Source organism: Emydura macquarii, unplaced genomic scaffold, assembly GCF_026122565.2.
Source record: "Emydura macquarii macquarii isolate MOO-44397 ecotype Brisbane River unplaced genomic scaffold, CSIRO-AGI_Emac_v2 contig_499, whole genome shotgun sequence".
NCBI lineage: Eukaryota > Metazoa > Chordata > Testudines > Chelidae > Emydura > Emydura macquarii.
The window spans coordinates 2,942,344-3,057,616 of NW_027130636.1; the positions used below are offsets into that span (position 1 = coordinate 2,942,344).

At 49.8% G+C, this 115,273-nt stretch overlaps 2 protein-coding genes across 2 annotated transcripts; one reads left to right on the top strand and one right to left on the bottom strand.

The window, feature by feature from the left end:
- The first annotated feature begins 7,104 nt into the window (after nt 1-7,104).
- On the top strand, nt 7,105-9,425 carry LRRC3 (leucine rich repeat containing 3). Its single transcript, XM_067538625.1, has one exon. The coding sequence runs from the start codon at nt 7,105-7,107 to the stop codon at nt 7,882-7,884; it is 780 nt and encodes a 259-aa protein (XP_067394726.1). The 3' UTR covers nt 7,885-9,425.
- An 11,373-nt stretch (nt 9,426-20,798) lies between these two features.
- On the bottom strand, nt 20,799-83,827 carry TSPEAR (thrombospondin type laminin G domain and EAR repeats). Its single transcript, XM_067538626.1, has 12 exons — nt 83,359-83,827; nt 69,500-69,720; nt 69,107-69,345; nt 67,248-67,338; nt 58,030-58,171; nt 54,686-54,817; nt 51,430-51,662; nt 36,038-36,224; nt 31,305-31,534; nt 27,296-27,483; nt 24,165-24,266; nt 20,799-22,927 (listed from the first exon to the last, which is right to left on the bottom strand). Exons 1-12 carry the CDS (start codon nt 83,450-83,452, stop codon nt 22,774-22,776), a joined length of 2,013 nt encoding a protein of 670 aa, XP_067394727.1. The 5' UTR covers nt 83,453-83,827; the 3' UTR covers nt 20,799-22,773.
- Nucleotides 83,828-115,273: the final 31,446 nt, after the last annotated feature.

The following is a 115,273-nucleotide window of genomic DNA, read 5'->3' on the forward strand; positions in this document are numbered from 1 at the left end:
TCCCGCCCTGCAACTTGAGACCATTGCTCCTTGTTCTGTCATCTACAGCCATTGAGAACAGCCTAGGTCCATCCTCCCTGGAACTCCCTTTCAGGTAGTTGAAGGCTGCTATCAAATCCCCCCTCATTCTTCTCTTCTGCAGACTAAATAAGTCCAGTTCCCTCAGCCTCTCCTCATAAGTCACGTGCTCCAGCCCCCTAATCATTTTGTTGCCCTCCACTGGACTCTCTCCAACTTGTACACATCCTTTCTGTAGTGGGGGGCCCAAAACTGGACACTACTAAAATGCGGCCTCACCAGTGCCGAATAGAGGGGAATAATCACTCCCCTCGATCTGCTGGCAATGCTCCCACTAATGCAGCCCAATATGCCCTTAGCCTTCTTGGCAACCAGGGCAACTGCTGATTCATATCCAGCTTCTTATCCACTGTAACCCCCAGGTCTTTTTCTGCAGAACTGCTGCCTAGCTCGTCGGTCCCCACATTAAAGCCCCACCTCCTCCGATTTGGCCCCGAAGGTGCTGAGAGCTGTACTGTACCTGAGCGCATGCCTTGACCCAGAGCTAGTCACCGTCCTTAGATGCTAGCATGCCACCGGCCTGGGCAGAAAGCACCCAGCGGTCATGCCTGAAACCCGGACCTAAACTGCGCCTCCAGCTGTAGCCTTCGCCCCACGAGCAGTAAACTGGGGCTCGCCGGTCGTTCTAGTTGTCTGGGCCCCGGAGAACAGTGGATGAGTCGGGATAGTCCAGTTTATGGAGCCAAGATGGATGAGATGGCATAGTTGGGTTTGAAATAGCTGCTGTTAGAGAGTCAGCGTTGTAGACAGGAACATGTTGGAACACTTGAAGGGATTCTTATGTTGGATTCCTATACGATCCCCATGCCTCCGCATCGAGATTCCCCGCCCTTAAGAAGCTGCTGGCCCTGATCTTTAACTTCCCACCGCTCCCACAGTTCATCACTAGAAACGAATGATTTGGTCACATCCTTTCACCAGCCCATCACACGTCAATATCCGCGTGACAGTCAGCTCACAGGCGGGCAGACCAGGATCTCCGGGTTCAAACCAGTCCAAACCACTCCAGCAGAGTGTCCAGCTGCCTGTCACCCACCTAAGCCCCAGAGCGACTCGTGGACGGGGAGGAGATCGGCATTTGCCCCCCCCCAAGTCACATGTGGGGCTGACTCCAGGTGTGCGCCGAGCCTGTCTGCTGGATCGGGCCCCACATCTGAGTTCACACAGAAGAGCTGGAGGAGGAGGAAGAAAAGGCGTGCCCTCCTACGTTTCAGCACCGTGCTCGCCTGGGATGAGGGAGACCCCCCAGTTCGAGACCCCCCTTCACTGATGAAGGGATTTGAACAGGGATCTGCCACCTCCAGCTGGGTGCTCTGACCACTAGGGAACGCACCTGTGAGGTGACAGATCGCAGGTCAGATCCTTTCGCCTCATCTGGCACGGGGGAACTTGACTGAGGGGCCTTCCACATCTCTGCTGAGTACTGTAACGCTCAGCGCCCCAGCGTCTAAAGCCCTCTGTGACTCTAGGCCTTGACCAGGGCGGTTCATGATAGGATTTTTTTCAGTCATCTAGTCGGTCTTTGTCCAATCAAACTGTTCCTTCCATAATGACACACAAATCAGTACACACAGGACAACAGCATCTCGACGGAAATGACCCGCCAGAGTGGGTTTTAGTGTTTGTACACGGTGCCCGAATGATGATTTATTTAATGCCGCTCTTAACTCAATAAATCTGACGATTGTTTAGGCTGCCCTTTTAGTAACTGGTCACTACTGAACTTCTTCAGCCGCCGAACTTAACTCCCGCAGGGCTGGGGCCGCATCTGTTATTGAGAATAATTTGATGCTTTAAATGTTGGCATTCATTTCTTTAGCCATCTACACAGAATTAAAAAAACCAACACAAGCGGGCTGATGTTAATGGGTGCGATGCTGACAGGCTGCAGCTCACAGAATGAACAGCTGGTTTTTGCCTCGGCGTCTGCATGTCAGTGACTAAGCTAGCACTAATGTCATTACTTGCATTATGGGCAGTCACATTGTCTCTGCCGAGTTGTAAGGCTAGGAACTGGCCTCCCCGTAGAAGCCTAATTGAGTCACAAACATAGGTTCACCAGTACCCAAACAATTTGCGTACACATGCCTGCGCCAGAGGGTGCTCCAGTACAGCAATGGCTGGGCAAGTCTGGAGCAGATCTGAGACATTGTTTAGAAAAGAATCAGCGTCGCCCGACTGCTGCACTGTCCCTTTTTCATTGTTATTTGGCTTGCTACCTTTCTGGAACGTCTTTCCCCACAAGGGCCATTTGAACTTATTTCTTCCCCTTCCATCTGGAGTGGTCCTTTCTGCCTCTTGCTGGGTTTTCTTGGTGTTTGAGGAGATACCAGCGCTCTTAACAAGGATGGAGAGACTTAATTGGCCAGGTGTCCCGTGAGAGGCTAGCCCCATGCCATTGATATATTTGTAATACATAGCTGTGTCTGGGGAAAACTTAGTCCTTAGTAGCCACCAGGCCATGGAGCGCTTGAGGGCCAGCTTTACCCACGCAATATGTTTTGGGGCTGATCCTCAGCTGGGAGAAATTGGCACAGCTAGCGGTGAGGCAGGTGCATTGATCACAACGTGTCTTGTTGGCGTGTGCAGAATCTCAGCTTGTGTTTGAAAAAACAGGGCCATGGCTAGCCCTGGAGCTTGTGAAATAAAAAACATCTGCATGTGACCTGCGTATAAACCCCTGCAATGCTGGTTGCCTGAGTCTGCAGAGAGCCTAAAACAACAGCTGGAAGCTGTGAATTCTCCTGCGCTCTAGTCTTCTAATTGGCTTGGGCCCCCTACTGCCCAGTGATGACATGTCCCCTGTTATTATCACTTCATCACTGATCACTGTGTCTGATGGGGTGAGTGTGAAGCCCATGGGACAGAGGGGGTATTGCTGCAGGGAAGGAAAGGTGGAAGGAAGAACAGAAAGGATCAGACAGGAAAGGGAGAGAGAAACAGAGGCAGAAACAGTGTTGTAAACCTTATGAGCATCATCTCCCACTGAATGTGACGCTAAGGTACTGAACAACTAAGGGATACTAACGAGATGTCTAGTTGCTACATAAATGCCATATTGCACCCTGGATCTTTGGGAGTTCTTCAGGATGGGAGGAGTATTTAGTCCTCAATTAATATACACTGACCCACAGTGCCTAATTAACAATGGACTTAGCCCTCTGGATGTGCCTGGGCTAGTGTGTTCTCAGGGTGATGTTGTTAATGTGCCCAAGAGTACCAGCTGTTCACGGTGAAGTAACTGTAATCTCTGTAGCTACCCATCACCCAGCCAGCCTGCAGCCCCTGCGACGGGCATGGCAGTGGGACTGCAAGAGGTAGCATCACAGCGGCTAAGTCCTTCCTGTCCCTGCCTGGCTGGGAGTGTCTGCGGGGGGACATGAGGGCACAAAAGAGGGATGTGGGGTGCAGCATCACACAGCTCTCCGGACACATCAGCAACGCTATTATTAACCCTCATGCGCATGCCGTGCAGAGGCTTAGTGGGCACAGACGGCAGCTGCACCGCTGTCACAAGTGCGACACGGCCAGCGTGGCGGTGCCAGAAAGAGGCAGGGCAGCGGTGGCGCGGCTGGCCCTGCTGTCTGTCGTCATAATGGTTCCCTTGTGGTGCAATCCACCGTTCAGTTTGGGGCAGAGACACGTCTCCCCGGCTGCTCTTCCCTGAACTTTTGGGCGGAACAGAAACCAATCTGATTTTGCACCTGGATGCGCCACCCATCCCTAGAGAGCCAACCCCTGCCCCACAGAGCTGGGAACCAGCCGGGGAGGGAGGAGACACCCTGTATTCAGGCCCAGGTGGGAAGAACCACGCCTAGGGCAAGGTCTGCATGGCACATTAGAGGAGGGAATCAAGGGTCAGACACGGGCTAGTGGTGACGTGCTATGGAGGAGAGAGCTAGCCCCCCCAGCCAGAGCTGCACTTGGAGAGGTCTCCCTTTGGGGGTGGAAGACAAGGAGAGCAGCCCCCCATGGCAGTAGGGAGGATATGCCACACAGAGAGGCCCTGAGAGAATCTGAGGCTCATCCCAGGAGATGGTGGTAGAGCTGGGACTAGAACCTAGCTCTCCTGCATGCCAGCCTGGGCCAGCACACACCCCTGCCCTAACGCGCAGTGCACCCGGAGCAAGGGTCATGCTTCCATGACCTTGTTGTGCTCATGTCACTGCCACGCTTGCCCTCGCACCCTGCTTCGCTAGCACCTGTCAGGAGCAGAACCGAACGCAGCCCGCAGCCGCTGAGAATCCGGCAGGACCAGGAGAGTCCCAGCCAACTCCAGAGGCCATTAAGATCCAGTCTTTTGGGAGCTGTTTAAATCCCTCCCAGCAGCAGGAGAAGACAGAAATGTGGAGGGTAGTTGAAAGCATGCGAGCGAGCAAGCGAGAGAGAGAGAGAGAGAGAGCTGCTACTCCACCTCGTCCCAATTAGTATAGATTGCCTGGTAATCACTCCCCGAACCATGCACCTGCCAGCCTGGCACAGGGATGTGTGGGGAAGATACTGCCTGGAGAGTAAGGTTGCTTACGTGGTCTAAGCAGAACATGAGTTCATGCTTAGACTGTCCCTTTAAAAAAATCCAAGGATGCGCAGCTAGGATGTCAGTGACAGGCAGATGCTATCCAATTACAGCCCATCTGCATGTGTGGATGCCGGGCGAAGGAAAGAAACCCAGCGATGGAGAAATGAGGACTGAACAGACAGCAACAAGTGGTGGGTGGGGTTTAAACCCCTCTCGCTGTGCTGGATCTCACTACGGTATCTCAGGCTGGAGGGACAGTATTGGCGACATGCTTAGCAGCTGAAGGAGGAGAATATCAACAGCAGCCAAATGCTTTTACCTCAACTCAGGTAACGTGCCTTTTAATTGCTGATTTAGCAAACAAGAATAAGTGGAATTAGCAGGCCAGGTTAATTGTGATCTCCCCGCCTAACAAAGCATCAGAACTGTATGAAGGGAAAGGAAAGCGGGCTGTTAAGAAATAAGCCCTTTCACTAATTCTAACCTACAAAGTACCCCTCCCCAGCCTCAGTGACTGAGCATATTGCAAATGGGTACATTTGCAAGCTGTGCCGCGCTGGCATTAGCTGTAACTACTCCAAACCTTGCAAGGCAGCTCAGGCAAATGCAAACCGAGGCTGGAAGTGAAATTGTGCTTTCTGGTGAGATGCAGCTGGGCGTAACCATGATTCGCTGGTGCTTGACATGGCCACGGTCCCTCTGTGTAATCCAACTCCCAGCTCTGTGCCTAGCTTCAGTTTTTTAAAGCCAGTTTAAATCTCTGCCTGTGTCTGTATGGATTTATCAGGACAAATTCTGCACTGCTCTTCCACCTGTGCAATCCCATTAACAGAGATGGTTTCTGGACTCGATTGAAGGAGCCCGAAGACCTTGATTCAGCATAATCAGCTTTAATTTTGACCATGTGCTTAAGTCCATCCCTATTTGGGCAAGTATTTAAGCACACGCTTAAGAAAGTTAGAAAGTTTTTCCTATGCTGTGACCCGCATTTCCCCTGCTGCAGTTAAACACGGTTCGTGTCCTTCTTTCAGAGGACAGGGAGACCAGTTGATCACCGTCCTCTCTGTAGCAGCCCTTAACATATTGGAAGACTGTTATCAGGTCCCCACTCAGTCTCCTTTTCTCAAGCCTAAACCTGCCCAGGTTTTTTTCTGCCTTTCCTCAGAGGCCGGTTTTTCTAAACCTTTGATCATTTTTTTGCTCTCCTCGAGACTGTCTCCAGTTTGCCCTCATCGTTCCGAATATCAGGCTTTATGTTGTTTTCAAATTTGCATCACCTACCACACCCCAGATCCATCCCCATGAAATCACCATCAGTTAGGAGAACAGGCCTATAAATATGCAAGCCAACTATTTCTGATGTTACCTGTGCTCCTTGGCATGGTGATTGCATCCCTGGGGTGGAGGGCTGTCTGGAGCTGCCAGGGTCACTCTCAGCCAGAATTCATTTCAGGGACATCCTTGCCCTGTTAGCTGAGCTTTCAGGTTTTTGGTTACAAGTTAGATTGTGCTATTAGGCCCTGCCTGGAGCAGTGTAGCTCTCTGAGCCATGATTCCTGCTCTGCTTTCCAGCTGGCCTTGAGCACTCTGTGTGTGTGTGTGTGTGTGTGTGTGTTCATTAATCAGTGTTGCCAGCAATCTCAGTCCTATTGTGAGTCTTGTAATAGTTAGTGTTTTTTCTTAAAGTCCCAGCTTCTGGGGTCATGTTATTCCATCACAATCTCAGCTTTCATTTAAAAAAAAAGAGGTAACTTTCTAGTCCTCCTGGCTGCAGAGAAAAGCTTGAAATCATGATGCCCGAAAGCCTCACACGCTACAGAGAAAATGAAAACAACCCCACATTGATTCTTTTTTACAAGCTCACCATTTTGGGTGGTCTGGTGCCATGATTTTTTTTTAACGCTTGAGGTTGGCAGGACTGTAATTTGCTGCTGCCCTTCTCCCAGCAATATATTACAACCTCCTTCATGTAATATCAGCTCTATGTTGGGGCTCTGTCCGTCCCATTTTCTACTCATCTGCAGCACTCTTATGCCTGCACACCAGTGCCAGGGGGCTGTAAAAGCTGCACAGAGGTGTATAGCATGGGGGGTTACTTCCTACGTCACACCCCAGCCCTCAATAACTGATCCTTTCATTTAAAAAAATCTGAAAAACGTGGAGCAATAACGTTCATCCAAATTGAACCTCTCTGAACTGATGGCAGAGGACATTGTGGGGATCTAAGGCACAGCTTCCAGGGTTAGCGGATTAAACCAGCACTTGCTTTGCTAATGTAGCTCACACACGCAGAGATCTAAGTGTTTACTTTTCTTGACGCTATTAATGTCCATTTCCCTTCCCTCTTTTTGCTGTCAGAAATGAAAAAGAGCATTGTGAAAGACAAGAAAAGAGAGTAAACTAGCCTCCAGCTAATCCTTGCTGCCCGGAGAGGTTAGCTGTGGAATTTGGATTTGAAAGAGCAACATTTCCGCAGCAGCCATGCAGCAGTATGTCCCATTGCGACAATGAGCACCATGTCCCTGGCACACACGGCATCCTCATTTGCACACCTGTGCTCCATGCGCGTTTTCTTCTGTCTCCTCCTGTGTATCACATTGTGTGCCTCCTGCCCTCGGCTTTGCCAGTGCACGGACCACTCTGGCGCCATGGCTGTGCTGTGCAGCTCCAAGCACCTGGAAGAAATCCCAAAGGACATCCCCAAAGATGCCGTGTTTCTGAAGCTCGATGCAAATAAAATCACCCAGATCCCCAACAATGCGTTCAAACACCTGCACCACTTGGAAGAGCTGGACCTCTCCAGAAATGCCATTCAGAAGATAGACACGGCAGCGTTCAGAGGCATGGCAGATGGCCTGCGAACACTGGATCTTTCCAATAACCTTATCCAGAGTATTCCCAAGGAGGCCTTGGTCAAACTGAATGCTAAGATCCGGCTGGCCAATAACCCCTGGCACTGTGCGTGTGCTTTGCAGGAGGTGCTCTGGGAAGTGAAGCTCGATCCCGAGGCTGTGAATGAAATCACCTGCCAAACGTCCGTGCGCGAAGAATATGTCGGGCAGCCTTTTGTTCAGGTCTTGGACTCCGGCGTCAATTTCTGCAACATCCATCAGAAGACCACTGACGTGGCCATGTTCATCACCATGTTTGGCTGGCTCGCCATGGTCATCACCTACGTCGTGTATTACGTGCGCCACAACCAGGAAGATGCCAGGAAGCACCTGGAGTACCTGAAATCACTGCCTAGCACCCAGGTGCCCAAAGAGACCATGAGCACAGTCCTGTAATGCCAAGCACCCAGCGCCAGGCCCAGAAATGCCTTCGGGGGGGAGCAATCTGCTTCTTACCTGGTTGCACAAGCTTTTCTATGAGGTTTTTACATGACATTTGCTAGCAACAGGCAAATGGATTTTGTTATGAACTGAACGACAGCCATGAGCTCGTAGGGGATGCGCAGCGCCCCTGTTTCCGTCACATCACTTGCCAGGGCAGGTTTCTAGTTGCTAACAAAGGCCCGACAGGATATGTCCTGGCCTGTGCAGAAGACTAGAGAGCAGAGCCCCGACGCCCTGCCTGCATCTGTCATTCCAGAGGGGGCTGTTCCAGAAAGCAGACGCGGGAGGGAGCGCTGAGCCGTCAGCAAGTGCACGGCCCCATCAGGGCGAGGCTAACGCACAGGGCCCGTGCCTGCTCCTCTCCTGCAGTCAGGAGCCGGAGGAGAGAGACGTGCATGGCGCTCGGCCAGGGGAGAGCACAGCTCCAGGGCCACCTGGACCTGAGCTCTGGTGAGTGGGTTGGGCCTGACGGGGGCAGAGCAGGGGCAGACCCAGGGCATTGGGGGCTTTCTCGCAATGCAGAGTATAGCTGGTGGGCGTATCTGCTGGCTGTAGACGGTTCAGTTACCCCGGTAGCCAGCCAGGGGCAGGGATCATTTGAAGCCGTGCCCCAGGCTGCATTCCTCCTGCCCCACCCCAAGATCCCAGACTATCGGGAGCCCTCCGCACCCAGATCCCCCCCCCCCGCGTAAAGAGAGGGGTCAGCGCCACTGCAGCACTGACCCTGCCTCACCACACATGAGCAAGAATGGCTGGGGAGGAGCAGCGGGCTGGGGGTTTGCCTGCTCCTACGACGTACTGGTGGGGCGACGCACACCAGCACGTTGGGCTGTGTAGAAGATCCTGGCAGCTCTGTTTGGCCAGCTCTGATCTGGGAGCATCCACATTCCCACAGCTAGATGGGGCATTTAAGACAAAGCAACGCTGGGCCGTTCCTTCCCGCACGGAGAACGCCCCAAAGCAGGGAGATCAGCTTCTGTCATGCCAGAGAGGCTCATAATCAGCCCAGGGGCCTCCTACCTGGGTCGCCGTCCAATGGGGTCCCTGGTGCCCGTGCAAACGGTCGACTCACCCCCACCCTCCCGCTGCTAGTCCTGGGTAACGTTCCCTGACAAGCGGTGAAAAGCCAGCTGGTCACCCAGGCCCTCCCCCCAGGCCTGCCCACCGGCACGCGCCAGCCGCTTGGCCCAAGCGCACCAGGGGTTTAGTGTAACGCTCGTAAGGATGGTTTGGGGGCTATGCTTGGATTTTTGAAACAAGTGTGAGACAACCCGTGCTGCCAGCTCTCCCCTCTGTGTGTGTGTGTGTGTGTGTGTGTGTGTGTGTGTGATAGTTACAGGGCAGTGCTGCCAGCTCTCCCCTGTGTGTGTGTGTGTGTGTGTGTGTGTGTGTGTGTGTGTGTGTGTTAGTTAACAGGCAGTGCTGCCAGCTCTCCCCTGTGTGTGTGTGTGTGTGTGTTAGTTAACGGGCAGTGCTGCCAGATGTCCCCTGTGTGTGTGTGTGTGTGTTAGTTAACGGGCAGTGCTGCGAGCTGTCCCCTGTGTGTGTGTGTGTGTGTGTGTTAGTTAACAGGCAGTGCTGCCAGCTCTCCCGTGTGTGTGTGTGTGTGTGTGTTAGTTAATGGGCAGTGCTGCCAGATGTCTCCTGTGTGTGTGTGTGTGTGTGTGTGTGTGTGTTAGTGTTAGTTAACGGGCAGTGCTGCCAGCTCTCCCCAGAGCACAGCGCGGGGGATTCTGCACCCTGCAGAGGCTCTTGCGGCTGCCTCCCACCCCGGCACAGAGCTTCCCCCCGCAAACCCCAACATGCTACCTTGTTAATTCTGTGTCCCGGCCCCCCCTAGCCCCCATCTGCCCTCCCCATCCCAATAATGACCTATGCACCCTCCCATCCCCCACCTCAGTGGTGACCCCACATCTGCCCGTACCCCAGCCCCACACCTGCCCCTCCTGCAGGGTGTGCACGGAGGGGGAGGCAGTGTCTTCGCCGTCCCAAAACTCCTCTGGCTCCGGAGGGGAGGGGGCAGAGCCCTGCCTGCCTCCCGCAGCAGCTCTCAGCACGGCGCCCGCCACCCACCCACGCCATTCAGGGGGCAAAGGGGTCAGGCCCAGGGCAGCGGCACCAGGACGCCTGCACATCCCTGGGGAGCCGGGATCTGCTGAGTCTGAGGGTGGGGCTGTCAGGCAGGAAGCTCTGCCCCAACGGACAATGGGTTATCTAGTTACTGTCTGTCTGTCTGGGGGACAGCTAGTTACTGGCCGCCTGTCTATCTGAGCCAGTTATCTAGTTACCGTTTGCCTGTCAGGAGGTGGGGGCAGATTAGCAGATTAGATTAGTCTGTCTGTCTGGGGGGCAGGAGGTTAGCCAGTTTCTGTCTGTCTGTCGGGGGGGGGCAGGTTAGCTAGTTTCTGTCTGTCTGTCTGGGGGGCAGGTTAGCTAGTTTCTGTCTGTCTGGGGGGGGGCGGATTAGCTGGTTTCTGTCTGTCTGGAGGGGGAGGGTTAGCCAGTTTCTCTGTCTGGGGGCGAGCCCCGCTAGTTACTGTCTGGGATCTGCATTGCCATTGTTTGGTTCCCCTCTGGGTGTGCGCATTCCTGTGCACTGCACGCAGGCCTGGGAGGAGCCCTAATGTGGGGTGGGGGGCGCAGATTACCCCACAGCTGCCTCCTGGGAATCTCACATCTTCCTCGGAAGCAGCTGGTGCTGGTGCCGGTCCTGGACAGGAGGCTGGCATGTGGGTCTGATCCCGCGGGGACAGCCGAGCGCGGGGGAGGTGGGGGGTGTTTGTGTGGAGCCCAGTTAGGGGGCGCGACGCACAGCTCTGGACCTCCCTGGAGAAGGCCCGCAGTGGCCGCTGGAGGCTAGTGCCTGCCTTCCTGCCGAATGCCCTGTCCCAGCTTTGAAGCTGTCCGTGGTGGGAACAAGCCACAATAAGATCCCCACAGCTCAGGGGGACACAGATTCTTCGGGAAGGCGCCTGGACCTAGCACGGTGTCCTGGCCTCACCGGGCCAGAGGGCTCTGTCCTTGCAGAAGGTGGCTCGGCCTGGGGGTGCGTCCCCAGCAGAGGGCTCCTGGGCTCTGCTGCCCCCCCCCTCCCCAGCATGCCCCTCCTGGGCTCCACATCTTGGCCCCCTCTTGCTGGGTGTGGATGAGCCCCTGCAAACAGTAGCTAGATGCTGCCAGAGGCACAGCTGTGCTGGGCCGCCGGTCCCACCACACCCCTGCTGTTCACAGCGGGCAGTAAGGTGCCTGAGCCTAAGCTCTTGGCAGAGACCAGCAACTCGGGGGGGGGGGCACCTGAGATGCTTTAATGAGGCTGATTGGCCCCTTCAGGGTGTCTTGGGCCCCCCCGAATGGTGGCACTCCTTGTCCCAGTCCCGTTTGGAGAGGCAGGCCCTAGGATTCATGGCGGATCAGGGGTCTCGGCTCAGCCTGTCTCCACATGTGCATGCGGGGAGTCCATGCAGGCTCATCCCCTCCCGTGGACGCTGTCCCACGAGAGGCTCCGGGGGACGGACTCTCCCCACGGCAGCTGTGGCCAATGAGCTACGGTTGGGCGGCGAAGGCAATGGCTGGCCCTCATGCTGCCTACAGCTTTCCTAGCGTCTCAGTTACGCCCTCAAGGAACTAACAGTGGAACGAAATAACGACGGGCGTGGGTGCTGCAGAAACGGGGCAGGCCCTGTCCCCCCTCTGTCGCCTTCGTCGCGGGAGCAGCAGCCATCCTGCCAGCGCTCCCTTACCAAGTTGGCTGGCGTTTGTTAGCAAGCTGCCCGTTCTCCTACAATCCAACCCAAGTGCCTCCTCTGCCCCACGCTGGCACCAAAATGCTCTTGCTTTTCTAACCTTTACTTTCTCAATAAAGTCAGACTGACTTGCCAGGCGCCTCGGTTCGTGTCATGCCACTAGTGTGATGGCCTTTCTGCCTGAGAGCGGCCATGTCTGAGGGATGCAGGGCGTGCGTTTGGGAGCAATGTCGCGCCGTGCACCGGGGCAGAGTTGGGGGGGATCCTATGGAAATACCCGCTCCTGGCAGCTCCAAGTTGTGTGTGCCCCTGGACATTGGATCCAAGGAGAAACTGCCAGACGAATGGAAGGCCCCATATCTCAATCAGCTCGCATGACTGGCTTATCCGCCGCTTCTGGGCCGTACGGTGCTCACTATTGCTGTTGTAGGCGTCGGGCGGTGCCTAATGCCCAATAACATCAATCAGAGTTACGCACCTAAATGTCTTCGAGACTCAAGGCCTTAGTGCCTCAGTGCCTCAGTTTCCCATCTGTACAGTGGGGATAATAACTCTCCCTTTGCTATTTATTTCCTCCTAGCCTGTAAGCTCTTTGGGCCAGGGATTGTTTCTTACTGTGTGTATGGTCAGCATCTGGCACAGTAGGGCCGGGATAAATAATAACCAAGAGGGGGCCGTGTGTCGAAATGACAGTGGGATTTGTGGGAGCTGAAAGGGACGGGGGGTCACAGGAGACCAGGTTACAGAAAAAGCAAAGATGCCTGCAGTTTATTTTAAAGTGTTTCAGACAGAAACACAGAGCTGAGCCAAAATTGTGCATTTATTCAAGGCACGTACTCCGTCTGGAGCCCATTACTGGGAAAGGGAACCACAAATTGGTCCCAAAGAATTGTATTCTGTAGAATGTTGTTCATTTGTAACCTAGGCAATGGCTGTTTGTAGCAATATTTAGCACCGGGTTGGTATGCACAGAGATCGTCAGGGAGCCGGTCTTCTGGTGCCTGGGTTTCCAATAGAAAGGACAGTGGTATTTGTTACAATTCAGGAAGCGGCGAGGAGAGAGATTCTCTTGTCGCTACACAGGTGACTCGGAAAGGCATGCATCAGCTGGAAGAAAGCGTTGGCCTTGCCATCCGAAACACACTGTTGAGAGAGGCCAAAAGAGTCCTACAGCTGGTGACGCACGAGGAAGGAATAAAAGAAAGAGGCCGAGAGAACAAGCAAAGGATGAGAAAGAATGAAAACCCAAGCACCTGTGAAGAAAAATGGAAGGTAAAATAAAGTCCATTAAAACTGGGGCTTCGCTGCACCTCCCCCCTCAAATGCATTAGGACTTCACCAGTTTGTGCAATGACCAGGACATCCATTGCTTATTTGTAAATATTATTACTGCAGGAAATCCTAGGGGTGCCAGCCAGGGTCAGACACATGTAAGGGACAATCTCAGCCTCAAGGAGCTCACTGTCTAAATAAATGAGCAAAGAAACACATTTGGAGATGAGGACGCCTGCCTCATACCATAGCCGTCCTTCATGCCCTAGCTGTCGCTTAGACCACAGCCTTGCTGCCGCTGTGTGTGTGTGCACAGCACTGCCAGAAAAAAATAGCAAAGCATCATCATCGTCGTCATCACAGGGGCGCGTGCTGGTCAGGCTTTAGTTTGCTGCAGTAATGAAGGCTTAGCGAGCTAAGTCCATCTTATGGGGCTGATCCAAAACTCATGGGCGCCTTTCCATTAACGTCAATGGGCTTTGGAGCTGGACCTAAAAGCTGCCTGCTGGTAAATGCTCTGGGCTCTGCAGTTGGCTGGGTGCTGGTTATAAGCCAGGCGGGTTCCTGACTCACGAAAAAGCAAAGTTCTGGGGACACGGATGATAAGCCGGGCTGGTGAGGGCGGCCGAGTGCTGAGGTGGCCTGATACGTCCTGTTATAAGACCCTGTTTTCAGTTCCTTCAGTAACTTTGCCAAACTTTAACTGTTAGGCCTAAAATTTTCCTGGCTGAGCGGCTGCCTGAGACTGAATTTCTCTGGACAATTTCAGCCAAAACAGTTTGGCCATGCGCAAGAACGAGTTCAGGGGAAAATACGTTGTTTTGCCCATGTTTAAAAAAAAAAATAATCCGGTGACCTTTTCGTTGACATGCTGGAGCATTTCGAAGTGCTGCCCGCACCAGCTCCCCCCACACACGACCTCAGAGTGACTGCATGCACTTCAGCCCAGGGGTACGGGGCCTATAGGCCTTGTTCTGTAATTGCTGTGTCCATCTGCAATAGGCTGGGACGGGGTGTGGAAACTGAGATCAGTCAGTCTGGCTCGCTTGTGCCATCTGTGAGCCCCTCTGCTGACACCCAGCTGTGGAGGAGGAAGCTATCTGATTCCAATGCAGAAGGACAAACGGCAGATCAGGGGGAAGGAAAAGAGTAGGTGGGGGCAAGGACTGAGCAGGAGAGTGACACTGGCACTGGCTATGCAAGCAGACTGGGAGTTTGACTATTAACATCTGGTCACCTCTGCTACCCTTCGTGCTCTAGCTGTTATTAACCTGTAACTGAAGCTGGGATGCACCAGAGTGCTTTAACTGGTGGTCTGAAATAGACGCTGAGCCCCTTTGACATCGCCGGACAGCCGGTCTGTGACAGAGCGGACTCCCTGTATTCACACCCTCCAGGCGATTGTAATAATCACTGGACAAAATATACCCTGTGAGGCATCATCTGGACACTAATGACTCGCTGGTCCGTACTATCATGCCGAAACGTGTGTTGTGACATTACATGTCAGGTTCTACACACCAGTGGAAATTTTTGATGTGTGTTCACCAGACAAGTCTGGGGCATGGGTAACCCTGTTTCTCAAAGACCGGCTGATGTCAAGGTGTCATCAAAGCTGATGGCTGATCACCTGTTAATGGAGCCAGTGCCCCTCTTTGGCAAGGCAGGGGGGCAGGAACAAACAGCTCCGCACCTTAGCAAGCAACGGCATGGAGCCTCTCTCACCAACCCCACCATGGGAATGAACTTTATCTAGGGATAACCCTCAGGGAAACGCTATTGCCAAGGGTGACAGAATTATAAACGTGAAGGGCGAAACCACCCCAAGTTCTCTCCTGCTCCAGGGCTCTCCTGTTCAAAGAACCAGCCGTTGGACTTCAGGAGCCAGTCCCTGGCCTGAGCCTTTGGGCAGCAAGGTACGGCAGCCGTGCGCCAAGGCCCTTCGCCTCGAGCCCAGTCTAGTTTAAGCTCAGCAGTAGGAAGCGTTTGAACTTTATTGCTTTTGTAGCCACTGCCGACGTCGATGCCTTATCCCAGTACTCATCTGAAACCTCGCTCTTTGTAGTTAAATAAACTTGTTTTATTCTTTAATTACACCTAATCCAGTGTTGGGAATTCTTTGGGTAACTCCATTTATGGTAGCAGACTGTTGTATGGGGATCCCCTTCGAAGGGCAACCGACCTGCTGTATCTGGACTGTCTAGGAGAGGGCTGGCCAGTGCAGAACATGGGCTTGGGGGAAAAGTCCGGGCCTGGGAGTGTGTTGGGGTCACCCTGCCGGTGGTAATCCAGGCTGGTGGAAGCCAGAGTGTGACGGGCTGCCGTGGCTATCCCCAGCCCTGCAGGGTGTGAGCCATCTGCTGGCAGGGAGTAGCCCAGGTGGGCACTGTGGGGCACCCAGGGCCACCGACAGGAATTCTGGGCCCCCAGAACAGAACAGTCCCACCCCCACCTCTTCCCACAGTCCGCCCCAGGCCCCTCCGCCACTCGGCCCACTCACCCCCGCATTCCTCCCCCACCACCATCGCTTGATCTCCCCCCTTTCGTCCGCGGGGGAGGAGAGGAAGGATGCACGCAGCGAGCAATGGTTGGGGGGGGGAACGCAGCTGCAGGGAGGCCAAGCAGAGAAAGGGGGTGTGGAAGAGAGGAGGGGGGGGGCCAAGCAAGGAGGCAGGCTGGTGGGGAGGACCGAGTGGGTTGGGGGTGGGGCAGCGCGAGGGTGGACTATGGGCAGGGGCACAGGCAGAAGAGGTAGGACGGGGAGCTAGCTGCCCCAAGGGGAAACTTTCACCCTGCTGCCCATGGCCCGGGCCCCTTTAAAAAGCACCGGGCCCCCTTAAAATCATAAAGCCCCAGGGAAATTGCCTCCCTCACCCCCCCCCCCCCCCCGTTGGTGGGCCTGGAGGCTCCCGAGTTTGCAGGGCAGGGGTGACGCAGCCTCTCGTTGGCCTGGATTGTACCCCAGTATGTCACGCTGGCCCAGCACAGTGCTGGAGCTTGCCTCTGGCAACATGGCAGAGATTATTGTGCCTTCTGTCTCCCTGAATTGAATTCTTCCTGGCCTGGGTCTCGGGGAGGAGAGGCCGTGAATTCTAAGCTCTGAGCCAGTGCCAGCCCTGCCAGGCATGGGAGGCACCTCGCCTAACACCTCACCTCACCTGGCCCCTGCGCTAGGCTAAGCACACCGCAGGAATGGGCAGAGGGGGAAGCTCTCCCGGCTGCGGTGGACTGTGTCTATTCATTAACTGGCAGACTAAATGACGTGCAAGGGCTGTTTAGTCCCTAGAGGAAAGAGAACCTTGCTTTGCTTGACGGACAGTTCTTGGCAGGCCAGCGATGGGACCAGCGCTAGCCAGGATGCCAGCCCTGCTGCAGGCCAGGGGATGGCTGTGCCCATAGCCCGGATGACACATTTTCAAGCTGGCAGCCGAGCCTTTTACAGACTCTGGCACGCAGGCGTGTGCCCCGACAGCGACTGCCTGCAGCTCGCAGACGTCTCACACAGGCAGCAGGCCACGCTGCGGAGCCAGTCCGCAGAACAGCCTAGGAGGTGTCGTGCCGGTTGGGTGGCGGGGGGGCCCTGGCTGCATTGCCAATCGTTCCCTTCGCTGCCTTGGTCCCCCGTGGGCCTGCGTCTCCCAGTAGCATCTTGGTGGGTTCACCTGTAGGCCTGGAACGTCCTTGCCCAAACAAGAGGTTGCCGTCACGGCCGCTGCAATCAGTGCTGCCGGTTGATCCCAGCCATTGCTGCCCTGCATTACCATCCCCAGAGGGTGGACGCGCTGCCTACACTGCGCATGGCGCACTGACACGGCCACTTCCCTCTCGCCCACACACGCTGGTTTGCTTCCTGCACCTCCCAGGCCCAATGGCTGCTCTTCAGGAAGGGTCTGCCATTTTCTAGCTGGCTGTACAGCACCTGGCACCATGGGGCCCTGCCACAGCGGGGGCTGCTAGGTGCCAGTGTAACTAACAAATATTTAACAATTATTAATAATAACGGACAATATTGTCTCGTTTTCTTCTTCTCCTCCTCCCCGTCCATCTGGCTGCTTGTCTCTTGGCTTAGATTATCAGCTCTTTTTGTTCTGTCCGTGTACAGCACCTAGCGCATGGGAAACCTGGTCCATAGACACAATTATGATAATTTGATCAGTGACCTATTATTAAATCATTAATAATCAATAACAGCTTGGCGGTCTCGCACATAGCCCAGGGAAAGACACAGTTGATCACAGCTGATGTCTAGATCTCTCCCACCACCATCACCACGCCTTCACACGCCCCTCCAAGCATTTGTTTCCTATTCCTGCTATGGCTGCAGGAAATAACCAAGTTGGTGTGCTCAGTACCTGCTAGGCCCCCTCACAAGTGCCAGAAATCCTGCCAGCCCCTGACCGATGCATGTGACACACAAGTCTGCACGCCCCAGTGCAATAACTGTAGTGAGAGGCGCAGCATTGCATGCAGCTATGAGGCTCGGGCGCCAGGCCACTTTCCTTCTCTTCCTTGCCGCAGTTCAGTTTTAAAGGAATGCTTTTCTTCTTCTTTGATGTCCTAGCTCAGGGATTAGCTGAGCCCTTCCCAGCTCCATTTGGAGATGGCTGCTCCTCTCACGCTTCTTGAATCACACTCTGGGGAGACCCAGGTTTGCCTTTGTCTGTTGAGTTCCCATCAGGACAGACTGGCAGTGCTATGGGAGCAAAAGAGAGAAAACGAGACGGCCTAGGAATATACGCACCCGGGGGAATGGCCAAGTGCAGGAGGCATAATGTGCGGGGACTGGGAGAGCCATGATGATCGTGGTGGTGATGAGTACCGTTTACATGACTGGCCCCCCAAAAGGTCCCTGCTGAGATTGTACAGCACCTAGCACGATGGGGCTTCAGCGTGTATGGGGTGGGGGGCATTAACCACCCAGGCAGGGAGGGGAGCAGAGTGCAGCAATCTCAGCCCGCGCCCCTCTGCCCTCACATTTAGGTCTCAAGCCCCTTTCTTCCTGCTTGGTGGCAGTGACTCAGATCCCAAGAGTAGTCGGAAACCATGGCAGCTGTGCAGGCATCAGGCACTGCCAGGCACATCCCTCTCGTTACCAGCCCCCCCCCCCCCTCCCTGGACCAAAGCTCTCCTTTCCCTCTGCCCCCCCAGTCAGTGTTTGCCCCAGGAACTGAAATTAGAGGGTCTGGTCGAATTTACTGGGGTGGGGCATGCTGGAAAATGACTAAATTAGCAACACTGACTGGGGGGTTGTGGGGTGTAGGGAAATCCTGGCCTGGAGCACCAGTCCCTCTGCACTGGGCCCTTCTGGGGGCCCAGCCTGACCCACAGCATGTGTGCTGCACAATGGCATGCTGCATTGTCGGTGCACTAATACAGCAGGCGCTGCTTTGGGCTCGGCACATCACCCAGGTCACCCTACCAGCCCTTCCTGATTGCCTGGGGCCAACCCAGGTGCCTGCTCTACAGCCCCTCAGCTTGACGTCCGTGCAGGCAAAGCACGGCTGGCCAAGGAGGGCTTTGCTGGGCGCTGGCAGACATTGTCCAGGGAGAGGCAGGCCCGGCTCATCCAGTCTGCCCGGTGCTGGACACGCCGGCTCTTGGCATGGCTTTATAGCACCACTCCCTTTCCTCTCCCCCACCTCAGCCAGCCGTCTAGCCATTTGGTCCTTCTCTGGCCCCTCTCCATGGCGGGTGGAGGGATTCATCCGCACAAACCCCCTTCTAATTTCACAGCAAGATTCCCAAGTGTGCAGAGAGGAATAGCAGCGTCCTTCCTTCAGAAGGCTCTTAACCCAGGAGAAAGGGGGGACTGCTGCTCCAGGGGGAATTTGCAAGATGTTGTGGTCAGGTGAGAAGGAGTTAAATAGGTTAGACTGGTAGCAGCAAGACAGTGTGAATACCGAACAGGATGCAAATGTAGCTGATGAATCAGATTATTAACTATAGTTCGATTACGTCACAGCTTCTGCATCCTTCTGTCCATCCAGCTGAGATTTCAGTGTCTATCTTATGAGGGGGTATAGTTTATACATCCTGGAGCAGCAGGGCTCCCACATGGGGGGGAAGGTACACTTTACTGGGGCCCCGAGACCCTTGGTGGCCCTGCCTAGGCTGCAACCCCCATTACCATGAGGAAGAAAATGTTCATGAGATTGTCTGTATGGGATGAGGGATTATGGTATGTGTGTGGGAGGGAGCCCGTGTTACATGTTTGTACTGGGCTCGAAAAAGTTATGCTTGGGCCCTGTGGGGCAGGCGTATTTTCTCTGCCTGTCAAACCCTATTTCCGTAGCTCCCTGTACAGGCTGACACAGCCGTTGTGTATTTTCCTTGTCTTGCTTTTCCATCTATGTGGGGCCGATTTAGGGCTGTTGTTCTTGGCTGGTCGTAATGGAAAGAAAATCTAATTGTGCCTGTTTCCACCACAAGGAGGAAATTAAGTGGAGGAATCAGAGAACTCCTGCTGCTGTGAACTCACTTTACACACCGGCTATGGCTTTGCTAAGGGAATTTGTTCTCTGGCAAATCGCATGAAGTAAACAAACTTTGTCCCCGTAAGAAATCTCCAAGCACTGCAGCCCTGCACTAAACAGAGGCTGAGCTACATTTTTTCTGCACGTGAGGACGACCTGTTTTGACTTTCTAACAGAGAAGGAACTGGTGTTTTTATGGATTTCCAACTTCCACAGAGTAATCACTACAGCAGGGCCTTCCCGGGCGTGGGGAGTTTTTAGGATATTTGTGACACTCCAGCTTCAGCCTGAAATTGTATGAAATAGGATTGCCGGAGGAGTTGTTTTTCATTATATCAGTGTCTAGGCTAAGATCCAGTTCCCTTTGTGCTAGGGGCTGCAAAGACACCTAGTGAGAGATGGTCCCTGAAGAGAGGCGGGACGCGGTTTGCCCAAGGTCCACATGGCAGGTCAGCAGTGGAGCCTGCAGAGAACCCTGGCGTCCTGAATGCCAGCTCGGCGCCGTAAGCCCTGCTGTCTAGGCCGTGCTGTCTGTGACAAGTATGTAGTACAATGGCAGCGAACACCCCCTGTGTGAGTGGGCCCAGGCCGGGAAAGGAAGAACCAGCCCTCACCCCACCCCCGGGGAAGGGTTTGTGTCCTCTGTGCGTGCTGTTGTGCCAAGCACGGCTCAGTGAGAGCCCTCCAGCAGAGGCAGGAAATACGGCACTGGATGGAGACAAAGCATGCTTCATGCAGGCTCTGCTTGGGAGGGACAGACCAGGCTGCTGTGGGGTCGGAGGCACTTGGGGGTCATTCCTTGGGGGGCGCTGAGAATTTTTGCCTCTGCTGAGCAATGACTGAGCCTGGCCCTGCCGTTGATACAGCAGCTAGCCCTGTGCTCACACCCACTCCAGAGGGCTCCCAGCCGCCAGCGACTGCTCCTGTCACTAAGCAGGAAACTGGGAAACAGTAAGTGCCACAGCCCCCGTACAGGTGCTAGGCACGTGGCAGTGGAGACACAGATCAGACAGGAGTGGGCTTCCCGGCTCTAGTGCCACTCTGTGCAGCAGTGGGAGATGGATCGGGTCCCCGCCCTTGTTATCAACACTGTGCTGCAGAAGCCGCTAGGCCGAGGGAATATTACAGCTATTCCGGAGAGGGCCAGGCAGCGGGGAAACGGCTGGGGCAACCACAAGAGATCTGGAACTGAGAGCTGGTCCAGTCCAGGCTTGTTCTCTCAGTGTAGATTCCTGCCGCCCTTGCCTGCTGGGTCCAAAGGGATCAGCATTGCCAGCAAAATGAGGAGTTGGGGAAAATCACCCTCCACTGCAGGCAACTGCTGTGCCAGCTGCCCATACGTCACCCTGCCAGGAGCCCTCCGGCCTCAGCTGGCTGAAACAATGCTGCAGTCTGGCGCTTCCGGCGTGCCGGCAGAGGGGCAGAGGCAGCCACGGTGTTCGTACTTGTGATATGAGCTGGATAGGAAAGCCACAAACACCTCCCCACTGTGGCCCCAGCAGAGTGAAAGAGATGCCAAAGGGGGCAGTTAAGGGGAAGGCTGGGTTTGGCTTTGAAGACCTCAGTCTTTGTCCATTTCCTTCTGCCCACACACTAGACATCCGGGGGCTAGCACAACCCCTTCTTCCCCTGCACTCGGGGCCCCCAGCCTGACGTCCACACTTTCCAACGGGCGCTAGAGCAAAAATGGAGAAAGCCGAAAGAGATGCGCAGTTTTGTTGGCTCATCTGGGGAAACTCACGGAGGCTGTGCTGAATAACGGCGATAACTCTGTGTGCACCTGGTGTTCAAAGAGGGCTCTGTCTCTGTCTGCTTGGACAGCATGGTCGGAGTCTGCGTATTTAAGCCAAGGACCCCAAAGAAGGACAAGGGAATCAGGACAAAATTCCACCGGGAACGTTTTTCAGTGGCCCCTCTGTGACTGTGGGTGAATATGTAACTAAAACAATTACTCAGAAGCTTCAACTGAAGAATGACTTTCCCAGATGGGGTGGCGAGAGGCCAATGGAGTGAGGGTGATTTCTACCAGTCGAGGATCCACCCTGTTACTCTATGATGACTAAAATCCCTCTAAGTGCAAAGCTCAGTGCAGCCTTCAGTGGGGAATTGCCACCGCTGCCTCCATGATTGTACACATGATAAATAATTACTTCTCCAGCTACCACGCATGGGTTGTAAAATATACCTGTTGATTTTGACAATATGAACATGTCAGTTATAGGAAATCATTGGAAACAAGTGCAATAAAGGGAGGAGGTTAGACAGACACTGGACGCTGACTCTGGGTGACAGGCAGGCGGCCATGGAAACAAGAATCAATGCGTCCTGGAGGACACAGGCAGCATTACCGGAGGGCATGACCATGCAGGAGTTGTGCATCACACCAACCCCATGCAAGCTGAATGCGCCAAAGAGCCTCTATTGTCAGCCGCTGGGGTCTACTGCAGAGAGGGACAGAGGATGGCTGCCTCTGATGGCTTGGACCGCAGGACTAGATTGTGCCCATAGGTCCTCGGACCGTCTCTCCTGCAGCCTGTTTTCTGCAGAGCCCAGCTGCAGGGGGATGTTCTGAAAGGCTCCGCACGCTGTGGAAACTGCATGGGACCTTCTGAGTCCAGGACGGTAGTCGCGTTGTGGCGTGCATCCAGCCGTGGGGGGCAGGACGGTCCAGGGCAGCTCCTCACGCACTGGGGAAAAGGTCATTGTTACAGAGCCTCTGGATGTCTGCAGCCACCAGCAGGAACATTGCAATGCATGCCATGCGCCAGTGACCACACAACAGCTTTGGCTTCTTCACGGACACCTTCCGCTGGCAGGGTGGGGCTGATTCTGCCGCAGGGTCTGTCCCCCCTGCCTGGCTCTGGTGGGCCAGCAGGATGGAAAGCAGGCAGCCTGGCTTTCCTGTGCCACAAGGGCAGGTGGCATGCCACCCTTCGGGGGCAGGGAGCATGGAGAGACATGATGGGGGGCAGGGGATGAAGGCAGAATGTGACGGGCTCTGTTGCTCCTTGGGCAGGGCTGCAGGCCCCAGGTGACCAGACTGGTTGTCTCAGCGTAGAGCAGTTAAAAGGCTGCTCTACATTTTGCCCCGAGCCAGCTTTGGGACCGAGGAAGGGGAAAGCGGCCATACAGCCACCTTTCCCTCTCTCTCTCCTGGCCCTGCAGAGAGCACAGCTCAACCGGCCCCAGGGATGTGGCTCTTTTTGTGAAGGCTTCCGGCTTTCCCCGCATTCCCAAGCTGGTGCATTTTCCTGGAGGGGGATCATCCTAGCCCGGGCAGAGCCAGCCAAGCCACTTCTTGGCCTGGGTTTTGCCTGGCGCCTAGCAGAAGCCCAGCATCGCCAAGTGTCTGCTCAGATGGTTTTCAGCTTCAGCACCTTGGAGAGTGGTTCCCTGGCACTCGAGTAGATGAGGTAGGAGCCCGCTGGGGTGTGAAACGCTTCCCAGTCTCGGCAGCCAAACGTGGGCAGGCGATGAGCCACTGCGAAGCCTTCGTACCCTTGCCACCTGCCACACAGAGGACAGGAGTTACTCTCTGCACGACTAAAATCTCAGCGCAACCTTCACTGGGGAACTGCCCTGGCGTGCACGTTCCCAGCGTGCAGCTCCAGTGTAGACAGACCCTTCAGAGTTCAAACAGACGGAAGCCTTGTCCCACAAAAATGAGTGGGCTAGATAGAGAAAGGCCCCTCCCCACCTCCTCTCCCTCACTCCTGATCTGGGAGGGCTGCTGGCATGGAACTGAACTAGAGGAAGATCTTTCAGCTAGAGGCCTTGGAGCGGTGTTAGTAGGGCCCTGCTGGCGGGGCGGTTTGGTGCCGATGCAGGACACTGGATTCCTTCCCATTGTGAACAGCTGTTTGTACAGCTCTGCCGTCCCGCAGGCTATGAGGCACAGGTGCTGGCCCACGGGATATTGAATCTTTTATTTCTAGGGTGGTGGTTGAAAAGTCACCCTGTGGTGACCGAGAGTCCTCCCCCGATGGCTGGGTGAGGTGGCCTCTGGGAAATGGATTTGGGGGTCTCAGTCCATTTCCTAGTGGCCAGGGTCAGCATCACCCCCCAAGTCACTGACAGTGGACAGGCAGGCTCCGCAAAGGTCAACGAGCAGATTGACCATGGAGACTCTCACCCAGAAGGTGGCACCTCCCACCCAGGATTGCAGGGGGGCAGCATGCAGAGGTTGGGGGGCTGCTGCCCACGCAGTCCCCTGCCCTGAAAGATGCTCACCCGGGTGCATTTTACCAGCTCTGCATCCACTGGGAAAAGCCTGAGGGGAAAGGCCAAATTGGCACTGGATCCGCCACATCTATTGGCCACAAGAGAGCAGCAGAAGGAGCTGTCTCCCCCGCCCCCATCTGTCTCCACCTTCAGGTCCATTGTCTAGTTTTGCTGCTGTTGGCTGAAACAGCCAAGCTCTGCGTGGGTTAGAAAGACACTCGCTTTGCGCTAGGGCCCATTCAGAGGCACGGCTCTGCAAGTGGGGAGCGAGAGCAGAGGGGAGGGTGGAATAACCACCCCTGTACACTTCCTGCTTGCTCTGCTTCTGTGCATCCCACTCCCGCTGCAGAGTACCACAGATCTTGAGGAGGCAGAGCAGGGCGAAGGGCGGGAGTGAATCACTCCTGCCTTCTGAGCCACCTCTTGGTCTGCATTGCCTCTGGCACCCAGTGCAGCTGAATTGACAGTGTCCCTCCAACTGCCCCGGCTATAAGATGGGGCTGCATTGGCCGTGCACCATTACCTGTATATGACGCTGTTCACGGAGAAGGTGAAGCCATCAAAGGAGTTTGCTACCACCAGAAAAGAATCTTCTCCCACCGAAAAGAACTCCCAGTCCAGAGCGCTGTGGCATGGAGCAAGCACACAGAGGGGTCATTAGCACCATCCCTAGAAGGCTCACCTGTCCCCTTTGGGGCCCCAGCCTACATCCGGCCCAGGGCAGCACAAAGCTGTCACCGTCTGCTGGCCGTTCCCTGGGCTCTGTGATGAGTGGGGGCTCCAGCTCAGTTCCTAGTATCCCCAGGAGGGAGGCCATGGCCACAGCTGGAAGGTCTGAATGGACCCTTCTCCCAACAGCGCTGGTCTCCCCACCTCAGGGTGGAGGCACATTGGCAGTAGGATGGTTGGCTGTGTCATCACCCACAATGCACCTGTTTCATGGATAAACAGCTGTTCATTCAGCCCTTTTCACAAGCATTTCAACCCAGAGCAAGCCTGGCCTCTGGCAACAGCCAGCTTTGGCCACTCCAGATGCGGGCGTGAGTAGTTCATGCAACAGAGTCACCTCAGCTCCGACCAGGCACAGGCCATCATAGACCGAGCCCGGTGCGGGTCATTGCTGTGGCTGTGCTGCGACAGCGACAACCACCAGGGATGAGTAGCTGAATGGGTGACAACGCCTGAGCGCCTTTCCGCACGGTCAGTGTCCAGACCCGCAGGACCTGATACCAGGAATGATGACGGATCGCAGCCGAGCTTTCAGTGTGATATATGTTTGCTGCTAAATTCAGCCCACACACGACTAGACTTTGAGGAGGGCACAAGCAGGGCTGTATGCTTGAGGCAGGAGAGGCAAGATCACCCCTTCCAAAAAGTGTATTGGTCTGAAGGGAATGCAGCTATTTCCGCTTAAAAGCAGGTTTCCCCAGCAGCCTTTAGTCAGAATACATTTTGGAAAAAACAACAATTAGATCCTAAAGCATTTTAGTTCCTGACTATCATGTTCAAAAGCCAGTTCGCATTCAGCAAATCTTCCAGCTCAGCCAAACTCCAGCGTGGAACAGTGGAAAGGGTATGGGACACAGCAGATATCGCTGATTCTTCCTATGGGGCCTGATTTTCAGACATGCTGAGCACCCTCCTCTCCCATGGACTTCTGTGGGTTCTGAGCATCTCTGAATATCAAGCCATTAAGCTCGGAGCCTCAGTTTCCCTATCTGTGATGTAGCGATATAACCCTTTGCCAAGTGGCTTCACACTGATGGATGTGAAGAGCCATACTGGCGCTATTTGTTATTACCATGCTCAAAGTTCCGCCTGCAGTAGGATGGGCTGGCACCGATTTCATTGGGTACCCTCTCTGTGTTTCCTACAGAAAGCTTCAGAGAAAACAACCTTGTCTTTGGGGGAGGTGAGCAGGACGCTGGTCCTGGCCAGGCAGAAGCACAGAGGATGCAACTGTTTGCCTTTTCAGTAACTGCTGCTGTGTGTGTGAAGTAGCAGGACACAGCTGACTACAGTAGGAATACCGAAACACACATCATCGTTTTGGTCTCTGCCAAAAGAGGCGCGTTGCTCTGTGAGCAACTGAGGTCATATTGGGCTAGAACCTTATCTGAGCAGGCTGACAAATGCTGGCCAAGAAGCTTTCTCACTCCACGGTGTTGGTGCAGCGGAAAGGCTGATTGCCCGCAAAAGGAGGAGTTCAGTTAACAGCCCCAGCAGGGTGTGGGTGGCTCCTGGGTGTTACGACAACGCTGAGGGTTGGCAGCATTCATGAGGGAGGGGTTGTTTTGACTCAGTTTATTGTGGAAACTCTGATGTGGAGGCAGCTGCATGAGGGGAGAGTATTCCTGCCTGACCCAGGCCTCTGCCGAGGAGCCGCTTACTCTTACATCACCAACAAGCCTTTACGATGTAACCATCCCCTTTGGGTCTGCACTCCGACCAAACGGCCACTGGGGAGACAGAGGCCGTGGCAGCTGGGGAGATGCCTCCTTTCCGCTTAACTCCAAACAGCCTCTCACCACCAGGACACTCCCTTCTGTACTCGGGCTTGGCACACAAAAAGCTCCAAAAGCTTTGCTTTCCAAAGGCTGGCCTTGAGGCTGCCTGGTCTACAGTTTCTGTTCGGATCGGCGCTCTGAAATCCACCCACGCCCTGCCGGCAGAAGGACCTAGCCCGGCCAGGAAGATCCGCATTAGCATGGTGGAACGTGTGCGGCAGAGTGAAGTGTGTCTACATGGGCTATGGGTATGGTGGGTCTCCGTTAGGCACAGAAGGTGGGGGGAACAGATGGAAACACCAAAGGGTGTTTTGTTTTGTTCTTGTCTGGCTTTGCTAATACAGACTTTGTAACAGAGCGCTGTAAGGGACACTGGGCCTAATTCTCCTCTGCCTGGTACCTTGAGCCGCCTGGTACATGGTGCAAAGGAGACGCATAGTGCAGACACTGAAATCCAGTGTTGGGAGGGGAGAACTGGGCCCAATGTGTGTGTGCATGTTTGTATAGGGTGGGGTTCCTCCAACCATCTTCTCCCAGTGCTAGACTGTAGAACTGGGAGAGTAACTATCTAGCCTCCACCATTGCTCCCGGTTGCGAAATATCAGATAAACCCCATGGCCAGCTGCATCCTCTTACACAATATGGTTCATTTAAATAGGAGGCATAGAAGGACGTGAACAGATGTGTTAGTGGAACCTTCATTGACATCCACAGGACATCGCTTCTTCTGAGTCCCCCCAGCCATCAGTCACCTGCCACCCTCCCCCTCCTTTGCTAGAATGGGAACATTCAAATCTGGGGCCTGATCCTCCTCAGGTGTAAATCAGCACAGCTCGTTGAAGTCCATGGAAGTTGACTGTTTTAAACTAGGTCAGGATACGGGCCCTGATGTTCATACATAGTGACTCCCTCTCATGTTTCTCGCAGGGAGAAGGAGTGTAATCCCTGGCATATGTAGGTGCTATGTGAATCTCTGGGATAAATTCTCTGGTCTGTGATGTGCAGGAGGTCAAAGCAGAGGGTCACAGTCCCTTCTGGTCTGAAAAACCTATGAATGTCTGATTGTGTGCTCAATGGAAAGGGTGTTGAAACGGGAACTCTTTGGGACCGAGTACAGAGTTTTTTGCCCCAAAAAAAGAGTTGGTACCTGTAGGTGAGAAGATCCTGAAATTTGACAAACATCTGTGCTGTGATGTTCAGCTCATAGATGGAGGAATTGATGGTGTAGTAGTTGTTCGGCACTACAGTTCCACTGTCGTAACTGTGACTGTTAGCCACAGCGAGGAAGATCCTGTCTCCAATGTGAAAAGCCTCCCAGTCAGCCGCACCAAAAGTCTAGGACAAAACAAAAAACTGAACATGGGTAACATATCTCTTGATTTTAGTCAGGCTTTTGATACTGTTGCACATGACATTCTCGTCCACAAACCAGGGAAATGTGGTCTAGATGAAATGACTATAAAGTGAGTGCACAACATAATTATCAATGGTTTGCTGTCAAACCGGAGGGCATGCCAGGTCATGCCAGGGTCAGTCCTGCATCTGGTACTATTCAATTAATGACTTGGATAATGGAATGGAGAGTATGCTTTAAAATCTGCAGATGACACCCCAAGCTGGAAGAGGCAGCAAGCACTTTGGAGGACAGGATTTTAATTCAAAGTGATCTTGACAAATTGCAGTATTGGTCTGAAATCAGTAAGATGAAATTCAATAAAGGCAAGTGCAAAGTACTACACTTAGGAAGACAAGATCACATGCACAGCTACAAAATGGGGAATAACTGGCTAGATGGTAGTATGGCTAAAAGGGACCAGAGTGTATTAGCAGGAGTGTCGTATGTGAGACGCAGGAGGTAACTGTCCCAGTCTAATAGGCGCTGGTGAGACCCCAGCTGGAGTACTCTGTCCTGTTCTTGGTGCACCATTTTAGGAAAGATGTGGAAAATTGGAGAGAGTCCAGAGGAGAGCAACACAAATGATAAAAAGTTTAGAAAACCTGATTAGGAAGAAAGGTTTAAAAAATCCAAACGGCACATTTAGTCGCGAGAAAAGAAGACTGAGGGGGAACTTGATAAAAGTCTTCAAAGACATTAAGGGCTGCTATAAAGAGGAAGGTGATCAGTTGTTCTCCATGTTCACTGAAGGTTGGATAAGAAGTAATATGAATAATCTCTGGCAAGGAGATTTAGGTTAGATATTAGGAAACCTTTCCAATTATAAGAGTAGCTAAACTCTGGAAAAGGCTTCCCAGGGAGGCTGTGGAATCCCCATCCTTGGAGGTTTTTAAGAACAGGTTGGACAGACATTTGCCGGGAATGGTCTAGGTTTACTTGGTCCTGCCGCACTAAAGGGGGCTGGACTTGATGCCTTTTTGAGGTCCCTTCCAGCCTGATATTTCTATGATTCTATGAATAATTTTTAATGGAGGTCTCAAACCTAATACACAGGCGTACGGAGGTCTATTTTAGGCCACATTTCAGCATGGCGTTTAAGCACGTTTTCTTTAGCGCATGTGCCAAGTCCCTTTACAGTGGATGCAGAGCTTTAAGGGTACTATGTTGGGTAGGAATGGTTTGCTGAATCAAGGCCTCAGAGAGCTGAGTGGTGTTGCTTGGGAAGACCAAAGCATTGTACCTCTTGTCCCCGGCAGCTTCACGCTGTGATGCTATTATATATGTATCAGGAACAGACGTCGTGCACGCTATTTCAGAGTTGGAGAACCAGAGGCCACAATTGTCACAAAATAATCTGAGCAAAGCTGATTCTGGCAGCTTCAGAAGGTTCTTTCGGGACAAAGGTTCTTGTCCCCAACACCAGCACAGTCACTGAGTGACAAGCTTCCTTCAACGTGAAAGAGAGATAGGAAGCCCTACCTGTGAGAGTGATCGATTTCCAGGCAATTTGATTTTGAGACCATAGCTAGTTTAGTTCTAGTTTTGAGCTTTCTGATCCTTTTATCAGCTGCTGTTGCTGTAGCGAGGATAGGGATTTTCACAAATCTGAAGGGTACATTTAAAAAACAAATTGGGATTTTGCAATTTCCCCTTATAAAGAGCTCAAGCTCTGTGGACCTGGAGCATTCAGCAGTGTCGGAGAAATGGGACTGAAATGCAGCCACCTTGTGAGAATGTATCTGCCACATTTCACTTGCTGCAGTTTGGAGCTTGTGAAATACTCATCTGTAAAAGAGAGAACAGGGGAATCATCCCCTGCCAAAAACAGCATCCACTGGCTGGTATGGCCCGAAGCAAGTCCTGCTGCTGGTAACTGGCTGAAAATGACAGCTTTCTGAATCCTCCAGCAGCTCTTTCCCGTACCCAGGTATTCCACTAAGCCTGGAATTCTGCTAGGAGCACTCCTTCCCCCGGCCCTCTGGGTTCTGAAATCTCAGCACTGTCATCAATGATTTAGAAATCACACGGAAATGAGGGAAGGAGAAACTGTATAAATAACAAACCTTCCCAACAGCCGTGTGCAGGTGGGTGGCAGCACCACCAGCTGAGCTATTTGCTGATTTCAGCCGGTTGTTTTCTTGGAAGGATACAGCAGGTGACGCTGGTGGTTCTTTTCTGAACACTAGCAGTGTCTGAGTAGGAACGCAGGCTGTTATGGAGCAAGAAGTACAGTAGGCAGAACTTTTTCTCTAGCTCCAGAGAGACCCCTGGGAGCTGCTCTCCTGAATGTCACACTCGGAGAACACAGGCTGCAGGCTCAAAGGGCTGGCAAGGAGACCAGCTGAGTTGCAGCTACTGGCTTTTAAAATGAGGATGGTCTGGCAGGTGAACCTGCCTAGGCTGTGTTCTTGCCTTTGCTGTGCAGACCGCCATGGAGGGGGTAGAAAGATACTCCCAGCATTCAGCTGAGATTGCCCTAGTCAATGGGATGAGGGTGAAATTGAAGTCAGTGGCAAAACTCCCAGTGACTTCAGTGGGTTAGCATTTCACTATCAGCGTCTAGTCCTGCTTGGTTAGCAGGATGGGAACCATGGGGCAGAGGGATGTGTAAAGAGAAGGGCAGAGAAGAACCTAACGGTTCTAATAGGGATGGACAGAGCATTACGCTGCAGTACAACCCACCCCCTGCTGTCTCAGCCAGGGCTGCTCTCTCTAGCAGACCCTTGAGCCCTGCTTCTCCGGTGACTTGGAGAATGGCCTGCAAAGTGACCTGGGAGATCCCCGCCCAGCGAAACAACACAGCAGAGGTTGGATAAGTCACTTTTTCTATATCCAGAGTGATCAGAAACAGCTCTGAGGAGCTTGGGCTTGTTTGTTTTTCACATGGTTTCTGCCGCGGGTTTGAGTCAACCGGTGGCACGAAGAGCTGCTCTGAAGCTGTGAAGAAAGGCAAGGCAGCATTCAAGGAGTCACCCCCCTGCTCTTCTCCTCTGCCTGCATGTTCGCGTCTCAGCCTGTGAGCTCATCGGGGCACGGACATGGTCTTTCCAGCAGTCTCTAAAGTGCACGGCCCACTCCTGGAGCTGTACAGACGGTAAACACTTAGATGTGCATTGACAAGAGCAAGCGTGTAATGGGGTTAGGTTGAATTCCAGGGTCATGTAGCGTCCCCCCCGCCACCCTACTATTCCTTCCCCCGCTGCTCCAAACCAGTTGGGCATCTTATCCAACGGGGTTCCTCTTAGGCCAGTGTCAGCTAGTGACACTGTCACTACATATAAAAGAAACCTGCACGCGGCAAGTCTTTAGGGAAGGAAAACCCCAACACGACCCCATGGGACTAGAGAACAATTGTCTCTATACTTATAATCTAGCATTGTCTTGAATCCCTGCAAGGCAGGATACAGACCTTCGGCTATTATTACATTCATGGAACAAAAGAAAAGAAAACAAGGCCAGGGAAAGAGTGTAACAAGTAAGAAGCTTGATTAGTCTTCTATATTGATTTTTGTTTTCTGGGGGCGTGAAGTAGGCTTCAGGGAGTTCCCTGAGCAAAGGGGACACTCTCAGCAGCTTTCACTTTTTTTCACCAATTCACACATAAAGAGAGATGCTCTTGGTCTGTCCCCAGGTGATGAGCCAGGCACATTGTCATAGGGTCAGATCCTGCTGGCCTCCCTCAGCTGGGAGGTCCCAGTAAAGTCACTGGAACTACTCAGTGGGAAAGGGAAGTCAAATTTGACCAAGAGCAACGTCTTACCAGGATTGACTGGAAAAGCTGAAAGGAGCCACCAAGCCAGATGTAGATGTGGGAGTAGATCTTCGTAGATGTGCCATTAAATGTGTTGGCCACGACCAGGAAAGAGTAAGGGCCAATGGTAAAAAATTCCCAGTCGTAGGCTCCGGAGGTAGGAATGGTCTGGTTGGCCTCAAAAAGCCTGGTCTTGGGGTTCCACCGGTATATGACGCTGTTAATGTTGTGATTATCCCCTGGGAATGATAGGAAAAAGAAGAGGGTGTTTGCAAACACAGTGCAGCTAGGTGTTGCAGAGAAATGAGACAGTAACAAGACAGAGACGGGCAAAAGATTAACTGGAATATACAAACAGTGGGAGAAAACAGCTAAGGGACTCATTTTTCTCCAATAAGTAAAAGGCAGATGCTAACAATTCAGTTCCTCTCTCAGCCAAAGGCAGGGTTAACCCAGCAAGGATGGCGTGGAGTAAGTTTCCTCTGCAGAAACCCTTCCTGGATATGTGGGGGCAATTCCAATACTGCCTCACAGCCCTTTGTGGGCTCAGCAGGGGTGCAGCTATGGAGTTTGTTTCCGGGGCACCAGTGCAGCGTTTCACTTCAAAGGGAATGTCCCAGCTACACGGGGCAGCCGGGGATGTGCCATGTGCCCTGTGTAGCTGTTGTGTGAGGCAGGAGCAGCTTGCTGTTTCCAAGCGACCTGAGGAAAGAATGATCCATCCTGTGTAGCAAAAAAGACGATCAGTTCCTCTCTGTGTGTGCACAGATATAGACACTACAGTCTAATACTGCCTATTCACACACACAGGCACTGACTTGGCTCTAACCGCTCATATATCTATGGGTCTGTCTACACTTTGGGCTAAGAAGCAATTCCCAGCTCCCGGAGACATACTGTGCTCCTTCTCACTCAGCTAGAGCGCTAAAACTAGAATGCAGCCCAGGCAGCATGAGCTGTGGAAAGGGCTAGCCACCCCAAGGGCGTGTCCGGCCAAGATCCTAGGTATGTACTTGGGGCAGCTAGCCCATCCCGCAGTTCGTGCCAGGCCCTATGCCATGGCACTCCCCAACTGCCTGAATAACTCCTTCAGATTGAGGGCAGCCAGGCATAACACAGAGCAGCCCTGAGTCCTGCCAGAGGCCGGACCAGCCCCATCGTCATGCAGAGTTAAGTGACCTTTGGACTGCGCTGGACTGCAGCCGCGGAGCTAGCCCCGGGTGAAAACAAGAGAACTTCATTCCCAAATACCAAGCCTGGTTCCAGAGTCCCCCAGGCAGGAGAAAAAGAGAGTTTTTCTGTCCCAAATAATCGCCAGGTGCCAGTGTGTGACCTGTAGTCGTGCGCAAAGGAGAAACGCTGTTTGGCCCAAATACTAACACTGGCTGCGTTGCCAGCTTTCCCTTTCCCAGCAAAGCACTTGAGAATAGAGCTTCCTACCCTCCCTGCCACCACCATCACCTCCCACAGTAACGTCCTGGACCTGATTTCCGAACCTCCATCTCATCTCTCCTCTGTGGCTTGAACCAGCTCCTTTCAGCTCTCACGCCCTTGGTCTCCTGGACCACAGTGCAGACTAAATGTATGAGTCACTCCAACATGCCTCTAGGACACAGCCTAATGAGTACTAATGCATGCATAAGGACTAGAGCTGGTCTGAAAAATTACAACCCAACAGTTTTGTGTCAGAAAACGCGTCACACAATCACGTCAATTTCACTAACATTTCATTTCAGGGACAAAGAGGGGAGAAAAGGTTCTAGCAATCCCAATGTCCCCTCTTGACATTTTCACAATGAAACATCTTCATTTTTTCCTTGCAAAATGACTTTTTGTTGCAAAACGTTTATGTTGTAATCTATGATCTGTTACAATATAAAAGAAAAGATTTAATCTAAACAAACTGTTGATTGATCTGAATTCTCGCTGTGGGGCTGCAGCAGGATGTCCTGAAATGGAACAGGAGCTTAGCCAGGAAAACCAGTCACGTCTGAGCCCAGACACCAGCTCAATGGCATTTACAGATCAATAAATGCACTGGCGGGCTAGATTACAAGTGTGTGTGTAATGCAGGGCCCCTAAAAATGCAGGGCTGATCATTTTCAGAGGCCTAAGTCCCCCCGTCAGTATCTCTTATTCCTTCCTCTAGTGGTTATGGGCCTAATTATTGCACAGTTGGTCTCACAGGCTGGTTGGACGGTTGCTTGATTTAGAGAGGAGGATGAAAGAAATCTTTCCACTTTACATTTGCAGCAGTGCTGTGATTCACACCTTCTCAGGCACATCATTTTAAACCTGCACATTTTTATCGATTTTTTTAACATTTGTAATCACTCGTTCTTTCACTGAAGAGAAGTGGAGCTGTTGGCTGTACCGGATAGTTATTATAGAAGCATAAAAAGAAAGGGTGACAGATATATATGAAAAAGGCGTCAAAGAGGTTTCCGTTACAGACACGATCATTTCTCAAGGGAAAATCAGATTTTAAATCAAGATTGAATGCCTTTCTAATAATATGCTCCAGCTCAATCACAAGACACGGACTGGATGCAGGAATCATTATGTGCAAGTCTCTGGACTGTGTGACACAAGAGGTCAGACTATATGGCTATAACAATCTATGAATTTATTAACTTCACACCACCCTAATCCTTTAACAAACCTTGCTCTTTTCTTTGTGGCTGTGCCACCGGCAAGAGAACAATGTGCTTTTCAGACAGTTTCAGCTGTTCTCATGAAACTGATTAAACCAAGGGATAGTCTCTTGTTTTGCTTTACATGCAAAACCTTTGCCAGAGCTCTGAGTGTGACTTGCAGTCCTTTCGTGTTAAATAGTTTGGATGTATTGTGGTTTTATATTAACATCACCCTCTGGGTGGCAGAACATTGCAATTTCATCGCAAGCCTCGGCGCATCATCGAACGAGTCCAAACTCCTGCATCCTGGTATTATGGATGTAAAGTGTGGACGGTCCGGGGTACCTTCAACTAGCAGGTAGTGTGAGCCAAAGACTGTCAGTGCTTATCCCTGCAAGGTGCTGAGCGCTTAGGATTCAGGCCAGGGGGGCTCTGCAGCTCAGGTGAGGTATCCAAATCCCCATCACTAGATCATCACATGGCTGGTACCCAAACGCCACTGTGAACACGTGAAATGAAACCTATCCCATCATGGCATGCTCACATTTACTCTGCATGGGATAGGGCAGACATGCAAACACACTCGAATGAAGAAATGGCTCATTACACACAGCCAGAGCCGTCAATACAAGCAACAGCTGCCCCAAAGTATATAGCCAGAACATAACTGTACAGAGAGTGTTAAAATGTAGCCTCTGTGCTGCCTAAATATCATTGCCCCAACTTGTGAGTTAAAAGGGTATTTTTGTCTTTCAGGATGAGATGTGGCCAGGATAAAGTTGGCCTTTCGATGCTGGTACGTCACAACTGTTAATGTCTGAAGGAGCATCTGTAACGAGCTGGTGTTTATAAGGCTCTTCTAGATGCAGGGAAACAAGATTGGGGTAAGATTTGCCTGCCTGGTGTTTCAAAGACCCACCTGCACACTATCCGCTTCCTCCGGTGGGAAGCAGGCAGGCACATCAAGGGTTGCAGCGAGGACCAAGGCAATTAGGACCGTTCCTCGATATGAAACTGTTACAAACACAATGATTAGCAAGAAGCAATGACTGCTGCATGATTAGCTAGAAGCTTTGAAGTGAAATCCTTCACTTTAATGGCGAGAAGGGAAATTGTAACTAAAATGTATCATTTCTTAACTACAGTCATGCTGGGATAAAAGGGAGTGGGATCTACAAGAGACTCTATTCCAGTGATGGTCTAGAAGTGGGCTCCAATGAAAGAGGTCACCTATGAATGACAGGGGACTGGTGTCTCTTTGACCTAACTAACTAACTAACACACACTCTCAAGAGAGCTCTATGTGTGCATGGCTGGCAGGATTGGAAATTTCCTGCAGGGTCAAACGGATCATTGTGCATCCTTCCTCCCAGTGATGGGGATTTCATCATGCCTATATTTCTTCCTATCATCACAGTTTGTTTGCCAACAGAAAATCACATCACCTTCTAAGAGGTGTTAGAGAGACTCATGGTTAGTGGTTAAAGCACTAGAGCTAGGAGATCTGGTTTCTGAGTATGCAACTGGCTTGTTCTGTGATTGTAGGCAAGACACTTAAGCACGCCGTGCCTCGGTTTCTGCCCCTCAGGAAGATGGAGACAATAATATTTCTCTCTCTCACAGTGGTTTAATAATTTCTGCAGAGTGCTTTGTTACCTGTAGGTGGAAGGGGTAAGGTTGTGCAGGTAAGACAGAGGTTGTTGTACAGCTTTCATTTACATTACCAGGCTCAGGCTAATTAAGGTCAATACCCCTGTCCCATGACAAGGATCAGTCTCAGCTGACTCCAGTAGCTACTGTTTCATCTCACTTTGCTCCCTTTCTCCTGACAAACAAATGGAAATGAATCATAACACCCAGCAAAAATAGTGGCCCCAAAGCAATACTACCTCCTGCCTTTGCTGCAGACAACAAGAGGGATTAACGACACCATGAGGTTGCTCCAGAACATCCCCACCCTGAAACTGGGCATTACAGCCTAGGCGCAAAGGAAAGATGGGATCTCAAGTCCTCCTTCAACAGGCCCCAGCTATCTCTCCCCCGCTAGCCCATCTGCACTCAAGACCTACAGACCGAGCGCTGCCAGTAAGAATAAGGGCTAGGTACCTTTTCTGTGGTTGGCAACCGCGAGGAAGACCTCTCCCTCAATGTCAAAGGCCTCCCAGTCCCTAGCGCTGTGCGTGGTGATCTTCTGGTACGGGAAGAATGTCTCTGTTCTGTAGCTCCACTTGTATATGACAGAGAACTCCTGACCCCTTTCATTCTGCTCAAAATTAGCCACTGCTAGGAAGATCTGCAAAATAACAAGCCAGGACATCTCAGTTTCTCCCCTTATAGGGAAAGGATCAAGCACAGGTGCATTCTTTGGAACACAAGTCTGGGCACGGCAGATGGGCACTTCCCACGGGGTGCGACGGGAATGGGCAGCGGGGCTGCTGTTGCTCTGTAGAGAGTGAAGGACAGTGCAGCTAAACTGCATCCCTGTTGGCAGGGACCACCCAGAGCCAGAGCAGCTCTCACTTCTCCTTCCCTGTCCCTGCCAGGGGAGGGAGAAGGAAAGGGGGGAGCCATGGAGGCAGACCCTGGATGGAAGGGGCGGAAGATAATGGACAGGACATTCAAAGAGCTAGGAAGGCACAGCAGAATGGGAGAGCCTTTCAGCCTCTGTAAAGACTCTACCCAGGATGCTTTGTGCCCCAGCAGGGACCTGTGGCAGCAACTGGAGGCGTTCTGAGTCAGCCTAGTCCCAGTCTGACCCTCTTTCCTTCCCTGAGCCCAGGGCTCAGACTGGCCCTTGTCAATGATGGCTTTGGTGTCTGCTGGGTTCAGAATGGGAAGTGAGTTCTCCTGGTTAATAGTTACCACCGTAGCTCCGAATGACACCACAAATTCCTTGCAAAGCTAGGTTGCTCTGCAGGGCTCAGTGCAGAGCTCCACCTGCTAACACATGCACCCTCCCGACCATGACCCCAAATTCAAAGTAAAGCTTTTTTTCTGAGGTTCAAAAAAGCAAGGTGTGATGGTCTATACAATTACAGTCACCGCTTTTACAAGACTATGATAAATTTTGTATAAAGTATGCCTTGCAAGGGATCATTTAAAACATCATAATCTGCTGAACATTATTGTCCTAGTAAAATATGCATCTGTATTGTATGTAAAGTTATATGATTCTGCTGTATCACATTGCTGTAACATACTCCAAGTTAAGAAAAGCAGGCTCAAACCGTCTTCTCGTGAACAAAGGACAGACTAACACCTACTCTGGTTTTAAAAGATTATCACTTGCTTAAGCAGCCATTCTCTGGCAGGTGGAAGGTGTGAATAAGAATTTTAAATTTCATCACAGGGACAATTCAAACCTCAGGTCCACAAGAGACTGCTTGTCACCTGCCCCACCAGCTGGGGTTAAGCCTCAAAGAGGAAAGAGTGATATAAGAATGAGAGAGAGTTCACCTCTCTCTCCCACCCCTCCCATATCTACTCACAGCAGCTACAACGCTGAAAGACAAAGAAAGCATCACTGAACTGAAGTCTTCCTGGCTGGAAGACTTTTCAGCCACTACAGACTCCAGTGAATATATTGCGAGACAAAACCCTTTTCCTTTTAAGTTCACTTAGCTTGTTAAATTAGGTATTAGCTGGCATTTTACTCTTTTATTTCTTTTGTAACCAATCCTGACCTTCATGCAGCATTACTTGTAATCACTTAAAAATCTATTTTTCTGTAGTCAATAAATGTATCTTATTGTTTTCTCTTAACCAATGTGCTTGGATTAAAGTGTGTGGAAAACTGCATTTGGGATAACAAGGCTGGTGCATATCATTTTCCTTTGAAGCAATCCTGGACTTTCTCTGAGCTTGCATTGTTGAGCCCTGTGCTGGACAGTACAAGGTGCATATTTCTGGGTGAAAGTCTGGGACTAGAGAGCTTGTTGATGTTGCTCTGAAGTTCAGATCAGGAGTGGATAGCTAGTCGCACTGAATACTGTGCAGCTGGGACTGATTTTACATGCGACAGGCTGTGTGTGAACAGGCCAGGAATGGATGTTCTCACGGCAAAGCAGTGCAAGATGCACCCCAGGTTGGAGAATTGAGGGGACACAGCTGCTCAGCAGTCCAGACTGTGTCCCGGTGAATGTCACAACAGATTCACTGTTTTTTCCCCTGCCTCTGAATCTGCAGCTCCTGACTCGGCTGATCAGATTCAAGGCATCTGGCTGTAGCTCAGATAAGCCTCCATTCATTTTAGCACCCTCCTCGACGAATATCCAGCTCCAAAATATCTGAGGTTAGCCTTACAGAACCATGCAACCTCCTGGAGCAGCCTATGCAAACCTCAGTATAGCCACCAGCATCCCATCCTACCATAGCACAGCTCAGATGGTCACTTTCCATGCAGTGCTGGGAAACTCGACAGGAGCTAAGGGAATCATCCCCAGGGAACCTTTTCTAACTGCAAGTTTGGGGCAGGGACGTCATTTACAATATCCTTGTACGATACCTAGCACAAGGGGACCCAACCTGGTTAGCTTCCAGGTGCTACCACAGCATAAATGTTCATTAAAAATAAACAATAATATTAACATGTCCAGTATCTGAGGAATAACCATCAGCAGATGAATTGATTTGACAATTAGAAACAATATTCGGTAGATTGATGGGGAATATGCTAAAGTTTAGCTGTCCTGCTTGGTTGTGATTGGCCAGATAAATCACACTGTACTGCTTCTGTTTCCTGATTGGCTAAGCACAAAAGCCCTTGTAACATAAAATACTTATACAAATTTAAACTGGCCTTTCTGCAGCTACTTGGTGTGCAACTCTGCCATTCTCTTTCTGCCAGCAGTTTTGCCAGTTGCAGTCGATGACTCTAATGTTTGTGGCAAGTGAGTACAAAAGGGGCACAAGGCGGCAGCAGAGAATTCATTGCAAAATCCAAACCCACAGGAGTGGAAATTGCTTTGCGTTATCTGTCCAGCTCTAGCACTGACTTTGCACCCCACTGGCACCTATAGAGTATGTTCTGGTACTGTGCAATCCCTGGGGCTGACACTGCAGCCATGTGACACGTCTGCGTTTGTGGACAGGCAGGAATGTGCCTGTGGGCACAACAAACATGAACTTGCTCTTCCTTTCTGTTACTGTTTTTCTGCTTTCCACCCATCCCAGTCAAGTCCTTCATTAGAAATCCATAGACTTCCACCATATAAGCAAGAATTCCTGGGCCTGAACTCTTTGCTAGTGTAGCATGTGGCCGATTAACTGTCTATATTAACATGCCACTTTTGCCATATACTTTTAGTTCTGCCTATACACAGTATTTCCCAAATCATTAGAGACGGGCTGAAATTTGGGGGTGTCCAAAATCCAGATCTGAATTGCACGTGGCACCTACTAACCTGAATATGTGTGTGCACACAAGAGTGTCTAAAGGTGTGTGCAAGCGCACACATATTCAATACACGAGTGTGTTTGTGTGAGTCACCAGCAGCATGGGACCTATGAGGAGGTCGGCCACAACACCTCCAGGCAGAGGAAGCTAGCAAGTCCCTGCTCCCATGAATATTTAACGATTGATTCAAAGCGGAACAACTACCGCAAACCAGCCAGGTGGGCGGGGCACGCGCCAGAGATGTGGGTCCAAGTTCCTTCTCCAAATGATTTAAACCTGGTTCACCTGCATCCCAAGGGAGTGCTATCCCTCCCAGGATATTGGCTATTCCCGGACCTTGCCCCTGTTGGTTTTGACCAGAAATTCCATCCTGGACCTGAGACGCCTTCTCATCCAAACCAACCTTTCCTGGTAATCTCTGTGGTGCCATTCTCTCCCTGGATTTCCTTCCAGTGTACTCCTAAGATGTGTTAATTGTTTCTGTGGAACTTGCTGGCTGTGACCATCCCTGCCCATTCTGTTACGAGGGGGGAGGGGGGACTCATTACTGTCACAACTCTCCCAGACTCAGCATTCCCAGATTTGGGGGTAGCCATGCTGAAATCTGTCCCCCTGATACCTCCTTAGATGGTCATTATGGATCACTTTAGGTTTAATCTTGGGACCAACTGTATCTGGTCCACCACTTCATTTATTTGGGTCAGTACTGTCTATGGTCCCTGCCAAGGTTTATTCAGCTTAGGGGTCCCATCCTTCTTCCTCTTAGGATTGTCAAACCAGATCAGGCCCCCTCTTTTCCAAGTTTCCCTGTAGGACCCTTCCATCATACCCCCTTTTCATTCTGTGAGAGGCAACCCTCTCCTGTTCCCTAGCAAAGGTGTGCACTTTTCCAGCTTTGGAGTGTAGCTGTTCTTGTGGGCCAGGATGGTTCAAATCTCTTTTTTGCTCTCCACAGAAGAGGTTGGTGGGGGGTCCTCAGCTCCTGCCCAGAGGCGAGGTGTGCTGGGGCACGCAGTGTGCTCTCACCGTTCTGTGAGCCACCAAAAGGAATGAAACATGCTGGTTCCAGTTCCCCTAGTCCTGCTGGCTCTTTCCACTTTCCCATCTGCCCGGGGCCATGCTGGGGAGGGCGGGTTTGGTGGAACCCTAGAATCTCACCCACCTGCTGACACATTTTGGATTCAAAGTTTCTGCCTTGATCTGTGTGTAGCTCACCTGGGACCCCAAATCTGGTGAAAAATTCATTCGCTAGGGCTCCTGCTACTGTCACAGCCTCCTGAGCCCTTATTAGCTAAGCCTCAGGCCATAGCTACCAGCGAATGTTGCTTGCCAGCCTGTCTGGTTAAGGTTTTGCACCCCCAAAATGCCTTGCAGTTTTAAGACCAGGACATGGCCTGTGAACCTACATTTTCAGTGCATCTGGCACAAGCAGCTGGCACCAGTACCCATCACTCACCGGTTCCCCCCATCTCCTTATATGCTAGTCCATCTTTGAACTCTGAGCTTTCCCACTTGTACTGTGGCGTTGCGAGTGGACACCACATCCAGGGTGGTTGCATTTACCTGTTGGTTTTCCTACCACATGCTATCCTGACATCAGGATCCTCATTGTGGGAAGTTTTCAGGTGCTCGTGGGTCCATTCCTGCCACCCCACCCCCACAGTTCCAGTGGATGACCCAGGAAGATGGGCACTTCTGCAAATTAGAGGAAGAAAGGCATATCCATTTCCTTGAGCAGCTAATTCCTAGCTCTCCTGCTTGGGGCAGAGTTTACAGTTAGCCTCCCAACGAGGCCATCTAGACAAGGTGTCACCATTACCATACCATGCCCAGGCCTGCATGTCACTGGGAAACCATAGCACTGCAGTTTCTCCAACCCCCGGCAAGCTGCCCCTCAGGATTTCTGAATCTAAAGAACCATTGCAGGTAAGCATGATCTGTCCTGACCATAAGCTTCCCCCCGGCTTCCCACAGATAGCAATGAAAATGTTCTGAGGATCTACGCACTGCCAGGAGTTCCTTTTGCATGGTGCAATAACTTCTTTCCAAAGAGCTTAGACTTTGGCTGTAATAAGCCACCACCCTCTCAAGTCCCTTGGGCTCTTGTGTCAATACTGCCCCCAAATGGCAAGTGCTAGCATCTGGGTCCAATTTGAAAGAGGTTTTGAAATATGGACAGGACAGAAGCCGTCACCAGAGCCTTTGGAAAATTCTACATCACACTCTGCTGACCACGGAAACAGTTTCTCCTTCTATACAGTGGTTTTGCAATATTGACAAACCCACAAATAAACCTTCTGTAACAGGAGCAGAGCCCTGTAAATCTCTGTCCAGATGTGAGTGTTTGGGGAGTTGGCCTGCTTTGGACAGCCTCCGTTTTCTTTTTGTAAGTGGAAATTCTCCCCTCTCTGAATGTGTGCCCAGGGCAGATTACCTCTTTGTGAAACAACTCACATTTCTTGGGGTTCAGTTTCAAATTGGCAGCCTTCAGCTTATCACAGACCACCTGTATGAGTTCCCATTTGAATGGGTTAGCATGCATCAAGACATCATCTAGGTATAACAAACAGACTGAGGGGGTATGCCATGTAATACCTTCTCCACAGGCCTCTCAAATGTGCCTGGCTTATTGCACAAGTTGAAAGTCGTCACTTTAAATTGCCACAGGCCTTGTCCCGCTGTCCCTGTCCTTTGGAGTCGCTTCTCAAAACCCACTTTTCAGATCCAGTGTGAAATCCAGACGGAACCTGCTACAGCCTTCAGGGCACCCGCGATTTGTGGGAACGGAGAAGAATCCAGTAAAGTGACTTCACTTAGTGTTCTAGAGCAGTGGCTCCCAACCTTTCCAGACTATTGTATCTTTTGTAGGAGTCTTATTTGTCTTGCGCACCCCCACGTTTCACCTCACTTAAAAACAACTTGCTTACAAGACCAGACATAAAAACATGGAAGCATCACAGCTGTGACTGAAAAGTGGCTTACTTTTTTATTTTTACCATATAATTGTAAAATAAATCGATTGGAATATAAATATTGTACTTACATTTCAGTGTCTACTATATAGAGCAGTATAAACAAGTCATTGTCTGTATGACATTTGAGTTTGTACCGACTTCGCTAGTGCTTTTTATGTAGCCTGTTGTAAAACTAGACAATTATCTAGATGAGTTGATGTACCCCTGGAAGATCTCTCTGTACCCCCAGTGGTACGTACCCCCAGTGATACGTGTACCCCTGGTTAAGAACCACTGTTCTAGAGTCCACACAGAATCTGGGGCTGACACCATTTTTCAGCACTTTGGGTGTGGTCCAAGGGCTGGTTGAAGGCTCAGTTGTGCCTTCTGGAGACATATCCTCGAATGGCCTGTTGTGCCTCTTCTCTTTTTGTCAACCGATAACCAGTGAGGTGGTTCCCCCAATATCAGTCCTGGGTTGGACCAGCGTAGTACAGCCCGTATCGTTTTGGATCAGAAGAAAGATTCCTGATCAAAACGTCTCCTAGACTGTTCTGCTTTTCTTCATTTAAATGTACAGTATGGTGCTGCAGCAAGTCCAATAGAAACTCTGGGAGCTCACCTTCCTCCACATCCTCTTGTAGTTTTCCTCTATACTGATATTTACTAGATCCACTGGTTCACATTTTGCAACCGCAGTTCCCTTTTTTAGTATTTGCTGCTCATCAGAACATTCAGCAAACAAATAGGGATCCTTTCCTGATTTAAGTCCATAAAGCAGCTAACATTCCCATGGGACCCTGAGTCTCAGAACAGGTTTCAACCACTCCTCCATCTTTCTCTTGCTGGAACGATGCCACAGCATGTAACTGATATAATGGTGTCTGCTCCCGAGGGCAGGACAATTTGTTCACTGCAAACCAAGTGCCTTGATCTCACCTGGGCCACATCTTTAAAGGGAATTTCCAGGGACATGAATTTGTAGGCCACTTTCCTGGCATTGATTACAGTGATTAGCCAAAGTGAAACCCAAGCAAATGATTGTCTCATGCACTGTTTCAGCCATCCTGACTTCTTGTTTGAATTCCAGAGGACCAATATCCAAATGCAATTTTTGGATGGGTATGTCTGTCTCCATTTGAGACCAATTAGGTACTTCTCTTTTGGATCCCCCTATTTCCTAGTCTTTTAGCATGCCTGGTCTACAACTAAGGGCTTGTCTACACTTTAAATGGTGCAGCTGTGCCACTTTAGCACTGCAGCGTAGACACTCCCTACAGCAACAGGAGGAGTACTCCCATCAGCGTAGGTAACCCACCTCCCCAAGAGGCAGTAGCTAGGTTGACAGAAGAATTCTCCCAGCAACCTAGCACTGTCTACAGGGAAGGTTAGACTGACTTAGCTACATTGCTCAGGGCTGTGGGTTTTTCACACCCCTAAGTGACGTAGCTGTGCCGATCTAACTTTTTGGTGTAGGCCGGGGCTGAGGGACAAGGTGGATGAGGTTATATCTTTGATTGGACCAGCTTGTGTTAGTGAAAGAGGCAAACTCTCAAACTTACCCAGAGCTCTTCTTCAGGTTGAATAACAGTTATACTGGAGCCTGTGTCAACTATTCCTATACACCTCATACATCCTATTACACATTCAATAGAGAAACTCCCAATATTGTTCTTTAGTTGCTCAGATCTCAATAAAAACTGTGGGACTGATCCTTGTATCTCCACCAAGTTTTGTCCCTTCATGTTCCCCATTTCCCAAACAAGGAAAGAGGCTTTCGTTAGACACCTGTGACAATCGGTCATGGCCTGCCTTCAATTTATAACAATCCTTTTTTTTTTTTTTGTGGCCAATTTTGCCATAGTGTTGCATTTAACTAAACTGTTTCCTTTAATTTTTGCATGATTGCCAATTTCCTTTGCTTTACAAAGCAAATGTATCAGTTTTTCTAATCATTCAAACATGTCATGAACCAGCTTGGTACCCTCTCTTTCATCACCCATATTAGACACAGAGCTGTACTTACTGGGCCCAGAGAGATCACCTTCCATCTTCCTCACTAGTGGTTGCTTCCTCTTCTGGTGCATTTCTGCAAGAAAAGAGTCTAGTTCTGTGGCAAATTCCACAGCCTCATGGAGTCTTTTGGCCTCCTTTCCCTGATCTTGATCTGCAAGTCCAAGTCTTGCTGTGCATCTATAAATTGGTCCATCACCGCTTTATCCTGGAAGGCCTCGTTGGTATTTGGATATGCCAGGAGCACAAGTCTGCATAGATCCTTTGCGAGTTCAGGTGGAGTTTCTTCTTTCCCTTTCCTTCAAGCTTTTAGATGGACCCCAGCCAGCTCAGGATATGTCTACACTTAAACTGCTACAGTGCCACTGTTGCGCTTCAGTGTAGATGCTAACAACGCTGATGGGAGGGATTCTCCCATTGCTGTAATTAATCCCCTCCCCGAGAGGTGGTGACTAGGTCGATGGAAGAATCCTTCCATTGACCTAGCATTGTCTACACTGGGTGTTAGGTTGGCATAGCTGTCTCTCTCCAGGGTGGGTGGAGTTTTCACCCCCCTGAAAGATGTAGCCATGGTGATGTAAGTCTGATGGCTGGCTCCATATCACGTCAAGGGTTTGTACCAGGTCTGGATAACTCGATCTCTCCTCTGGGAGTAAGCAGTGCAGCACCATCAGAGTTGGACCACCCAAGGTGGCTGCTAGTCACCCCCCTTTCTGTCCCTCCTCCCAGCCATTCATTTGAGCTATAGTGTTGAATTGAGCCAAATAAGCCTGCCACTACTTTTGAGTTATCTGAGCCGGTTCAGCCTGACCTCGCCCCTCTGCGCATTACAAACGGGGTAGAAAGCTGTTGTCTCATTCAAGTCCTCTGGCTGGCCCAATTCATCATCCAGGCGGCTGTCTTCCACTGTGGCCAATGCCCCTTTTATTTCCTTCTGGAGCTGAATTTTCACCTCCTTAAGGCCTCGCTGCAACTCATCTCAGTTGGCAAGTTTCAAACTGGCCAAAGCTTGTTTGGGCTACATTATTTCATGGATGAATTTCTGGTCCGTGGCAGTCAGATTGTTGGTCACCTCATCAATCTGGGTGTGCTGCAGGGAGTTTTCCCAATCTGTCTGGGCACTTTGTAGTTGCTGTTCCCAAAGGGATCTCATCTCAGAATGCAAGACATCTCTGAGCCCTTTTGATTTTTGCAACTAACTCCATTATTTGTTCCATCTTGGTTCAACAGGAATTCCAGCTCACAATCATTCTCCTTGGAAACTAGGTCCCACTCCTACATCAGTGTGGCCTCTCGCTGATCCAAGCAGCTAGGAAAAGCTCGGGACCCTGGAGATGTTCCAGTTGGAAGGAGATGTTGATGGAGTCTGCTGTTTTCTTTGCTGCCATCTCGTTTAGTTACAAGGAACATACAAAGTCCTGCTTCGCCAAATGCCAGAAAACCCAGGAACAAACAGAGCAGATTCTTAGCTCACAGGCCCAAACTTCTTTAGCCAACAGACCCACAAGGTCTTTCTCTAGCTGTTGTAGTGAACTGAGGGCTGGGATGTGCAGAGTAGGAGGGAACTGGTCCCACTACCATACCCCCTTAAGGCTGTTGCCCAGATGCAGGCAGAGAGACAAAGATTGCCAGATTAGGGCCAGGGACCAGCCACCTCTACCGCCCTGATAGAGAGGCGAGGGGCTGGGAGTTGGGTGTGCTAACTGCTAGGCCCCCTGGCCCTCCAAGCACCCTATCACAAGGACTACAAATGACAGACATCTGATCTGGAAGGTCATAGGCTTAAAAGGACTGCAAGTTTATTTTTAACTGAACCGTGCTACAGAATTAAGAAAAAAAATAGCTTTCAGCAAAACTCACTAACCCATCCAGTGCACGTGTCTCTTGCAATAGGCATGCAATGGTTTGTTTAGAGTGAGCAGCCATTCAAAGTCATGCAGCAGCGGATTCTGTTTCATCCTGCAGGAAGGATGGATTTCGGAAGCGAAAAATAACCACTTGTTTGCAATCTGTCTGCTAACGCATCACAAACGAGTTCCTAGGGACCAATAACCTGGGCTGCTTTTTTTTTTTTTTTTGGAACCAAAGCTGTTATTTGTACTGTTACAATACTTCCCAGGGCAAAGATTTCCCCAGTCACCAGGGAGAAGATAGAAAGTATCCATGTAATCACAATGTTAATTTTCCATCCATACTTTACCTTTTCATTCTCCAATAGCTTTCCTCTGACAGGTTGTGTAGCTGTAACATACCCTGTTAAGAACCCTTGGATCAATTATGTGGTAACTGAACCCTAATTGATTGGGTTGCTCATCTTGTCAGATTGTAATTTGCTGACGTGATTGAATCTAGCCTGGGAAACAGCAAGCATTTGATGAACAATGTCAAACTGATTTGATATCTTTGCTGACATCTCAAATTTGGTTGATGAAGCTAATGGTGTGGATGTAATATACTTGACTGCTGTAAGGCATCTGACTTGGTACCACATGACACTTTGATTAAAAAGCTAGAATAATGTAAAATCAACGTGGCACACATTAAATGGATTAAAAGCTGGTAAATGACAGATCTCAAAATATACTTATAAATGGGGAATTGTCATTGAACAGGTGAGTTTCCAGAGGAATCCAGCAGGAATTGGTTCTCAGCCCTATGCTATTTAACATTTTTATCAGTGACATGGAAGAAAACATAAAATCATCACTGATAAAGTTTGCAGATGACACACAAATTGAGGAGAGTGGTAAATAATGAAGAGGACAGGTCACTGATACACAGCCATCTGGATTGCTTGGTAAGGTGAGCGCAAGCAAACAATATGTGTTTTAATATGGCTCAATGTAAACATATATGTGTAGAAACAAAGAGTGTCGGCCATACTTACAGGAGTGAGGATGCTATCCTGGGAAGCAGTGACTCAAAAAGATTTGGGGGTCGTGGTGGATAATCAGCTGAACTTGAGCTCCCAGTGTAACGCTGGGGCCAAAAGAACTATGGTGATGCTGTGATGAAAAAACAGGGGAATCTCAAGGAGGAGCAGAGAGGCTATTTTACCTCTGTATGTGGCACTGGGGCGAGCGCTGCTGGAATGCTGCGTCCAGTTCTGGTGCCCACAATTCAAGAAAGAGGTTGATAAATGGGAGAGGGTTCAGAGAAGATCCACAAGAATGATTAAAAGATCAGAAACATGCCCTATAACGATAAGCTATATAGCTTGAGCTTCTTGAGTCTAACAAAGAGAAGGTTAATGGGAGACTTGATGAGAGTCTATAAGCACTTACATGGGGAACAGATATTTATGATGGGCTCTTGAATCTAGCAGAGAACGGTATAAATCACTCCAATGGCTGAAAGTTGAAGCTAGACAAATTCAGATTGGAAATAAGGCTTAGATATTTAACAGTGATGGTAATTAAACATTGGAACATTTACCAAAGGTTTTGGTGGATTCTTCATCCCTGGAGATTTTTAAATCAAGACAGATGGTTTTTCTAACGGATCTGCTCAAGGAATGATTTGGGGGCAGTTCTCTGGCCTGTGTTATACAGGAGGTCAGACGAGATGATCACAGTGCTCCCTTCTGGCCTAGGAATCTCTGAATGTTGTGCTCGGAGTCTGCAAATGTGGGCAGGGTTGGATGATAACCAGAAGACGCGGCCCTTCTATTAATATCTGCCTGACAATGAAAAATATAACAAGAAGCACTCCATTTTAGAAAGGATCTTAATGAGAAGAGGTGGGAGAGTGAGCCACTCTGAGGGAATATTGGGTTCTTTCTCTTTAATGCATGGTCTAAGGCTGAGGGAGGGTTTATTGAAAGTAAAAAATGAAAACCAACCCCCCCACACACATTTTTATCTGCAAGATAATTTACCCCCAGTCTATGTGATGCTCAGAAGAACAGCATCTGTGGAGTTCTGCTTTGCTGGGAAAACACCTGGCTTCACATGATGACTTCCAATCCCATCTGTCTTTCTTTTTGGAATAAAAAAGAATCTTTCTTCTTGCTCAAATCCCCCTCAAACCGTATTATTCACATGCACCAAGCGCGCTCTCTCCTCTCCCGTTCTGCGTCATTCCCTCCACTTTGTCTGCGGAGGCTGTGAACAGTGGGACAGAGAGGCAGAGAGCTGAGTGCTAAGTGCTATACAGTACAGATGGGAGAACCAATGAACAGATAAATGAATATATCCTTTACCCAGAGGTCAGATTGTCCCGGAAGCTGGTAAGACACACTGCTGTCAAGAAGACCTACCAAAAATATTATCTGATCTCTTGTAGGTGCTAGGCTACAGGCAGACTTAAAATAAAAAAAAAAAAAGAGAAGCGCTACAAGAATGATTCAAGGTCATAAGAACATAAGAACGGCCATGTTGGGTCAGACCAATGGCCCATCTAGCCCAGTATCCTGTCTTCCGACAGTGGCCAATGCCAGGCGCTTCAGAGAGAATGAAAAGAACAGGGCAATTATCGAGTGATCCATCCTGTCCTCCAGCCCCAGCATCTGGAAAGCACACCATCCTGGAGGCCTTTAAAAGCTGAAGGAGCTCAATCTCATTAGCTTAATGAAGAGAAGGTTCAGAGGCAACTTGATCATGGTCTACAAGTACCTACAAGAGGAGGAACTTCTGATTCTAGCAGGTTTTATAATCTCGCAGTCAGAGGCAGAACAATATCCACAGGCTAGATGTGGAAGTTAAGAAATTGCATTTTTGTCCAGTTTGAATTTTTCTAACAGTGAAGATAAAGTGCCATTGAAGTACTTACTGAGGGAAGTGGTAAACTTATCACTTGAGATCTTTGAGTGGAGATGGTGTATCTTTTGAAAAGATAACGCTAGCATAATCTCAATTCATTGGATTTAAAACTGTCACAGAGCTGGGTGAAAATTTTATCAGTGAATAGTAAATTTGCCAAAAAATGCTTTTTTTGGGGCACTGAAACTATTCACAAATTTAGGTCAAATTCAGCCAATAGTTTCAGGGGAAAGAAAAACCCTGGTTTTGTTTCGAAAATGCCAACATGTTTGTTTTGACATTTTCTAAGCAAACCATTTTGATGTTTCCTGGAGGACGCTTCCCTGGCTGAGTCTGTGGTCTCTAAACCCTGGGGTCCAGCTGTTATGGTGGGCGTTGGTGCCAGTGAATTCCCTATATGGTTCTCCTGCTCTCTCAATCTGCTAGGAAAGAGCGGCTGTTTTTCTACCGAATCCTCCCACCCCAGTCCAACATACATTTTCCTGAATCCGAATGTTCGTGGACATCATCCAAGTATCATCTAAATCCAAATAGAAGCCTATTTGCCCACTCCCAAGAAAGCGCATGTGTGTGCAGCCCAGCACATAACGTGCACGCAACCTGCACAGGGAGCTCCCAAAGGGCCGAGGGCAAGGTACGGTGTTCAAGTAGTGTGCAGAGTAAGATGTCAGTGTGAAGGTGGTGGGGCTGATATGTCAGAACATAGGAACAATAATGCTACTGATCTGTGTTAATTCATGAAGCATGTATGTGACCGGGTCATGGGCAGATCAAAAGGACTGAAACAGTTCAACCGTGACCGTGGAGAGAGAAGGAGGCAGCTGTCAGGGCCTGTTTGTGGAGAAAAAGACTGACACAGACAGGCTCCGTGGCATGGCTCTAAAGCAACTGATCCTTCCTGAGCTGGCAGGGCTGACAGACAAGCGTAAAGACATGTTGTTTAAAATCCTCTCTCGTGCTGCGCTGTGTCCCTACTGCTAAAATCACAGAATCATAGAAGATTAGGGTTGAAGGGACCTCAAAGGGCATCTAGTCCAACACTCTGATGAAACATTACTTCAGAAAGCTGTTTGGTCATCAATTGTGCTACCCTCTGGTTACCTCCTAAACCCACTGGGACCTGCTGAGCAATCACAGGGTGTTGCAGCCAAGACCAGGAGAATCATGGGACTCCACCCAGGGCAGGTGAAGGTCTGACACCAGGAGTGGGATGCATGTGGGGAGACTAGAGATGGGTCAGGGGGGCTGCTGGCCCTGAATCATGACAGTCACACACATAACATAAGGTGTGATGACATGGATGAGTACATCAGAAAAGGGAAAGCAAACTGGACAGCAGAAGCAATGTACAATTTGCTGATTCTCTGCTCCCTGACCTACCAGTTTTATGCTGAAATAGATTGGACAATCGACAGAGCTACAGCAGTGTAAAACTGGTACAATGGAGAAGATAATGGAAATGGAAGAGCGTCCCGGCTAAGATTCAGAGGGGAAGCCGTGTTAGTTTGTATACAGCAAAAACAATGAGAGTCCTGTAGCACCTTAAAGACTAACAAATTTCTGTGGGCTAAGATTTCCAGCTAAGATTCTAGACGGTTCATGTTACAGATAGAGTTCGGCTAAGGTTTGGAAATCAATTTTACTTTTCTGGATGGTGGGGACTCTGCATCGTTTTATGGAATCAAAGGGGGCTGTCAGGAAAGCCAACATTGGTTTAAAGAGGGAAAGTCACACTCATTAGATTTGTTAAAGTCCATCCATGTTACAGTTCTGCTGGATACATGACCCCCATGTGAAAAGGACATTGTGACATTCACAAATATAGAAACCTATTAATGTCTGAGATGAAAGCAGACAGAGTCAGCCAGAAATCAGCAGCAATGAACGCTTTCCAAGCTGTAACAGGTTGTTTTAGAGACTCTTTAGAGGAAAATCATGGGCTTGGAGGCTTCTTATATAGACCTACATGCCGTGGAGAATAGTAATTCAAGGAGGACTGAATGGTGAACTGTGCATGCTATAAAGAGACAAGCAATTATCTATTTCTTATGGCGAGTCAGTAGCTGCATATCAGATTAGCTAGGATTTTTGCTGATTTTTACAATAGTAAAAAAAAAAAAAGCAACATCCCCTTCACAAACATCTATTTACAGGTGTAGATTAGCAACAGACATGGGGACCGCCTCTTAGCTAGTGTAGATCAGCACAAGTCCATTGAAGTCAATGGAGCTACTCCAGTTCACACAAGTGAACGATCTGCCCCTGAAACTTTAACCCTGACAAGACTCAAATTCGGGTCAGCCCTTCTGAGAAGAAGTGGTCATCTAGCTTTTGCGATTTAACACAACATCGAAAGAATCGTAAAAGCAGAATTACCTTTTTTCCTATGGTGAAATATCGCCAGGATTGAGCTTGGTAGGTGGGGATGTTTTGGTAAGACAGGAATTTCCCATCAGTCCATTTGTAGATAGCTGACCCAGGCGGCGTGTACCGATTGGCTGTGGCTGCAAAAAGCCCCACCTTTGGAATGACGAATATCTCAATGCCCATGGTTTCAGAGTTGGTCATCAAGTTCTGATATTCTTCTACATAGTCCAGCCTCTCTTTGACTAGAAAATAACAAACAAGGGGAGACATGAAAAATAGACACCTCCTTCATTCAACTGTGTTCCAAAATTCAATGGAGGGCTATATTTTTTATTGTTTAGTGTGCTTAGTAGCCAAATTAAAAGCATCAGGGTCTCTGTGCTGAAGGGTTTAAAAATCAATGGGCACGTTAATTTATTCTTGGGCTCTCCCAGCACAGTCTAGCCTCAAGGTGTAGAATAGTTTCCTCTTTTCCTCCCTGTGCATAACACATACTGATCATTTGCCAACGCATTCGCCTCCAGAGCCGCATTCTCCAAGCCTGGTCTATGCCAGCAGGTGAATTGTTTTAGAAAGCTGGCGTGAACTCTTGTCAGCCATTTTCCCATTATGAGAGAGTAAAAAAAGTCCAGTTCTATCCCTGTTACAGAAGAGTTTTCTTTTTTTTTTTTTTGTTAAAAATAGGGCGAGGGAGGAGCCCAGAACCTTGAATCTCATTGAGGAGCCATCAGAGGAGCCAGCTGGAGTGGAGAAAAGACACAACAGCAGACACCGCTGTACCCTGGAGGGGAGAGCTGAGAGCAGCTGGGGTTAAAATCCTCTCCCCAGTACCCCAGGCCCAGAACTGTGCAGGGGATTCCCCCCTTTGGGGACACCGGAACCCCCACCCTCCTCTCAGCCATAGGTGGAAGAAACTAGTGGAAGGAGCCAGCCAGAAACTCAGCCAGCCAGAGCGGAGCCTGGCCAAAAAAACCAATTGTGGCACTATCATGCCATTTATCACCGTCATATCATTCACTCTGCTTAGACGTTCTACTCCTAACCCCCACCCTCCTCTCTCTCGTCTATCTAACTTTTAAGCTCCTCAAGTAAGTGCCCAGTTCAGGTGTCCCCAATTCAAGAAGGATGTTGATAAACTGGAGAGGATTCGGAGAAGAGCCATGAGAGTGATTAAAGGCTTGGAAAACATGTTGCATCACAGGAGATGTAGTCGAGTCAGGGAGCCTGGAAAACAGGGAAGAATTTGAACAAGGTGGCACCCAAACTACATCTCCCATGGAGCAGTGCACCAACCGTAGGGAGATGCAACGTCATGTTGAACTGTTCAGTTCAGCAAACCAAACTATTTCAAGCAGAGTTGAACAATCCTGAAACAAAACCATCTGTTTCAATTTTCCATCAGGAAAAACTGAAACATTTCAGCCAGTAGTGGAAACTGCACTGTCTGTCAAAAACCATTTGAATGGAAAAATTCTGATCAGCTCCAATCAGGACAAAAAGGAGTGACCCATAGATTGATAGGATTATTAGTGCCATCAAGAATGATGTTAGGGGAAGAAAGCAACCCCATGTACAGACACTTGAGGGGTATCACCTAATGCCAGTAAAGGTCTGTATAAGTGGGGAAAGAGGCTGGGTGGTGCAATGAGATAATTCACTGGCTATTGCTTTCTGGAGATACAGACAGTCTAGAAAGGGACCAGAGCCACAAAGCAGTGCCAAAGAAAAGGCTTACATCCACACAATGAAAAATGAGGGCAGGAGAGCAAGTAAAAGGTCTTTCTGTAGCTCTGCTGAGCTCTCACACACCCATTAGTAAAGAGAGCAAAGAACAACTCTGCCCAAGAATCAGCTGTGCAATGATAAAATAACTGCACAGCCAAAAGAAAAAATGCCTCCTCTTGCCATGCCTTACACGTTTCTTTATTATTATTCTTCATATAGCATAAATATGTGCTAGGTGCTGTCACAGTTCAGGGCAGCTGCGTTTCCTCTCAGTGGTTCAGCAAGGGCACCCACTCTCAGACCCCCAGCTCCCCAGCCATTGCTGCTCTTAGGCAGAGACCTGCGTCTCTCTCCCTTCTGCACCATGTTATTCCCAGGAAAAGACAGTCTTCCTAAGCACAACTGCTTTCTTTCTCTTCGGAGACTAAGTTAAGCTACCGCACAGCTCTTCCTAAGCAAGCATGTTTATTCTTTGGGGAAAAGCATCCCAGAGAAAATATATTAAAAACAATGAAAGAACCTGCATGTACACAGATAAGCGTACCAGAGGTCACCCCAACTCCAGCATCAGCTCTGAAAAGAGCAGTCCTTCAGCACCCCACAAAGTGGTCTCTTTTATGGTCACAAGTTCATACACCTCAGTGTTGGAGGCTCAGAACAATTTGAGTTGCTTGACCACTGTCCTACAGGCCTAGCATAGCATCAGTTGCTTGCTTGGCTATTCTGACTCCTGTAGCATGACATCTTCCAGTTGGCAGAGCCTAAATAACCTTCTAGATGTCTCAGTTTCTGCATAGCATGGCACACAATAAGACAAAATACAGATACTGCATGCTTGCAGCTGCACATAGATAACAGTGATGGGAATAACAAGTTATCCTTGAACGTCTGGGGGTACACTGTTTTTTTTGAGATCTCATCAGATCAAATCCTTCCAACCCTTCCCTAAAGATTGGGGGCCCCTGTGGACCAGAGGTCCTGTCCATTTGCTGGATCAGGAAGAAGGCCCTAAATCATCTTAAATTTAGGCTATTTATTCAAAAGTCGTTTCTTTGTCCGTCAGTCCCTGGAGAATCCAGACTGGGTCTTTGAACTGTCCTCATGTAACAGGTGATCAGCAGACAAAAGATGCCCTCCTCAGGGAGAAGCTTCAAAGGCTGTGTTTTTAGGTAGGAGTTTGCAATGCTTTCACCCCAAGTATTTCCTAGGAACTTCACTTCACACTTATTGTCCCCCAAAAGTCCTCAGAAGTTCCTCACCCTTCCCAGAGATTGCACTTGTCAGTCTTCTGTAGAAGCTCCACAATAACGCATATACACTTGTATTTTTAATACAATAGCGCCCCAGGTATTAAACTTAATTCAATGTTTCTCTTAATTCCATAAGGTTTGTCCAGGATAGGGTCATACCTGCCACAGGGGCTCCCCATATGGGAAGACCAGGTCTCTGCCCCACAGAGCTAGCAATCTAAATCTCTTCTGCTAGAAGCAAGACAGTGAGCCATAACTGAAGAGCCGTCCATCAGTCACACATCACTTACCTTCTAGCATGACGATCCAGGCACTCCCATTACATAAATAGAGGCCTTTCCGAGACGTGTTAAACCAGAACTGGGCCTTTTCATGCTTGGTGCAGGGAGGTTGGGACCCCAGAGTCACTTTCATGTCAGTTTCTGGACACAAAACAAAAGTAAACGGGTCCCTTTAATGTCCTCAATACAATACAGTATGGAGACTCCTACAGATCAGTTACATGGTTTAGGGTCCACACTCCACAAAACACCTATGCACACCTTCGTTTTAAGCACAGCAGCATAGCCCCACTCTTGTCAATTAGAGTACTGATGTGCTTCAAGTTAAGCATGTGCTTAAGCGTTGTGCTGAAAGGGGCCTTCCCTCATGAGAAAGAGACTATATTTCCACTTTGCAGGAGAAAAGGGCACTGTTCCAAGACAAAGCCAGACTCAGCAGAGATGCTGTTAATCTATTCCATATCTGTTAAAGCCTAAGGGCCAGAAATTTGGAGATATCATGCAAATGTACAAGACCTTAATTTGCATATTGATGGCTATGCATTCATGCTTCATTTCCATATGATTTTTAAGTGGAAAAAAGCATTTTTTATTTCTTAAATTTTCTCTGCTAGGTATCTGTTATTCTGTTACAGGGACAAGCAGGCTGTCCGAGTCAGTGGGAGAGCAGACAACCACACATCTGTAAGTCTCAGGGTATGTCTACACTTGGAGCAGAGATCCGCAGCTCTGGCAGACATACCCATGCTAGGCGAGATCGAGCCAGTGCATAGCTAGTGCATGGCTGTGCCGGCATGAGCAGCAGAAGGACCCAGCTGCCCCGAGTACGTGCTGATGGTCTTGGGCAGGTCTGCCGTCAAGGCGCTAGCCCGTCTTGCTGCTTGCGCTGCCAAGGCTGGCCTATGCTTTTAGCACACTAGATAGATCAGCGCTAGCGTGGGTCTGTCGCGTAGAGCTGAGATCATGCCCTCTGACAGGCCCCTAGGGAGACTGGAACATAAATACAAACTGGAGTTAAACGCTGGAGCCCAGGCACTGCCGTGGGGAGGTGGATGTTGCACTGTCCCAGCCGACTACCCCAAAATGCCACGTGGGAGAGGATGCTGTTTCTTTCTGGGGGCTGTTTGAGACTCTGAAAACTGGGCTAAAGCCATGGTGGCCAGCTATATCAGCTCTGCCCCAACAGCCACAGCTCCTTTGACGGACCCCGCTGCACACAGGGGGAAGCACTCTGACCCCCAGCGTACCCCAGCGTCTCTGTCTACTGAGCAGGAGAGGAGGCAAACACTCTCTGCCCACCTGCCTGCCTAGTCATCATGGTCTCAGCAAGGTGCTCCTGCCCCAGCCTGAGTACAGGTAGGAAAACGTGTCACCACCTCCTGATGAATCTCTCTATTTGCCCATCAGTGCAGCTGAGCGGGGGAGTCTGCCGGGGGAAATGGGAGCTGCTCTCGTTTCAGCTGCTAGTTCAATTTCTCTGAGCCGCCTGCCACGTAACTCTCCAGAGCCCAGCGTCATCTCGTTCTCATTTGGGCTGGTGGGGCAGAACCGCTCTCTCTCTCTCTGCCCCCACTCCCAGCTCACATCACCAGCTTCTACAACCACCTTACGGGCCAGACAGCCCTATTGGGTTTCCCTGCTCTCAGTGCCCAGCTCTCCTTCACTCTGCAGCGATTTCTGCAAGCCGGGGCCTGATTCTCCTCACACTTACACGGGTTAAATCAGGAGTAACTCATTGACATCCAAGGGGGTCTCACTCGTGGGAGCCAGAGGAGAAATGGTCATGGAGACGTATTAGTGGATTGCTCCCAGGCTTCCAGGGTGAACTCCCAGCTCTATTCCCTTTGGGGACCCTACTGTCCTTGCGGGTGCTGGAAGAGGCTGTGCTATGCTTAGAACAATAGTAAATAGCCTGGAGGTGGCCTGGACACACCACAGTGCTTAAAATAACTGCACATGGAGTAATGCAGGGACGTTTTCTGAGCGAGAAACCAGCCGAGACCCATTTCCACAGATCTCCACAAAGCTCAGCTGTAATGAGGATATTACTGTATGTTACAGGCATTACATCCCCAGGACAACTCTCACCAGCTGATCAGTGCTTCTGAGGGCAGGGCACTGTTTCCTAGCAACTTCTCAGAAGTGGCCTTTCCAAACAGACATGTTAGTACCACAAGGATCAGAGTTAGGAACCCAGCTTCTCTTGCTATTTCCAAGGGATAAAACCTGCTTCCTTATTGACAGGGCTCTGCAGAGTTTGCCACCCAATCCACCCCTTCCTGCAGAACTGGATGCTAGACTAAGCTTTCATGTTAAAAAAAAAAATTAAGGTCGTAGCTATTATGGGACCGAAGAAGACCTTCCAAACAGGAATAGAATGTGCAACAATCGTGCTGTCTGCCGGAGTCTGCAGACAGCATGACACACTAGATATGAATGGCCTGAACTGTTCCCATTCAATGAGCTGTTCGCGCTGAAGCCTAATGAAGAATGAATGGTGGATTTATTTCAGGAGTGTGTCTCTAGACTGCTGCATGGGCCAACTCTTCTCCCTACATCATCCTGCTGGGCCTCATCAAAACATGCTTGGGAGCCATGTTTGAAAACTAGCTACCAAAAGCTAGCAGCCCTCTCCCTGTATGCCCCATCCTAAAACTATTCACTAGCATCAACTCTTACCCAGACCAAGAGATTAGATCAAATCAGTCATTTCCGGACCAAGCCATTTTGGAGTTATGACAAGCCAAAACATCACTTCACAAGGGGAGAAAACCTTTGTTTTTAACCCTCATCTCTCTCAAAACCTTTGTGTGACATGCCATACACTTTCCCGAAAGACACCCAGCCTAAAGTCATCCAGGAAGCTTGTAGCAGAACCAGCTTCTGCTGCCCAGGCCTCTACCTTAGCCATATGCCACTGTTTTAAGATAACGTTCTTCCTATACAGTACTGGTAGGAAATTGCTTAGGGAAATACATTATCTTGCATATTGCTGTTAACCAAGTGTTGTTCTGAGAAAGGAGACAAGCTACAGTTTATTCCTTCCAAGCTTGGCACAGAAATGTTTCTGAGATACATGATGGGAAATGCCCTCAAGACTGCTCTGTTCCATGACTGATTCTGCAAGTTTCCAAGAAACGCAATAGGGTAAAATCAAATGGAAGACAAAAATTCCTTCCCTGAGATGCTAAACACCTTGCAACTTTTGCCTTCTTGCTATGTATGCCATGCACCATGGTCGGCTTTCCCGTCAGGCTGTGCGCAGTTAGAAAGCAGCCAGAAGGTCGGCGCTAAAGCTCTGCTAATGCAAGATGGTGACGCACCCCATGAACGATCTGTTGCATGTTACTGACCGTAAGGGTATTTCGCTGGTTTCACTGAGAGATCCTGCAGAACTGGGGGGATGGAGAGCACTGCTAGCTTAAAGTTCATGTTAGTGCACATCCTTGAGGTAGCATCAGATCCTGGCAACAGGACTAGCTGTCTTAACAAGCCCTGAAAAGAGAGGAAGAAAAACTAGGGAGATCAAATCCATCAAGACTGCAGGGCATGAGGGTGATCTGTGGTTTGAATTTCCCTTAAACTCATACAATCCGAGTGGGCATGATTCACAAACAAGAGTCATAATTTAATGACACCATTTTAGCTTTCCAAGATGTCCATCCTCAGATTAATGTTGATGATGAGATCATTAGCTTTAAAGAGGCCTTGCTGACAAATTAGAGACCAAGAATGACCACAGGCAACTGTCCTCTTGCCTTATTTGCTTAAGACCTTTTGACATTTTAACAAACTCCCTGAGTCACTTTCTAAGTGTCGTGCAAGTCTGGAAAAACGAGAGGAAATGTTGGGTCAGATTCCGCTGCATGTGGCTAGCCTTCCTCCTGCATGTCCTTCAGCGATTTCCTTCCCCACTGCCCCCCCAGCACTTCACTCCCTATTAGCCTACAGCACAGCCTGCCGTGAGTGGAGCATACAGCAGGTGTAGCTGACAAACTACCATTGAATTTTTGAGTACTGTGCCTTTACATTTCCAACGCCCAGAGACTGAGCCACAGCCCACTGAAATCAATGGGAGTTACTTTGGGTCAGGGAAGTAGGGCCAGGTTTTTCAAAGATGTTTAAGGGCCTAAAGATGCACATAGCCATCTAGTGGTATTTTCAAACACACCAAAGCAGGTGAGATGCCTAATTTCCATGGTTTCAATGAGAGTTCAGTGCCTAAATTGCTTAGGTACCTTGCTCAGGCAAAAATTGCTGAGGCATCTTTAGGCATCTAAATAATCTGTCCCTTAGGGCACAGATATGACAGTGCTCAGCTCGGTGTAAAACACTTAAGCTACATAGGTGGATGCATGCAGAGTCATCAGCCATTTTGTTTTCAGAGCTGCTTCTAGTCTAGACCAGAGGGAACACAGAATCATAGAATCAGAGTTGGAAGGGACCTCAGGAGGTCATCTAGTACAACCCCCTGCTCAGAGCAGGACTAACCTCAGCTAAATAATCCCAGCGAGGGTTTTGTCAAGCTGCATCTTAAAAACCTCTAAAGATGGAGATTCCACCACCTCCCTAGGTAACCCATTCAAGTGCTTCACCACCCTCCTAGTGAAAAACTTTTTCCTAATGTCCAACCTAGACCTCCCCCCCTGCAACTTGAGACCGTTGCTCCTTGTTCTATCATCTGCCACCACTGAGAACAGCCTAGCTCCATCCTCCCTGGAACCCCCTTTCATGTAGTTAAAGGCTGCTATCAAATCCCCCCTCATTCTTCTCTTCTGTAGACTGAACAAGCCTAGTTCCTTCAGCCTCTCCTCATACATCTTGTGCTCCAGCCCCCTAATCATTTTTGTTGCCCTCCGCTGGACTCTCTCTAACTTCTCCACATCCTTGTTGTAGTGGGGGGCCGAAAACTGGACACAATACTCCAAATGCGGCCTCACCAATGCCGAATAGAGGGGAATGATCACTTCCCGTGATCTGCTGGCAATGCTCCTACTAATGCAGCCCAATATGCTATTAGCCTTCTTGGCAACCAGGGCACACTGCTGACTCATATCCAGATTTTTATCCACTGTTACCCCCAGGTCCTTTTCTGCAGAACTGCTGCCTAACTCGTCGGTCCCCAGTCTGTAGCTGTGCATGGGATTCTTCCGTGCTAGGTGCAGGACTCTGCACTTGTCCTTGTTGAACCTCATCAGATTTCTCTTGGCTCAATCCTCCAGTTCATTTAGGTCCTTCTGTATCCTATCCTTACCTTCCAGGGTATCTACCACTCCCCCTAGCTTAGTGTCATCTGCAAACTTGCTGAGGGTGCAATCTACCCCATCCTCCAGTTCATTGATGAAGATGTTGAACAAAACCGGCCCCAGGACCGACCCCTGGAGCACTCCACTTGTGACCAGCTGTCAGCTAGACATGGAGCCATTGATCACTACTAGATGTTGATCACACAAGATGTGGGCCTGGGAGAGGAAAGATCTCCAGAGACAGAGTTGTATTTGTTGTGTGCTGTTCCAGTGAAGTTTCAGAAAAACTCACTTATCTAACTAGCAACAAGAGATAGGAGACTGGGGAAACAAACTACTGCCTAATGATCTCACATCTCGCCTGGCTGAACAGCTGCCTGTGGAAAAGAGCTGTGAGATATTGCCACTAATTTTCCAACAATATTCATGCCCCCACATTTAAATGAACTCCCTTTGACCATGTTTGCTTCCCGATGTGCTTGCTTTGTGCAAACACTCAACCAATCATTCAGAGAAAACCAATTTCAAAGTCAGGTGTTTGAGTGTTTGCGGAAAAACTATCTTTAAATCCCCACCCACAAGTCTTTGGAAATCCTTGCAAGCTCATCCAGCCAGGGGACAGAAACAATACCTTGTGACTCTCTGGCCAACACAACTCAGATTTTCACTGCTGAGTACTGAAATTCTCACAGAGACCTGCTCTCAATCAATTCAGAAAGTAAAAAATTAATTCAATTCAATATTTGCTGAATAAATGTGGACAACTAAACATTCAAGGAAAATCACCAAGGGTTACAGATATTCACATGGCAGAAGAGAGGCTAAATTTGGTTACATTTGTTGGGAATTATTTGCTCTGCTGTTAATATACTGAAATAAACCGCCTCCCAGTGGTCTAGGCCATGCATGTAGTGCCCAGCTGCTAGACTGAATCCGTCCCACCACACTTGGATCTTACACCTGTATGTAGAAAGAGCTCTGCAAACGCCCCACATCCCCAGGATTTCACAGCTGAATGAAAATGAGTTTTTCCACAGCAGTGGTTAGATGCAGACCTAGCAAGACCAGACACATTATTTCTCTGCACAGCTCTGTCAATGCACCCGAAGCTGGCCCTGCAGCCCACCCCCTTATTCTTGCCATGATGTTCTGGACGCTAGAGGTGGTCAGTCATGCTGGACTGCTGGCGGTTCTGTGATGAGCACAAATGAGCAGTGGGTTTCCTCTTAGTTGCCTGAAAATTCCCTGTGTCATACACGAGGGCTTGGAAGCATGTTGCCCAAAGAGGCTGGGTCATGCAGGTACCCAGGGGGCACACGTGAAGGCTGAGATTTTCCAAATTGCCTAATTCTGCTCCCGTTGGACCTCAATGGGTGTGTCTATGCTGCAATATAAGCCCAGGGTTAGTACTCCAGTTAGCAGACCCTGGATTTGTTAACCTAGGGCTTCAGCATCTATGATCATTTGTAACCCCATGTTAGGAATTGTTGAACCCTGGCTCCCAAGTTGGGGCTGCAGCGTCTACCCTGCATTATGTGGGCTTGAGTCCAACCACCCATATCCCAGACTTCCTAGCGCTTCCCAAAATGTCGCTGCTCTAGCCCTTGTTCGTGGTGCAGAGTGGGAAAACTTGACTGTCCACTGAACTTGATTGTCTAGAGCAGAGGTCAGCAACCTATGGCAAGCATGCAAAAGGTGGCACATGCGGTGATTTTGAGTGGCACTTGCTGCTTCCCCCTTCCACGTGGGCCCAGCGGCACCCTGGCCGGAGCTGCGCCACTCCCGGCCCCAAGCAGTGCCATGCAGTGGCCACTCCCCCATCCTGGCCTCACCCCTCTCCCATGTGACATCACATGATACCAGTGCTGGGAGAGGGGCGGGACCTGGAGTGCGAAGCGGCCGCCTCACAGCACTGCTTGGGGCTGGGAGTGGCTCCTGGCCAGGGCGCTGGGCCCATAGCATGTGGGAGAGGGGAAAGGGGGAAAGACGTGGCACGCCATGTCCAAAAGGTTGCCAACCTTTGCTCTAGAGGACAAAGAAAATTGCACTGTGGGATTGTAGAATATTTTTGGTGAACTCCCAGAGCACGATTCCATTGTGAGGCTGTGTCTACACTGCAAAGCAACAGGGCTTGAACCCTGGTCCTGGCGTGGATTAGGCTCAGAATCTCCACCCCTGTAGGATCCTGGGACCCCGAGCTCAAACCTGGGTTAGTACAATTTGCGAGTAGATGGAAGGGGGGTGAGGCTTGAGCCTGAGTTCAAACCCTGGGCTTACACTGCAGTGTGGACACACCCAATGGAAGCAGAATTGCTGCCACGTAACATTACAAAGGTCGTAGAGGAGTTTTTAAATTAAGGATGGGGGGAAAGCTGACAGGTGCAGAGGAGCACATGGTTCAGACAGAGACACCCCTTCAGGGAGGATTTTTTAAAGGAGATACTCAATATCCTGCTGAAGAGAAGAGAATGGAAGTTGATAAAGTACAGGTAGGATCTGAAGAGAAACAGTCAAGCAAACAGCAACAAAAAAGAGTCCCACATAATTACCTGAAAGCAGACAACTAACGGCTGACAAATTCTGACAATTTCTGTAAGTGCTTTGTGCCGGGATGCTCACCCCACCCCACCCCTGAACGGGTTAAGGAAGCTCAGAAAGGGCCAGTTAGTGCAAAAGGCCCCAGGTGAGGGGATTAAGATGGAGGCACACCCCCTGATGGGATGATGAAGCTCACCAAGTGTGGGCCGGGCTAGGATAAAGCCAGGAAGCTGGCAACAGAAAGAGCTGCAGTGAAGAAGTATGCAGCCCCCTTCTGTGCATTAGAGAGGGAAGGCAGGAACCCAGGGAAAGAGTAGGACCCTAGGAGCCTGGCCCTAAGGGAAGGGCATGCCCCGAAGAGAGAAGAGTGGAGAAGAAAGACTGTGGGAGGTGAGGAGGAAGCAGCCAGCAAGTGAGCAACAAGGTTGGGGATTGAACAGACCTCGGCTGCGTGTTGTAGGGTCCCTGGGCTGGAAACCAGAATAGTGGGTGGGTCCAGGTTCCCCTACTCACCACTGACAGAGTGGCATTGCCTGGATATTGGCTCCAGTGGGGCTCTGAATCCCGGAAGGGAAACTACATAATGTTCTGGGTCACGAAAAGGAAGCTGAAGCACCTGCAGCAAAAGAGGGGCTGCAGAGTGAGAGAGAGAGAGAGAGAGAGAGAGAGAGAGAGCGGCCAATGGGTGGAGAGATCGCAAGGGGAGGCATTGGGCCTGGAAGAGAGCTAATCCCCAGAGCAGCCAAGAGGAGTCACCCACTCAGTGAGTGAGAACCCTGTAAAATGCTTTTTTACAAATGTTAGAAGATGGGCGAAATACTAAGATGGGCGAACTTGGGTGCCTGGTATTAAATGAGGATTTTGATATAATAGCCATGACAGAAGCTTGATAGAATGATGATAATCAATGGGCCTTGGTAATACCAGGGCACAAGAAAACAACCCAGGAATGACAGAGAAGGCCCTGCAGGTGCGGGCGTGGCATTATATGTGAAAGAAAGCACAGAATCAAACAAAGTAAAAATCTTAAATTAATCCAGCTATACCACAGAATCTCTCTGGGTTGAAATTCCATGCTTGAACAATAAGAGTGTAGCAGTAGGAATATGATACCGACCACCTGACCAGGTTGGTGATGGTGACTGTGAAATACTCAGAGGGATTAGAGAGGCTACAAAAACAGAAAACACAATAGTAATGGGGGATTTCAACTATCCCCATATTGATACATGTCACCTCAGGATGGGATATAGAGATAAAATTTCTAGACACCACCAATGACTTTTTGGAGCAGCTAGCCTGGAACCCACAAAGGGAGAGGCAATTCTTGATTTAGTTCTAAGTGGAGCACAGGATCTAGTCCAAGAGATGGATACAGCTGAACCACTCAGTACAAGCGACCATGATGTAATTAAATTTAACATCCTTGTAGGGCGGAAAATACCAAAGAAGCCCACCACAGCAGCATGTAACTTCAAAAAGGGGAACTACACAAAAATGAGGAAGCTAGTTAAAGGGAAATTAAAAGGAAAAGTCACGAGAGTGAAATGCCTACAAACTGCATGGAAACCATTTAAAAACACCATCACAGAGGCCCAAACTAAACGTATACGCCAAATAAAAGACACAGTAAGAGGACCAAAAAAAAATGCCAACATGGCTAAACAAAGAGTAAGTGGCAAAAAGACATCCTTTAAAAATTGGAAGTTTTTACCCACCCCCTCATTTATTAAACCTGAGTTCTCAGGGGCCAGGGAATGGCAGCCCAGGACTCCAGAAATCTTACACTGACCACGTAACAAATACACACATTGGGCCAAACCCTCCACTGATGTGAACCGGCACAGTTCCGCTGACATCACTAGAGTTACGCTGGTTTATATCAGCTGGGAACCAGGTCCATTGTTCTTGATTTGTATAAAGAAATGTCTATTTCATTACAACGCAACAACCTTCACACTGACCCAAAATAAATGTAGCAGTTGCCCCAAAATACAAAAGCCTTTAGAAAAAGAAACGAAAGCTATATATGACACACACTGATCAGCCTCAAATATAGGACCACATGCACACGGCATTTCACTATTAATCAATGCTGTTATACCCTGCGTGTATTAAACAACATACAAAATATTATTCTCAAAGAAATTATAAGTACTTCGACAAAACAAAATTCAGTAGCCAGTTAATAAATATATTTAATGGACGGATGGATTACTTGATGATTACCTGTTCTGTTCATTCCCTCTGACACACCTGGCATTGGCCCCTATAGGAAGACAGGATACTGGGCTAGATGGACCATTGGTCTGACCCTGTATGGCCATTCTTACGTTCTTACATTATTTCCCTATTTGCCAGCACCTTTTAAATGAAAATATTTTAGATACCAAAATAGAGACAACAAAAACAACAATACCCACCCCACCACTGCTCAGAGTGAAAGCTGTTCTCTTATGATGAAATTGGCCTTATATTCTATAAGACTAATGTGTTTATTGATTACATGGGCAGTGCAAGGTTTATTATTATAGGTATTACTAACAGAGATTTGTATTGTGGTAACACACAAAAGTCTCATTCCTAATGGGGGCCTCTTGGTGCAAAGCATATAAGTAATAAATTATTGCATTGGTGCTCCATTGTACTGTGTGCTGTTTAAACACAAAATAAAAAGTCAGTCCCTGCCCCAAAGAGCTCCCAATCTAAGTATAAGATGAGAGACAAAAGGTAGATACAGAGAGATTCCCCTATTTAGTCATTTCACTGATCTTAAGTGCTTGCATCTGGAAAATAACATGAGAGGTGACCTACACTATTTTCAGCAACTGTACACCATACAACAAGAACTCTAACCCAGGAACCTATCCCTGCAACAAACCCCTTTGCCAGCTCAGCCCGCACATCGACTCTAGTGACACCATCACAGGTCCTAACCACATCAGCCACACCATCAGGAGCTCATTCACCTGAACATCTACTAATGTAATATATGCCATCATGTGCCAGCAATGACCCTCTGCCATGTACATTGGCCAAACCGGACTGTCACTACACAAAAGAATAAATGGACACAAATCAGATATAAAAAATGGTAACATCCATAAGCCAGTTGGAGAGCACTTCAATCTCCCAGGACACTCTGTAGCTGACTTGAAAGTTGCTATACTTCTACAAAAAAACTTCAAAAACAGACTTCAGAGAGAAACTGCAGAGCTGGAACTCATATGCAAACTTGACACAATCAGACTGGGTCTGAATAGGGACCTGGAATGGTTATCTCATTACAAGAAGTAATTGTCACTGTTCACACATTCTCACCTTCCAATCAACGGTTGTGAATAGGCCTCATCTACCCTAACTGAATGGACTTTGTTAGCACTTGCCCTCCCCATTGTTATGTTTCTTAGCCTTGGATGTATATATATATATACACCTCCTATCTCTGATTTCCATTTCATGCATCTGACGAAGTGGGTTGCAGCCCACAAAAACTTGTGCCCACAGAAATGTGTTAGTTTTTAAGGTGCTACAGGACTCTGGTTGTTTTTGCTGTATAGAGACTAACATGGCTACCCCTTTGGATATTTTCATTCAGCAACTATAACTCGCTGTGAAACAAGGTAACAGGCAACTGAACAATGCTTGAATTTTGGTTGGCCTTGCCCTTCCAGAAATAAAGGTGCCATTGTCTTTAAGGGAGGAGCTGAGTGCAACATCCAAAAATAGCTAAAAGGATTCAGGCCCCAGTCCTGCAGGAAGAACCACATGGGAAAATTCATGCACCCAGTGCCCATAACAGAATATCACTGGAACTCTGTAGTCCACCCGCGTGCTGTCACCTGCAGGACGGGGTCCACCCTCTTAAGAAATTACCCCAGCTTTTCCTGGTTTGTTCTGCAGCATTGGTCAGGGCTGAGTCCCAGCTGAATTCTGTACCGGGGGCAAGGACTACATAGGAAGAATCACACGGTCTCGGTTCAGAAATGCGTGTGGGTTTGCAGCCGTAATTCAGCAGGAAATAGAAGCAGCTATGTGAATATCTATCAAAATGCTGTAACTCCACAGTGGTGAGTGGAGAAGCCACAACTGTCCTGGCAGATCAGCACTGTCAGGGTTTGCTCACATTTGCAAAGTCAACCAGAGAAGTTTGGAGAAGGCTTTGCACCTTCAGGGGAGTCCAAAGAACTCTGCAATGCCATTAAAAATCCATCAGTGGCCGCTCTGCAGTGATCCCAGCATCCCTGTTCTGAGTACGGTGCAGGCAGGGGCTGTGGTCTTTGGATGGATGCCTGGGGTAGTGAATGAAAAGGTGGAATGAAACCCATCATAGATCCCATCGGGACAGTGACCGGAAGCCAATGTGGCTGAGAGCCAACATGTGCTCAAGAAGAGCTCCGGAACTGCCTGGGCCATGAGCTCTTATTTAAGGGAGAGAGACAATAAAAGCCAGAAGATCAGGGATCTCCTAATCCTCTTTCACATTGTGGGGTTTTAAACCAGGGTCTCCTCCCCCTGCCCTTGGGAACTCGGCTGAGAAATGTGCTCGGGTGTGCAGGCATCTTTCCCAGTGGACAGCCCGGCACTTTGTGATGCCTGGGGGCAGTCTTCCCTAGAGGGTAGTGTGCCTCAAGCCCATGATGCTTCTGGCCTCAAGACGGAGGCAACGCTGCCCTGCCATTGCTAAGTGAGATCACCAGAGCCCACGTGAGCCACAGCCTGCCCCGTCACTGATGATTGTGTTCCTGGAGCGCGCTAACCAATCCCACGCTACAGGTGACACTTACCATGAATAACCCTTTCCGTCTCCTCCTGCTCCCAACATAAAAACTGGATCCCGTCACAGCCAAGGATGTGGGGAACGGCGTATCCACCACTCTGGAAAGGTTACAGTAAGAGGCACGTGAGCACAGAGCAGTGGCATCCACTGGTGACTGGAGAGACCAACCCTGGACCTGGCTGGCCTAAAGAGATTCATACAATCCCAGCTCTCCGCTGCTAGGAAGAGAAATGGGAACACAGGCATTCTCAGCCTCATTCCAACCAATGCTCCTCTAGAGCTTGGTGTCCTGTCTCTGAAAATGGCTAGGATGGCTGTTCATATTTGGACTCCCACAAAAAGATTTTTGGCTCAACGATGACCTCTTGTGGCAGTGAGTTCCACAGGCTAATTCTGTGATTAGGCACTCAAGTATTTCCTTTTCTCAGCTACCATCATGCTGCCTTTGGATTTCAGGGAAGAACCGGGTCTCACAGGATGCTTTGATGCTGACCTGGCCAGAACATCAGTTGCTTTTGAGATGACAGGTCCCCACCACAGGATTTCAGAGAGATCACTTAAGCCAAGACTGTCTCTTCTCCCCCTCACATCTGCTCACCAAATCTTCCCTCCCCATTTGTAACACTAGGGGTGCCCCAGATTATCCCCTTTCCTCCAGGAAAGGCACCTGCTCCCCCCGACCTTCCACCTGGTCAGTATCTCCCTCCTGAGCTAAGCTACAGCTGAAACCTCCACCCCAGCCAGCAGAGCCTAGTTGCCTGCAGCGTGGTTTGGTGATTATTATTTAGCATTTATACTGCGGTACCACCCAAAGGCCCTTCTGCTCAGCAGACCCACCTTGTCCCGAGTACTGCACAAGCCCTGGAGTGGGGCAAAAACCATTTTGTAGGGGTTGCAAAAATATTGGAAAGAAAATCAACAGCTTTTGTTTTGTCCAAAGTTTCACTTTGTTTTTCTATGAGAAATTTCAATGTGAAAACAAAAAAAAATTCATTTTATTTAGAAAAAATTTCATTTTGATTCAAAAAAATGTTTCAGGTTTGGGAGGGCTCCCCCCACCCCTCTCTCACACACTTTTACTCTCCTCTTTCTTTGGGGGGGGGCGCAACTAAGAGCAAGAGGGGATTTCTCCCCTATTTCCAAATGAAACATTTAGATTTTTTTTCCAAATAAATCCTTGAAAATTGGCATTTGGGGCCCAAAAACAGAGCCATTTTTCAATGAAACCCCAATTTTGATCAGCTTTTTGGTGACATTTTCCCATCCAGCTCCAACACAGCTAAGAGCACCAGATCCCTGGCCTGAAACACAGGCTAAACAGATGAGATAGACAACAGCAGAGAAGCGGAGAGTTGGTGGGGGGAAGGACACGAGCTGTCTCCCTACTCTCAAACCATCTCCCCCACCCCCACCCACCATACCCTGCCAATGCTGCCCCCGTGCACCCTCCTGCCACTCTGCCTACCCCATGGCAGATTGAGGGGGCCTCCTCCCTCTCCAGGATAACCGACAGGCTCTAGCCCGGCGAGATGGGAGTCCAGCCAGCTCTATTCTTTGGAGCTCCATTGCAGAATGCCATGGAGAAGGGGAGACCGTGAAGCCAGATTGTCTCAATGCCCCCGTCCTGGAGGAGATTTTGGTGGAACTCCTCTGGGGACAGGCAGGATAATCCCAGTAGCAAGGAGCCTGGCTCCAAACTTGGGGAAAGGGGGCAGAGTCCTCAGGAAAGTTGCTGACTCTGGGAACACCAGGCCACATAGACGGAGCAACAGCAAAGCTTTCAGAGCACCCACATCTGAAGAGTTTCATCCCCCCAGCCAGCCCTACGTTCAGGAGGTCCCCCTGAATTGCACTTACTGTACATACATGTCAATGGGGATACTGCAGTCCACAGTCAGGGAGAAGGATTGCCCAGACACGGCCAAGATAAGCGTGTGCCACTGATTGTCAGTCAAGGAGATGCCTTGGAAGGTGACACGGGTCTGCCAGCCATTGGAGGGCCCTCGGCTCCAGAAGAGGAAGTGGAGTTTGTTCAGCGAGTACCTCAGTCCAACCAGCACCATGTTGCTCTCCTCCTTCATCATGGTGAAGATGTACTCGTTCTTCTGAAAGAATAGGGAAGGGGCTAGCTCTGAGGTCAGTGTTTGGGGCGTGGATATCAGATATGGGCTTGGGTCCCAACCATTCGCCAAAGGTGAGGGAGGTCCACACCCAGGGCTCTGGGACAGGCCCTTCTCCATGGCCTGGCTGGTGTTTTACCTTTGGTGGAACGCGGAGGACCTTCAAGGTGATGATGATGGAGAATTCCTCTGGGAAGAGGTCACAGTAGAGGAAAATCTGGGAAGCCGGGAAGCTCAGGACATGACGGGCTGATGCCGAGAATTGAAACCCACGTGCCCCTTGCACCTGGAGCATCCGAATTCCACTTTTCACACCACTAGCCGGAACCACCTCCGAGAGAATATCCAGCGGGCGCAGGTCTGTGCCAGAGAAAATCACAGCATCATGTCACTAAGGTTTCTCATGACCCTGATGACATGCAGATCAACACTAGGGGTGAGCGGATAACAGATTTTTCCATTTGGTATGGAACTGGAAAAATAAATCCGGTTGTTTTTGTTTTTTTAAAATTTTTGTCTAATCAAAAAACTTGAATCAACCCACAATATTTCAGTCAATTCGAAACAAATTTTGTTCCAAAATGATTTTTGAGTTTTTTGTTTCAAATTGGCTGTTTTCAGGTGTTGTTCACATGTGTGTGCGTTTTTTAATTGACCTAATTTGAATTCAAAACACCGCTTCAAAATTAAAAGGCCAAACAAGGCGTTTCAAAATGGCCAAAGTGAAATGTGGCCACTTTTTCCAAAAGAAAGTTCCCTTCCCCCCCCCCCAGGCAAAAACAATTCTCTGAATTTGACCCAAGTTCACAAATAGTTTGCAGCACTTAAAAATGCCTTTTTTTAAAAAAACAAGAAAATCTATTCAGCTAAATAAGTAAATAAAGCCACTCAGCTGGAATCATCAACAAATGGGGTGTGGGAGGCGATGGATCAGCGGTGGGGGGGAGGTAACATTCAGAAACTTCCAATAGCACAGCTACCATGCCATGTGCACGTCTCGTACCGGAGTCATGGCCTGGAATGTCCACCTGCTGCCCGTCCGCCTGGTCTATTTATGACCCTCAATTTGCTATTGTCATTTTGAAAGCAGGCTCCTCTGGACTGGTTCGCCGCTTTTGGGACATGCCTCCCACACTGTGGGCGCTTAGGAATAACGCTGGACGCAATCACTCAGGACGCAAACAGGTGGTTCACCCACACATCATGCTGACACCCACACACGCTTCCACAGCCCTGGGCAGGGAGTCGTTTGATGCCCTGTGTTCTGCAGAGAGTCACAAGCACATCTTCCTGTATAGCCCAGGCCACCAAGTACCCACCCAACCACAACGCTTAAAGTGGGGAGAGGGGGCACAAGGGGTTGCAGACCTGGCAAACAAAAAGTTTCAGTTGAACTGGGAGACTGAGGGGAACGCTTCAAGCCCTGTCTTGCCAAAGCGGCTGTTCCCAGATTCTCAGAGGGCTCCCACGCTTTTTTCAAACCACTCCCGGCACTATTCGGCCACCCGCACACCGAGACCCACAACCAGAATGAAACCAAAAGATTGCAGTCCAAGGGAGACTGGGCTGTCGTGTGCCAGGCAGAGAATGGAGAGACTGCTGTGCACCAATGCCTGAGACCTAGGAACCGATTCAGTGAGATGCATCCAGATAAGCCTGGCAAATGACTTGCACTCACCGTCTGCAAAGGAAGGTGAAAACCCTCAAGGCCACTGCCAATCTGACCCGGGAGAAATTCCTACCTAACTCCGCACATGGCAATCAGTCAGACCCTGAGCATGTGAGCAAGACCCAGCCAGCCAAACCGCTGAGAGAGAGCATGCCCACTGCCATCTCAGAGCCTGCCCCACCCCATCCCAGGTCCCATCTCCAGCCATGGCCAGCCTGATGCTTCAGAAAAAAGAGACACTCTCCTCCCACCAAAATATCTTGGGGGTGGAAATTTCCTTCCTGACCACAAAGGATTAAGAATGCTTTTAACCTGTGGGGCTGGTCAATGGAGCAGCACCAGTTCACCCTGTATGGGAAACAATATCTGTGTCCCTCTGCCTGTAAAGCTACCCCGGCTTGGAACCCGTAGGTCAGCTGTGCTGGGAGGGAGAGAAAAATCACTGTTTATACACTTCCGATAACATTACAGATCATCTCCCCTCCAAACACTGAAGCTCAGAATCAGCCCTGGGTTTCCGTCAGCTTTTACCAGCATGGACGCTCCGATGAGGGAGAGTCCTCCATGGGGAGGGGTGTCAATGGAAAGTGGCCACTCCCTCCCCTCCACTGTGGGACCAGAAGAAGACCTGCTTGGAGTGGCCAGGGCAAGCTTTGATCTAGCACGTCCTTTCCTGTGGATCCCTGGCCATAAACTAACGTGGCCCACACCACGCAGAAGCCCAGGAGGGAATGCAGGGCTCAGCTCCACCTCAGACAGCGTGTCAGTGACAGCCGCGTACAATAGCATGGACGGCTAACAAACTGGATTTGTCGTGCAGCTTTGAGCATCTACCCTGCACTCTGCCCATCTTCCCTGGGACTTACTCAGACACCCCAAACCTGAGAGATGCTTCTGGTCATTTTTTAAAAGCAGGTTTCTTTCATTCTTCAGCCCCCTACTCCCGTCCTTCAGATGTGGATTTCCTCCCGCTCGCCATGCCAAGGAAGCAATGACCCTGCGCTGAGTTGCAGGGCAGTCACCGCTCAGTCCTGTGCCAGGGGCAGGTTTAAGAACCAGCAGCTCTGGAGCTATCAGGCCAGCTTCTCTCTGAGACACAGCGCTCGATGGCTAGCCTTGGTATTGGCTACTTTAGGGATTGCTCAGGGGCGTTGCATTGAATCTGCATGCTGCAGACAACATGCATGCCGACTAGACCAATCAAGCACGCCTCCTGGGGGAGCTGGAACTAGAATCCTGGCTTTTCTCTTTCAGAAATACTGGTCATTAGCACTTGAGCTAAAAGCCATCTCCCTTCAGTGGGTCTCATATCCTCTCTGCCACTGGAGGGCAATGCATACACACCGAATATAACAGTCTCCCAAGTGTATTAGTTACGGTTCTCCTCTCCCTCAAGCCCTGCACAGGTATACTCATGGTGGTATGGAGGGGCCTGGCTTTACAGGTCCTGGGACACAATAAACAGTGTCAGCAAAGCTTTCGGGAGACTCCTGGAAGCATAGAGTACACGGGGGAGCAATGTAGCCATCCCAAACTCCTGCTGGTAAATGCTTTGTACAGCACTACCCCACCCGCTATGTGGATGAATGTGTCTAGACAGGCAGAGCAATGAGAGATGGATCCAGATACAGTTTTCAACTAGAAATCATCTTTATCCAGAACCCGCGCCTGCATTTGGGGAAATTTGGGTCTGGATTTACACTAAGGTTCAGGCTGGAGGCTCAAGCAGCACAGGGGTTTGGGTGCAGAATCCAGATCATTAAAGCCCCGGGAGCCCTTCCCACAGCAATTCAGTCCAAAGGTGAAAGAGCCCTGGGAGCATCGCTGCTCTCGGGGAGTTTCAGAGACCCAGAATCCCACAGCAGGCTCCGAAAGTTTCTGCCTCTGAACAGAGACCAGATTTGTAGGGGCAGGTTTAGATTAGATGGCCCTGGAATTTGAAACAGCTTGCTCTGGAGGTTCCAGGTTTTTTGGCTCATCTCTAATTATGAGTGCACACACACACACACACAAAGCCGTTGTTGTTAAATAACTTAACATCTACTCAGAGAAGAAAGCAACACACATGTGACCTCAGGGGGTATCACCCAGACTGAAAAACTCATGGAGAAGAAAGCTTTTGACAGGGTACATCTGGGAAGTGCAGAGATCAGCCCGGCACCCCTAAGACACGCACAACCTGTCTGAAACGCTTCAACCCTTTGCCCACAATGCCAGATTATAGCCAGTTCAGAGCAGCGGACACACCCGCCGTTTAATCTCTTCATAAACAGTGTGCGGCGGGGCAACAGCGGAGGAGCAAACTTTGCCTGGGTGCTTCTATTTACCAGAACCAGAAGCACTCCCATCCAATTTTTCTTAATTGCAGCTGCCAGTCCTGACAGCATTCTTGGTATAACAAAGGCAGCCCAGACCAGAGCGTGCTTGCATTGTTTGTGCACTTCAGTAAATATCAGGCACGGAATTTGGTTCCTCCCACCTGGCCACCCAGCTGCTTTTAAAGTGAAGATACCTTTCAGCAGAACTGTACTACACAGGTAGTTTGGCTGGCTTTGGTATCTACTGGCTCCTGCTTGTGGGAGAAGATAGTAGGAGTAGTATTACCGTAGGAGCCCCCACCATGGTCAAGGACCCCATTGCGCTAGGCCCTGTACAAACACAGAACAAAGAGACAGTCCCTGCTCCAAAGAGGTTACTAGGGGAGACGTACATGGACCTGCAACAAGGACTCCCAGAGTCCCAGTGTGAGATTCGCCATGTGTCTGTGGCAAGTTGAATATCTTTCTGCCCACAATGGACCAGATTGCAACCCCCTTACTCACACAGAGAAGCGCTTTGCTCAGTGAGCAAGTTCACTGAAAGCAATAGAGTATGATGCCGCTGAGTGTGAGTGAGGGGATGGGAATCTGGCCGCAAGTTTGTATGAGGCAAACGGTGTCCCCTCAGAGGGCAGAGGAAATGAGACCCGGCCTCTTGTGTCACGGGAGCTATGGCCCAGCGTTGTGTCTCACCCGCTGCAGCTGGCATTACTAATGCAGGGAGGCACCATCTAAAACAAAGAACCAGGAGAAATAAAGAAACAGATGCCAAACCAACCTGCCCCACAAGCAGCAAGGACAAAAACCATCACATTTTCCAACAGACGATCTCATTGTCCATTACTGCGTCTCCGTGCATTTCTAATGGGCCAGGGTGAAATAAAACTCACCAGCCACTCAGGAAACCTAAATCTCATCTGTACAGCCGCTGAGCAGGTTGGCTGGCAGCGCTCTGCAGTACCGAGGAAATTATCCTGGTTACCATTCCAGGTACAATTTCTCACCATTCTGGGACGCAGCCATTCTCGTGGCTTTTGGTTATGTCAGCTCTGTGCTGCAGCCTCTCTTTGAATTTGTTACATTTTAGGGAATGAAATTAACAGATTTTTCATAAAAAATTTGTACCGGTTTCCATAATCTAGTTAAACAGGGAAATTCACAGCTTGCTCATGGAGTGGCCAATCATTTATTTCAGTTATGAGTGACTACGTTATTTGTTAAAACAATGAGAGTTTTATAGCACCTTAAAGACTAACAAATTTCTGTGGGCATAAGCTTTCATAGGCTGCAACCAACTTCCTCAGATGCATGAAGTGGAAACCACAGATAGGAGGTATAAATATATACATCCAAGGGTGAGAAACATAACAATGGGGAGGGCAAGTGCTAACAAAGTCAATTCAGTTAGGGTAGATGAGGCCCCTCTGGAACTTTTTACATTATTTGTTGAATTTCACCTCTTCTGCTGGTAAAAGGTTAGCAAACAAACCGCAGAATTTTTTATTGCATTCATGATACCACACTACTTGCTAATTTCTTCCTTGCTGTTTTCCTTATATGAAGAGTGAACATTTGGTTGGAAATAATCTGCATTTGAACTTGGAAAAGGGCATTTATGATAGTTCATAAATAAATCACACACTATTATTTACACCCCCTAATTTATGGAACAAGCCAACAGTGACCACATGTACAATTCAAACATATTACTATTCAAAGTTCCCTTTTATCTAATGTGAGGGCATTCAAGCTTAACATTTGCTTTTAGCTGCTATTTGTGCGAGGAAGCCCTGACTGCTTAAATGTTCATGGAAAACCAGCTGTGAAGGGTTACGAAGAGGGCTGAAATTGAACTGGGCTTTGCATTTAAATCAATGACTGTGGGAAAGTTCCCTCCCTCCCCATTTACTCGTTACCATCAAATTCCAGCCCTCCCTAGCAGTCTCTGGCCTGGGGGGGTCACCGGTTAGGAAGACCATCTTGTACGCTTTTCTTCCAGAGAACAACGGCTGTCTCTCTAAGGGCAGGTCTGTGGTTCAGTCACGTGCTGTGATGCAGCTGCAGTCGACATTGCTGAGCTAGCGTAGGTGCTGGAACTAGGGAGGGAGGCCACTGCCGCACCCCCGGCTTGAAGTGGTTTCCATCCTATACCAGGTTTGCAGTTTGGTTCAATGGCTCTCTGCGGCCCCGCTATACAAATCGTTCCACCCTTCCTGGCTAGCAGCGCAGATAGTCCTCTTCAGCACGGGCTGTGCCAACCCCCCCCCCCCCCCAGTCCCCTGGCTAGTTACTTGGATGGCTAGCCCCTACGGAAGCCCATGCTCCACTGCTCCAGGACCCGCGCTGGCTGGCTGTCTATGGTGCTGCAATCACACTTCTGGCTGGCTGCAGTGCAGGCATACCCTAAGAAATGCACCCCAGCTCAGCCAGGAATCACTGGGTGACACTCCCTGGCTGTGTTACGTAGGAGGTCAGACCGGCCCTTCTGACCGTAACATCTGTATAACTATGAATGGCTGTCAGTGGGCTTGATTCGCCGCTGCTTGGCAGCTTGGTTAGTTATTGACACCAGGGCCAGTAAAATGCTGTCAAATCAGAACTCTGCCACTCTGGGGGTAGCCTTTTGTGACCCATGCACAGCCACTTGCCCCAAAACTGAGCTGACAGTAGCTTGCCCCGTTACTGAACAGAACCCAGAGACTCCAGCGGGACCGGCAGCCTCTTAGAACAGATCTGGATTTGCTCTGTTTCCTTGGGGCACCCTGGACTACGGCAGAACGACTAGGAAAGAAGCCCCCCTGTGAAATGACTCTGCAGGCAAGAAATGAGCTGGGCAGAAAATGGAGATTTTAGAGCAACAGATCTGGAGCTGCACTAGCAGGAGCTGCAGAGAATCATGCCAGAGCCCAGCGCCACAAGGATGGGTGGGTGGGGCAGAGGCAGCAGCTGCGCCACGTCCTTCCCGAGCCTTGGCAACGGGAGAATGTCTGCCTATCAGCTCACGCACGGCCAGCACCAAGATCCTGGAGGGTCCTGATGTTTTGCTTGGATCCAGTAACTGGCCACGCAGGCTGCAATGGCATCTCACATGGGGCTGCTTCATGCCCAAAGCGTTCCCCAGATTGCTGCACGAGTAATGAGGTAGCTTTGATTTTTCTGCACCGTCTGACCTTGACCTAACTCAACTCCTGTTGAAGCCAACAGTAAGCCAGCCGCCCCCTTCAAATGGAGCAGAGCTGGGGCAACACTGAGCACGTCTGGAAATCCCAGCTGGATGCATGTGCCAACTTTGTACGTGGCTCTGAGGCTGTGATGTTCACCTGCGGCTGGCCAACTTTCAGCCGAGGGTGATCATCTTTGGCTCATGTGGGAGATACTGTGCTTCTGAAGATGAAGAACGAGGGACCTAGTACTGGGTTCCCAGCTCCAGGTAGGATTCACTGTGCAGCCAACTGTTTGCAGCACATGGATCCTTTTCCTAATCACAGCGATGGTGAGCAGATGGGGCACCCACAATTCCTTTCCCCCATGGCTATGCATGGGGAATGAGGCGTTTCAGAAGTGGTATGACCAGGAGCCGTTCATGTGCCCAAGCTTTCCATAGCTTCCCACCAGACTGTAAGGAGATGAAGAAGAACCACCATCCCTCCAAGTTGATTTTCAATTAAAACCCAAGACGGGGATTTGTGTGTTGGTTCAACTCCCACTGTTAATGATTAAAGCACAGCTGGGGATTACACAAACCATCGTTAATTATTAGAGCAGCAGTTGGGCTGGTTTAGAGCAGCTTGGCCAGGTTGAAGAGCTTGCCCTTGGCGCTTTCATGTCTTGGAAGCTGGAGAGATACCTCTGACCTTTTAGCAAAAACGGATGATATTCTCTCCATGGGGGGAGCTTTGGACAGTGTGGATACCCTTACAAGGAAATAGGTGCATTTCAGCACAGAAGGGGTTGACTAAATGTGTTATTGTATCCATGGTTGCCAATTCAGACAGCAAATATTGCCAGCACTCAAACCCGTCTGGTCATTTGTGTGAGACATGGTGGGGGAGGTGGGATCTTTTACTGAACTTTTTTTATGAACGCTTGTCTCTCCCACCTACAGAAGTTGTTCCAATAAAAGATACGACCTCACCCTCTCTCCCCCTTGTCTCTCTAAAATCCTGGGACCGACACGGCTGCAACCATGGTCATTTTTGTGACTTGAATAGAACTACAAGTCACTAGAAGAGGCTGCAAGGACACCTGGCGGCCTCAGTTCTGGATCAGGGCCCCATTGTGCCAGGAGCTACATGAACACATAACCATGAGATGGTCCCTGCCCTAAATAGCTTGCACTGTAAGGGTCAGAGCTGCCCAGAAAATCAAATTTCTGTGCCAGGGGTCATTCAGAACTTTCAAAACCAGGAGGAAAAGTTGAAATTTGGAAATTTTCACAGAATGGAAGTTCCCCAAACATTTTGATTTGGAAAGATTGAAATGACCTTATTGAAAGGTTTGATTTTTATCATATTAAATATATTACACACAAATTAACTACATGAAAAGAACATTATTAAGGCTGCAAAGTCAAGTACTCAAAAGTTAGGAAATGCCAGAATTAATGTTGTCTGTTCAATATTAATTAAGCCCCCTTGTGTGCGCACATTATGATATAGTCTTTAATGACATGATCACATAGTATTTTTATTTCTCCACAGGACCCCTGCCTCATTCAGTGCCCAGGATGGGTGGTCCTCACTTAATGAGCAGCCATTCAATATTTTGTATTCTCCTCATTGCAATAAATAAGTCCTGGGGTCATACCCTGAACAAACTATTCAAACCCTTCTCTAATGACAGAATTATTAATCTCCCTCTGATCTTTTCTATGGCCTTCATCATTATGCTATCCAAGTGGGTCATAGCTTATTATAACAGCCCTGGGAAATGATGGGGGTGGCATTATTGTCACTTTACAGAGGAGAAACTGAGGCATAGAGCGATTAAGGTAAAATTTTTCCACTAATTTCAGGTGCTCAGTTAGAGATGCCTAAGACCTGTTTTGTTTTTTCCAGAATACTGAGCATTATCTAGCACTGCACATGGAAAAAGTTTGGTTGAAGTGACTTGACCAGCATCACACAGGAGTTCTGTGGCAGAGGCAGGGATACAATCCAGTTCAGGACCTCCTTTCTCTACCTGCCACCCCCTATCTCGTTCACTAATCACATTTCAATTTCTACAAAAAAAAAAAAAAAAAAAAAAAATGAGACAGGGCCTACAGACAAAAGCTTCACTACACAACCATGACTCATCCCCAGAGCAGCTCCATCCTGTCCCCTTAATGAGGTTCTGTGGGGAAAAAAAGGATGTGATTCCTGTTATTTAAAACTGTCTCATAATGCACACACACCAGAGGGCCGAATTTAGTTTGCACAGGCAAACTTGAAGTTGACTTAGCAACCTTACTAGAGTTCTTTTACCATAGTTTTTTGTGTGTCATTTCCTAGGTTTTTAAAAAAGCAATTCCATCTTGTGGCATCCTATTGGCACCTCACGATTAATCAGCAGGGTTGGAACCATTACATCCACCACACAGACCTCTGCCATTCAAGCTATCAGAGTACCAGAGAGAACTAGTAAGTTGTCGTCTTCTGTGGGGATCAGCACTAAAGAGGGGACAAGACACGCATTTTGCCAGGGATTCACAGCTCGTTGCTGACAGCAGAGGAAAGATGAGACTCAGGAATCTTGGGTTTCACTTCATGCTTGCTGTGCCTTCGCAGACTCTTCTGCCCTGTCCCCTCCAATCTCTTCCTATCCCTCTCCTGTCTCTTCCCCGCCACTGGCTCCTCGTTTCAATCCCATTATCCTTGCCTAGTCAAGACCAGTCTCCATGCTCAGGCTTCTCATCCCAGTCCCAGTCTCCCAGGCCTCCCTTCATCTCCTTGTCAAATGCCAGTTGGTCAAAACAATCTTTTGGCAGGAATGTGCCGGTTTGGATGAAATTTGCATCAGGCAATGGTTTCTCAGGGCCAGGGAGGCATCTGGGGGCTGGGGCAGGCACCTGGGATACGGGAGAGCCAGGTTCAAGCACTTGGTCTGAATCAGGCAGCACAGGGTCGTGTCCCTGGGTCCACCTCAGCACAGATGAGTGCCCAAATTGCAGGGCCCTTAGCTAGTCTTAGCTCGCGCTTTGTTGGAGGCTCTCGGTTCCGTCCCGATGAAGAACAAGAAAAAAGTGAAAATCACAAAAGTGTTCACAGGGGCCAGAACCCCAGTTCCCAGCCCGCCCGGAGCACCCAAGAACTGCCAACCCGAGAGCTCAAACACACCATGAGACAGAACAAACATAGAGCCGGAGGCTGGCTTAGCATTTCAGAGGGGTCCATCTATGAAACCCTTCGGGCTCTGATTGGCGTTGTACGCGCTTAGTAAGAGACACCCTGTTCCTCTTCTGCCCTTCCTCAGTTTGGGCATTTCAGACCAAAAATGCAACACAAGCTGGGTGCAGAATTGGCCTCCAGGCAGGGCAACCCCTGGAGCCCTCGGATGCCAGCTCCCTGCCCCACTCCGAGTTGTGTCCCTCGCCTCCCTCGGGCACCGTTCCTGCTCATTTCTGAGCACCACGCCTCAGCCATCCCAAGCCCTTCCCTTGGCCTGGGCACCGGCCCCAGCCCCGCTGCAGCAGGAGGGCCCGAACGGCTGGTCCTGCCAGCTGGGGGCAGTCCTCATGGGAGCCCTGTAACCACCCTGTGCCAGGGACGCAGCGCTACCGGGGGTGGGCGTGGCCTTCAGCTGCTAGGCCCCTCCCACGGCTGAGACCCACACCTGCCTCCATGGCCTTTCAAACCCCCTCAGAGCTGAGTGATGTACCATTTTCAGTGGCATAAAAATGGTCTCCTTCAAGCTCCCTCTCCATTTCTGCCCCGCCGGGTCTCCTCCCAACATGCAGAAGTAGAGCTGCGGCCTCCCCGCCTGGGGAGGGGGGAAGGATCTGTGAACGGGTCCCCCAGCGGCTCCCCCCAAATCCTAGGGGCAGCACTAGAGCAGCACCCAGCGCACAGCAAGGTCACCAGATGACAGCTTTCCGAACTGCTGCTCTACCAGCCGGCTCCAGCACCACCGTGCCCTGGTCCTTGTCCTCCTTGCTCTCCTTTACTCTCCCCCCTGTTCTCTAGCAGCAGTGCTGGCAGATGGCCAGACAGCCCTGGCTCCCTCTTCCAGCTGTCATTTTAGGGGTAATCTCTTCTGTCCACCCTGCAATTTTGCGATACGAAATGGGTCATGTTACCCATGCCCTGAAAGGAAGCTGGCACTGTCCAGCCAGGGCCTGGGTACTGCGGGCTCCATTTCCTTCCCCTTCTGTTCTTACTGTTTTCATTCGGCCCTCAGGGTAAGCGTGTCAAGAAGCGTCCCCGAGGGCGCACTGTGAACGCAGCTGCCACACCTCGCTTTTGCTACCAGAGCATCAGGGACAGAACCAACTCCAATTGCAAGATGAGTGTGTGTGTGCACGGCTGAGAGGCAGGAACGGCGTCTAACCTTGCTCCGACAAGGACTCCTGTGTGACCCTGGGCCAAACACTTAATCCCTGCCTCAGTTTCCCCAGCTGTGAGGTGAGGATAACAGTACCTGCTTAGGTACTTCCCGCGGGTGCTGGGAGGGCTGTTCGGTGCCTCCAAAGCACTTAAAGATAATAAACGCTCCACACTGTTATTACACGCAGCAGGCTCAGGCTTGTGGGCTCACCACAAGTCCTGACTCTCCCTTGGCAGAGATGACTAGCTCCAGCCATGCTACGCCAGGGGTAGCCTGTCCAGAAACGCACCGTCCTCTGAAAGGGATTCAAGCCTCTGCTCAGTATCTGGACATGAACCAGCGCCTACAGACTCAATGGCCCAGGCCAGCTGTGGGCACACAGCTCAAGGCCCACCTCGTTTAGGACCCACAGTTCATGGCAGACTAGGATCCACGCTGGGCTTCTGCATTTACAAGGGGTGTTGCTGCTAACCCTTTGGGCCCCAGAGGTGTCTTGCGGGGCTGCGCATGCTCTGAAGAGTGAGAGCTGCCATCCTGCAGGGCTACGTTCACCTAACGTAACAGCAAGACGCAAGCTGGTGCTCTCCCTCCCTCCGGACCCCCAGCACCCCAACGTTAGCCGACACTGTATACCCAGCAGGCACGGGAAGCAAGGAGGTGATAGGGTTTTGTGCCGACCTGCTGGCAGACCCCTGCAGTGGGATGGAGCTAGGCGGACATCATCGCCTTCTCTGCCAAACACCCAGCTCAGGGGCTCTGCTGTCACCTGGCTGGATGAGGGCACACTGCTAAGAGCCCCATTGGCCAATCAACTGGGCAGCAGAAATGCTCAGCGTTCCTTTTGCCCACAGCGGGTCTCCCGCCAGGGGGGTTAGGGACCACCCTGATTGTAAAGAACTGCCAGTCCTGCTCCCACCCCATTGCCCATCTTCCATCCTTATGGCCAATCATCACCCCCCACTCACCTCCCCAAGCCTCCGTTCCACTCAGCAGTCTTCCCTTTCCCCATCTTCCCTTCCCCTTCCCTCATCCCAGCCGCAGGCCTCGTTTCAGCTCCAGCAACAGTGTTGGTTCAGATCCCCCTTCCACTCCCCACACTCCACCCCACTGCACGCTGCCCCTCACAGCATCCAGCCAAAGTCCCGGTGCTGCCCTGCATACCTCTCCCCACTTGCCAGAATCCTGATTCCTCCCATCCCTCTTCCCCTACAGCTCTCCTCCTGCACATGAGTGGAGTGTCTGTGTGACCTTGCCCAGCGATTTCATCTGCCCTGTGTCCTGGTTCCCTGTCTACTAAATGGGGATGACACAACCCCCTGCGGGACAGGGACTACGAGGTGCAAGTCCATTAATGGTAGCGAGGAGCTCAGTGGGTCAGATAAGCACATAGATAGATTGATAGGACAGCAGTTAAGGATGGAGTCAATTTTGGCTGGGTTATGAAATGGCCCAAAAGAAGCTCTCATCAACGTCAAGAGTATCTCAGCCCTTTTACAACAGCGCATCCAGGAGGCAGGCAGTTTCCTCCTTCCCAGGTAAACAACCCTCACACACATTCAGACAGTAATACAGTCCAGGGAGCTAACAGCATTTCTTGGCAGATTAAATCCACATAACCATGGGCCACAATTCCTACAACCCCATCCAAGGGGAGCTAAAATACTCCAGGCCCTGACTGCCCGATTTCCTCACTTCCTCTTAGCAGAGGTAGTTGGATGAATGGCAGGGCACATGCTATTCATCACAATATTTGGTATATGGCCGAAGCCAGCTCGTTAGCAGAGAAATCATGTCATCTTTAATAAATTACAGAGCCCTAAGTCCACAAGCAGAGCCAGCAGTTAGCTTAACTCTGGCTAAGCCCGACACACTGCAGCCACAATTTTCCAAATTTCCATCCACATTTTACGTTAGGGGGATTTTTTTGATATTTTTTTTCAAGAACAATTCCAAGTTCCATTGAATTTGTGTTTCTGATTGTTGTGAGTGATAGCTAAGCTAAAGCACAGCAAACCAGTCAGAGGAAGCAGCACAAGATCCCTGAGGAAGAAGGAAACAAACAGAGCTGCGCCTCTGAACGGCAGATTAGCCCATTCCGCCAGATCAGAGTCCCGGGTGAACTCAGCTCAGGGGCTCTCATGGCAAACCCAAAATATTTGGCATATTGACCCGCTTTATTTGGTCCCGTGCTGGAGTCAGTGCTGCAGGATGCGGGGGCAGAGGACATTTTCAATGGCTGTGCCATGCTGTGTTTAGCTCTACATCGGGGTCCCTGGCCCCCAGCTGTAACTCTTCCAGAAAATTTGCTCTGTTTAGGTTCATCTACCAGATCTGGAAAGGACTGAGTCAGGGAAGTGTTGAGCACAGATGTGGGAGGGTGGGGTGCAGTCCCTTCCTCGCCCTGTCCCCCTGCCCCCTCCCCCAGCAAGGTGGCTAATCATTACTTATTAAACAACTTGCACTGCTCCCCGGACAAGCAGCTCCTACCTGTGCAATGCCGCCATGCCATTTCTCCGCTGGCCAGGTAGCTGCTGATCCCCGAGTGCAGGAGCACAGCCCAGACCAGCAGCAAAGCAGACATTGGGGACCTGCTTCACCTGGTCCATACACAGGAACGCTCCTGCCTTCCCTTCTTCAGAGCCCGTCTGGGGGGGGCACTCTGCTTAGGAAATGGCTCCAATCTCTCATAGTCCACTCATATGGCAACCACTTTTGGGGACCTTCTGGATGCAGACCTTCTGCCCCAGGGCACTCCAGGAGCCTCAAGGAAGCATCCTGGGGCTTTCTGAAGACTCACAGCCACCCAGCTTCAACTGCTTCTTAGAGAGCTAGTGGCACAACCTGCCCTTCCACTTCACTTTCCTCAGATGCTCTCCTCCTGGTCCCAAGTGCCAGCTGATCCCAGTCTCCGCCTGGCCTCTTAGCAGGCATTAGGTAAGAGGAAACTTTTCCAAAAGGACGCACAAAACTCAGCGCAGCAGTGGGAGGCTCAGAAAAGAGGACGCGTAGGAACTGCCTTCCGCAGCTGGCTGGCGTGGCCCTTTAGCCAGCAGTCCAACCTGAAGGAGAACAGACTCCCCCCAGTAGCCACAGAAGCAGCTCTAGCTGGAGACTGTGTAACCGCAGACATTTAAAGGCGAAGTCCGTTGTCAAGAGGAGGAGTCTCATTGACTCGGAGAGCTTTGTATCTTTTGCCCAGCCCTCTTGAGGGTGGGTTTTTGGGGTTTTTTCGGTTTGTTTTTGGCTTGGGGGTGGCTTAGCTAGAGGAATTTCCCTCTCCAGAGAAATCAGAGAGGAAATCAAACGGGAACAAGGCGAAGACACGGCTTTATGCACCTAAGTGACTATGCTGCAGCAAGCATGGATTTTAGCACACAGAGGTGTGGGTGGGTGTGAGCCCATCTCTTTAATTACACCCCTGTTTTGTGCAAAAAGGATTTGTTTTAATGATTCTTGGCAAGGCAGTGATCTCTGCACAGCTGCTGCTGGGATTCCCTTTGAATATTATCATCGCTCAAGGAAATAACTGCCTGCCTAAATGTCAGACAGCAAAACCTGATCTGCCAGAAGGGAAGCGCTTGAAGAGAGAACTGCTCAAGAGTGTCACTTTAGAAACCCTGGAGGCAAAAAATACTCAGACAGGAGACTGAGCAGTGGAAAAATCTCCCTCAATGCAGCAAACTCCATTTGGTTTCCATAGCCACAAAAAAGGGACAGATAGTCTTTGAACAATGCAATTAGCATCCTCCCAATTCCCCTACAAGGCAAGTTACAGAATGAAAAGCTGCGGTCCTGGAAGAACAGCCAAGAAGCTTCATTTAAAACTTGGGTTTCGGGTGTGTGTTTTTTTAATAAAGAATTCAAGATGACAACTTAATAATGTGCTCCTTGGGGAGACCTAATCCAGCCATGCGCTCTGCGTGAGGGCACGGACCCCTCCAGGATCACAGAGGGGTTTAATGCTGACTGTCTTAGGTCATGTGACAACTCAGCCGACCCTTCCTCCTCCTCCTTTGTTCTTGCCTCTGTGTATCATTTAACTCGCATTCGTTTCTTTAATTACATGAACATAAAAGATTAACCATGGACCCTAGCTCCCATCTAGCGCTTGTCAGTGGTAGATTTCAAAGGGCTTTACAAAGGCGGGCAGGGTCATTAGCTTGATTTTAGAGTGGGGAAACCGAAGCAGAGAGCGGTGACATGACTTGCCCAAGGTCACCCAGCAGGCCAGTAGCAGAGTCAGATCTAGAACCCAGATCTCCTGCATCTGTGGCCAGTGCGCTATCTCGTAGACACCACTGCCTCAAGCCAATAGTATTAAACACAGGGACCTAAAATTAGGTGCTGCACACAAAAACACACACAAACACACACTCACTCTCATTTGGCCTTATTCCTATTTGCACTAAGGCTGCTCAGTGTAACATACACTCATTGTAAAGCCTTTTCTACTGCCAGAAAGGGGCCTTCATATAAATGAGGATCTGGCCCAGTGAGTTCCATGGGGGCCGCTCATGTGTGTAAAGCTAAGCATGTGGGTTCGTGTTTGCAGGATCAGGGCCTCAATCTTTAGGCAGAACTTATGTGGCCGGATTTTCAGATGGGTCAGCATTTAGCATCTTCCATTGACGCCACGGGCTGGTTTAAGCTGTCACTGACAATCTTCCGGAAAAACAAGAGATTAGCCAAATCTACATATTGATCTACCTGGTGCCTGCGCCAGTCGTTTGGATTGCTTAATGCCTGCAGTCAAATACAATCAGCAGCAAATGAACCAGGGCGTTATCCTTTTTAGTATGATGGTGTGACGTGAATTCTCAGGGGCTGGATCACAGCTGGGCTCCATCTAGCACGGGTGCTGGTCTCTGACAGTGACTAGCACCCGCTGCTTCAGAGGAAGGGGAAAAAAATCCCCACTGAGCAATTCTGGAATGACCAGATGCTCTTCCTCCTTACTTCCAGTTAGAGCTTGGCATATGCCCTGAAACAGGCGGGTTTCTATTCTTCCCTCATTTTTTTAAACTCTGTCTAATGTAACTATGGACATCCTCTTACCCATATAAACAGCTGGTCCTTTTTTTGAATCCTGCTTAGCTCTTGAGATATTGTGGCTATGAGTTCCACAGGCTACTTGCATGGGGGGGAAAAAAAGTCTTTCCTTTTCTCTGCCATGCAGTTTGACCGAGTTTCCTTCTCCACCCACCTCTGCAAAGGCCTGGTGAGACTAGGGGAGTTCTGCTGCGTGTCATTGCCCGATTGATCCAATTTATCCTAGCTGGATAAGAACACTCACAGGTGGAGCCTTCTGCATATAAAATACAGGCGAGGAAGTATGTTTCCTCATTCATATCTAAGGCCGATGGCAGTCCGTGGCACAGGAAAGTCAATCTAACCCACACACTTCATTGCTCTCCTGCTTGTGTTTTTCTGGGAAAACAGTTGATATTTGTCAAGGCTGCTGTATGCATCCCAGCAGGGAGCCCAGGCGAGAGAAGCCAGCTTGGAAATAGGGAATAATAAGTGGTCAGTTATTAATCCGTTTGGCATTCGGGAAGCACCACACTCAGCCAGGAGGAAATCCTTGCGTGCTTGTCAATGTGGTGGCCACCTGTATTTCCCATTGTCTCTGTGACTCCGGATTACAAGCCCTTTCTTGCAGACAGACCTAGGGCAGGAGCAGATGTCTCCGGCACACTCGACTGACTCAGTCTCTTCCACCCACCACGTTGCAAAGCTGGTCACTGTGGCTGAGGAGGGGGAGAGTGGAGTGGGGAGGGTCTCCTGCTTCCCTTTAGGCTAGGGGATTGCACACCGACTGGAAAGCAGCACATGGGTCAAGGCTTCAGACACCCGCCCGGCAAGGCAGTCGAAAAGCAGCCTCCATTTTATAAATAAGGGAAGAGCAATTGCATGACCTCAGCTGATGCAGAGGTGGGAAGGGAGCCCAGAACAGCAAAGGCCCAAGTCTCATGCACACCCCGCTGTGCATCTCAAATGCCACGTGTCTGCAAAGCACATTCCCCTCCAGAGCCAGGATGAAAATCCCAGTCCCCCAGCTCCTATTGTCAGCTAACCGATAGTTCACGCCCCTGGCAAAGTGTATGCCACGTCCTCCCCACGTGGCTGCTCCAGGCGGATTCTACCACTGGCTCTTTAGCTCAGGTTACCACTCTGGGGCTGGGGCAGGTGGTCCTGGGGAGGACTGGCTGTTGCTCCTGAGATGTGTCCTTTGGACAGGGCTGGGGAAGCAGCAGGCAGGCTGCTCTCCCTCCAGAAAGCCCAGCTCAGACCCCAGCGCGTCCATACCCCGAAAAGTACACGCTCTGCACAGACAAGACAGACCAAGTGCCGTGGGGAGAGGCTAGCATGCCCAAGCAGAGTGAACAGTGTGCCGGCTGCCGACGTCACGTTAATGGCAGGGGTTCTTTTATGGGCAAGGTAGTAAAAATGTCTCTTCACTAACGCAAAGGGAAGGATCTGCCAAGCCTGCGTCTTACTTGTATTGCTATATGGGTCAGACACCTGGACCCTCTTCCCGCCACGCTTGGTGCAGTTGGTGCATATGGAATGCCTCTGGCAGCACCAAATCCTGAGCATGAAGTGCGAGACATCACAATCTCGCAGCCATCTGGCCTTCCTTCAGCCATAACTTCCGTTCAGAAGCTGCACTGCCTCTCTCCAGCCACGTCGCCAACTTAGACAAAACGCCCTAGCACACGTGGCTCTCCAGCTCCATCCACGCCCCTAGGAGTGCATGGCCCGGTGCCACCCGCAGTACCACCCCAGAGACTCATGGAGTCACACGATGGAGCCAGATCTGGGAACTTCGCGACACAATTCCAGGGGCAACGCCATCAACTGTGGCCACTCTGGCTGGGGCAACGGTCCTCAGCAAGCTGCACATGTTTGATGGCGTAGTAACCGTCTCGTGCTTCCACAGGAGGAAAGCAATAGGTATCAGACATCGCCCGCACCACATGCCAGCTGGGGGCAAGTGGGAAATGCACTTTCCAGGAAGAAAGGGAGCTGATGGCTAGCACAGCAGCGGGCTGAGAAGATGCCAAGCTCCATTTAGGAGCATAAAGGATAATGAAAGAGGTTGTTAACAGAGCGGTGTGATCTCTGACTGCTTGTCATTATCAAGGAGTCCTGGCCTCTCACATTAGAAGCTTTGGTTGTGTTGCCAAAACAGGCAAACCAAACTGATAATTAAGAAAGGGTGGAACTTGCAAAGGCGGCTTGGGGAGTTTAATGAGAAATGAGTGGGAATCGTGTATTCAAACCTCTGGGGAAATCCTGGCCTGGTGCCATTAGCAAGCCTGACTCGGAAGACTGTTTGCGCTTGTTGCTCCAGCCTCCGTGGCGTTGTTCATTCTGGCTGGGGCACGAGACGATGGCGTTAAATAAGAAACTGGGATCCATATTTTTACCTGATGTTGAAGCAATAAGGTGCTATGTATGATACATTTCTGGGGAAGGCTTTGAGCGATTGCTTCTGATCAGGAACGCTCTGGCATCTTTGGTCAGGACAACGCATTCCTCCTGCCGATGGTCAATTGATTCTTTACCATTTGTCATGTTACGGTGCATTGCTCTGCCCTGTCCGTTTTCAGCCTTTATTCAATTGCTGATATTTGAAAGAGTTCTTTCCCCATGAAGGGTATCACTTATCTAAGATTTTGGCCCCACGGCCTTCCGACATCTCCTCTCTCAGTGGATTGGCTCCATCCCTCCATCCCTCCGACACACGGGGGCAAATTCTGCCCTCTCTTGTTGTCTGCAAAAACCATGGACTTCAGCAGTGGGTGCTGGTGGGCCCGGCCAAATCTGGTCCGCAGAGGTTCTAGTCAGGCCTCCCGCTAGAACCACAGCAATCTATTTACTCTAAAGGGAGCGTTGATTCTCTCGGAGACTCGGCCTCCCCGCAACTTGGTGAGGAGGGAAGGATTACTAGCTCTGTTTTACCTAACGGGAACTCGGGAACAGAGAGGTCCAGTGACTGGCGCAAAGTCACACAGCTGCTCAGAAGCAAAGCTGGGAATAGTCAAAGAAGCCAGATCTCCCGAGACCCAGTCCAGATTGTTCTGGTGCAGAAATCTGCATCATGACGACGTGCCCTGCTTCAGAGTTAAGGGCTCCTGCGATGCGTCTGTGCCAGCCAGCCCTAGGGTTGGCTGCATCGTGTTCTTGTCAGCCTCTGTGTTCTCAGAACAGCCCACAGCGCGCCCCGAGGAGCTGGGGAAGCCCAGCAGCAAGAAGAGGGCACTTCTGCGCATGGCCAGCCCTGCTCTTCCTCAGTTGACTGAAAATCTGCTGTCCCACCACGCAGACACTTCACACGGCCAGGGCTCTCAAAGCACTGCGGACAAGACAGTGAAGAGCCAGGCATGGAGGGGATGCTCCAGGAGAGAATCTCCCAGAGAGGGGCTGCTGCCTGCTTTTCTCTGCTTCTCTCCCATGGGAGACTCGCAGAAGAGACTCTCCAGCGTTTTACTGGTGAGGCAGGGCAGAACAGGCAGTGATCGCACTCCCGTAGGAGGCCGGGAAAGGAGCCATGCAGAGGTCCAATGCTGTCTGTACAGACTGGGCCTCTGCATGCTCTCTGCAATGCTGTGCCAAGAGGACCTCCCTGAATGCACCATGCCTGCCACATTGCTGAGGGAAGCCAACCAGGAAAGGCCAGAAGCAAGCGCTCAGCCAGAGAGGAATTTCAAACCAGCTGTAAGCAGCCCCTGCACCACTGCCTGAGCTGTTGTGCATCGCTCAACAACAGGAGAGCCAGTCAAGTACTGATAGGCACTGTGTCATTTTCAAAGCAGACATGGGGCAGCTTCCACGCCAGCTGGGAAACCTCAGGTGAAGAAAGAAACCTTGACAAAGCAAGGTTCGTTTTCGGCTCCAAATCTTTTCTTGCAGCTGTGAGCCCGGCTCCTTAGAAGGGCCAGGAGGCAAGAACCCAACCAGGGGAAGGTGACAAATAAAAGGAGCTTCCTACTTTGCTCTGCACAGACAATGACATTTTAGATAAACTCCAGGCACCTGATTCTCAGGCACACGAAGACCCTGCTGCATCGCTCCAGGCGTGCAACAGGCCTTAGAAGGGGTGTGAGTTCCAATTGCAGGTGGTATGGTGCAAAGGGGCTAGTGTGAAAATGAGAATCAGGCCCTAAGTCTTTTACAAAGTGTTCCCCTTCTCCCTAAACCACTCACCCCTGGTGCTGGACAGTTTTGTTCAAAAGGACTATATTTCCCTCCCCCTGTACGGCATGCCAGATCAGCAACGCTCATTCAATGGCCCGGAGCTTGCTGTCAGATGGCCTGGTCTATTGCATCGAAATATCCCACAAGGGACCGATTCTCTGCTCACACTTGTCTGAATCAGGTGTAACTCCACTGATGTCACATGGACCCTGTGGTCATGAAAAGGAGAACCACCACCAAAGTCTGCAAGTTGCTTGTTCAAAGGGGAGGGGTTAAAATGCCCTTCCTCAGGGCCGAGATCTGCCTAGGACTCGCATAGCTAGACAGAAGTCATGAAGTAATTACTCTAATGGAACAAGCCAAACTAAGAGAATCTCCAGCTAGTGCAATTGACTTGCATGGCACCTCCGCTTGCTCATGAGCTCTCCTGGTGTCACATATAGCTCATTAGTGCTTGACTGATAGATCAGAGCCAAGCCCAGCTCCTTAGCAACCAGGCAAGAAGGCCCAGTATTTGCACCAGAAACAGCCTTCCCCCGGCAGCTCTCCAGCAGGGCTAAGAGCATCAAAATAAGTGTGCGGATTTAATACCCATAACCTGTGCTTGTTTTCATATTGGCCTGCATGGGTGATCGTGGGAACAGCAGCCTTGTGATCTGCTCGGCTGAGGTCAGAATTACGTAGTCTAGGCTCAGTCATTCCTCTAGATCTGAGAGTTACCACAGAGCTGGACGTCCCTTCATGGTGCCAACATGGCCCTGACCCCAAAGGGATCCGTGCGAGGAGAAGGGGCAGCCACAGAGGTAGGGCCAGGGGAAGGCACTGTTTCAGGCTATAACATTGTACTGGAGCCCCCTATGCACCGGGGAACCCCAATCTTCAGAGAGAGCCCAGGGGCACCGCTCGTTGAGATAACCCTGGGAGAGCAGCAGAGAGCACAGGATGAGGCCCAGTGGCCTTCTCTGCAGCAGATCAAGCAGGCTGATGTGGGGCCTGGCGCTGGGGATGGTTTACGGGGCTCAGTCCCCATGCTCCTTTACTGGGGCACAAACCCAGCTTGGACCAGACTGAGATGTCTGGGTTCTGGTGCTGTTATTTCCAAGATGTGGTTCTGTAGCAGCCAGCATCACACGGACAGCCTTCTGCACGTGTCATTTGAAAGATAGATTATTTGCTTTTGACCTCACAAAAAAAAAAAAAAAGCCGTCTCATAAAAGCCGTCAGCTGAGCTCCCGAGGCCAAAACACAAGGCTGCTGAAGTTTGGTTCCCCATTTCTCACTCCCTGGCTGCCTGAAGAGCAGCCCACACATGCTTCTGGCTCTTTTCCTGATCGCTGACGGACTCACTAATGATTTATAAAACACAGTGTGGGAGGAGGGCTGACTGAGAACTGAGTTTTGTTAGCTCCTGCCTTGAGAGCTGGGGGTTATGAATCCAGGGAGTTCTCCCTCTGAAAGGCTTGTAGTGCACACCTTGCTTGAAGGCTGCACAGCTTACCCTTTCATACTGGACTTGGGCAGTGGCTGACCCTTGCATTGCAATGGGGTGTTGTTCAATATTAACACAAAGTCCCGAAGGCTAGTAAGGGGGAAAGGCATCCTGAGTTGTTCTGTTTTTCTTGACCTCAGGCACTAGCCCTGCAACGAAGTAAGAGAAGGGGGCACACTGCAAGCCCAGGTGTAGATGCAGTTTAGCCAATCCCTGGAGGTGGCGGGGGGGGTGGGATCAGTCACAATAGGCAAAAAAGGCAAATGTTCTGGGGCGTCACGTGTAAGACAGAGCAGTAATTGTTCCACTCTATGAGGCACTAGAGAGGCTTCAGCAGGTATCCTGCATCCATTTCCGGGCACCGCTGTTCAAGAAAGATGTGGACAATTGGAGAGAGTCCTGAGCAGAGCAGCAACTGCTCAGAGAGTTAGATAAACCTGACTTGGGAGGAAAAGATAAAAAACTGGATGTTTAATCTTGAGAAAAGAAGACAGAGGAGGGTCCCACTACCAGTCTAATATGTTAGCTGGTCTCCTTCTCTCTTGAGCAGCCCTTGTTCTCCATGTCCACTCACATGGACAAGCAGCAATGGGCTTAATCTGCAGCAAAGTGAGGTTTAGGTTGGATATTAGGAAAAACTGTCTAACCCTAAGGGTGGTTTTGCCCTGGAACAGGCTTCCAAGGGAGGTTGTGGAATCCCCGTCCTTGAAGGTTTAAGAGCAGTTTGTGCAAACACCTGGCAGGGATGGTCGAGGTTTACTTGGTCCTGCCTCAGCACAGGGGGCTGGACTTGACCTCTCGAGCTCCCTTCCAGTCTGACATTTCTCATTCTCTGAGATGATCTTAAAAGTGTGATTTTTAAGGTAACAAAGGCTGGTTTTTTCCCTTTGCCCTCTGGTCTGAGACTTCAGGTTGCACTCAGGTTGTGGTTTTAAGCTTTTCTTTGCAACCCCGAGAGTCAGAAGCTTCCTTTGTCTTTGCAATGGAAGCAGAGATTCTCCCTCCTTGACAGCAGCTTTAAAGGAAAGCCCACAGACAATCACAAGATTTGCGACAAAATCATGAGTTTGCAATACTGCGGCCATGCAAATTAGCACCTCCCACAGCCCCCGCACTTCAGCATTCTAACATTAACGTTTATGTTTTACTGCTACAGGCTCTGTGGGCCCTTATTACTGGTTTATTCGTTTAATAACCTCCACATTGCTTGCACCAGAGTAATGACCTGGCTGTCAGGTCCAATCCAATAACTTACAGTGTGTGTCTCCTCGCTGTACTTTCAGACAGAGCCTCTCTTACCTCATCACCAGCATCTAGATGTCCACGGCCCCCCAAGAGAATAGATTCTCATGCATTTTGGAAGGGTCAGAGGCTATCCTCTCTCACAACAAGTGAGTCATGGTAGTCACTTAATTTCCACAATTATTTTTTAAGTTCACCGAGGCAACCACTGAATATATTGGTTACATTACAAAAACTCCTGGTGTCCCAGGGAAGTTCAGTGCGCTCTTCCAACCAGTATGGGCTCAAACAGCTGCTGCCATTACAATTGGAGCAGACAAGACAGAGAAATGGTGGTATGGGGAAATTGAGGCCCGGGGAACAGAAGCGACTTGCTCAAGGTCACAGAACAAGACAGTGCTGCAGCTGGGAACACAACCCAGCTTTTCTGACTCGGCACAGTGCTCTACCCACTAGACCATCCTTCTCTGCAGAAGTATGCTAATTTAAACCTTAACCACCTCATGAAACAAACCTTAGCTGCAGACAGTCTACAGCGCCTATAGCCTACCGGCAATCATGTGTTCAAGTTAGACCTATGAAAAGATCTAGGGAGAGAAACCACCTCTTCCTTCTGCCTCTAGCACCAGAATGAAGCGGAACGCTCCCCCCAGGGGGCTGTCCCAGCTTGCAGAGACCTTTGCCCTGGTAATAGGCTAATTTTCTTTTCTCCAAAAGGGACAGTTTGTTCCTTAAAATGCTGGGTCATGCTATGTAGGAGTGCTTGATGACAAGGCATCCTCTTGTCTTAAGCTACAGCAATGCACTGAAATGACAATTCTCTTTGTCTTGCTCCTAGACACGTCCTGGACCCCAGTCGGGTTTCCCCACTGACAGCAAATCAGAATTTGGCCCACAGATTCTCAGTTAGAGTGGATTTTCCTTGGTAATTTATTGCCTTTATAGGGGCTGTCCCACTTTCCCCAGACGGGGCTTTGCCCTAAGGTTGTGCTACACAAAGCATATGCTGTCTGAGCTTCTCGCACTCCCAGAATTCTCCATGACTCTCTCAACTCTTGCTAACCTCTCTGCCTACAAAGCAGAGAGGATTTCTCTCATCTCCTAGGCAAACAGGAACCTCTGCTGAGTTTCCAGCGAGCTCTCTTTGCCCAGAGGGCACTTAACACCTTCCAAGCAATAGCTCCATTTACATGCAAATGAACAATTCCCTCTGATAGCAGCGGGCTGCAGGTGCAGGTGCGCTGAGGAGCACAGATGTTAGTGCAAAGGCTGGAAGAGACGAATATTTCTAGTTAGACACAACACCTGCATGTAAATGCAGAGGAGCTTTTTTGTCACAAATACATGAAACCGCTTCAGTGGATGTATTTGGCCCATGACCCTTACTCTGCCCTGGCTATTGTATCCAGGGATACACCGGATCTGTTTTCTCACAATGACAAGGGGAAATAGATTACTTTTGTTTTCACAATTTAAACACAGAAGTGGGGCTTCCCCCATCTTTTATTGATTAGTGCCTTCTCCTCCTACCCCCCCCACCTCGCCTCAAAGATGGCTGTCATGATTATTAAACTTCAATATGTCCAGGAAACTGACATAGCAAATATCATATGCTAGTTTTCTGGAGACTATCGAAGAGGTCATAAATATTGTGCAATGATGTGCCAATTTGGCATAGATATTAAATAGCTAGCTGTGGAACTATTGGTTTAAGATTTTAAAGTCTAGTCAATGAATAAAGGGGAGAACATTTATTTAAGACTCCACAATGTGGGGGGACATCCATTCTTGAATTTGGCCCCGTACATTATGGCAGGGATTGCAGGAGACTTGGCGTTAGTCATTTGTTGGGGAGATGCCGGGCTACATTTGCGTCATCTAAAGAGAGCTGGAGAGCCCAGAAACGTCTTTCTCCAGTTTCCCTTTGCATGTGGCATGGCCTGATGCCAGCACAAAAGGGGTAAAAGCAAAGCCACCCACATTATCAGAGAGCAAGTGAAGAGAAGAAAAGAACAAGGTTAGCCAAGGGGAACCTAGCATTTTCCCTCCCTTTTATAGACCGTATTTAATTCATGTCAAACAGAACGTGGCCTTTGTTCCTAATGGAGCCCCACGTCAGTAAATAGAGGCCTTGCCTCACAAAGAGCAGGAGATAAATAGACAGAGGGACTGTGCGTGAGGATGATGAGCAATCCCTTGATCACACCCTGAGCCCAGCTGTAATGATACCCCATCCTCTGGGAGACACAGCAAAGAGAAGCCTCCTTCCCCCTTTTAAAGCCTTTGAAGTCAGGCCTTTCAGGAAGAACTGGGAGGCTGCTCAGGCATCTTTGCGCTGTTAATTGCAGTGTGAATTGCAGGAGGGAGAAGGGGCTCCAGCCAGTCCTTTTTTGCTTCTGGAGTGAGTGGTGCTGTAAATTACCATGCAGATCTCTATCAGACTGTCTGCTGGGCTGCCCTGAACATATGCTAATCTCAGTAGAATTTGAGTAATGCACACTGGCTGCAAGGTGGTGCTAAAGGCAGGTTACATGCCTTCCACCCCCGGAGAGTTAACCATTTACCTGGCGTGGACTGGTTGGCCCCCAGTGACCTCTCTGGTCACTGCACCTGGGCTTACTGATGCATTCCTTTTTCCCAGTCCCAGGGCTCAAAGCATGTCGCTGAAGTCAGTGGGGTGTTCTGCTTGGGAGGAAATGGGCCTGTATAACCCCATGAAACCTCTTGCTGTTGTCAGTCGGTGTAGGTACTTTAAGTGCTCACAGCTAAATCCTGTAGGTTCTGCTGGAAATCACCACGACAGTCCTTTGCAAGGCTTCGCCTTGTTACCTCTCATTTGTCCTCAGAGTTTCGAAGTGGCTGTTTTGTACTTCAGGCAGCAAGGCAGAACCAAACAGCAATTCATGCCCCGTCATGGATGCAGGCGAGGGGCGTAACTCGCCAAAGTTCACAGTGAGCAGCAGAGAAACGGGACGCGGGCTTGTGATGGCTGAGAACAAATGGGAAGCCAGCGGCTTTGGTTCCTTCCTGAATGTGTGATCATATCTGAAGGGGGCCCTGGAGGTCACAACAACATGTACAATGTTCAGCACTGATGTTAGAGCTAACAAGAACTCAAGCACCGAGCAGATTAGATCTGGTTGGTACCAGCTGGGAGAGGCTGCTGCTCAAAGCCAAAAAGACTCCTGGGGCTGGGAGCTACCTTCCCAGTTAGTCTGCAGTAGGCCCTCCCTGAATGCTAGGCATGTTGTGTCAGGGTCCCCACCATAAAGGCCTCGGGATGGAAGCAGTGCTTGTGCTGCAAAAAAAACCCAAATGCATTTGTTCCACAGCGTACCCTAACGGCATCTCTTTGGGGAATAGATTAGCCCAGGAAAATCCTGCTCAGAACAATCATGCTGAAACCAGGAAGGTTCCTGCTTTTTATGAAGCTGCAATAAAAGGAGGAGTTGATCTGACCAATGGTACACACTAGACACGTTTACCCTTGATGTTTTAGTTGCGTTTAACTGTGTTAATTACCACAATTGCAAAGTCTAGTGTAATGGAATGCTGTAACACTGCTGTAAGAGGATGCTAAAGTATTTCATATGTTCAGCCACTAGGTGGCCAAGTGTGTAAAATAATTTACACTTCAGGCACACCTGGTAGAGCACTAAAGCAATAGTTCACAACAAGGGGTATATGTATCCCTGCAGATATGCAGAGGTCTTCCAGGGGGTACTCAACTCATCTAGATCAGTGTTTCTGAACCTGGGGGTTTGTGAACCCCAGAAGGGTCAAGGGGTGAGTTTGGGGAGGGGGGATCACAAGTGCAGGGCCAGCATTAGGAGGTGGCAAAGCAGGGCAATTGTTCCATGCGACGGGGCCCCATGAAGCTAAGTTACATGTTTTAGCCCCTGGTGGCGAGGCATGGGCTTCAGACAAGGCTCACGAGTAAAAAATGGGCTTAAGTATCACACTGAAATGTAAGTATAATATTTATATTCCAATTGATTTTATAATTAGATGGTAAAAATGAGAAAGTAAGCCATTTTTCAGTAGTGGTGTGCTGTGAGAATTTTGTATTTTTAGGTCAGATTTTGTAAGCAAACAGTTTAAGTGAAGTGAAACTTGGGGTATGCAAGACAAATCAGACTCCTAAAAGGGATACAGTAGTGTGGAAAGGTTGAGACCCACTGCATTAAAGAATCTTACGAGGAATGTGTCTAGGGTATAAGCAAGCTCTGTGACCAATCCATATACGGTACAGAAGAACACAACATGGTGTCAGGAGCAAACCAAGAACAGAAACAAAGATTGCAGACAGAAGGAACAGTAAGAAAGAATGCAGGATCTCAATCAACATGCCATTCTTCAATGGCCCCAGGGAACTTTAAACTTGACAAACCTTTGCAATATTCAGACTGGAAGCAATAATTTGCAATATTTCAAATTGCAAACAAGCGCCACAAAGAAACTGCAGGTATACAGATATCTTCTTTAATTTATGCTATGGGGAAGCAAGAGGAGCAGATCTTTAAATCCTTTGACTTTACTGAAGACATTCACAAAGATGACTATGAAAGGGTTCTGGCTATGTTTGATGCATACTTTGTACATCAGAGAGGTGTGTTTTAGGAAAGAGCATGTGTTGAGAGAATCAAGAACCAGGGGGAAAATGCTGAGTGTTTTATAAAAGCTTTCTATACGTTGGTTGAAAACTGATTTTGGGAATGCAAAACATGAATATCAGAGACAGACTTGTTATTGGGTTAACAATACCTTTCACAACAGCTACAACTGAAGAGAGTTTTAACCCTAACCACAGCCATACAGACAGCAAAGCAAAGCAGACAGAATTCGTTAAACAGAACGAAAGACAAGAGCATCTTGAAAAATCTGAAGCTAGCTTAGAAGCTATAAACAGACATTTGAGTGTTTAAAGTCATCCTTATAAAACCCCTGAGGCAAGGATAAAGAACTTCCAGGCTAAGAGGGACAAATTCCAGCCTACATGCACAAGGTGTGGAAAAAGTCATACCCCAAGAGATGATGTGGGTCTAGCCAGAGGCACACAGTGTAATATTTTGCAGCTGTTTGCCACACCAAAGCAGTCAGGGAGTTGACTCATATTACAGACTATCAAGAGCCATTGTTATGGGGATCTATCACATCTGAAGACAGCCTGCTTAGAGAATGAAACCAAATATTCATGGCAAGACCATTGACATGAAAACTGACTCAGGAGCTGATGTCACAGTCATCTGAGAAGGGATTTACAGTCACCTTCAACTCCGTCCAGAGTTTAAGTCACCTGACACTGCTCTGACTAGCCCTGGAGGTATTCTGAACTGCTTGGACCAGTTCACCACGGAAAAAACAAGGTTACTTACCAGTAACTGATGTTCTTCGAGATGTGCTGCTCATGTCCATTCCACTATAGGTGAGTGCATGCCACCGTGCATGGTTCCTGGAACTTTTTTTCCCTTAGCAGACCCCATAGAGCCAGCTCTGGTGCCTCCAGGAATCCTGCATGCATTCCGCAGTATATGAGGCACTGCTAGCCCTACACCCCCTCAGTCCTTTCTTTCTGACAACTCCGGCAGCGGGGACAGGGGGTTGGGTTGTGGAATGAACATGAGCAACACATCCCAAAGAACATCAGTTACTGGTAAGTAACCTTGTTTTCTTCTTCAAGTGATTGCTCATATCCATTCCACTATAGGTGACTAACAAGCAATACCTTGGAGGTGGGTAGGAGTTACTGGTGAGTTGCCGTCAGCACAGCTCTGCCGAATCCCACGTCCTCTGTCGCCTGCTGGGCGATGGTGCTTGAGCTCTGGTTGTGTGCTGTGATGGTTCCCGGAAGGGACACTCTCACCTGCTGGTCGCAGAACTTGATGCATGATGTAACCTGCGAGGAGATGCCATCTCCCCTCCCTCCTTTGAACCGTGTGGTTTGGGAAAAACACGGGGAGAAATTTATTTTGGTTACAATGAAATTGGGAAGTCACCTTGGGCAGGAAGGCTGGATGCAGCCTCAACTGCACCTTATCCTTATAGAATACCATATAAGGAGGCTCCAAGATCAAGGCCCTAAGCTCGGAGACCCTCCTAACTGAGGTAATGGCCACCAGGAAGGCTACCTTTCCTGAAGGCATGAGCAGGGGGCTTGAAGCCATGGGTTCAAAGGGGGCCCCCGTGCATCTTGAGAGGACCCGGTTGAGACCTCAGGGAGGCCCCAGGTCACAGACCTGCGCCAGAGCGAACGGAACCTCAGACACTTCGTGTTCCAGGCCAACACGAATAGGTCCAGTTGGGGAACACTCCCGTTCTGGAAGAACATCGCCACCACCTCCGGGTGCAACGGCCAGTCATGGAGGGGTAGGAATGACTTGCTGAGGCTGTCTGCCTCGTCGTTCCCCACTCCCGGGAGTCCTTGCAGAGGGCCAAGGGGTGCCCTCCCCCCTGCCTGTCTATGTAAACCATGGCTGCGGTGTTGTCTGTCAGCACCTGCCCCACTCTGATTGTCGGGAATCGGAGGGACACCTCATACGCTAGGCAAATGGCCCTCGGCTCCTTCACATTGCTGTGCAGGAGCTTCTCCTCCCCCGACCAGAGCCCCTGATTGCCTGGGTCGGCGCTGATGCGGGCTCCTCATTCTACAGCGGAAGTGTCAGAATTTAGGGTGACCGACTGGACCAGTTCCTTGAACGGAACACCTTTCATCATTGCCCGGGGAGTCCGCCACCAGTGGGTAGGCCAAGGGGCAGGGCTAAACTATTTAACTGCTGTCTGACCCCCTGGGGGACCCTTGTTGGGGGGCTGAGGATGAACTGGGGGGTTGATTCCTACTTCTGAACCTCCTATTCTTATAGGGTTGAAATGGCCTAGATGGGGGCGTTGGCGGCTGCTGCTGCACCTGGGGCCACGCCTGCCGCCTGGAAGCCTGGGGCGTGTAAAGGCCCAGGGAGCGAAGTGTGGCCCTGGAGTCCGTTAGACTGTGCAGCTTTGCGTTGGTCTGATCGGAGAATAGGGCCGACCCACCAAAGGGGAGGTCCTGAATTGATTGCTGCACCTCCTGGGACAGGCCCGAGGATTGAAGCCACGAGCACCTTCCCATGGCAATGGCGGAGGCTATGGCCCTACCCACCAAGTCAGCATCGTCACTGGCTGTCTGGAGCGCTGCCCTAGCCACCATGATTCCCTCATCCAGGATGGTGGTAAGGTCTGCGGCCTGGTCCTGGTGCAGGGCCTCAGTGAACTGTCTGAGGGAGTCCCACAAATTAAAATTGTATCTACACAAGATGTCCTGATGATTGGCAATCCTGAAATTCAGGGCTGCCATTGAATAATTTTTTCTCCCAAACAAATCCAGCTTCTTGCTGTCTTTGTTCCTTGGAGCGGAACCTGGCTGAGCTTGCCTGTCCCTCTGGTTTGCTGCATCTACCACCAGGGTTCCCGGGGCTGGGTGAGTAAACAAATACTCGAACCCTTTGGCCAGGACATAATATTTTTTCTCGACCACCTTTGACATAGGGGCAACCGAGGAAGGGGTTTGCCACAGGGCCTTTACAATTTTGAGGACCCTGTCATGGACTGGTAAGGGCACCCTTGCTAGGGCAGCCGTCACCAGCACATTGAAGAGGGTATCATCGGCCTCCTCTAACTCCTTCACCTCCAGCCCCAAGTTAGAGGCCACCCTCTTGAGGAGCTCCTGGTGCACCCTGAAATCCTCCAGTGGCGCCATATGGTCCCTGGGAGACTACCTCGTCTGGTGAGGAGGAAGAGGACTGCCGAGGTGCATCCTGCGGGTATTCCCTCACCTGAAGAAGGGATGCATCCGTAGAGGGTCCCTCCATGGGGTCCAACTCCTCGTCCAAGGAGTGGTGTGTATGGGCCTTCTCCTGAGCCGGAGGCACGGACCGAAGCCCCACTGACAGGATGGATTGTGGCCCCTGTCCCATCTGGATGCCCCATGGGGCCCAATAAGGCCATTGCTGCGGCCATTGACCCTGGAGCCAAGCTGGGGCTGACTGCGCCACCGGCTGTGGCATCTTGTGGGGGCGTCAGCTGTCCTGACAACTATCCCCCAGAGCACTCCACCAGAGGGAGGGGAGTGCCTCACTCACGGTTCAAGTCCTGGGTGAGTTTCCCCAATAGGCCAGCTCAGTGCCGGACTACCAGCTCCAGATGGGGGTCGCAAATGCAAGCATTGGCCCCTGGGTGCCGGAGACCTACGGTAAACCTCTGATCTGAACTCACGTTATTCCTTCTCTCTTCTCCGCCTTTACTTTCTAATTGTTTTCTCTCATTGTGGCCCTCATTATTTCCTAGATTTTCATTTCTCCAGTGATATTTGCCCTTAGGCTTCTCAATCCCCTCCCCTTCCCCCCCCAAAACCAAGCCTATCTTGCAAAGCCGGATTTCCCCATGGTTGAAATGATGTCACTCACTGCTGCTTAGGCCAGTTTTGCTCACAAAGTTTCTGGAGAGAGATTGATTTATTGGCTGAACTGGCAAATATAGTGAGAAGAGGGACACCTGGAACAGCAGCAAGAAAGGAACGCCTCCTGCCTGATCCCAGCCGTGAAAGACAACATTTTCAGACACCAAGAAAATGATTTAGCCACTAGATAGACACATTCTTGAAGCAGCCAAGTAGCTGTCACTGTAACTACCCCCAGGGCATGCTGAACCATATATCAATGGGCTCTAATTGACTTGTCTCTGATCAGTTACATAATCCTTGTTTACACCAAGGAATTTTCTGCAACATCCCTGGCTTCCCCAGGCTTGACTGCTCTGCAGAGCTGACAAGCAGCAAGGAACTCTTGCCCTGCAGAACTTCGGAGCTGTACAACTGCCCCGCCCTGTAGAGCTGAACCACCATCCGCAGCGCTCTGATTTCACCCTCCATTTCTCCTTGCCTGGCAAAGCAGCCACGGTAAAGCCAACACTCAAGCCCCCCGAGGAATGTTACAAAAAAAGGGCACTTCTGCAGTGATGACACCAGAATTTTTTTTAAAAAAAACCCAATTTTCATCTTAATTTCAAAGATATTCCTAAAGCACCAACAAAGTCATCGCACAAATCTAAAGCACTGCTCTAGATCACCCTGAAACCAGCCACATGAGTCTAGAGCACAGAACTAGAATGGCCTGAAAGGAATCATACCAGCATTTTTCCTGTGCCGTGTTACTAGGAAATCCTGATTGCCACTCAAAACCAAATTGACCAGTTTTCTATCTACTGTTCTGATGGGTGGCAGGGGAAACCACATTGGAGTTGGTGGGCATACCGCCTTTATGAGGGATAAATGCAAGAAGCATTTACTCTAAAAAGGAGCTTAAGAACGCTGGGCCAATATCAGCCACAGCCCACATCACAGGTCACATGCAAGGCCAATCAGAAACTGAGCTACGTGGGCAGAGGTTTTGCAGGATACTGTTTGAGGCAGCGTGTATGTGGGAGCAGGAGTAGCCAGAGAAAACAGCCAGAAAGCTGAAAAGACAGCAAGTGAGGCACAGGAAACAGGGCCCTGAGAGAAGGTGACGAGGGGGAGCTTTTGGGGCAGAGTGCTGGCTGGAAAGAGACTTGGAGCAATGAGCAAACAAAGTTGCTTCCTGTTCAGTTCCTATGGTGTTCAGGGGAATGGGACTTTATGTGCAAACAGAACTGCATGAGAGACATGTCTGACTCCTGCATCAGTTTCTCCTCCTAATGGACACAACCCATGAGGCCCGAATACTGACTAGCCACTTGGGTCACGAGGAGTGACAATACTGTGCAGATTTTTATCTTGCAGAGTTAGGAAGGAAGGGGAAGGCCACAGCCTGCGATTTTAGGGTATCCCTGTTGTACCCTGCCACTGCCCACGACTCTGGGGGTACCTTAGCCAAAAGGGCTCATCTACCACAATCAGGAGCATGTCTAAAGCTAATAATTTTATAGCACTTTGGAATAGGGTCAGCCACCTCCTGGGCATCCCCAAGGGTGCCTCTGCAACACCCACCTACGATCCCTCCCCCTTCAGCGCCATGCCACCAGACAGCCTCCAGCCCCTTCTGGCCAGGTGTCAATTCTGGCATCTTTTACCTAGCACAGCAAATCTAAACTGAGACCCAGGGCAGTCACCCTGTTGGCCGTAGGCTCTGTCCTGCGGGGTCTCTGCCCCAGGTCCCAGCAGGGCTGCCGGCCACCCCCTGCGCTGCCCCGTCCTACTGCTCTTACAGTGGAACCACCTGATCCAACCCAGGTCTGGCTTCTTTGTAGCCAGGTTGGCTGGGCCAAGCCACCCTGTTACACTCCCCCCAAAAACTTTGCCCATCCCAGGGCAAGTTCTATCCCCACCCTTGGGTCTGAAGTTCCAAATAACCCAACAGTCCCCCGTCAGCCTCAGCCTCCCTGGGCTACAGTCTCTTCTCTAAACTGCTGGGTTGGACACGGGGCCTAGCCCCCAGCCCACAAGGGAAACGAGTTCCTGCTGGGTCTTTCTATCCCCGCCCCAAAGCCTTGCCCAGGCTCTCTAGTCCAAGCTTCATTTTTAATTCCCCCCTTTAGCAGCCTCTCTGACTGCAAAGCCTCTGGTCATTGATCTCAGCGATTTTCTGTCCCCCAGAGAGCCCCCTGCACAGCCAACACCCAGACGCAACGGCCAGCCCTCTGCTCCGCCAGCACGTCTGTCAGGAACGCCAATGCCACTCAGCCATCCGAGCTGTGCAGCGCCAGTAGCCCTCCTTGACGGGATGGCACACGACAGCCGCCCCGCTCTGCAGCGCCCTTCTAACGATTCCTCCCCTATCACACCAAACAGTCACCCAGCCCATCTAGCCACGCTTTCTGTTCCAGTCTCTGCTTCCCCACTCAGCAAGCCAAACCGACGGCAGAACAGTTACCTCGGGGTCACAGGCACCAGCCTCGTGGGTCTCCTCCCTAACTCACTGCCTCTGCCAGGACCAGCAACTCTCCCCACAAGCCCTAGGCTGCCCCATCCTGCTGCTCTTACAGTGGAACCACCTGATCCAACCCAGGTGCGGCTCCTTTGTAATCAGGGTTAGCTGGGCCAAGGCTCCTCTGCCCTTAAGGGCAAGCCACTGGGTTACACTCCCACAGCTGTGCTGAATGCTGCCTAGCAAACACACACCCAGCGGCTCCCTGCCATGAAGGGGTTATAATATAAAGTCCTGATTCTGCAATTGGATCTGCATGGGGGCAGCCTGACATCTACCCAGACTCCCATTAAAGTCAATGGAGCACTGCCTGGCCACAAGGGTTTGCCCACACAGAGCTAACAGCAGCATCAGGCCCTAAACAATCGCAGGGGATCCTCTCGGGAAGAGCTGCTCCGGCGACAGATCGTTACCGCTGGACTGTGCTGTGCAGAGCTCAGCGGCTACGTGCCAGGTGGGCTTGTGCACGGTCAGATGGCTTGTGCGTTGGCTAGCTGTAACATTAGGGAGCTCTCTCTGCATTTTGTGTTGAGGGCGACAAGCCCAGGACTCAGAGCAACGCTCACTTCCGAGGCTGCAAGACAACCAGCTCGGCTTCTGTGCAAACAGTGTCTTCTCTCGGCTGCCGGAGACACGGGGCCCTTGCAGCGTGCCACTGTCCCGAGTGCAGAGCCGCGGTTCCTTGGGCAAGGGCGATGTTTCTCCACGGCTAGGACGTCACAGAGCTTTACAGAGTGTGTATGAAACTGGGTCACCTGCAGCCCCTGGTCAGAGCGCTTGTGGGGTGGGCCCCCAGCCAGGCCATAGGAAACACTGCCGATCTCCTGTGGGCTCCAAGTGCTTGGTTCCCTTCCTGGAGGAGGCAGGACTTCAGCCCAGAAATAACGGCTGCCCTCAGCTACAACCCAGCGCTGCCATGGGGGCAGGGATAAGCCCTTGGTTAGTGCAAGGGCCCAGCAGGGTCTGGGGGTGTCCCTCTAAGCTGAGCAGCTCCTCCTCCCAAAGGAAGGTCCTGGCACTGTGAGCTAGGAGGGGTGAGTTCCAGTCTCTGCTGTGCATGGTTGCCCTGCTGGCCAGGTCTCCCTGGTGTGCCCCAGCCCAGGGCCAGATTAAGCCACTACAGGGCCCTGGGCCAAACCCCCTTGTGTCTGCCCACCGGGCTCTCAGCTACTCCTCCCCCGGGTGGGCCCTCAACACAGCTCCCCGGACTTGTTGCAGCTGCGAGGGGACCTAGGCTGCTGGAAGCGGGCAAGGCCAGGAAGGCACCCGGGGGGAGGCCCAGCGCCGGAGCCAGCTTCAGGGTAGCAGGTCCAGCACTGGCCAGTCCCCTACCCCCTCAGGTTTGCCCCACGGCGCCTCCATCCCAGTGAGGGGCAGGAGGCCAAGTCTGAGGGAGTGACACTGTGATGTGGTGCCCGGGGGCCACCACCGCCACTCAGGGTGAGCCCCAGCACCTGGCTCGGTTGCGTAAAGGATGCTAACGTGTATTGTGCATCACAGCCCCTAGGTGGCACTGCACAGTGCTCACCAAATGCATGCTAACCACTGCCACACCTGGCAGAGCATCAAAGTGTCTTATGAGAAATGCTCCTGGCGCCCACCCCGCTCAGTGCAAAGCTCTGTGGCCAGGCTGTAGCCGGCACAGGACAGGACAGTTGCCGCCACCTTCATCCGCCCAGCCTCAGCTTGCGCCCCAGGCCGATCTCTTGACCTCACCTTCCTCCCTGCCCTCTAGCCAGCCAGCTCCCCTCTCTAGCCAGCTCTGAGTCAATGGGGCTTGTTGGGAGCAGGGGGCCTTTCCCACTGCGACCACGCGCGTGGGCCATGGGGGATTCATAGCACTGAGTTATTTGCAGGCCCATATTATTTGTTAGTGGGGAGTATTTGGGCAGCTATCCACGATTTAATTACAACAGGACCAGCTGCCCTGCCTTTCCAGGCATGAATGTTAGTTCAGTTGAACCTCAGCCATGTGCCCCAGCCTGGGAGGGAGGGAGTGGCATTTGTAACAACAGTCTCGCTGCTTTAGTCAGGAAAGCGTGTGCACCTATAGGTCAGGTAGAGTCCTGTGCATGTGATACAGCAAAACACCTGTTCTAGTCCCAGCTAGCTGTGTGATTTATATAGTAATTCCATCTGTTGTTGTTTTAAAATATTCTTTCACTAGCTGGAGGGGTAAAAATGGGGGCAGACATAGATTAATTACAGCCCCTGTGAGTCCATCTCATCCAGCCCATTTCTACCCCCCAATAAGTATTGAAATAGCAAAGTTATAGGAGAGTAAAACAGCCCAGCAAGATCTAGTCATGGGAAGCCTTGTCCCCCTGCCTCTGCTGTCCCTCCCCTTTGCCTTGCCTTCGCTTGGCATGTGCTACCTTTATTTAGATTGCAGGTTTATCAGGGCAGAGACCATGGGTGAAGAGGAAGTCCCGTGATGTGAAAAATAGAGATCATCAAAGCCTGTTTTTGATGGGAAACAGTTTTTCAATGAAGTGGAAATTTTTGCCAAAAAAAGCCCCTCCAAGATCAGTTTCCTTCAAAAATGTTCCCGTCTTCGTTGAAAAAGTGAAACTCCCCAAACTGAAAACAGTTTATTGGAGACCTGAACAATCTCAGATCCATAGATTTTAAGGCAGAAGCGCCCATTAGACCATCTAGTCTGACTTCCTGTACAGCATAGGCCAGCAAATTTCAACTGATGACTCCTGCACTGAGCCAAATACAAACACATTATGAGCTGAGAGGCTCATTGTTGACAGCACAACCTAGGACCCCCAGGGCCAGGGCAAGACCCTGTCTTCTCTGTTGTCTGGGGCTGTCAAATCCCGGAACCATCAGGCATTGCTCAGAGTAAGCAAGTGGGTGGAGACCAGCTGTCCATAACGAGAGAGGCCAAGCAGAAGAGGCGCCTGGACAACAGCCGGGTATAACTAATGCTACTGTTTCTGGCCGGACGCTGCAATTGGTTCAGAAAAAGCAAAGGGGAAAAGACAATACTGTAACGTCAGCTTTGACAGATAAACGGCCCATGAAAGCTTTGTTCCGACGCTATATTGTGCGTGAGTAAACACCCGGCTTCCCGGCTTTATATTGTTACAAATCCTGCAAAAAATAGAAAGGACACCTGCCAGGTTACTCCTTCATGTTGGGTTGCTACAGGGTGTTCCCTGATTTTAACTGTGGCGTGAACAAAGGCTGGGAATAGAGAGCGCATTCTGTTTTAGGGAATGAATTCACACGGGGCTCAACTCCGTGATTTCTTCCAGCTGTGCTTGCAAGCCGCTCCTGAGAGCCCAGCATCGCCCAGTGTGATGAAGTGGGGACTTCTGGTAATATCTTTATGAACTGAGTGCGTGCCTCAGTTTCCCCCATATGCTCCTGTCTTACCAAGGCGGTAGAAAGGGTGGTTTGTTCTCTGCAGAGGCTCAGAGATTAAGGTGTGAATGGCTGCTAGTTGGCTGGGGTTTGGAGCTTTTATCAAGGGAGCTTTTGAGAAGACAGTGGCAATGCCAGCCACCAGGACTTGGCAACCAACAGCCATGGACGGCCTGCCTCTCAGCAGGGAGCCCAACCGGGTTTGCCCAGGGGAAGAGCCTATTAGGATACAGACTGGCTAACCTAATGACGAGGGCTTTAAACTAGGTTTGATGGGGACAGGAGACAAAAGTCAACTGGTAAGTCAAAAACATGGAGACCTGGGAGAAGGGTCGGAATCTGGGGGGAGCATGGGTCATTATAGCAAGGATAGGGGAGAGAAAAGAGAGAACATACGGGGAAATCAAATCAGTATCTGAGATGTCTGTATCCTAATGCAAGAAGTATTGAGTGCATTGGCGTATTGGTTGATCACAGGATGACTACAAGCCGCCAATGTGATGTGGCCGTGAAAAAAGCTAATGTGGTCCTAGGTTACATCAGGCGAGGTATTTCCAGTAGAGATAGGGAGGTGTTAGTTCCTCCCTATACAAAGCATTGGTCAGCCCTCATCTACAATACTGTGTGCAGTTCTGGTCTCCCATGTTTAAGAAAGATTCATTCAAACTAGAACAGGTGCAGAGGAGGGCTACTAGGATGATCTGAGGAATGGAAAACCTGCCTCCTTATGAAAGGAGACTCAAAGAGCTTGGCTTGTTTAGCCTAACCAAAAGAAGGCTGAGGGGAAGATATGATTGCTCTCTATAAATACATCAGAGGGATAAATACCAGGGAGGAAGAAGAATTATTTAAGTTCAGTGCCAATGTAGACACAAGAACTAATAGATATAAACTGGCCATCAGGAAGTTTAGACTTGAAATTAGATGCAGGTTTCTAACCATGAGGGGAGTGAAGTTCTGGAACAGTCTTCCCAAGGGAGCAGTGAGGGCAAAAAACCTACCTGGCTTCAAGACTGAGCTTGGTAAGTTTATGGAAGGGATGGTATGAGGGGACAGCCTAATTTGGCAATTGACTGATCTTAGGTTACTAGTGGTAAATATGCCCAATGGCCTGTGAAGGGATGTTAGATGGTTGGGTTCTAAGTTACTACAGAGAATCCTTTCTTGGGTGTCTGGCTGGTGAGTCTTGCCCACGTGCTCAGGGTTTAAACTGATCGTAATATTTGGGATCAGAAAGGAATTTTCCCCCAGGGCAGATTGGCAAAGGCTCTGGGGGTTTTTCACCTTCCTCTGTAGCATGGGGCACGGGTCACTTGCTGGTGTTCATTGTACCTTGAAGTCTTTAAATCATTATTTGAGGACTTCGATAACTCAGTATTCGGCTAGGGGTCTATTACAGGAGTGGGTGGATGAAGTTCTGTGGCCTGCGTTGTGCAGGAGGTCAGACTGGATGATCATGGTGGTCCCTTCTGACCTTATAGTCTAGGAGTCTATAAATATGAGGAATAAGCAGGAAGAACATGGAATGCTAGTTAATAAACACAACTATGACATAATTGGCATCACAGAGACTTGGTGGGATAATACGCATGACTGGAATATTGGGATAGAAGGGTATAGCTTGCTCAGGAAGGACAGGCACAGAAAAAGGGAGGAGGTGTTGCCTTATATATTAAAAATTTATACACTTGGACTGCAGTTGTGATGGAAATAGGAGACAGACTTGTTGAAAGTCTCTAGGTAAGGATAAAAGGGGTAAAAAACAAGGGTGATGTGATGGTCGGGGTCTATTACAGACCACCTAACGAGGAAGAAGCGGTGGATGAGGTTTTTTTTTAAATATCTAACCCAATTATCCAAAGCACAGGACTTGGTGATGATGGGGGACTTCAACTACCCAGACATCTGTTGGGAAAATAACATGGCAGGGCACAGATTATTCAACAAGTTCTTGGAATGTATTGGAGACCAATTTTTATTTCAGAAGGTGAAGAAAGCTAGTAGAGGAGAGGCTGTTCTAGATTTGATTTTGACAAATATAGAAGGAACTGGTTGGGAATTTGAAAGTGGATGGCAGCTTGGGTGAAAGTGATCATGAAATGATGAGTCCATGTTTCTAAGGAAAGGTAGGAGAGAAAACAGTATAATAAAAATAATGGATTTCAAGAAGGCAGATTTTAGCAAACTCAGGGAGATGGTAGGAAAGATCCCATGAGAAGCAAGTCTTAGAGGAAAAACAGTTCAAGAGAGTTGGCACTTTTTCAAAGAGACATTATTAAGGGCAAACTATCCCACTGCATAGGAAAGATCGAAAGTATGGCAAGAGACCATCCTGGCTTAACCAGGAGATCTTCAGTTATCTAAAACTCAAAAAAGAGTCCTACAAAAAGTGGAAACTAGGCTAAATTACAAATGATAAATCTAAACAAACAACACAAGTATGTAGGGACAAAATTAGAAAGGCCAAGGCACAAAACAAGATGAAACTAGCTAGAGACAAAAGGTAACAAGAAACCTTTCTACAAATACATTAGAAGCAAGAGGAAGACCAAGGACAGGGTAGGCCTGTTACTCAGATTATGTCTAGACTGATGGTGGCAAATTCACTGCCGTCAAATTGATTTATCCGGATTGACTAAGCGAAAGTGGAGACCCACTCAATCAACCTGGAAATCAACGCTATTAATCCACCTCTGCCAGGTGGAGTAACGTTGCATTGGTGGGAGTGCAGTTCCCATCAGTGCAGCAAACTGAAGACACCATGGTAAGTAGGAGTTAGGAAGTCGATGGGAGATACGCAAGCTACTCTATGTTGACTGCTGCTGAATTTGGTGGCAGTTGTAGACATAGGCTCAGTGAGGGGGGGAAAACAATAACAGAAAGTGTGGAAATGGCAGAAGTGCTAAATGACTTTTTTGTTTCAGTTTTTACGGAAAAGATTAGTAGTGATTGAATATCTAATATAGTGAGTATCAGTAAAAATGAGATAGGATATGAGACAAATAGGGAAAGTACAAATTAAAAATTACTTAGACATATTAAATGCCTTCTAATCACCAAGGCCTGATGAAATATGCCCTAGAATACTTAAGGAGCTGACTGAGGACATATCTGAGCCGTTAGCAATTATCCTTGAAAAGTCATAGAAAACAGGAGAGATTCCAGAGGATTGGAAAAGGGCAAATATAGTATCAATCTATAAAAAGGGAAATAAGGACAACCCAGGGAATTACAGACCAGTCAGTTTAACTTCAGTACCTGGAAAGATAACGGAGCAAATAATTAAGAAATCAATTTGCAAACACCTAGAAGGTAATAAGGTGATAAGTAACAGCTTGGATTTGTGAAGAACAAATCGTGTCAAACCAACTGATAGCTTTCTTTGGCAGAGTAACAAGCCTTGTGGAGGGTGGGGGGGGGGGGAGTGGTAAATGTGATATCTCTCAACTGTAATGGGGCTTTTGATACTGTCTTCCAGGACCTTCTCATAAACAAACTAGAGAAGTACAACCTAGATGGAGCTACTATAAAGTGGGTGCATAACTGGTTGGAAAACCATTCCCAGAGTGTAGTTATCAGTGGTTCACAGTCAAGTTGGAAGGGCATATCAAGTAGGGTCCTGCAGGAATCACTTCTGGGTCTGAGTCTGTGCAATATCTTCATCAATGATTTAGATAATGGCATAGAGAGTACACTTATAAAGATTGCGGATGATACCAAGCTGGAGGGATTGCAAGTGCTTTGAGGATAGGATTAAAATTCAAAATGATCTGGACAAACTGGAGAAATGGTCTGAGGTAAATAGGATGAAATTCAATAAGAACAAATGCAAAGTACTCCACTTAGGAAGGAACAATCAGTTGCACACATACAAAATGGAAAATGACTGCCTAAGAAAGAGTACTGCAGAAAGGGATCGGGGGTGGGGTGGGGGAGGGATCATAGTGGATCACAGGCTAAATATGAGTTAACAGTGTAACACTATTGCAATTAAAACAAACCTCATCCTGGGATGTATTAACAGGAGTGTTGTGAGCAAGACATGAGAAGTAATTCTTCTGCTCTAATCCACACTGATTAGGCATCAACTGGCGTATTGTGTCCAGTTCTGGGCACCACATATCAGAAAAGATGTGGACAAATTGGGGAAAGTCCAGAGAAGAACAACAAAACAAGAAGATTAAAGGTCTAGGAAACAGGACCTATGAGGGAAGATTGACAAAATTGGGTTTGTTTAGTCTGGAGAAGAAAAGACTATAACAGTTTTCAAGTACATAAAAGGTTGTTACAAGGAGGAGGGAGAAAATTATTCTCCATAACCTCTGAGGATAGGACATGAAGCAATGGGCTTAAATTGCAGCAAGAGCGGTTTAGGTTGGACATTAGGAAAAACTTCCTAACTATTAAGCACTGGAGTAAGTTGCCTAGGGAAGTTGTGGAATCTCTATCACTGGAGATTTTTAAGAGCAGTTTAGACAAACACTTGTCAGGCTTGGTCCTGCCTCTGTATAGGGGACTGTAGTCCCTTTCAGTCCTACGATTCTGTGACATTTTGAGAAAGCTGCTTGGAGCGGGAGAAAAATGTCCTTTGACTCGCTAGCTGAATTGCAGTTTGATCATATCCCCAATCTTTTCATATTTGCTTTCAGGGGACAGTCAAGTGCCTGAAATATACAGCACAAACACTTGGAGAAAACTTCATTTAAGCTCAGACACTGGAATATTTGCCAGAAGGAAATTCCGAAGCGTATATTCAGCTGTAATATTTGAAATTCACAATACAAGTCACCCAATCGAGTAAGTGAAATAACATCACATGACTCACGTAACTAACGCAACATGAATTCTGAAGTATAAATATCATGGGCTTCATTCTTATTTACATTAAGGCCCCTTTAGCCTGTGCTGGCAAAGTAAAGAGCCCTTGAGGTGGGCATAAATTATTTATCAGTTTTTTAAGGCCACTTTACACTGCCAAAGGGGCGCAAAAGGGTTTTAGTATAAATGAGAATCAGGCCCCATGTACTTACAGTGAACTGCTCACAAGCCATTCGTATATAGAAAAATGTGCGGATAAGGAATTCCCAAATAATTTCAAATAACAAATCCCGCTGGGAAAGTTGTGATCTGATCACAAATGTGGTCATCTGAATTTGCAGAAGCTGAGTAGCAGGGCATGTTTGAGGAGGAAAGAAAACAGAGCAGCATATCAAAGAGCAAACATGCCTGCTAAAGTTACCTGTTTCAGATTTTCCTTCTCTGTTTGCAGCCAGATGGGCTCCGATCTCTCATCATCCTTGGTGAGCATCTGCTCTGGTTATATAGACTCTCTGCTCTGGTTTTCCTTATCCAGATGTTGCCCAATATGCTGGCTTTCGTGGCAAGCTGACTGGATGGCTAGTTCCCACGGGTGGAAGAGGAGAAATAACTTGTTGCCATGGGGGTGAGGAGAGAATTCTGAGAGTAGGGGGTTTGCTATGGGCTGTCAGGAATGTGCTCTGTGGGTGGGCATGAGAGCCAGGCCTGTCTAGAAGGGCTGTAAAATGATAGATATATATCTGTATAACAACATGGAGGTGGGACGTGCCCAGTACATGGCTCCCAGGGAATGTTATAAAACCCTGGTCCATATAGTTCCCCAAAGTTCAGCGAGAATATTACTATTCATAGTACCTTAGTAGCTACAAGACCCATCATGGACCAGGGCCCCATTGTGCTAGGGGCTGTACAAACACACAAGATGATTGTCCAAGACCACAATGAGAATGATCGGGCCCAATGGTCAGAACCCTGGCAGTCGGGGCCTAGTGGTCAGTGCCAGAATCAGGCACCCAGAGAGGGGCAGACCTGGAGAGTCTACTGCCACAATGAGCCCCAGAGGGATATTGAGCAAACAACTGCTGTTCCCCCTGTGAGGCTTACATATCTGCCCTTAGAGTCACCAGACCAACTCCTGAGTGGTGGATTGGTTGGAGCCTAGCACAGGAGTGACTCATCATCTTATGAGAACATTGGAGCCAGACCTCCTGGTAGGTTCCTTCAGATGCACTTTGTGGGAGCCAGCAGTGAGCAGCTGTGTGAGGAACATCATGATTCAGCCACCTGCTCTGTCATCTGATCTGGAACTGCGAAGAGAACCTTGCCCAGAACCTGCTGGGGTTTATGGTGGCCCTCTGGGGCTATAAGTGGAGGGTTTCTAAGATGTTTCCTCATTAGTCTGGGACCTGGCACACTTGTGCTGTGGTTTATGGTGTGTAATTAGCGTAGGGGATGGCCATGACTCAGCCCAGAATTGCACCCCTGGCAGAGGCCCGTGTTCACCCTCAGGGTCATTTGTCTTTGGATGGCAGCGTTCTTCTTAGTGAGTTACTCTTGGCTCTGTTTTTAAGAGCCCTCAGAGTGCAGTCTGGGTGGGGGAAGCAGATGAAGGAAGCGCTCCTTAGTACTGTCCCTGCTTTGGACATTAGGGATTTACACCGTCTTTGGGGAGATGCAGAGAAGTGTGCCCGGGGGCTGTAGAGAGACAGGAGCATGGTCCATGTGTAGCACCCTGAAGTCACCTCCTGAGGGCTTGGGTGCCCCATTTAATTGTTCCAGAGGGGTAGCCGTGTTAGTCTGTATACTTGAGAACATACATACCATAAACCACAGAACAACTTGAGTTCTGTGGCACTTTAAAAGACATTTGGAATGGCTCTCTCATTACAAGAAGTAATTTGCTCTGATGACCCATTCTCACCTCCTACTCAATGGTTGTCATCAAGCCTCAAGTACCCAGCTTCCCCATTGTTATCTATGCCCTTGGATATGTAAATGTTGCCTTCTATATATTTTCTATGTTTCCTATTTTGCTGTATCATTTCTACCAACTGCATCTGAGGAAGTGACCTGAGGCTCATGAAAGCTTATGCCTACTGAAATTAAAATTGTTAGTCTTTAAAGTGCTACAGAACTCAAGTTGTTTTTGCCATTTAATTGTTGCCTCCTCAGTCTCCTTTCCTGAGGCTGGCCAGCAAAGCGTCATCCACTCACAAGATCAGCTCGTTAGGAGGCTGATGTGACTCCAGCTTGGTTTAGTTCAAAGGTGCACTGGTGCAGCACCGGGCCATGTCCCCATCCGAAGGATGGTCCACATGAGAGGCTAATAGAGCAGTGCAGCTACCAGGTAGGTAACACCATTCCTCCTTTCGCTCCCGCAGTGAACACTTGTGCTGAAAGCCCTGGGCTCATTCCCTGCCTGAGCCAAATCGTTGTACTTGTGTGCATTGCCACACATCACCTCCCTGCTTCGCCTTAAAACCGACTTAGTTTCATTACTTGCTACAGACCAGGAACCAGTCACGGTTCCCAAAGAGCTGTTTTACTGTAGGACACTCTATGGTGTCCTATAAAAAAAATAAAGGGCGCGTATGTACTCCCCAGACCATATAGTGTGACAAAGCTCTTCCTTGACCTCGGCGGGTCCAGCGCTTCCTTATAGACGCAGGTCAGGGGAACAGCTTCATCCCTCTGTATTTCTTCCATCCTCTAGTGGTGGGGGAGGGTAATGCAGCCACTTTAAGAAGGCCACTCCCTGCTGAGTCCTGGTCATGTCTCTGGTTCTCACAGGCCCTTGGCTCTTCACTGTGGCTCTTGCCCCTCCAGTGAATGGCCAGTGGGGGGGCCCGGTCCCATCCTCGACTCCAGGCCCCAACCCAGGGACCCTACAAGTAGCAGTCTTGTGCTGTGGCTTCAGGAAAGCTGCCAGCTTCCCTTGGTTACTTACCCGTGACCACTGACAATGTCCGGGCCCTGCTCAGACAGGGGCCCTTCCTGGCCTCCTTGCCAGGGGAGGCTCTTGATCCCTGACAGCCCCACTGAGTGTGGTGGTGCTGAACCAAATGTCCAGTTCGATCTTCCCCTTCTCGCAGGGTCTCTTCCTTCAAGCCTTGGAAAGGTCCTTTGCCCTCTTCGGGCAGTACTTTTCCATCCCCCAGGCTTTGTACCTGCCGGGTTCTCTCCTGCCAGCGTTCTGCTCCTTCTCCTAAATCCTCCTGGCTCTTGACAACGTCTTGCCTGCTCACACACTCTGGTATCTGGCCTCGCTCCCACAACTCCAGCTGCACCCTTTCTCTGGAGGGGAGGCTTTTAACAAGACCTAGGTGGGGCCTTGATTGGCTCC

What these genes read in the sequence shown, in the direction of transcription:
- LRRC3 (XM_067538625.1), top strand. Translation starts at nt 7,105, where the DNA reads ATGAGCACCATGTCCCTGGCACACACGGCATCCTCATTTGCACACCTG.
- TSPEAR (XM_067538626.1), bottom strand. Translation starts at nt 83,452, where the DNA reads ATGTCTGCTTTGCTGCTGGTCTGGGCTGTGCTCCTGCACTCGGGGATC. An exon ending in ACCAGCGAAATACCCTTACG is followed by an intron (nt 54,818 to 58,029) that starts GTCAGTAACATG and finishes TTTTGTGTCCAG; the next exon opens with AAACTGACATGAAAGTGACT. An exon ending in AGCTTTTCCAGTCAATCCTG is followed by an intron (nt 27,484 to 31,304) that starts GTAAGACGTTGC and finishes GTTTTGTCCTAG; the next exon opens with ACTTTTGGTGCGGCTGACTG.